At 36.0% G+C, this 144,179-nt stretch overlaps 1 protein-coding gene across 3 annotated transcripts; it reads left to right on the top strand.

The window, feature by feature from the left end:
- Positions 1 to 22,684: 22,684 nt before the first annotated feature.
- On the top strand, positions 22,685 to 140,840 carry LOC149943402 (uncharacterized). 3 transcript variants are annotated; one of them, XM_090175312.1, is made up of 5 exons: positions 22,685 to 23,046; positions 56,521 to 56,610; positions 106,962 to 107,023; positions 136,748 to 136,839; positions 136,918 to 140,840. In XM_090175312.1, exon 5 carries the CDS (start codon positions 136,931 to 136,933, stop codon positions 138,911 to 138,913), a length of 1,983 nt encoding a protein of 660 aa, XP_090031438.1. In that variant the 5' UTR covers positions 22,685 to 23,046; positions 56,521 to 56,610; positions 106,962 to 107,023; positions 136,748 to 136,839; positions 136,918 to 136,930; the 3' UTR covers positions 138,914 to 140,840. The 3 variants fall into 3 exon arrangements, with proteins under 3 accessions (XP_090031438.1, XP_090031439.1, XP_090031436.1); XM_090175313.1 differs by lacking the exon at positions 22,685 to 23,046 and adding an exon at positions 47,617 to 47,751; XM_090175310.1 differs by lacking the exons at positions 22,685 to 23,046; positions 56,521 to 56,610 and adding an exon at positions 72,453 to 72,664.
- The last annotated feature ends 3,339 nt before the right edge of the window (positions 140,841 to 144,179 follow it).

Raw genomic sequence — 144,179 nt, 5'->3', positions numbered from 1 at the left:
CTTTATATCTTATCACCGATGTGCAATATGAATACATATTTGAAAAGCTTATGATATGTTTTACAATCAAAGTACTTTGGGTATTTACCATACGACTAACCATTAATAAATTGCTTACGCCCAAAGTGTACCCCACGCTCTAGATATATCGAAAAAATTTCGGTTTTTCCAAAAATGCTCTGAAAGAAATAGATATTTGTTTATAATTTTCATATTGTATATGACATTTAATCGTCAAAAATATACTTGCGAGTTCTTTCACATGCATTTACAATTTGTACATGCATTCAAAATTATTATTTTTACACGAACATCTATTATTACAACCACATATAATTATTTTTAAAGGGTAACTTGGGAATGGTGTTTCGTCCGACTGAATTGCCATCAAGACGCCATTATCGTTTTTCCAACCCCAATCGATCGGGTTTCACTTATATCCTACCCAATACAGTACTTGCAAGTGCACTCGGAAGCTATGATACTTGAGATAATTTATTGTCGGGGGCAAGAATTCCTAGATTTTCCCACCTTTTCTAAGATCTTGAATATTTTCGTTCTTTCGATCATGTTACAGTTCCAACATACATTTTTCATGTGCTATTTTTATATCATTTTGATTGCTATTTGATGCGAGAAAAGCTATAGCTTGTTTTGAATTTATTTTAATTCCTCTGTTTCTCCATTTCCAAAGACCCTTATATATTTACACCTCTTAGCGTTACTTTTTCGATCACCTTTAAAGTACACATCTTCACTTTCATCGTTTACACGGTGAAGTAAAATAATCCGTAAATCCGTAATTCCGTATCTTCACAAATAAGTTGCGTATAAGTTTGCGGCTCTTCTTCAATAACAGTAATGACATTGACGTAATTGGCATCTGAAGTTGCATTGCGTATCTTCACCAATAAGTTGCTTATTAATTTGCGGCTCTACTTCAATAACAGCAATGACATTGACGTAATCGGCATCTGAAGTTGCATTGCGTATTTTCACCAATAAGTTGTTCATTAGTTTGCTGCTCTTGCTCAATAACAGCAATGACATTGACGTAATTGGCATCTGAAGTTGCATTGCGTATTTTCACCAATAAGTTGTTTATTAATTTGCTGCTCTTGCTCAATAACAGCAATGACATTGTCGTAATTCGCTTCGGAAGTTGCATTGCGTATCCTCACCAATAAGTTGCGTATTAATTTGCTGCTCTTCTTCAAAAACAGCAATGACATTGTCGTAATTGGCATCTGAGGTTGCATTACATTCTGCGCATCCAGAGTAGCGCCGGTATTTGGATCTATAGATGATCGTTAAAAACCTACTTATTTTCATCATTGTTTTGAAACTCTTTCTTGGATACCACTCTCATATTTCATTGTAATGAAACCCGAATACCCGTCGCTGTTTTTTTACAATGTTCGTGAACATGACCTTTAGCCGTTGGTCCAGACTCATAATCGTCCAAAACTACAATGCAAGAATTATACTTTATTTTACATCATAATGTTATCCAAATACGTTTGACTTCTAGGCCATTATAATTTCTGTAATAAACTACCTCCATCGAGTATGTATCTTTTGTTTTCGAGTCTCAAATTGGTCCCCCTTAACAAAGTCCCACAACGAATCGGCTAGCCTACTCTCAACAGCTAGAGAAGAGCCAGAAGGTTGCATTAACGGCTTGGCCTGAGCTGATATTAATAGCCTTTGAAACAAGACTGAAAAATCAATGCCTACTTTATCATTTTTTATTAGTACCGCTGGTTTCTTCTCCATATGAACTGTCTAGTTTTTCTTTTTAAATGTATAGGCACTAACATTTTCCCCGTCCATATCGAGCAATAAATGTAGTCCAATTGAGTGAGCATCCCGAAAGTTTACTTGGTCGCTCTTTTTTTCCAGTTGCTAAGTTTTTCAATGTATGGTTTTCTTCAAACAAGTCGGTTTTAAGCAGGAGATCTTAAAATTTCACTATTGATACGATAAATTATGAGTTACAGTAGGTTGGAAAAACTATTCGTTAATTTATATTTTTGAGAAATTAATGTCAAATTGCTTAGTGAAATTCTAATATATAAACAAATTTTTGTTACTTCTGAGCAGTTCGAGAGTACAAATTTTCGGAATATATTTTGAGCGTGTCGTACACTTTGGGCTTAAACAACTTATTAATGGTTAGTCGTACGGTAAACTTTTTTAAATGAAATCATCGCATTTTTTCATTAACAACAAAAAAATAAAAAACTATCTTGCACTTTATTTTATGTCAAACCATATCTCACCTGCACTTGATATATTATAAATTTTTGATAAAAGTAAAGGGCAGAATTAGATCAAAGGGAAATCAAAATCAATTGCGAACGAAATTTATTGTCCCAAAACATTACAAGTATATAACGCGAGTGTTTAGTATTGTAGGTCAGTACGGCCAGATTTTTCAGAGATAAAAGTTATAAACTCATCAGATTTTGCTTGTCGCGCTACGTAAAGCTAGCAGCTCCCAACAGGGCGAATTATTACTGACCAAGTTGCAGCTTTGAATCGATCACGAAACTCTGGCGCGGCGCGGCCAATCTTGATGGATGACATGCCAAGAGTCAACGCCCTTCTTCGAGGGACTCCCTTCAGGACCCTTTCCAAAGAGCAGCATCTCTTTCTACGGCACTTGGCCAACGCGTTATAATTACCTGCCAGGGACCCGCGCTATCGCTCCCGATTAAAGTCGGTTAGTTCATCGAAGGATTAAACTACAGTGATTCTCTTAGGCGGCCCTTTTAACAGCGCACCAATAAAATTTGTTCGATTTTCTTCCGGGGTCCACAGGTGGAACTCCAACCTTCGCGTCTACCTAGATGTCATTATCGTGGTAATTAGCGCTCGACTTGTAAACTATGGGGACTTGACTAAATACGAGACACTGATTAACTGAACGTGCGTGATAAGCAGCTTCGTTTGAAAAATGAACGAACCTTCTGATAAACGCACTAAGAGATTTACGATTAATTTACTCTCCAAGTTAATCATGTTGCGAATGTCACGGGGAATTCATTATCCAAACACTGACTTACAACCAGCTACGAAGTTTTAATTTAAAGAAAACATTTCGTTCACAAATCCTAGGCTTTTAAAGTTCAAAGGTTAAGTATATATCGACCTCCAGCGTTCGTGCTAAAAGAGTTAAATGATCAAAGGGGCAGTATTTATAATATCCTTATCTTTCATTTTTTAGCCTGTTTCGTGACACAGAACGTAGATTTACCTCAGCTGAAATTGTTTTGTATTTAGTAGGACTATCAGGGTAGACACCTGAAATTAACCTCCCTTTTTGGAAACATTTAGGAATGCGTATAAGTAAACAGGCAAATACCTCTAAGGGTTCAAATACAAAACTACTTAAGTATATGTATTTGTACCCCGCTGCTCCGCCTTAAGCACTACAGCGGCCACCTTAAACAACCAGCCCTGGACAAAAGTGCGCTTTGCGAAACAACGTTCGGCCAGTGAGACAGCCATTTTGACCGCCTCACATATAGCAAACAAACGCCCTCATCACGGCCCAACAAAAGGCGACACCATGGGCTGCCCGAGACCCACCCTCGCACAGCTGAGGACTAGAGTGGCTTCCTCTTCCACTGCAAACTACCCTCCTTAGTAGGTCACAGAATGACGAGTGTGGAACACCCATGAGGTTCCAGTGACCCAGCGCCCCGATCACATGACCTTGAGAGCTGGGTATGGAGCCCCCCACAAAACTACAGTCAAAACCATCTCTACTATGAGATAAATATTCATTCCTTGAAATCAGGCGCGTCACGTCCGTATAGTTCTGGTGGGTTTTGTAGCCACGCACGCGATCAAAATTCCGGAAGGTCAATAGGTCACTGGGACCCTCGAAAATTAATAACCACGCGTCATAAACTGGCCTAAATTGAGAGCCGCGAGCATCGGGTGGGTCGCTACTAAAATATTAAAGAGCCACGCTTGCCGCATTCCTGTTTACGTACTAAAAGCGGCGGGTCTTAGACTGTCCGCCTCCGAAAGATTCCCTGCCTCCGCAAACGTTGCATGTTTAACAGCAATTAAGGCTAAGTGGGTTACGAATTAACAGCGAGGTGCACGAGCTTCGAATGTCGTAACCAGAAAATACAGAATCGCGACGATTGCCCGCCATGTTCGAAGTGGGTAACTGGAAATGGATCTGACGCTTACTTCTGGCTCTCGCTGCAGGAGCGATTCCCCGTGGATGTCCTTTGCGAATGTACAAACTCGGAATAATAAATAGATCAGAAGATATTCTAGGCCGGATCATAACTAATGCAGCGTCCTCACCACCCCGGAGACCGAGAGAGGAGCGCCACTAAAACAATACGGTCACCGCCCCGTTATCTTAATCAATTTATTAAAGTAATCACGTTGCGTATTAAATCTAGCGGATCATATTGGGATTGAAGTCTCTCTGACGTCGTATAGCTACTAGGATACTAACGAAGTTATTCAGACGCCGGAGTGCTACAACGCCGTTCAAAACGTAATGAATTCGTTATTAATGTTGCGCGATTTTGCTGAGCGGGGAGAGCCGAATGCGGGAAGGGCTGCTTTGATAATTTGATGGGATGAACCTACCGGTATTTCGGATTTTCACTATTGTAATCCTAATTGGATTGTTATATTATACGGACGACATTAGATGGTTATTAATTTCCTTAGTAACTGGCTTCCTAGAAATGGAATGCCCTTTTTTTAAACTTCTCTATGCACAATTCAGTTTTACAATTGTGATTTATATCCGTTGTAACGGGCTTACTAGAAATGAAATGCCCTTTTTTAAACTTCACTATGCACAGTGCAGGTTTACAATTGCGATTTATATCCGTTGTAACGGGCTTACAAGAAATGAATTCCGTTTTTCAAACTTCACTATGCACAATATAGTTTTACAATGGTGATTAATATCCGTTTTAACGGGCTTACTAGAAATGAATTGCCCATTTTCAAACTTCACTTTGTTCAATGTAGTTTTACAATGGTGATTAATATCCGCGGTAAAGAGCTTCATTTAAATTAAAGGCCCTCTTTATCATTTACAAAACAATCCTACAATGATGATCAATTTAAGTGTAACTGATCATACTATAAATTAAATTAAACTTCGCTATGCACAATATAACCAAATAATAGTGATTTATTTCTGTGGTAACGGGTTTCCTAGTAAGTAAATAACCTCTATTTAACTTCATTGTGCCCAACTTAAATTTACACAATGGAATGATTGATATGGATTTTAAGAAATACAATACGGAAAAATAATTTACAAATAAGCCGCGAATTAACAATCTTACAGTATTGACAAAACAAATGTGGGCGTATTAACAACGTTTTAAAACAGGATTGCCATAAACACGGAATAAAAATGAAACGGATTGATCACTACAAAATATCTATGATTGTAAGGCGTGGTACAAAACAAATTCACAACATAGTCTAAACATCAAATGAGCTACAGAAACTCGCTCCATTTCAAAACGCATTACGAGAGAGAGAAAAAGTGACAAAACAAATGTGAAACTTTGTAGAAGCAATATTACGACGGGGCTATAGCTATGACACAATATGTGTCGAAAACAAATGTACTGTTTCGGCAAAACAATCTATTGTTACTTTTAGCGCGTTACACTCGCCCTTAAGCACGCCAGGTATATTAAAAGCCGGGGGAGTGAGAATCGAAAAGGGACCCGTATCCTTTATATATATTTAGTAGTGAGAGAGAGACAGTGGATATTTCGGAAAACATTTATCGAGCTGTTATCTCGCTCCGCTCTGTTTCGAAAACGACTCATCAATCTACTTGTCACTTTCGCAGTTTAGTGTTCGCGACTAGCCGGGAAACAAACAAACATTTCACGCTTCGTAAACGACGCTAAGCACGTAGGACAAAATTAGCCCCGGCCAATTCGGAACTTTTATTCGACTGACCCCAATATCGCCTACTATTATCGCAACTTCGCGACCCATCTACGATTCCCAAATAGAGACTCTGACCTACAACATAATGGTATTTCGAAAAATTCACTTATAGCAGGTAATAGACTATCCCAAATGGAATTGGAAGGAACTGTTATTTTCTCAAAACAGTTCTTTTGGTATCATTACTTCTAAAGAGGATTTTTACTACTAAACGACTTGACCAGAATGTTACACATGTGAAACAAAGCATAGTGTAACTAATTTTTAAAATTATCTAGTGTAGTAATTGACTGTACCGAGTAGAAATATAAATGTTCATCACCAGTAATTTGTTTTCAAGGAACACGATATATATTTTTTGTAAATGGCAGTCGTTTTGCAAAGTCTTGATTATCATTTATAATTACCCTTTAAATGATACTATCATTCTAACATCAAGACCTCGCGGGTCAACTAAGCAGGACATGTAATGCAGCTACGCAGTTCTCATTTCCTGTTTGAAATTCGGAAACGAGAGGAAGCCGCGTAAAACTTAATTTAAATTTACCTCGTTGGGTTTCTGTATATGGCAGCAACCACCTCAAACACGAAAAGGAAGTTCCGAAAGGGAGCTGCCTAGATTCCTATACCATTCCGAAGGAACATTAATTTTTCGCGGTAATCTTTTTTAGATCCTCTTCGATTCCGGTTTTAAAATAGACCAAGCCGCTATTCGTGGTCATGATCATTTGGGTTGTTAATCGATAGCCACACGTATCAACGCCTAGTACGATAGTTTCATCCATTCGTTCTTAACGTGTTAAAAGCCCATGTTCCGACCACGTACACTCTCTCCCTCGGCACGGTTTCACGCGGCGATCCCAGTCCATTTAATGATTTATTCTGATGTCTGGATTATAATGTTTCGGCATCTGCCTAGAAGGGGTTCGGTGACAAGTATATGTTGGATCGCTCTTTCGCAGTGGCTCCCCGCGCGCGACCCCGCGCCATTTCCAGCGCTTCATTGTGACAGACGTATAGATAATTTCCAAACCCACCCATGGTCTTTTTGGTAATTAGGGTAAAACCTTCCGCAATATGATGATCGAAACCCAGTGTTATAAGTAGGCGTTTCCCTGGCACCCTGGGAAAGCTCACGCTGCGACCCGCGCGCTGCCACATCCGAATGGAAATAATTCAGGTCCCTAACAATGGGAACCTTCCAAAGCTTTCAGCATCCGTCTAGCTTTTTTTCCTCTTTTTAGATGGCAGGGGAGAAATACATCGCGGTGACTCGATCTTTAATGTACTATATGCGCTCCAAGAATTCAAAGGAGGTGTATTTTCTCCTACCCTTTATCACTTCGTACGGTAACTAATGAAGGAATGGTGTTACACTCGTTGTGTAGGGTTCAGGAAAGTATCAGCTAGTATGGGTGTTCTATGATAATTAGATTATCTTTTTTTCGAAACAGCCAAAGCTTGGATAATGTAGTTTGATTAATAATTCGAAAAGAAAATTATATTTCCAAACAAAACGAAGTGATTCTAATGCGTTTTCTTTTAATGCTTTTGTTTTCCATTATTAAATTATGCAAGCAAGTATTTACTGTAACTATTCCTTCTGCGTAGAATTTGGAAGTTATCTCCCAACTGGTCAGAGGGGTTTTCTCCAGACTTCTTCGGTTTCCTCTTTCCTTAAAAAATTGGTTGAGGTTAACGGTAATAGTGAGTTTTGGGTGCTGTTGCTTACCATCACTCTCCTAAGCAATTGAACCACCTGGGATAAAAGCATTAAAAGTCATAAGATGACTTGGGCCTCGGGTGGTGCTTTGGGTATTAGCCTTACTGATTATTATTTATTTTATAACTTTCAGTGCTAAGATCACTATTGGTACTAATTTGACGATATGATCGGTTGTAATATTTAAGCTGTTTTTCTCTAAGCTAATCTGACAATCACCTACGAAATAATGTTCCAATTTTTATTACATTCGTTTGTTCTTTGCTATGTTAGAAGTAAACAATAATTGTTACTAAATTACTAATAATTAATAATTAAAAATAATCCTCTAGGATAATACTCTTGGCAACACCCTATGCCACGTCATCTAGACTTTTATTGCCTTTAATTCAGGTGGACGGGTTATCGAAGGCTTGATCATCCATGAACGCAAAGCTTTTCATTTCATCTAAATTTTTATTTATAGCGAAGCATTTTGCTTCCCTAAAATACCTCTCGAATATGAATATAAGAGTCTCTAGCGCTAATACTGGACGAAGAACTGGTTTTAACTTATACTACTAAATCTATTGTCCAAATTCGGTCAGCATGCTCGACCGAGGGCAATTTTATGGATAAAAGTATTTCATTTAAGTTGCCTGTTAATGTAAATAATACCGTAAGCCGTACAAAACATGAAATGCTTGAATAAGTGGGATTTAAAAATATATACATAAATTCATAATAAAAATTGTTTAAATTTGAATAAAATATTCAAGCAATTGTGTTTAAAATATAAAACGTTTGTTTAAAAATGTATACGAGCCTATTAAAGCAATTTTGTCTTAAACGTATTTGTATAAAAATGTGTATTAAAGCGATTATATTTTAATAATATTTGTATACAAATACAAATTAATGCAATTATGTTTAAAATTAAAAAAATTGTAGAAATATATATATTTAAGCAACGGGGTTTCAATTTTAATATATTTGTTCTACGCAAAGATAATTAGTAAAATTACGTCTCCTGTAAGTGTGACAGTTCCCTGTCTTCCACGTGTTAAATGTTTACCAAAAGTCATTTCTAAAATAACCATACATATGTGGTAGACATCAGGCTAGCTCTTTGGTCAAAAACGTGCTCGACATAGTGAGCGCATGCAGGTAGCCGTGCCGAAGTGGAGGACTGACGCTTGGTAATGCCTATTTCTACCGCGAGAGCCGCTTATCACTTTTATCAACTATCTGGTACACTCATGGTAATTATAGACTTATGTTAAACGTTAACACTACTTAAGTAGCGTACAGCACGTTTATTTTATCCAAGTAGGTCAACAAACAGTAACCAGACTATTCCCGTGCTACTGGTTTTTGACCGCGGAGCGAGATATACTTTGACCTCGTTTGGAAAGAGTCCTACATTCTAAACAATAAACAAGAGGATCGTGTTAAACCGCGAAACTTTGTGACCTTCATTTTGGTGAACGAAAAGAATAAATCTTTACGGCTATGATCATTATAACAGAATCCGTTCATCGTTGGTTGACTTTCTGAAAGATTCTTTGAACAGAGCGAGTTTCGCCAAAGCGTTGATATAAATTACGCCAAAAAAGAAAATTTTCACTGTAGGAGTTGCTTATTCATCTTGATGATAATGCAGACTGGCTGCTAAAGCGGACTTTTGGGTAATCGCCGAAGTCGTTGACTGGCTGTATATTTTACCGCGCCTTCTCTTCGATATTTTGTCTCCCGGTGACCTACTTGCGGATTTACATAAAACGCGAAAAAATAATACCGAGCTCGCCTTTTAAGACCTACGCGGGTCACTCGACGCTACAGCGCTACGATGTTGATCTAGTACGGTCTGTAGCTTTATGACTTGACGAGTAAGCGACGTTAACGCCGTGTTTCGAAGTAAAGCGAACGATGGCCGCGCGGCACTTCAATACGTTTCAGGGCGAGAACCAAAAACAAATGCCCCCTATTGATTTATCGGACTGAAGCCTTTTGATCTTTTTCGTCCTCATTTTTTCCTATTGTTTTACTCGACTTTGGATGCGCGTCCCTTTCGCTTCCCCCCCCCCCCCCTTAAGAAAAGGAATACACTGATGTACAAGGTGTTTTAATTTGTTGGATCATATAGTTTCTCTAAGAAATTCTGAAAAGTAGATATAACATTTTAAGGCCTATTAAAAGTGAGGAAATAAATTTAATTTTCTATTCGTTATTTTAAAAAGAGATTGCGTTATAATGAGGGAAATTTTTAAGAGCAGTCACCGACTAGATGGCGCCACTTAATACTAGGGTAAATAAACCATTTCCACTAATGGGAAAACGGATGGAAGGTAAAAGGAAAGGGCAATTTTTTCCGTTTTTTACCCAAAAATGGTTACAATTTTACCCCAAAAATGTTCCAATTTACCCAAACTTGATGAAATTTACTTAAATGTGGTCCAAATTACCCATTTCGTGATTTTTTTAATTTTTTAAAAATATTCGTGAAACCATGAAAATCCCATGTTTTTTTAAATGGAGATTTTTTTGTTTTAAGTGGACAAAAATATTTTCGGTTGCCATGGCAAATCGAATGGGTAGCGCAACGTCTCCTTTTTACCTCTCCGAGAAGACTTTGTACCCTAGGAGGGGTTATACAACCACCGTGTCTGTCTGTCTGTCGGTGGGTCTGTCTGTCAGGCCTGCGAACGCGTTCTCATTTTCGGGGCAAAGGGTAATCACTGCGTACGCAGTTTCTTAGAATCAGGGAAAAGGTTTTTCCAAAAGCGACTTCTTTTTGTCATTGGGTGTAGTATAATTTTTTAATCGGCCGGGATTCGAACCCGAACCCTCTTGCACGACAGGTGAGCGTTCTACCTCAGAACCACGGATACAGTTACGCTTCATTGAAAATTAAAAACTCTTCCGATTAGAGGTATATTTTGGCTTGCCAACTTGTTTGAAATTTCATATCTCATGTAAGTCTACATTACGCCCGACTTTGAACAAAATCGGCAATAAACACCTCGGGTACTCTCCTTGTTTGTGGTGACATCTAATCGGTGGCGGCTCTTTCAAAAATCCTTCATTTGTTAGATCAGGGATTTCCTCTCGAAACGTACAAATTTTCAATTTTAAACTTATTTTATATTGAAGAAGAATATTTAATTTAAAAGTCTTTATTTGTGATAACAGGGATTTCATTTGAAAATTACAAAACGTACAGATTTTTAAATTTAAGCGTTTATTTTAAATAAAAAAAGAACGTTTAATTTTAATTTATTAACAGTTTCGTAAAAACCTAAATTTAAATTTTAGGAGATAAAAATTCATAGAGGGAAAGAATTTATTTTTCAATTTTCAACAATTTCGTGTAAAATTAAACGTCAATTTTAAGACAAATAAATAATATTTAGGCGCTAGATGAAAATTGTTTGCTAAGTTTAACGTGTGCTTATAATCAAAGAAATTTTAACTTATGGCGAATTCCAATTACAAACTCAGAGCGCTTTTGGATCAGTTTTCGATATCCATTTCCAATTTAGATTACACTAGGATTTAGCACATCCTACCATGTAACAATTGAGCTGGGCGAGTATGTGGATCGATACAATTTTAATGGTGAACGTGGTGAGATACGTTTATGTGTTGAAGGTACTATACTTTGCTCTTAGCCAAACGAGGAAGAAACTTATTATGTAGTTTCAAAAACCAATTTGTATAAAACAATCCAAAATGTGAGGAGTATTTCAAAAAGTGTTACAGAATTTCAAACATTTCCACCTTTTAAAAAAAATCTTAGGTTAGTCAGGACAATAAGAACGATAACTCTTATGGTCGAAATCATCATTTTCAAGGTCAACATCGCCAATAGTTCTTTTTATAAGGTAACGTGGCCTTGTTGTTTAAATGTTGCTCTTACGTCACAGTCTCTTACTTTTACAAGTCTACTAGTGGGCGTTACAGTCGCCAGAGGAATATAGACTTTTCTAGCGCGCGTGCAAATCGCTCGTGCGAAGAGTATACTAATAAAGTTGGGTATAGTGACGTAAGAGCAACATTTTAACAAGTTGGAAAAGATTATTTTTATTTTATAACATCAACTCTTACTGATAATCGCTTATTTGACATCGGTGACCTCTGCTTTGATAAATTTCTTTCAACGCCAAAAAATACTTATTTGTTCTCTGAAATTAGTGAAATCTGAAAAATAACGTAACTTTCAAAATATTTAGGTCTACCAAGAATAAATTTGTGAGGGGCTAACCACTTCCCGTAATCGGTGTACACCCTAACTGTAATGATAACGTTATCTTTTGTACTCATTCGTAATCCCGTAATCATTTGTAATATTCGTACTCATCTGTAATCATTATGAAATCACGCGTACTCATCTGCAATCACGTGTAATCATTGGAATTCCCGCATACTAAATTACTCATCTGTAACAATTTTAAAGTTTTGGGTTTCCTGTGTACTCATCGTAATTATTCTGTACTCATTGTAATTATTCTGTACTCATCGTAATCATTCTGTACTCATCGTAATAATTCTGTACTCATCGTAATAATTCTGTACTCATCGTAATCATTCTGTACTCATCGTAATTATTCTGTTCTCATCGTAATCATTCTGTACTCATCGTAATTATTATGTTCTCATCGTAATCATTCTGTACTCATCGTAATTATTCTGTTCTCATCGTAATCATTCTGTACTCATCGTAATAATTCTGTACTTATCGTAAAAATTCTGTACTCATCGTAATCATTCTGTACTCATCGTAATTATTTTGTTCACATCGTAATCATTTTGTACTCATCGTAATTAGTCTGTTCTCATCGTAATCATTCTGTACTCATCGTAAACATTCTGTACTCATCGTAATCATTTTGTACTCATTGTAATTATTCTGTACTCATCGTAATCATTCTGTACTCATCGTAATCATTTTGTACTCATTGTAATTATTCTGTACTCATCGTAATCATTCTGTACTCATCGTAATTATTATGTACTCATTGTAATTATTCTGTACTCATCGTAATCATTCTGTACTCATCGTAATAATTCTGTACTCATCGTAATAATTCTGTACTCATCGTAATAATTCTGTACTCATCGTAATAATTCTGTACTCATCGTAATCATTCTGTACTCATCGTAATTATTCTGTTCTCATCGTAATCATTCTGTACTCATCGTAATTATTATGTTCTCATCGTAATCATTCTGTACTCATCGTAATTATTCTGTTCTCATCGTAATCATTCTGTACTCATCGTAATAATTCTGTACTTATCGTAAAAATTCTGTACTCATCGTAATCATTCTGTACTCATCGTAATTATTTTGTTCACATCGTAATCATTCTGTACTCATCGTAATTATTCTGTTCTCATCGTAATCATTCTGTACTCATCGTAAACATTCTGTACTCATCGTAATCATTTTGTACTCATCGTAATCATTTTGTACTCATCGTAAACATTCTGTACTCATCGTAATCATTCTGTACTCATTGCGTGATCAAATATACTCATCGTAATCATGTGTACTCATTGCGTAATCATGTGTACTCATTGCGTAATCATGTGTACTCATCTGTAATCATGTGTACTCATTGCGTAATCATGTGTACTCATCTGTAATCATGTGTACTCATTGCGTAATCATGTGTACTCATCTGTAATCATGTGTACTTATTGCGTAATCATGTGTACTCATCTGTAATCATGTGTACTCATTGCGTAATCATGTGTACTCATCTGTACTCATTAATGATTACGTAATCGGTGTACAGGCAAATTATTACTGGTTAGCCGCTGCTGAATTTGTTTATTCTCAGTTGGAATGAATATGTTGTAAAATGGTCGAATTTTCCCTTGAAACGAGTGGGGGAAGGAAATCGTCACCGGTGTGCACTTCAATCATGTTGGAAGACGTCAGTTTTAGGAAACCAATAAGATACCTGACTGATTTGATTTTTTTAGGGGGAGGAGCATACAGTTAGAGCATGAGGTGGTTTGGTTCTACGTTTTAAAGCTTTGAATAAAAATCCGCTGGTTGGGCAAATTTGAAACACCCTATACAGAAGAATGCATAGAGCATTGTACGTTTCTTTGACGCGGGGAAACGTTTTCTTTTTGTCGGAGTGGACGTCAAGGCGTAGTTTATCTTTGAAGAAAGAGAATATTATTTTTCAAGCTTACTCGCGCCTCGCTACCCGTATTATTTGATCCGATTTTCCGATGAAATATATTCTTAGCACGAGTATCGAACGACGGAGAAGTCGGAGTATCGGGATACATCACCCTGGAATATGGCTCGTTCCTCCAAAGCTCCTATTAATTGGGTATTGTATTTGGGGGAAATACCGTAGTATACCCCCCCCCCCCACGCAGTACGCCTTCAATGGGGGCTTTGTTATCGGTTGTTATTTCCCAGAAATACAGCCCACTCGTTTACTTAAGGAGTTACCATTTATATCGAAACCGAAAACTACCGTAAGAAAGGATTGTTCATAGATTATTATATCACATAAGAGTGTAGAAACAGCCTACGAAAGGAAAATTATTCGATCTTTCTCTAGATTTGGATTTTATTTATCTATTTGTGGACTTTCTTTAAGATTTATCGTTAATATTTGTGGATTTCAAAAAAATATTTCGCAAAATTTTTATTTTTCAAATTTCCGACAGAATTCTTAAAAGCAATTGTGGATTTTTGGTGTATTTATCTCTATAATTATTTAAAAAGCATTTATAAACTTTTTTTAAATTCGAGTTTTTTTTTAAATAAATTTCATTGTGAAAAATGTTGATGGTAATTTGGGAATGGTAGTGGATTTCGAAATAATGTTGGAATAGTTAGGAAATTATTATTCTATAACTAGAGTGAAATGCGGAAACCGCCTGTTTCTCTACGAATTATTACAAAATTTAATTATTATTTCACCATCTTAAGTAGTTGTATTTTTTTGAAAATAAATGGAAGAGAATTATTAAGAGATAGGAATTATTAATAGCCCGGTCGCGGGTAAAGATACAGAAAATCTGGCAAGAAGAAAGCCGAGATAGCGTATAATTTCTCAGCTCCCGCAGCGCCGCGGCGTACACGACGCGACGCCGGCACGATATTACTCTTTCCAAGATTCTAGGATAAACACGATGTGAGCGAGACATTTTTACCAAAAGAACATCGATCGAAAATCCTTGTCACCGACCACCATATTTCAAGACTCCGTAGAGCCACGTTGCCCACTCGCTATATATATATATAAATATATACCTCATTTTTCTAAGCTCGAGGAACAATGAAATTCTCACCGGCAAGCCAAGCTAGGCTTTGGAACTTTCAGGGATATTATTCAAAACGTTTCAGCCTCCTACGAAATCTTAGAGAAAGGAGAAAAATATATATACAATCCCCATTGATTCCGGTGAAGAAAATCCCGAACACATTTTAATGACAGTGGGTCTTTTTAGGTACGGTCTGATTTCTGAATCTCTCCTTCAGACTTAGAACGGAAGTAAAAGGGGCCTACTTCCGTAAGTTTTTTTTTCCCAAACGGAAAAAAATCGGTGGAAAGAAGGAAAGCCCGTGCCCTCAATGAGAGGGGGAAATGGATCGGTTTGTAAATCCGGATTTAGACCCTCGAATCTCAGCGCCCCGCAAAAACAGGAGGGAGACTCGGTTCCCATACCCGGACGACGGTGTCATCGGGAAGAAAAGTCGGAGACGAGGACACGAGGACTTCACCCGTTCTTCTCTTTCGAATGCAGTGCCATATCGTCCTAGTGTGTGAAATATGAAGGTTTTCGAGACACACACAAAAAATACATCTTTCAGTCAATGTTGAACGGGGCTTCGTCGAGGGAGCCTACCACACCTCCGCCTGTAAAGACCAACTTCATCAAATGTCGGGCTTTCTTTTTAGCTTATTCCTCACGCTCGGTGCGCCAACTCGGAAGGTGGTCCCTGTGGCCCTAACAACGCGGAATATTTTGTTGTTTTTTGCAACGGTCCCAGCAGATGCGTCTGTTTTCTCAGCTTCGCGGTCGAATGTTACCATCCCGACCCAACGGTTTTTATCGCCGTTCGTGTTAGCTGAACATCATTCGCGCCTATTTGATGGAAACAGCTGATGTCCACTTTCAAAATATACACTTAAGTCTAGTGGATTTGTAAAATCATTTTGTAAACGACATTTTCTATTGGAATTCGTTCAATTATTTAATTGAATCAACATTTTTGCTAAATATTATTGAATGGTGACGTGTTGGATACACGCTTTTTGGGTCAAGTTTTAAAGAACCGCCTGTTTTTATGACCGAGGCTTAGCTTCAAATATTTGTTTAATAATTTTTGTACACATGTGTTCAATAGAGCAAAAATAAATGATAATATGATTATAAAATACCTTTATTGATGAAAATTGAATTTTTTTTTATGGTCAATTATCTTTCAAGAATTTCGAGTATTTTTCTACGTCAACTAACGCGGGAAATCTCGACAACTTTCCGTGAATCCCTTGAACAGAAATGCAACGTGTTTTGTGAACTAAAGTAAAAAATTTTGGCCTTTAAATGTCATCGATGAAAAGTTGTTATTTAAGTACAAAATTGGGTTTACGAAATAATAATAGAAGAGTTTATAATTTTTTAAAATCGTTAGATAAAGTTAGGCTTAGTAAATGTTTTGGTTAACGAAACTGATATATAACAAATTATGATTTAGATTTTTCTAAGTTCTTAGCTGATAAAAACTTGTTGTGGTTAACGGTAATAGTTAGTGTAGGGAGCTGTTGGCTCGCTTGACTTGTAGGGCTTGCCACCACCCTCCTACGCATTGTAACCCGGCCACGTGAATTAAAGGCTTTAAAAATCGCTCGATGATTAAGGCCTAGGGTGGTGCCTTGGGTATTAGCCTAGCTGATTATTATTAAATAAGTAATGACAACCAAACATAAAACCACATACTTTAATTGATATACAGAACAATATTATCTTATAAATAAAAATTTTAATTTTTCTTATTAAAAATTTCATCTTTTATATAAAAAACACTATTGTTGAAAAATACTAAATTAAAAAAAAAAATTAAGGTTATAATGCACCATTAGAAACAAATTACCGTGTAGGTCATCCTATTTTTTTAATTATTTACAAGGATAAAAGTGGATTAACAGATTTCGAATGGTAGTAACCTATTTTATTACAGACACATAAGTTTACAGCTATCAACGAAACCAGGAAAGTCTTTATCTTCGAGTACAACGTGAGGCACTATGACCGGTTGTTCATTCTGTAAAAAGAATGAAATCTATTGTCACGCATGAAGTCATTGTACGACGAAACGTACTTGGACAAAACGAAGACCGTGTTGTGTTGAAAACATCCCAAACGTAGTTTTGAATCGCTTCAGTGACTCCGGGGAACATGGCCAAGTTATTAAAGACAATTTTGAGTTTGAAAACAAAATGAAAAAATTGCGTTGTTTTCGAGAAGAACTATTATATAAGTGACGTGACCCATTATTCATGCATGCATAATAGTCAATCTAAATCACTAATAAATTGCGTAACGACTTTATAAATTTCTAATCTTTACGGGATATATCTGCAGTCGACATTACTTAAAATTATTGTTATTTTTAAATATAATATAATGATATTTATATCGTAGGAAAATGAATAATTTAAAATACTACATTAATGTTTTGGTGTGCTCTTTATCTATTGAAAATAATATTTAATACAATACATTTAATATAAATTTAAAGTAATATTTATTCAATTCACCATCAAACTGACGAGGAGACTACCCGAGGTGATAATCACCGATTTTGTTTAAACTAGGTGGGTATGTAGAGCTTATGGTAACATGATATTTCACCAAGGGAAAAGTTGCAATGGGCATTAGTTTTGCCATGGAAACCGAAAATGTTTTTGACAACACAGTATTTTCCCATTGAAAATAACATGGGAATATTAGCACTTCTAAAAAATAATAATAATAATTCTAATTAAAATTATTAATTTTGATCAAATTCAAACAACTTAATTCTATTTAATTAATTTTGAAAAAAATCAATTATTACCGTCGATTTGGCGATTAGTTGGTAAATACAACTTTTTATTTTTATATTTCGCTTTTCTCCATTTTTACCGATTCTGATCAATTTTTACATATTTTGATCAAAGCGCTCAGATTCCCATGTTATTTTCAATGGGAAAATATACGTACTGTGTTGTTAAAAACATTTTCGGTTTCCATGGCAAAACTAATGCCCATTGCAACTTTTCCCTTGGGGAAATTTCATGTTACCATAAGGTCTACATACCCACCTAGTTTCAACAAAATTGGTGATTATCACCTCGGGTAGTCTCCTCGTGAGTGCACCAGCCCAGTGGCTTAGCTGATAACTCAGAGGCCCCCCCGCAAAAATCTCTATGACGCCCCCTTTTTAAATTTTTTTTATGGTTAGCGGTGCCCCTCCCCGAAGTTCGAGGCCCCCTGAAGCTCCAGGCCCCCCGCACCGCGGGCCCTGCGGACCATCAGCTACGCCACTGCACCAGCCTGTAATTATAGTCATATAAATCGAAGAACTTTGACCTTAAGAGCGGAAGTCTACCGTAACAACTCATTTTAGCGATCCATACAGAGAACAGTTTATGTGACAGGGTGGGTTCGCATTTATTTCATAAAGAAAAAGCTTTAGGAAATGAGAGAATGAAAGAAATGAAAACTCCTATTTTAACGTTTGTTACTCGTTCCCATTATTTCTGAAAGGGTGCGTGGCTCCACACCCATCTCCACAACCCCAATGAGAGAGGCCCTACAAAAACTACCTGTCCTTATAGCCTAATATCCTTTACGAATAACACGAACCACGATGACTAAAAAAATATCGCCAGGAGTCAAAATGGATGATTAAGAACCTTTTCACCTTGATTGGGTTCGAGAAATTCCACTACGCTAGATCAACAATCAAGTAACTTCATTTTATTAGTCGCGTGTTATTACAACGTGTCCATGAGAACAGTGTTGGGCATTTTCGTCAAAGAGCCGCTCAGCTCATTCACCGCTCGCACTCGCTAGCATAATATCCGCTCACGCTCACACATTTTTGAGAGGTAAAATAAGCGCTCCTCTCTTATCGCTCTTTTTAGCGGTAAAATAAGCGCTCCTCTCTTTCCGCTCTTTTTTGAGCGGTGAAATAAGCGCTCCTCTCTTTTCGCTCTTTTTGAGCGGTAAAATAAGCGCTCCTCTCTTTCCGCTCTTTTTTGAGCGGTAAAATAAGCGCTCCTCTCTTTCCGCTCTTTTTTGAGCGGTAAAATAAGCGCTCCTCTCTTATCGCTCTTTTTGAGCGGTAAAATAAGCGCTCCTCTCTTTCCGCTCTTTTTTGAGCGGTAAAATAAGCGCTCCTCTCTTATCGCTCTTTTTGAGCGGTAAAATAAGCGCTCCTCTCTTTCCGCTCTTTTTTGAGCGGTAAAATAAGCGCTCCTCTCTTTTCGCTCTTTTTTGAGCGGTAAAATAAGCGCTCCTCTCTTTTCGCTCTTTTTTGAGCGGTGAAATAAGCGCTCCTCTCTTTTCGCTCTTTTTGAGTGGTAAAATAAGCGCTCCTCTATTTTCGCTCTTTTTAGAGCGCTTAAATTGGCGCTCCTCTCATCTTCGTTTCGCGCCCTATTAAAAAAACATTTTGCCGCTCAATTTCGATAATATTTACCAAAACGCTCACAATGAGAGGAGCGGTGCCCATCACTGCATGATAATATATAAAATGTGTCTTACAATCTGGTTGCATTTCCTAAGCATTTAAAAAAATAATTTGCAATTTGGAAAAATCAAAATTAGCCAGCAATTTGGATTAAAATCTTCAAACTGTAAGATATGTAAGATACGTAGATTTTGCCTTTAGTTCGTTATTTTGGTCTAGCCGTTTTTTCTCTCTAAAGCCAAAGTAAAGCACTGAGGTGAATTTTTTTTCTTACACCGGTTCTTATTAATGAGAAAATTAGAAAACGCATTAACCAAATTATCTTTTAACAGCACGTGGCACGTGTCTGGGTGTTATTACGGAATTTCCTTAATTCTAGCCAGCCTTTTCAATTTACGAATTATTTATGCGGTTTTAGGATACAGCGGAAAGATGAGGGGAAAAGGGAGACATTAAACAAGTAACACTAACGCAAGAAAAATAATATTTTAATTACAAGATACGTTTTATGAAATGGTTTCCGACAGCGAATTGATCAAGCACTTGTTCCAAAAGCTCTTATAGGGATATTTTTCTCCAGAAACATGTAACAATTAATGGTAAAATTAAGGGTGTTGTGTCTAGCCACTCATGTCATAAAGGCGTGAGATATTCAAGAGTATGTGGAGAAATGTAGACCTTAATTTATCTTAAAGGAGGCCCTAAACAGATATTTAAAAATGTAAAGATGATTGAAGAGAAGTTCTATTGCTTTACTCTTTGTTATTTTTTGTAGGAAACTTCACTAGTAAAAGTTTTAACACCAGGTTTCTGTTTAAGGAATTATTAAGCAAATTTAAAAAAATTGTGATTTCTATAACTTGCTAACTTTGAAAAAATATATGATTTGCCGTAATTTCAACTAATTGTTGTGTTAATTCATCTTATTAGTAATGAATGATAATAAAACAAGGTCAAAACTTCTAAAAGAAACAGGATTCTTTTAAATATCAAATGGATAAGAACTATTATTATTTATTACAAACATTGAATTAGATTTTTTCAATAACTATGTGTTATTTATTTGTTGAAATTTCTTGTGTTAAAAATTTTAATATTGCACTTATTCTTAAATCTTTAAAGTATTATTTTAACGATAATGAATTTTTACCTCAAGGCTTTTTGTGAGAGTGTGGTTTGTTTTCATGAAGATTACGAATTTACACGAAGTGAACACATTATCAAAAAAATTCAAAATCCTTACGCATGATAATTTAACTCAATGTAGGGTATTCATAAAGTTAAGGCTTGATCACAAACGGTATGTACTAATTTCACGTGTGATCCCGCAACTAACGAGTGGTCAACAAATCGCTTCCTGATGATGATGAAGCTTATGTGTGATATCGAAAATCAAAGTTAATCACAACCTAAAGTCGTTATTAGGAAATCAACACATTTTCACATCACTCGCGTGTGCACAAAGTTCAGGTATGATTACGAAACCGAAGGATATTCACAAAATACACGTTTGATCACGAAGCTCACGCGACTTCACGAAGTTTATATTAAGTTGCTTTCTACATCATGTGCACTCAAACGAATTACCAGGCATCTCTTAAAAAACACAATTAGTATAATAAAACATTACTTGGTTTGTGCTCTCTCTTTCGACGGCTATCGACAACTTGTGTTTTTCAGCATAAATAGATTTTACAAAGTATTACCAACTTCCTTACCATCCTCCAAATCACTTGTACCAAAGGAACAACGGCTATTGAAAGCCAATACAAGTTTCTAATGCCATAATTTCTTCTTTAAAATAGTTCTACTTTCACTTTTCTGGAATAACGATTATTTTGCGTAACTTTATGATTTGATTACCGTTGATTTTGGATAATTTTTAAGGAAAGAATGATTACCAAAAAATTCTAGTTAATAGCTTATGATTTCGTTACTCAAGACTCCAAGTCATTTCTTGTGGTTACTATTTATTTAATATTACGCGCAAAAATATTATTACTAAAGATTTTAAAAATAAAGTAATCGATTTCTGCTTTTTTTGTGCTAAAATGGAGATTATTCTAAATGATCTGAAGAATCTCACAGGCGTGGTTTTGAATGCGCGCTTATAATTTTAAAAATCCTTTTCAGATTATAAAACGCATTAAAACCATCTAATTGATCTAGATTAAGGGCCAATTGAACTATTTTTATTTGGGTTCGGAAAACTTCATTTCTTTCTTGCAAAATGCAACGAATCTTTTTTATTTTAAACTATAAAAAACGTTTCAATATATTTAACGACATCATCAGAAGAAAATATTGAACAGCGTGGCAAGTGTCTTATTACGCTTCTTAAGCCTCTGTTTCTGAAATCACTTCATCCCATTAACACGGCGACCTTTACGCGGAAAACGCGTTTCAATTAGAACAAACACAACGCCGCTATTAACCGTTAATGACACGACGAAGCGAGCAACCCTTCGAAACATTCCGTCCTTGGAAGGCAATATTCGACAACAAGAAGTCTTCTTGCCTCTGACGCGAATGAAATTGAATAATACTAATCATTCGAATCTACACGGAATATCGGAGGGCGGATTAGCGGGTGGCTGAGGACAGTCGCCGTACTATGCGCCGCAGTAGCATGATGACCCTGTAACTGGCATTATTTAGGGCCGCTGATCTAGATAATGGGACGAGCTATGAATCAATATCTCTCCGGACGGGTGCGAGGAAGGCAGAGCTTCTCTACACCTCCGTCAAAACGCGTGACCTACATCTTCCGGCCGATAGCTCATCTCTGGCCCGTCCTTCGTCTTGGAGAGCAAGATCTTAACAACCCCATCCGAGCCTCTTTGTTTTGAAGGAAGGGAAAAGAGCCGGGAACGATGTCGGGGACCATCTTGGATACTTTTGACTGATTAGGTTGGGAACTATTTCGTCCCATTACGGAATAGCGCATCGCGGTCTTCAACCCTAGCCGAGATGGCTATCGATCTTTCTAAATATAAATTTTTCCCCGGCCCAGCCAGCGCCGGACGCGTTCCTTACAAGAGCGGCCGTGCCCCGGACATATCCTAACTATGGGCCATTTTCGATTTTATTTGCCGTAGAAGAGAATCGACGGGGGACGCGAAATGAAGGTTAGCGCCGCTGCCCAGATACCCGAAGAGTCTGCAGGTATCGCGAGTAACGATCCGTTCAGAGTAGAGACTGAAGCGAAGAGAGAGCCCCTTCCCCTTCTCATTCCTTCTCGGGCTCGGCCATAGTTCTCAACGACGTTCCGGATCCCCTCACCAGTCGCAGACGGAGCTCCGAACGAGTCAGGTCGGTTCGTGAAAAGCGCCTCCTCTTTCGAATGAAAGATTGCCGAAGCGGCGGCCAATTTTCGAACCCTCAACAGCGTCAATAAACGCGGAGCGAATGTCTCGAGCATCTGGAATAACGTTCGGATTCTAATCTCGATATTTTATAAACAGAACGTTTGAAAATATCGCGTCACTCGCCAACTTTTGTGTGACTCTTCACGCGGTGTTTGCGGTCAATAGTCGAACCATCGCTATTTTCGTTCGCCACTTACGCGAAAGTTGACAATTCGTACCGTAGCGACCACCCGAAATTGACCTCGATTCTCGGGGTAAACTACTCGACCGTCTTATAGGGTACTGATTTACAAGGTGAGTTTGTTCGAGTTAGCCTTCCATGTTGCGTTTTAGAATACGATTTGTTTACGCGTAAACTCCACCGCCAAACTGTCTTTAGTTCGCTACAGCCGACGTGTTGTTGATTTTACACTCGAGTTACGCGATGATACTCGTACCGTATCGACGGTTCAATGATCAGGGTGCGAAGGGTTCAAGCTATTTTTGCTCGTAACAGCGACGCGCGTCTCCGATTATCGTTACATCAGCCAGTCACTCGACCTCAGTGGTTTAATTAGTGGCCCTATTGACTGGCTTAATTGAAAAGGTAATTGTTCGCGCTGCTACGCGAGGTGCCAGATCAAAGATTCTACGCGGACGCCAATTTAGCGAACCCCGAAATTTGATACGAAACCAAACGTCCGCCTACGACTCTTCAGTCCACCCGCGTATCGATTCGAGTGGTTAATATTCGATATTAGTTTGTTATACGAACTGCAGCGGCGTCTAGCTGGTTTGTTTGGGAGGACCTCTTAATCAGGTTGACCCTTTCTCTTTGACGTACAATTAAAGTTAGCCAGCGCAATTTTGATAGATTTTACATATTTCGCGAACAAGAAGGCGTCTTTTAGTTTGAGAGATTAAGCTGTTGTGTGCATCTGATGAATTAAAAGGCTTAAGAATTTGAAATGTGTTTTCGCGGAGGAAGTCAAGCGTATTCGCGAACTATTATTAGCTAAAATGATATAAATGGGTTTTACGATATTTCTAATGATAAGAATAGAGTATATCTTGAAACTCCTAAGGTTGTTTTTACCATACATTTCCGGTAATTAAATGTACATAAAAAGTTTTTCATTGTCAGAAATTTGGGGGCTTTTCACTGACGTTAGACGTTTGTTTACGCAACGCTCTGAGTTTTATCCAGGCAATGGATATCATTTTTGATACGCAAACTATGTTGCTTCAAAAAATTTCGAAAATAATATAAGTTGATAATTATTCTTGGTTTTTGGTCAAATAAATGTGTAATTTACCATTAATTTAATTTTAAAAATAATTCTAATTAATACTGTAAGAATTAATCATCTCGAATTATCTAGATTTCGTCCGGATTATTAACCTACTTACATTCATCATAATACTTTCACGCTGCCAAAAGAAACAACGTAATACAAATTTACCAAATTCATATTTAATTCGTTTCTATATTAACCCATTTTATGCCGTGACAATGCAAATTAGGGAAAGCTAAATACAAGCGTTACAATTCACGCCCCAATAATTACTAATTTTCTAGGCTACGGATATACGTAATCGGAGCAATAATAACTAAAAGAAAATACGTAATTATTTCAGTGGCGAATTTTTGTCGTCCTCGTCTGTTTCTGGCAGATTCACCGATCAAAATTGGCCCTTCCGGCCACAATCCGTCCGAGCCCAAATATCCCCCAATTAGACTCACTCGAAGCGCATTTAACGCTATTATCTACCGACGCTTTTGTTATGAAAAAATATACTTTCTCTCCTCCTTGTATTAATATCGCTCATTATTCAAGTTAGAGGGCTTCTTCGCTTTTACAATAATAAAAGCGGCTTTTTGGGATTTTTTATCCCCGTCGTAAAACCAGAACCATATTATCTTTTCCAACTAGCTCATTAGAGCCCGAATATTTTAATTGGGAATACGCGGCTTGACTAGCTACGATATTTCAATAGTTCACGCGCTAAAAATTCGTAAACGGTCTAATTATAAAACCGAGATAACGAAGATTAAATGGTCGTACGTAATCAACTTAAAAGTCCAGTTTGGCCGATATTAGAAACGATTAGCAGCGTAACGGGGAAGGCCATTTTGTCAAAAGCAACAGAATATAAAACGAAAAATAACGCGAACGCTTTCAATTAGGATAAAATATGGCGGTACTAATGAATCTTCCCCGCTTTTTGTTTGAGTAATTAAAGAGATTTTAACTTTTAATAGTCGTTGCCTATTTTCCCAAATATATTTACGATAAATTATATTTTTACTTTATTTTATACGTTATTGTAAATAAATATACATAAATCTATTTTGCAAAATGATAAATTATAAACGGCATTGGATTAACTTAAATAATATTTATATATATATAAATATTTAATGCTAAATGGTTTTAATATATTCCGGAATGTTTAAGCGTTTCAACCCATTTAAAAAATGCTGTTTTTGTATTAAACAAGATATGTTCTTTAACTCAATTTAAAACGTGTTATAAAAAAAATCGAAAATTATTTTTATGTTTTTTTTTCTAAATGGATTTTCCAAAATCCATTATAATTTTTTTCAACATTTTCTAAATAATTTTGAGATTTAAAAAAAAATATTTTTCAGAATATAATTCAAACTTTTCTAATTTCCATAGAAATTTTACAGAAATGATAATGGAATCTATAATGTTAAAACTATATAAATTTCTATAGAATCTTAGTGTTTTTTTTTTAATTTATTTTACAATATCCATTTAAAAATAAATTTACATTTTTAAAATATATTTTAAAAATTTTTTGGACATTTCCCAGAATACAAAAAAATAATACTATAAATTTTATAAAAATTTTAGTGTAACCTTATTGAAAACCAATTAAAATATCTATAGAATCTATAACAATGTTATCTACAAAAAATATTTCCAATCCTTTTCCATAGAAATGTCTATAAATATAAAATCCCAGATTTTCTATAAATTTCTATAAGATTTGTACAGAAGTGGTAAGAACATTTTCGTAAATGTCAAAGTGTAATTATTAATCTAAGACAGCTTAACAGTGGAAATTTCCGAGTCATTTTCAACTTTTTCACTAACAAGGAGACTACCCGAGGTGGTTATCCCCGATTTCGTTGAAACTCGGGGGTTAGCTAGACCTTATGGTAGTATGAAAATTCCCAAAGGGAAAAGTTGCAAAAGGCTTTAGTTTTCCTATGGCAACCCAAAATGTTTTTTACCTCTCCATTTAAAAAAGCATGGGATTTTCTCGGTTACCCAAATTTTGTTAAAATTTTACTAAAATTGATCAATTTCACCAAAATTGATCAATTTCACCCAAAATCCTTGATCAATTTTACCCAAAATAGGTCAAATTCATTTTTTGGGTAAGTTTTGAAAATTTAATTTTTTCAAATTTTTTAAATGGAGATTTTTTGTTTTGAGAGGTAAAAAACATTTTCATGGGAAAACGAAAGCCCATTGCAATTTTTCCCTTTGGCAATTTTTATACTACCATAAGGTCTACCTAACCTCAGAGTTTCAACAAAATCGGTGATAACCACCTCGGGTAGTCTCCTTGTTAGTTTACACATCGCGTTTCGGCAAGAAAAATAGCAATTTGTATCTTTCTTTTTATTAAGACGGAATAAATAATTATTATTGATGTATAAATACCCTCCTTTATTAGCTATCCGCTCCATTGCAAACGACTTCAGTAACTAAATTGAAAACATAGCAAAAGCCAATTTATATAGCAGCGTTCGGTCGAATGGGACACATAAAAGCGTTCGGTCGAATGGGACACATAAAAACCGCACGTTTCGGCGGAATTCGGTCGAATGGGACACCTCAAAAACCGCCTTCGGTCGAATGGGACTAAAGCAATTTCAGCAGCTTATATTAGTACGCAAACAAATCTTCAAAAAATGTAGCGATTGTAATCCCTGTAAGATTTCATTAAAATATTCTGAACGTGTGAAAGCCACAAAGCGACGATGGCGGAAAAATTTCAAACGCAATTTCGTCTCTCTGTTATAAGTACTATTTGATTCCCCCATTTGTCCCCCTCTCAGGTATTAAATGAACTCTTTGGTGCCGAAGCGCTACCTTCAAAAAGAGCTAGTAACGCAATCCACCAAGGTACTTCGTAAGACAAAAGCGGGTACAGACTGCACCGCGTTCATCGACGTTCTACGGCGGGGTTGATTAACGGGCCGACCAAAGCTACGAATTTCGTTGTATCGCACGTTCCGACTCATAATGAAGCAATAAATATCCTCGAGCCAAAGAAAGCGGCTAATTAGCAGCGTAAAAGCGCTTACGTGTTGCGGGGAAGCGCCCCTCCTCGCCCCACTGAGTTTTTTTTAGCCTGTCCAAACTTTTCAAACAATAAAATTCCGTTCATTCTTGAGGGAAAGATGACCCTTCGAAGAGAATGGGCGGGAAGTAAGCCGAGCAGGGTGTCAATCTTAGAAGAGCCTCGCGCCTACGCCGCGGCGCCACCGAGTATATCAGTAAAGGTCGGTTTTTTTAAGTCGTGAATTGAGAACTTCATTACCCACGGTGAGCGGTTATTTTTAATGTTCCCGGAGAATAATTTCGGGCCGTCGGGGAATATAAAGCGCTTAATTGGCGGCTGGCACCACCCGGGTTTGGTTTTTGATTGCGGGGTTTTGCGTAGACGCTACGCTTCAACGACTTTCTTGCCCTTTTAACTACTTCGGCTTAATCGAACGCAAATAAACTTGTTTCGATACATCTTCGAACGACTAATTACAGCCATCAGTTTTCTTTTCATACCGGTTTTCCAAATTTCTGGGCTTCAGTTATTTTTAAATTGGTAAAAACCTCGAAAATACAAATGTCTCATTATAGCTATATAAGCCATTGTAACTCTCCACCAGATACTTTGATTCTTAATGGAGTCTGTTATACCATTATTTCGGTATTAAATCTTATAGATTAAACTTATGATGCAAGGTAAATTATTCTTCACATAGAGAATTTTCATCCTTTGGGGAAATATGGTTAGATTTACTAATAATACTATACTATTAATAACGGGCTGACCAAATCCCAAAGACTGTTTTGTTTTTTATGCAGTTACCATCTTTAGGCACAAATAATTTGCGAAATTTATCACCGTATTTTTAGAACCTAATCTAGATACGATAAAATCAATCATAATTTACACTAAGGCAATTTTATTCCAAGGTTACTTTAGGTTAATATTTTCATAGTTCTTAGTTACCTTTCCGCGTTTTTGCTTTTGCTAGCGGAAGTTAATTATATATGTCTTAGAGATAAGTATTCATTGGGGTGAAATACTCGCTCATTGAAACCCGACTCAAGCCTGCGACAAAGTTGGGTACTTCTTTCACTAACGGAAATATTATTAACTTCCGCTACTTGTAAAGGATCCATCCTGTTAATAGCTTTGACATTGGGACAATTTTAAAGACAAAAACATTTTTTATTCAAAAACAAAAAGCTATAAGCAATCTAAGCTGATTGAAATAATTACTAGTCAAAGAAACCTTGAATTTAATTTTCGAAAAACTAGAGGTACATCAAACAAATATATTATTAACTTCCGTTACTTGTAAAGGATCCATCCCGTAAATAGCTTTGACTTTGGGACAATTTTAAAGACAAAAACATTTTTTATTCAAAAACAAAAAGCTGATTGAAATAATTACTAGTCAAAGAAAGCTCGTATTTAATTCTCGAAAAACTAGAGGTACATCAAACAAATATATTATTAACTTCCCTTTACTCCCAAAGGATCCATCCCGTTAATAGCTTTGACATTGGGACTATTTGATAGACAATGAAACAATTTTTATTCAAGACCAAAAAAGCTATAAGCAATCTAAGCTGATTGAAATAATTACTAGTCAAAGAAAGCTTGTATTTAATTTTCGCAAAACTAGAGGTACATAAATCCACCAAATCATCCGTCCCTTTTAACACACATTCAACTCGACCAGCCAATATTCTTTGTTAATTAAGAGAGGCTTTGATTAAAAACGGCCATTCCGGGAGAAAAAACGGAAAAACCAGTCGAGCCCGGAGGCCCGCGAAGAGAACTTTAGTTTTGATTAATTAAATAGCTAACTACCGAAAGAAGGGAGAGACGGCCATCTTTCGGCGACATTATCGATCCATAATGTAGTGGGCCGATCGTCATTCGAGTGGGAGGTCTGGCGAGAGCTACTCGCGCGGACCGTTTTTAAAGGAGCCGAGATGCCGGTGTGGAGGCTGCTTGTATGAAAGTCCTAAAAAGGCTTCTTCACGAAATCTTAATTAAAATGATCGAGTTTGTTCCCGGCGAAATGAAGCCAAGTCAGTTGATAAAGGCTTTTCACTCGAATTTCTTCTTCGTGTTAAATTCCTCGAGTTCCAGACGGAAAAGAATGAAATTTCCCTGAAAACGACTGTTACGTGCTCCTCGCGGTGTTTTCCTAGGTTCTCTATCATAAATTTGATTTTAATTCTATTCCGATAATTGAATGAGAGGGTCGCTTAAGCTAGCATTAATTCATTATTCGTGGGAAAAACCTTCCCAAACTGTTGCGTTAATTTCATTCTTTGTCTATGATTATATTCATTGATTCAATTAAGTATAACCTGTTCAGTTTTGCATAAACCAACTCTTCTCCGTATATCCTTTTTCTGATTACTGAAATATGTTGCCGAGTGTATTAACATAACCAACCACGCCATGTTTGAATCGAAGGACGCAAAATTTCGAAATACTTTGAATTATATATTAAATTTATGCACGATAAGTAAAAGTATTAAATCAGGCATTATGCAACCATATTATTTAAATATCGAATACAATTTATTGAATGCCTTGAAATTCCAGTTGCGGAATTACAGACAATCCTTTTACCATAGCCTCCGTATTAAGAAATAACTTTTACGAATGACAAAAAAAAACAGCTTTACTACTAGAAGCATCCTATAGATTCAATCGAAAAATATTAATTGAAATAGAAACAAGAAAGATCTACGTCCACAAAATCTTCTAAATAAGCTTCCTAATTAAGATCGTTAGCGAAGACTGCAAAAACAACTGACGCTTAACAAATATTTGGAATACCCTCGTCGAAATACGAACCTGTTAAGATACCTATTTACGTCTAAAGATTCATTACGTGTCAAAGAATTTTCTCCGTTAACAATTTACGGCAAAAACTTTGAACAGCTAGTTTTATTCGGTATAAAATAATCAACGTCAAAATATTCCCCGTAGAAAATTGTACGCGCTAGTTGGATTTTAGATTAAGGAATTTCTTTCAACACACATTTGCTCGTTAATTCAATGTAGAGTTTACGGTAGAGTTACTCTTTTCAATGTTTTCACGATAATTCCGAAAGTCTTTTCGCCATTGATAGCAATTTATTTTAAACCGACTACGCTTTTGGGTAAAGATATATATATATATTCTCTTTATAAGGTGCATCCAGTATTTACGAGTATTTTCATGAAAACTCCTCTTTCCCTCTGAATGGATGAAAAGCAAAGATAACGAGATGATGGAAGCAAATAAAATTAAAATTTTAATGAGAACGGGCTGGTAAGCCTTGGTCGTTTACGATTTTTCCAATGAACAACATTTGGAACGTTCCAAGCTGTTTGGTCTACTCCTAACGTATTTCAAAGAGAGCTAGACAATCATTAAATATTGAACGTCGAATAGACGAGTATTTCTGGTTAGTTTTCTTCCACTTTAAAAGTTTTCCGTATCAAAAGATTCAATGAAAAGCGAGTGAGTTTCGACAGATTTGAAAGTTGCGAATTTGAAATCGTTTCTAGGAGGTTGAGTGTTGGCGAGTTGGGGTGTATAGTTTATTACATAGTCATATTCTCCAAGTTAAATTAAGCAAAGTCATCCCTTTAAGTAAGGAAATATACTCTAACGTGAAACTCGCGGTTGTTTTGAATTTTGATAATGAAACAAAGTTGTAGACCGACCTTGTTGTAGTTGATAAATAAGCCGGTTTTAAATTTGCATTTGGAGTACGTTATTTAGATTGTAAATTCATGAATTTCGCCATTGTAAACTAAAGTATAAATGCATTGTTAAATTAAACAACTTCAAAAGATTTTGTATAAAGCGCAATTCGTTTTCAACTTGGAATCATTATCAGTACTTAAATTTTAACTTCAATAAAAGATTAATGATGGCAAAGATTTATAGCGTGAACTCGCTGAAAACCTTCCATCAAGCGAATTTAAATGAAAAACGCGTACAATACAGACGGATTAAAATACTACTACGCAACTCTACCAATTTTACGGTCCGATAAGAAAGATTTAAAGGCCGAAATCATTTATCAAACATTTCTTTTCGCAACATTTCGGAAGTTGTTGGGCCTATTGCCTATGGTTGCTCGATTTAGCACCAAAAAAAAACAAGAGATAAAACACAACGTGAGGGCATTTATTTCAAGCACCAAATAATTGACCGAGCTATCTTCCATTATTATCGAAAATAATTTGCTTGAGTGCCGGTCGACGAAGGAGAATTGAGAAAATGGAAAAAGACCTTCTCGAAAGTAAAAGGGACTCTCAGAAAACGGGAAAGAGAGTTAAATAAACGGTTGTTCTAAGTGGTCTATTCTCTACTTACAATTGGGAAGAAACGGCGGGAAAAAGAAGAACTAGAGACGAAGACATTCCTAAATTGCTCATCGCGGTTCTAGCCCCGCGGACTGTATAGGGTCTTCCAAATATGAAGGACGCGGAGGCCAACGCGAGGAGTTGTGCCTCCCCCGAACGCCCTCAAATTCCGACCTCTCGTTTCTCGGAGTTTTCCCCCTCAACTAAGTTCTTGATTTTATTTTTTCAACCCAGAAGCGGTGGCTGAATTATTTATGAAACTCCAAAAAGCGGTAAAGTGCCGGCGACTCTACGCGGAGTAAAAGCGCGATGGAAACTGGCTAGAAAAAATCGCCGAAAACGACATTAAAATATGAGAGATAAGTTATAATAGACTAGCCGCCAGGGCTAGAATTTTCTTTCCAAAAAAATAAAGATGTTTGTGTCTAGGCATAGATTTCTGAACCTACTTGGTCGTTCATTGGATAACGGCGAGACTAGGTTCTATATATTCCGCATATTTTGGTTCGAGGAATCGCTTATACCGAACAAGTCCACTTGTCTAGTCTGAAGCTGATTTTTCGAATGAAGAAATTTTGTGTTTTATTTTTTCATATTCAAGTCGTTGTATTTTTGTTAGAGGGCGTGTAACTTTGATACGTATTCCGCTCGCGTTCAACAAGTAAGCTTTTATATACGTCTAATAACGTATGGAAGTTTAGTCAGCACTGCCTTTTATTTAATGGATGAGGAATGCTTAAGGATTAAATATGACATTTTTGTTGTATAATTAAGGAGTTGATGGATTAGGGTTTAGTAGGGATTTAAGCGGTCGGAATTAAATGGTAAACGTGGTAGAGCGGCTACCCATTACAACGACGTCGAATATATTAAACTGATTTTGTCGTAATATTAAACAAACGCGCGCACTTATACTTCACTGTATAATTTATCCTTACGCTCTAGATAGATACCACTAGCGACAAACTCAGTAATCCTCAATAAGGACCCTTAATTTTAGTTTGCAATTCAGTCGCTAGAGCCCGTTAGCTATTGCTTCCAAAGGTCAACGGTTCAGGTTCTTCAAGTAGTAACTTTCAGATATTCGAATGTAATCAGTAGGTCAGATCTTCTACCCAGGAATTTGAATCATTATCTTAAGTAACCGATTGGAACTCATCTGCCATAATTAATTCTACTAGATCAGTGGCGTAGCCAGAAATTCCTCCAGGGGGGTCGAAATATGTGAATATTAAGAGGGGAGTCGAGAAGGGGGTGGAAATTTAGTACTGTCAAAGGTAGGCCCAAGGGGGGGGGGGTTGGACCCGGAAACCCCCCTTGTCTACGCCACTGTACTAGATTCAGTTAGTTGATTAGTTATCTGACTATACGTTTAATATACCAAAAGTCTTCTTGATATCAAATAAACAGAAATAAAATTCCTAAAGGAGTTTAATAGTTAGATATGTAAAATCAATAACTGTAAGGAATCTAAAATCTGATTATCTTTCATCGGTCGTATTACAATGAGTTCGGATTAGTTTCGGGTTTAAAATACCTGAGCGTAAATGTGGAAAAGCTGATATCCGATCTTTTAAAATTATTAATTCGGTTCAGTTAACATATCTGTTTGCTGAGAATCGCAAAAATTAGTTTTTCAAGATGACGTCATTCCGTAGTTCTTTCATTACGTCACGAAGTTGCATTTTTCTAAATAAATGTAGTTTTATCAAAAATGTATAACATATGTCTTAATAACCTGACTGATTTTTCAAAAACATAGTTCGCGACGAAATTCATCAAACAGCGAGTTTCAAAAACTATTAAACCGGTAGACCTTTTTTTTTAATTTAATTTTTCACTCGAAGATCTATTTGGTCCGAGTTTCGCGTCTTTTTGTTTACTCGAAGACCTATCGGTACGAGCTATTAGTAAGTTTTTAAATTTCTTCAAATTTGTTTAGGGTTTAGCTTTATTATCCCTTTTCATAATGGACTACTTATTGGCTAATTTTATCAGACTAATTTATAAATTTGCAGAGTTATTTTGACACTTTTCTCACGAGTACGATATTTATTATAAAATTACGGTTTTATTTAAATTTGAAAGTCTTACGTGCGAAGTTTTATTTGTTCTGAGAAATAATTTTCCCTATAATGACAATATAACGGAAAAACTTCGAAAACCCTCTATATACGAAAATACGAATTCATTTTGAAATAACAAATAACTATTAATTTATACAGTAATAAATTGTCATGTAGCCAACGATCTGATAAAAAAATACCCTATCCTTTTTGGGTGCTTGAAAAATTAATTAGGTAAATCTTATTTATATTACTCAATATATACAAACTTCACGAAGCTATATACGTACGCGAATATTTGTTTTAATATTAGATATTGTTATATTTTCATTTTCCAATAATAGCGAAAGGAGCTAGAGAGTTTACTTAGCGGCCAAAGGTTTCGAAGTTACCAAAGAATAAATAAACCTCGCTCTCTTAAGAATCCGACTAGAGTGTTAAAGAAACGGGGGAGCCACAGTCAAAACGCGAAAATAGCCAATATTCTGACAAAGTTCATTTCCATGATGCCGAATAATTGAAATATGGAAATGTTGTAGAAACCGTTTCGAGAGAATTAATGCATTTTTATTTGCATAATCCATTACAGATGGTGGCCACTGAACTAGCCTCGGACGTCCATATGCATTGAGAATTTCCATTTTTAATCTATTATAGATATTTTGTTTCAATATTAAAATTTCCAAGTTATTGATTTCGCAAACATGAACGACGAAATCATATATACTGTCAGCCTCTTTGAATTTTTCAATGGTGAAACGATCATTAGAAGGAACGATTTGTGTAATTTCGCATAAGGCGCGCTACGGGGTTATATGTATGTCAAAACCTTTTTACTGTTACCGAAATATTTATCGAAATACGTAAGTCATTTTTAATGGATTTAACTTGTTCATATAATGCGTGGGAAACTGTTTTGTATGGCCTGCTATAACGGACAACCAGTGCGTCAATTGGAATATAATAAATCAAAGGTTTCCATTTCAGTTATTTTCAAATATTTTGTCCTTAATTGTAAAATCAAATTTAACTGTATCTCTAAGTTTAATTCTATTAAAGGATTCTGAATTTAAGGTTATAAATCTATAGAGCTTTGGTTAAAGAAGATTTCCATAGATAAGGAATGGAAATCCTTTAATATTAAATAGTACTAGCCCCATTGCTAATTCTTATGAAATTATATATATATTATGAAAAAACTCATAGATCTTAACTCCAATAACCGTTATAAAAAGAAACTTTACAAAATTCAAAATCATAGATATTAACTCCAATAACCCTTTTAAAAAGAAACTTTAAAAATTCAAAATCATAGATATTAACTCCAATAACCCTTTTAAAAAGAAACTTTAAAAATTCAAAATCAAAGATAATCCAAAGTCCTAGATTTTTACTCTCATAGCTTTTGTATATAAAAATCCTTAAAAATACAAAACTTGTAGATTTTTTATTCTTATACGAAGTTCTCTTTATTTAAGAAAGAAATATTTTAAAAATATCCGAAATCTCTTACGTAAAAAGAGTAAGAGTTTATGGCATACTTTGATCAATCCTAGTGACAATATGAATTCCCACTATAGTAACTTACGAAACATGACTATAAAAAGCGTGATATCACCAAAAACAAATCATTATTAAAGTAAATTAAATACGAAACTCAATTTCGGTCTGTTCTCCGTTTTGTAAATCTTTTAATTTTGACATTACCGCACACGAGTAGAGCGTATCTCATCCTTTTGAATGGTTTGAAATCATTATACCCATCTGTTCTTCAATCAACAAGGTAAAAACTGTTCGGCTCTACCGCTCATGCTTGTTACAAGCCCTGATGCTCGTAGGTCAACACACAGCGTAACCCCTTTAGGAAAAGATAATCGGCCAACCATGGTGTATACCGGTTCTCGCTGAAAAAAGGGTCCTATCCAGTCCTAATATATCGATTTTTATAAAAGAGACCGAAGAAAAAAAGTTGAGATAATTTTCTCGCGTACTTTAACGCGAAAGATTGCCGAGGCAAAGAAAAAGTGGACGAGAGAGAAAAAATTAATTGAATTAATAATTAAGAAGAGCGAGAGTCCTGGGGGGAATGAAGTAGGGGCTACGAAAATCGATTCAGTTTCCTGGACAATTTTGAGCTCCGCTAATCAATGATCTTCGATATGCAATGATAACTACGCCATTACGTATTGGGTCAACCATGGACGCTTATTTTAAAGGCATAGCCAGAAAGAAATGTCATTTATAATTGTTCGAATAAGCACTTTACACTCTTTTTATGACAGTTTTGTTCCGATAATATGGTCTATACTTTCAAGTCAAGCACGAATTTCATTAGTGATAATTTTGTTTTAAATTTTCATTTGTTGATAGACATTTATAGTAGTAATTTGGCGTTCGGAAAGATAAATAAAATTAAATAACTAATGTTTTTAATGAAAAAACTAATAACCTCGTATATTCAAAAAGTTATTAAATGAAAATATCTCTTAAATTTTTATAAATTTGGAATTTCAATCAGGTTTGTCACTTTGTTTGGAATAGAGTTGTAAGTCGGAATATTTTCTTGAAAATTACCGAAGCCTTTTATCCGTAAAATTCTCCGTATTTTTCCAAAAAAATGAAAAAAAGATTATTTCCATGATTAGCCTAATATTGTTCGCAAATTAAATTTCCCGGAATTTTCGCCTCATTTTGTCGAATCCAAAAGCAAAACTATAGTCTAGAGTAAAATCCTTTGAAAAGTAATATATGTTTATTTTTTTATTTTTCCGATTTGCGGAGAATTTTCCACACCGAATGTTTTTCGCATTTAATTTTCCCGTAAAATTAACAATGTTCTCTAGTTTAGAATTATTGTGTTATTGAAGATTTAGGTTTTGATAATCTTGTTTTTAAATAAAACTAGAGGAATTGAAGGCTGGTACGAATAATATGCTCTAAAACTAGCCTAAAATTGGAAAGTTGAAATATTATTTTTGTCTACACGAAGAAAGTTTATCAAACACAATCAACTATACGCTTAAGAACGTAATGAAGAACTCTTTTTATAGAGAAATTGGTCTACTAAGTTCATCGTTTATTGGGCCAAAAGTAATGACGAACCGATCGCATCTGTCTGCGTAGCTTTAACAATCATATGGCTTGAGGGAAAATATATTGATCGATAATAATACTTTCTCTTACGTCCGTTAAAACAGGCTAAGAAGACGGTCTTTAAGGCCAAGATAGAGAAACAACGTTTTCACCTTCTACTAAGACTGTTCAAAGACTATGGATTGCTTTTTTTTGGTAGAGTGGGGGAAGGGGGGGCTCTCCGGAACCAAATCGAGCTTAAAATTGACGTCGCGTCCTGGAAGAGAAAAATTTCCCGATTAAAGTTAAGTTTGCGCTCGATAACGATCTTCAACCTGACTTAAATACTTAGTGAGCCCGTAGTCTACACCATAACGCCATAAAGATATATAACCCCGTCTCTTTTAAACATATCGATCGGAAACTGAAAGTTTTTACTCGTAGGAACGCTTTGCGCTTTAACGATTCCAAGATAACTTTACGCATAGTTAGTTCAATTCCATTTCTGTCTACAAAACAGTATATAATCAAACATTTTACTTGATTTATAACTGAAAAACTATTCTTATTTTTAAGTATGTATCCTAAGCAACAGTAGTGCTTCAAACCGACTATCACATAAAGACTGCGTTATCTGAGCTCTAGAGATCGGGGATGGTTAACTTTTATTCAAATATTGTGGAACTGTCCTGTACATTTAAAATTTTAAAGAAATGAATAAAAACCACTATTGCAATAGTGGTTTTTATTCATTTCTTTAAAAAAATAAAAAATAAAAAATAACTTTTATTCAATAGATAAAGCTCTCAAAATTATTCGTAAAACGTTTTGATCAAATAATTTTTATATCCGTATTATCCGTTTAATTTTTTGATAAATTTGTAAAATTAATCTGAAAAACAACATTTTTTTCGATAAAAATCTCAAATTTTACGAATAATACATGTTTTTTAATCATTTTCCGAAATATTAACCGGTAAATTTCTTTGTTTACATTTTTTTCCCGAAAAAAATCCATTTAAACATGGATAATGATTAACCGTCCCCGACCTCTACTGAGCTCAGTAAATAAGTCAGATAAATTATCCGCATTTACCTGGAGATATTATTACCTCAGTTTATATGGATGCAAACCAGATAGTTTAAACCGGAAGGTATTATGATTTCATTGCAGATTTCAAATTCCTTCTAGCTATAAATTTAAAATTTTATTCTATGTTTATTTTGTTTATCTGTCCACAGGAAAATATATGTTATATATGTACTAAACGTACAAATCAGCTAACTGAATCTACTGAGATTAATTATAGCAGATCAGATCAGATTGGTTATTTGGGACAATGTATTACATACAATTTGAGATCAGATTGCTCGGTGAGAAAAATATAACAGATTAACCTGATCTGTATAACTGATTATATTCAGATATCTGAGAATTTGATTGGTTAAAGAGGAAAATATGAGATTAACCTGATCTGGTTAACGGATTATTTTTAAATATCTGAGATAACGACTTAAATAACCTAATCAGTTAGCCGTTGGAGCCACTAAGCATTAACTTGTTGAGGTTCACGGTAATAGTTAGAGTAGGGAGCAGTGGGCTCTTGTGGCATGCAGGGCTGGCCACCACCCTCCTAAGCATTGTAACCCGGCCACCTGAACTAATGGCTTTAAACGTCACTTGATGACATAGGCCTAAGGTCGTAACTTGGGTATTAGCCTAGCTGATAAAAAATTTATGAAATGTTTTTAGTCTGTTGGTGATAGAATGTAGCAAAAATGGTTAAAATAAAATTTCAATTTTGTGAAAGATAAAATTTTATAAATTATATTTGCCTTTTTATTATACTTATGAAATTTCATAAATTATATTTTCCCCTTTATTTTACGAAAATTTCACCACAAACTGAATATCATTTCATTACAAAATTAATTCATTCCCCTACACAGATGAAAACATTTTCAGTCCCACGTTTTTTCAATCATTTCGGCAACTTTAGAATCCCAGTGAAAATATCGCCAACGACAATTGGGGAACGTCTTATTAGATTAGTACGGTATAGAATCTTCGGATCTACGAAAGGACTTACATTTCGCAGTGGCAGACACGGTAAAGAGGCGCGTCCGATTTATTGACGGAATTAGCTGGGACAACATCTAAGAGAGGAAATTCACCGGTGACAAAGTGGAATAGTCGATCAAGCGCCCAGGCCTTGGCCAGGTGATAATGAGAGCTCAAATTTTACGTATTCCGGTTCCGGTGTTGTGGACCTCGTTAAAATTCAAAATTAATCGCTTAAGCAGCTCGATTTTGGCGGCCGCCTGATCCAACCCCCAAATTGCAAGAAGCTGTCGAACGAATTAATAATGAAGAGAGCGTAACTTGATGGTGGCCTAATAAGGTCGATCGACCTGCTCACACTCTCGACGAGTACGGAATTTGTTTTAGCGAAATTTGCATCTATAAAGCCCGCCGGTTAAAGACGAAAAATATTTAATAACCATTCTCCCTATGATATGGAAAATGTTAATTGCCTTATCACTTTGAAGTTATAAACTAAATGTAGGTCGATTGCTATATAGAGAATGTTTACTTCGTAAGGTTAGTAATTTATTTCTCTCGGAAGTTCCGAAAGGCTCTTCTGTAAAAATTACAAATGTAAAAAAAATATCGATCCGTCAAAAATGGCAATGCGCATGTGGAGAAGGGGCGGATATCGAAATATCAAACTATCGATTGAGTAAGTTCAATTTTAAGTAGTCGCAGTATGTTACGCTATATCCGGTATTTTAGTCAAATCATAAACTAAATGCTTAAGCGTTCATTTTTGGTGCCCAAGACTTAAATTGGCACCATCGACCGCATGTCGAAGCATTTAATTATAATCACTTATGTTGGCATTACAGACCGCCACGATTTTGAATTTGACCAATTCTATCGATAATTTGATATTTCGATAGCAGCCTCTTCTGCACAGCCGCAGTGTCATTTTTGATTAGTGTTGTAAGTTGGAAAATTTTCCGGAAAATGACCGTTGCCTTTTTTCCGAAAAAAATAAAAAAAAAGTTTTAATTCTATGATTAGTCTAATATTGTTTGCAAAATTAAATAAAGCGGCATTTTCGCCCCATTTTTTCAAATCTAAAAGTAAAACCTAACCCCTAGACTAGCTTTAAACTGATTAACAATGTAAAGGCCTTTTCACACGAGCCAACTTTTTGATCCAACTAGATGAGTCAACTTGAGTTGAGTCAACTAGTTGGCTCGTGTGAATAAAAGTTCGATGAGTTGATCCACCAAAAATGTGCGCGATAAAAAAATGGATCACTGATCCATTTTTGCTGACTCAGCATTTTGATTTAAAAAGTTGGCTCGTGTGAAAAGGTCTTAACACTACTAATGTTTTGTAGTATGTTTACTGTTATTAGACATTTTATATCGATAAAAAGATTTAAAAAAAATTAAAAACCCTTATGTTTCAATTTTTTATGTTTCCGATTTGCGGAAACTTTTCTGGAAATTTTTCTGCATTTTATTTTTCCGAAAAATTAACAACATTTTTTTGACAGTTCATGATTTTTTGGTTATTTTTGATCTTTACAGAATATCGTTGTCAAATTTATAAATAAACATCCATTATTTTGATTTAGAATGGATAGTTCGTTTAATTTTTGAAGATAAACTCGCCAATAAATGGTAGAATGAAGTCAATTCCTCATACAGCAAGACAGTCGGTTCGAACGCGACTCGCGACAGTAGACTTGTGGCTTACGACGCCGGATTTAGTAAAGCGAGCGGCTGTAGGAAATGAAGGGAATTTGGGAGTTTGCCGCTTTTTCGACGCGTGGCCCCAGCCTTCCTTTTCTTTCTTTCTCGACCCGGGAAAAATTGCGGCCGCCTCGTTAGGCTTATGTAAACGAAAAGCCGACTGTAGACTTCCTTTCGCTGCCCACTGGAAGACGACATTTATCCTAGAAGAGTAGAAATGGAAATCAAAATTCTCACGTCGCTTGACAGTAGGTAGACAATAAGACCACGAAACCCGCGTAGCGTTCTTTAATAGCGAATTGGCCTTTCACGGCGCTGCAAACCTCTATGGCGACTGAGCCAGAGGGGCCGCGTTAAGATGCCTCGCCTCCCCCACCATTGATGGCTCAGGTCTTTATGGAAATGTCCCTCGCTAAGATTCCTTTAAACTTTTGTTGTTCTTTTATCGCGTCTTCCCTGACGAAAAAAATACGGAATTGCGTTATTTTATTTTGCGAAAGCATAGGCCTAGCTCACGGTTTAATATTCTTTATACCATCGAATTAAGGAAATGACGAGAGAAGAGCCAAGGTCCCGAAGAGCTTCTAATAACGAGGATGATTATTTTTTAGATGCCAGCTCGTTTTCAACCGCACACTGTGAGATAGAAAAGAGTTATAAACGTTTACCGAAATTAGCCTCACCCAAAACTAACTAGATATTTAGATTTTCACGGAATTTATATAGATTTGCAGTTGGGAATTTAGATATACGCGATAAATATCTTCCTCGACTCGAAGACCAGATGAAAGTTAAGCGTAATTTTACTCATCGGAGAACAGTAGCTTCCTAAAAGAAAACTCGTGAATTATTCATAAGGGTAATGATCATTCCGTTTCATCGTTCCCCTGTGACATTTTGGTCCAAGTTTTCTATAGAGTGCACCTTCCTCTGAAACTTAGGTGTGGGCCTTATAACGTCTACAGCGCAAACTATTAATAGAGAAACATTAAGTGACTTACAATAAAACACGCGTAAATTTCACTACACACGAATAGGTCCATTATAATTTTAATGTTGTTTCAAACTAATTAGTTCCTGGATAGACCAATCAAACACTTTAAAACACTACGTCACTTTACTGAAGTATGATTTTCAACTATGACTACTGCTTGGTTTTAAAAATTGGGCTTTTTCCAGTTTTTGTTTGTTTGGAAAAGTTTTTAACGTCAAGCATAAGCCCAATTGTTTCTACATAGCTAAGATAACGTACACGAAGAAGGTATATTTAAAAAAATAACAATATTATAAAAGGAATATTAAAGTTATCAATTAGATATCTTTATTTCACTGTATTGTAAGGGGTTGTTTACACTTTTAAGCGATACATGAGTCAGGTTTTACATATTTAACTAAGCAACTAGGTTTTCTAAATTTTAAGAGCTCACGCGAAGGAATTTATTGAAGGCTTTATCGACGAAGCAATATATATCTTAGAGCTGGAAAAATGCCAAAATAGTATCGGTTACATCAGAGCCGCTAAAGAAGTAACATGACAAAAATTGAACCAAATACTCTAGACCCTTAAGGGTATATGAACCAAATACTTAAGACCCTTAAGGGTATATGAACCAAATACTTAAGACCCTTAAGGGTATATGAAAGAAAACTCTTATTCGGTATTTATACAAAATATCGAAAAAAGATTTAATATTAGACTAAAATTGTAGGAACTTTCCATTTCTATAAATATTTTACACTTAAATGAGTATAAACTATTTGTTGATAATCGAAAGGATCTCTCATATGGTAGGAAAAAGTAGACGCAACCCAAAAGCAAAGTGCAGTAAGCTCATTTGGTGCCTAAAACCGATAAGCTCCTTTATTGGACAAAAGCGAAAAAAACGCCAATTTTGAAGAAAACGGGGTAATTCTTGTGGAATAACAATTCTTTCTTAAACCCCGGGAAGAGCCTTTTCATCCCAGCCCGAAAGAAAAGAAGGGAAGCTTAATTCATTGCGAGTCAGCGTTTTCGACACTGAATGCCCTAACCAGGACTTTCGTTGGCCGCCGCTGTTGCTGAGGACCTCCATAAATCAGTCTTTTCGTAACGATGTGAAATTCCGGCTGTTTATGTTTAGGCTTGGAACCTTCAGCTCGCACCCTCGAAGTAGCGCGGCACGTTAGCGAAGTATATAGATAGTTTGAGTTGTAGAAGGTAATAGACGATTCTATATAACCGATTCAGAGACACGCTAGAAAGTGCAGAGCCTGGACATGCAAGTTACCCTTTATATGGTCCTTATAAAGGCTGGTTTTCAAAGGGGCAAAAACAACACGATGGGAAAAGCGGCGACGCGAAAAACTTACGTTAGGCCTAAACGGAGATTTTTTGCGTCAAGGCGAAAAACGTGTGTTAGGCCTTAAGCTTGGTTACCACTAAGACGCTTCATAATGTATTTTTCCTTACACTCGTGAAAACGATTGTACGTCTAGTGGAAACCAAGGCTTACAATGGTTTTTTTTGCGTCGGCACCAAAACATTGTTAGGCCTAACCGAGATTTTTTGCGTCTTCTCTCGCTATCGCGCCGTTTTTCCTTTTTGAAAAATTAAAACCGGCAAAACCGGCAAAAACGCAAAAAATGCGTTTAAGAATGTCGAACGTAGTTGACTTGATTGGCTTGAGTATGAATTGCATTGAAAACTGACCAACCGGAAATATTACATTCTGCGATAGACTTTTAGACACGAAGGGTCGAAGTAAAAGAAAGGGTATTTTAGTGAAGGACAGATTTCATAGCTAAACTGCAGTACTTATGTAATTATGAACTTGCTTCATAATTTTCCTGGAGCTTAGATGTTTTAGGAACCCAATAAAAATCTACAAAAATAAATATTTAATATCTCATGTTAAGATTTTACCAAAGTGTTAGCGAAAGATAACCAACTATTTTTCAAAGCTTTATCTGAGAAAAACAATTACAGGGGTGGCGTTAGGGGTAGGTGAGACAGGCTATAGCTTACGTTAAATTAACTTAGGGGCCCACCAATCGATTTGAGGGGGCCTCCTTAATAACATATAGGTTAAAAGAACCTTACGAAATTCACGAATTTAGAATGGTACAGGCTTATGTTTACGAAATCAAAAACTAACAATCTCTACTACCGAGGGGTAAGACACTCTGCGAACTCGGTGTACACTGCCGTACCTTTGCCAGTGCTAAATGGAACTCTCGAACTCTTGAAAATATGCACCTTTAACAGTGCTAAATGCACGAACTCGGTGTACAGATTATCTGAGAGTGTCTTACCGCTCGTCTACTACAGTCACATACTTACTCTCACCTAGGAGCAACAAACACAAGGAGCACGCAGTGTTGTGTACAAATTGCATTGGACGAGCCTTTACGCTGAACGTTCCCCTTCCGACGGCAGCAGGCGCTAAAGCGTTTAACCAATGAAATATTTACACGATAAAATGCACGAATTTTGAGGGGCTGCTTCATATGCACCTTACAATTTTCGTCTATTTAATTATTTTCCCCAACTTAATTAGAGCAAAATCAAATCGTAATAACGCTGTTTGAAAATATTAATATAAAACAAAGAAAATAGCCACGTACGAATGTTTTTGGTATTTAATTAAGCTGATGTTTTCCCCTCATTAGCATAATATTGTTAATTACGTGAAAAATCTTTGTTTCTAACAAGACAATACAAAGTATTTAATTCTAGCAATATCTTTTTTTTTCAACTACATGTATAATGAGCGGCTATTTAACCTAAGGGCAAAAGAGAGGTAAAGTCTGCGCGAAATAAACCATGACGTATAAGATACACTTTCGTGTTGGAATCGGGTCTATTTTAATTATAGAGTTGGGTTCCTTTCGGTCCCGTTTCGTCACGAGGGGGGGGGGGCATCTTGGTAATTAAAAGTAAGGACAGCGCGTCAAGCTTCGAAGTCCCGCAGTTACTGTACTTAATCTTTTCGATGATCCCCTCTTAATCCTAGGTGCCAGCAGATCCGATGACTCACGTTGTAATTAAACGGAACGGTATACGACTAGGACGTGATATACATCGGAGTGGGGGACCCGCCACTAGAAGGCGCTTTTTAAAAACCCTTCGGGGAGAGGGACCCGCGGCTGTATTCGCCTATTAGGTAACGCCTAGTTAGATACGATGCCGATTAGTCGGCGGAGCAGACGTTCCATTAACGTAGGGACTATTTCGCGTCAATAGGCAATCGGCAATATTGTCTTCACGGGTGACTTTTAAAAGGTCAAAAAAACTCTTGTTTCAGTTATTTCATTAAATAGATTCTTCTCTTTTTGCTTTAGTAAGAAGTTTGCTTTGCATTTAAAATTTAAAAAAATGTTAAAACACCAGACTTTCTTGTAGAAGAATTTGTCCACAAAGTTAAAAATATTGGAGTTTTATTCTCAAACAAACTTGATTAAAGCTGGTGAAATAATAGGATGGTATGTCTAATTTGGTTAAATATAATAGGTTAGCAACAGAGAATGAGTAACATAAGGCTATTAAATGTGACAATTAATTTAAATTATAACTAAACTGAGTTGTTGCGTTATCAAGGTTTAGCTCAGCACAGAGCCCCTAATGTCTATATGTGCCCGTAGCGAAATAAACTACTCCCAAGGACTCAGTTCGGTTGTCTAAGATTTGCTTAGAGAATTAGCAATATTGTCATCCTTTTTGTTGTAATTTTACTGTTGAAGTAATTGATTCAACACCAGTAAAGTTGATGCAATGACGAGATAGTAATTAAAATTAAAACTGTATATTAGACAGCAAATTAATTAGAAACTGAACGCTGTATAGTTAGACTAAATTGAGAAAACTGTTAAGTGATGCATATTGGTTTTTTAACCGGTAAAATGAAGTCTGCATCGTAATAACTTCAACACTCGCCCTCAATGAAGACTTCTTCTTTAATCGTCTAAGTCTGCTACTTGACGGCGTTGAAACTTGTACGTGCTACTTCTGCTATTCGTGCTACAACGTCACAGACCAAGAAAGTTCGCCGAAGAACAAACGGTGTATGAAAAAGCTTTCTCTAACCTTGAACGATCCCTTAGAACTGGGTCGCCAGCTCGTTCCTCCAGTGGTTGGCGGACGGGTCTCGATTCCACGTCTTGAGGTACACCGATGGATCTCAATGCCGCTCCTGGAGGTACGTCGTCAGGTTTCCCGATATCTCTCACCGTCTGCAAGCATTTGTGCCTTGTTGTCAAAATTCCATATGTGAATGAATTTCGAAGCGTGCTCCCAAGTCAAAGTACCAAGCCCATTTAACAGATGTGCAAGCAATTAAGCCGTTTAATGTGAAGAGACTTCCGCCATAGCTGCTGTCCCTACCACTGTTACTTCCGCCTTCCTCGGTTCTGGGAAATCCTTCGAGACATGCCCGAGCTTCTGGCAATTGAAACATCTCTGTCTTCGGTTGTTCCGACGTTCCCAATGATTCCTTCCGTCAGAGCGCTCCACGCAGGTCCGTCGGGCCACTAGACCATTCGAAAACTCGAACGCACCCTCGTCTCGAGTTGCACAGCCGATGAGAAGACGCTTTAATTCGGCTCAGGTCTGCTTCTCTTCGGGAAGTGTGTCTCATAGCGTGCTGAATTCTCTATACTCATCTTGTGGTAACGACTTGAAATTACCAGCGGTGAGGATACAGTCATCGAATGCAACCTTCTTCTCCTTCTAGATGTGTGGTTATGTCAACCTCTGATGACTTCGTTGCCCTCATCAGTTGTGCAAGAAGCTTGCGGAGTCAATTCAATGACTTCTGCTCGAATATCTCATGCAACTTGTCTCACATCTCCTGAGGCGTGTCACAATTCGTGATCATATCCTGGATCTTTTTTGACAGTGACGACCAGACGATGGTACGGGCAGTTTTGAATGCTACGTGGAACTTCTTATTGGTTGTGGCGTGCGTGGCCATTGATGTGTCTTCCGAAGGAGACGGAACTAACGGTTCCACTCGGTCACCAGTGTCGACGTCCAGGACATCTTGGATCGTGAGAATGTCAATGACCTGCCACTTTCAGCTCCTCCAGTTCTTGGGAGTGACCAGCTTTTCAACGTCATGTCGTAGCAGACCATCCATTGAACTCAGGATAAAGCTGGGCAGGAGTCGCAATAGGGAACACGTATCAGTCATCGGCATCGTCAAGACATCGAGGCGCGCAATGGAAGCGTGTTGGGCCCATAACCTGTTCAAGTAATGGATTCAATACCAGCAAAGTTGACGCAATGACGAGATATAAATTAGCAAAGAGACTGTTATAAGACAACATATTAATTAGAAATGGAACACTGTAAAGTTAGACTTAATTGAGCGAACTGATGTTTTTTTAACGCGATACATATATAAAAGTTTTAAAAACATCAAACTATTTACAAAAGATAAAATACTATCCCCAGCTATAGATAAGCGACGCGTGTGGGTTTTTTATTGGGTAGAATGAAGTCTACATAGTAATAACTTCAACAGTCACTTATGGCTTTAGGGCAGTGGCGTAGGAACGCGGGGTACAGGGGTACAATGTACCCCCCTTGAAATTGGAAAGGGGCGCCAAAGTGGTATGAAAATGGCGCCAAATTGTTTTAGAAGAGGCGCAAAAAGGTTGCTGATGAGGGGTCACCTAATTTATCATCCAAGCGGTCCCCCCTTAATCCAAACCGTTCCCACGAGCCTGCTTTAGTAATAAAAGTTCTTGTAAAATCGCAGAACACATTTCTTAATTTGAATGTGCTCTGTAAATTAGTGTTAACATTTTAAACATTTCTTAAAACGAAGTTATGATATTTATTTTCTAAGAATACGACACAGATTATTATTAATGTCACAATCCCATCATCGTTAATGGCATAACAGTGACAATTGTCACACTATTCCAAATTCTCTCATTTTTAAAATTTAAAAAAGTTTGCATTGAAGTATATGATAAACATCAAACGTTAACGGAGAGGTTTCCCTCGAGAGCGACATGTTTTGAGTTTCGTCTAGCTGCGATTCAAATATACATTTTCGCTAGTCCACCTTTTTACGGATTTGCAGTCCGCCTCGAATCACGAAAGCTTACGAGAAAATAGGCTTAGTTGCCTTAAAAATGCGAGAAAGGAGCGAGGAGATAAAAAAAGCACGAATCTCTTGATATGAGCGACTGGAAGCTTATTCTTCCATTATGCGTAAAAAAAGCTTTGCCTCCTTCTTGGCATTCTGGCCAAGAGAGAAAAGGCTAGCTTCAAAACTCCCTCGACATGAAATATGCAGTTTTACAAAATAGAAGTCTATTGAATTTCGCGCCTGCAAGTTCGCCCCGCTTTGAATGGCACCGATAAAGTCGAGTCAAGGATGAAATTTTAGCGTCTTTTCGAGTCTTTGGATTTAAATCTGTTTCTTTCTCGAGATTTCTAGACTCGAATTCTTTGAATTCTTTTTATCTGGTAAGTTTGTTTACTGTCGATGAATGTGGAGATATTTTGGTACCTAACTACTACTATGTTTATTGTTCTTTGCTGATTACAAAGATTTCGTGTCTGTTAAAGTATATCGTATACTTGTTATAAATATTGATGTTGCGTTTTGGTATTCAGTGCCAAGCAGCAGCCAACGCGAGAAGCGCGTAAGCTTCTGGATTTTGGTCTGCTAAGAGGAGCCGGTTTCGATCCCAGCTTGTGGCACTGGGTGAGCTGTACTCCTTCAGCGTTAAGTTTGCAAGTTCTCTTCCCACTGGTTAAATGGGTTTTCTCCATAGCTCTTCAGTTTCCCCTGCTATAAAAACTTGCTGAAGTCAACAGTAATAGTTAGTGTAGGTAGTTGTTGGCTCCTGTAGCATGAAGGGCTTGCATTTTAACCCGGTCACCTGAATAAATGGCGTTTAAAGTTGCTAGATAACTTGGTTTATTATTATTATTATTAACATTAAGAAGATGCTATGTGATTTTAAATTGCAAAAAGTTGCTTAGCAGACGGAAATCCATCAGTTTATGAACTTACTTACTATAATTAAAGGAATTACTGATGCCAAAACACACTAGTATTATTTATCACAAGTATATTTTAACATGCATGGACAAAATCTTCCTAATCTTCTTAACGTATGAACTCTTCGAGGTAACTTTGTAATCTAAAATAACCGTAATCTTTGGATAGTTAAAGCACGAGGTAATTTCCGTGTTTGCTTTGAGCGAAACTCCTAAATGACCACTGGCCAGCAACCACCACCAAAGGCGAAACCTATTTTCGGTGATCCTAGAGTTGGTCTAGGGACTTTCCGCGAAGTAAGGCTTAATCGCGTTTCCAATCGCGGTTTCCTACCAGCCGAAACACGAAGTGAAGCTAACCGTATTTGCCCAGCATCAACAACATAAATCCGTAATACCGCTGCCGGATAGAGAAGAAAGTAGAAGCAGTCCCACTTTGGCCGAACGCGTCTGGAGGGGCGACAATGCATCTATTATGGGAACATTTCCGCGCTTGGGGACTTTTCGGGCAACAGTTGAAAGGTCCCAGTGGACCAGAGAGCCACGCGGACGAGGCGACAAACTCGACGCTTTGAGCGCTGTCCCAGGATTCTACGACATCTAGCTTTCAAGGTGGAGGGCGGCAAGTAAGGGGACGGAAAACTGAGCTTGTAGACGTCATTTTGGCGACAGCGGCGAGGGAATTATGAGAAGCGGCGTTGACACCAGAAATGAAAGCCCGGTGAATGACAGCTATAGTCCTTCCGTGATCAAACGTAACAAGTGCCCTGGTACTGGCCGTTTCCTCGTATACCAAACGCATCAATCTAAATGGAGGGATCTATGACCACCGATAAATTGTCAACGGATTTCGATTTAAAGCGGATCGATTTTGTTCACGTCAAAGGAAATGACTAGTGGTAATCAACAAACGAATCAATGGGTTATTATTAGATATATAATCACAATACGCGGTAGCTCACCCGCATTTTGCTACTTAGGTTAGAAATAGAATACAACAAAGATTCTTCTTTGCGTGGAACCGAAAGACATTGGAAAAATAATCCAATATCTTCAACTATTCGCTGATTATATAAGCTCACAATGACCGTAATGTTTGCCCGAAGAAACGCATTTACGTCTTCAACTTTACTACCCAAAGGTCGTGAACTAAAGCGAAGACGGATGGCTAAATCATCCCACTCACCTGGAAGTTCCAAATAGGCGATGGTGAAAGCGGTTAGACGTGTCCGGTTGAGTCAACTGACGACTGTAATCGGTGACATCTACGCCGGCGAGTGACCAAGGTAAAAGGCACCTTTGCCGAAAGGGGGAAGCACGTTTCTGGACACGGGTCACGCGAACCTCTGGCTATGATAAACGACACGCGCCGTGGTCCCTTCCCCACCCGGACACACCTTTTTTCGCCTTCCCCACCCACACAATGATCCACTTCCGATTATGAACCCCGTTTTCAAGATATCTCATTACCTCCGCGACAAAAGCTCGACCAACACGACTTTTCCCTTTAATCGCCTATTTTTAGTATGGGCCAAAAACCCTCAAATCTTTACAATAATATTTTCGAGATAGCCGCGAACTACCATCGAGTGTGTCAATTTCCTGACCGGATATTGCCAAATGTTTACCAGAGATGCTGGGCAGAATCATAAATTTTTTGGTTTTTCCTCAATATTAATGTATATAGTCTATACAGGTCCCCTTAAAAACGAAAAATGAAAAATAACTAAATTATTTTTTTTTTAAATTTCAAATTTCTATGGAACATTCCTCGTTCAGGGGATGACCTTGAGCCATGTCTTCAAGGTCATTCAAAAACAATCTCGAGAACCGTTGGGTTTACGGATTAAGTTTAAATTAGAAAGTTGTTGCTTGCCATATTATTAGTTCCATCAACTTTGATTTGACTACATTTGACCAAGCCGATAAAATGATGTAATAATAATTAATACCTTTCGTGATATTTCAATTTAAATGTTGAACAACACTAGCTATGAACTCCGTCGTTAAAGGAACTCAAGCGTGTATCGTAGCCGACGGTGACACAATTGAACCGTTGTAAACTATTCAGTATTTATTTGATTTAGTCACATTAAAACTAATTTGATTATTTTATTATCAAACTCTGAATTCATTAACCTTCAATTTATCAGCTTTTGATTGGTCAAATTTAGTCAGGTTTGTTATTTGAACTTATTATATGGCGAGCAACAACTCTCTAATTGGAACCAAATCCGTAAATCCTACGGTTATCGAGATAGTTTTGGAATGACCTTGAAGACATGGTCAAGGTCATTCAATTTTATTCTAGTAAATGTACCCCTGCACGAGAAAAGCTCCTTACAAATTTTAAATTTCAAAAAAAAGAAGTTTTTCAGTTATTTTTCGTTTTTTAGAGGACACCCTGTATAATTTATGAAGTAACATTTTAGAACTAAAAAAAGTACTTAGATTTGCATTTTAAATGGTAATAATGAAAAGAAATTTCATTCCCATATTCACTACGTCATAACGTCGTCTGATTCGTCTACTTCTTTCACACCCTTCCAAGCCTCAAATAAGAACACGGAGCAGACGACGTGACGTTACAGTGTAGGGGGAACCAAATTTGTTCTCACTTATTTCGTAATCGATTTATTCTAATACAATAGTCCTATAGGACTACGAATACCGTAATATTACTTACCATCAATAAATGAAAGCAATTAAAATTAAAAATTTAACAATTGGAATAATTTTCATATGAAAGCGGTATTATATTTGACAAGATTTAGCTAATCCAGTGGTGGCCAATTATTTTCGATGACCGGTCAAATTCAGCATATAAATCAATCGAATTTTAACTAGTCAAAGAATCGGACCTTCAGAATACATTTAACCTTTAACTAACTATTGAGCAGACAAAAAACCATAATTCTATAGAATTGTTTTGAACTAAAATACTATTTACAATTCTAGACTAATCTAAATCAAATAACAATGTAGCGAAATGGCTCTGGTTTAAGGGTTGTATTTATTGTAGGGAGAGCTAAGGTTCTAATTTTATTTTTACCAAGAGTCACCCCGACTGAAAAAGGCTATCCTAGTTCAAGTTTTTAGTTATCGATTAGTTAAATGACTACTGATTGAAAGAAAGATTCATTAGAAATCGAAAAATAAGGAGCATTTTTTAATTCATCTTTTCCGTTAGGAATTTGAAGAATATTAACCGTTTTGTTTGTTTTTAAACATTTTAACACGCGCTTTTTCTCGCGTTTATAAAATACATTTTTAGCGCGTTACATTTGTTTTTTTTACTGTTTTGTTTTACATATACATTTTATAGATAGCTGTTTTATTGTTCGAAATATAATATTTTATTTACTAGTTTAATTTTAGCATAGGGTATTTCCAATTTATTTTAGATATTACGCGTAATATTTTACAAACAATAAATGAAATTTTTTAATCCAAAATCAGATAAAATTTATATTCGTGGTGTTTCGGTATTTCCGACGTTATTTTATTGAAATAACTGAATTTTTCAAGCCATAAATAAAGCCCATTGTCTCAGAAATTTGACCTTACTCGTATTTAGGCCTTTGTTCGCGTACACAGATCACTACCCTTTACATACCAGGAAAATAAATAAACAATACGGATACATTCCGGCAACATTTTTGTTTTTATAGTGTACGGATTTACAGACCATTAACTACGTGTCTACCCTAAAATCATTAGGGTTAAGACTATAAAAAGCAGTGCGAACCAGACCCGATCCAACGATACTTCGAACCGAGAATATTTCCATACAAAGCGTCTATGCGGGGAAGCCATTTACCGCGTCGTTGGTTATTTCATTTTTCCAAGGCGTTATAAAAATCACAGGGCTAAAAATAAGAAATATAAAGCGGAAAGAAGGAGTGCGTCTAGCAAGGGGGCCCCCGTGGACCACCTTCTCCCCCAAAATTAAAGCCGTCAATTGGAAAGCGGGGGGATTGCATTAAAATTCATTTCTTTTCGGAAGGGGAGTTCGAAAATGAAATCGCGTCTTATATTATGAAGAATCCTTTTCCTATTACGTTACCATCTTTACCACCCCAATAAGAAGAGAAACTTAGTAACGCCTATAGTCTTTCGCGACTTCCTAACGTAACCGACAAAGCGTATAGCTTCGGCGCGCGGGGTCAAAGCCCCGTTGTAATATTTTGGAAGTTTTCGAGTTACAATGAGCGCCAAAATAAACTCCCTTCTTTGGTTTTAGTAACGGGTTCGACGTTCGGATATTTTACGGCATTTTCTTGACTATGAAACCCCCTTGAGGACGTACTTCGAACTAAAATGTGTCCAAAAAACGCTGAGCTAAAGGATTTTTTTATATATATATAAAACTAGTAAAAAACTACCACTGATGGTTATCATAATTCAGAAACTATATTGGGATGGATAACGGAAAGTCCACAGTACACCGCATCACAGCTGAAAATTTACCAAGCCGATTACTTCGCTTACAGATAAAAATTGGAAAATTGCACTCTGTAGGAAAATTATATTTTTTTCTTCCCAAACATTTTTCACATTAGCAAAATACGTATATGTTACATACTTTAGATTCAATCAGAAATTGCTGTTAGCTAATGTTTTTCGTTTAGCGTACATAGACTATATTGGGAAATAAACAGATTGATTTAAAATGGATAACTCTGTTTCATTTCAATGCTTGAGTTTCATCTTAAATCATTTCTGCATGGTGTCACTCTTTAGATAGACTTTATAGCCTTATTAGCCAACTTAATTTATTCGCTTTAAGGTAATGCAAATGGAACAAAGTTAATACACTTCCAAGGCTTTCTCTTCACCATTTCATTGACATAAACCTATGTTATAAAGTATCTAGGTGAAATATACTTCAAGCTAATTATTTATTGGATTTAACTCTGTTTCAAACATTTTCTAATTTAAAAAATTAATTTAATCATATTAACAATGGATTTCACAATAATAATATTAAGAAATATTAAAAATATTTTCAACTGAAATAGATTCAATTTTATAGTAAGTTCTAGTTACGATAATATGTTTTAAACCGTTCTTTATTTTTAAAATCTACTCCAAATTGCGTTATATTTAAATTACATTCTCAAAGTTAAAATAAAGTAACTCTACCTTATACTGTTATAATTTGATATTTGGGTGAATTAAGTGATTGTAAATTGTTCATAACATTTTTAAAGGATTCAAACGTTTATGTAATAAATTTGTGGGGTATTACTGCACGGAGGAAAAGTCTTCAAAACTTCAAAATGCTCTAAGATTGATTATCCAAGTTACGACTTTTTAAACTCAGTTAACGATATTCTCTAATTTTAGCAGGGACTATTTCAAATTAAGAAAGATACCGTCTTAAAAATTGCAGCATTTCAATTGAGAAAGCCCTTTTAAAAGGTCATATTTTGTACCGTGATAAAATATGCGTTTTAAATGCCTCTACTTTATCGATAGAAGAGTACGTCCAAAGAGGAAACCTAAGAGGCGAAATAAACGACATATCCTGCTTTAGGCAAAGTTGTTATACGTATTTATAAATACACGCTCTAGCACTTAGTGGGAGTGAATGTAACACGCGCAGAAACATTGCCACGCGGAGGCGATTTATTATAGGTTGCTCTTTTTTACCCGGATTATTTTTCTTCTTCGTAAGACGTAAGTTGGGGGAGACCTAATCGACGTTAACATTATCACCAAAAGTACTAACGGCGTATGCGAGAGGTTCCTCCATATGTCTAGGTCTTCCTTCTCCGCAATTCCCAAAACATCTTCTTCCTTCAATCTCAACAGAACCTAGTCTATGTCTCCTCTTCTCACATCGCGTACGGTGTGTCTTCAAATTAAATTGAACGAATATTTAAACTAGCGTTGTAAGTCGGAAAATTTTCCGTGGAAAATGACAGAGGCCTTTTTTTCCGGAACATTTTCCGTATTTTTCCGAAAAAAATAATAAAAAGTTTTCATTCCATGATTATAGTCTTATATTGTTTTCAAATTTAAATAAAGTGGCATTTTCACCTAATTTTTTCGAATCTAAAAGTAAAAATAAATCTCTAGACTATAGCTTTAAACTGATTAACAATGCAACAATATTAATGTTTATAGTGTGTTTCCTGTTATTAGACATTTTAAATAAAAAATTAAAAACCCTTAAAAACTAATATATGTTTCAATTTTTTATTTTTACGATTTCCGAAAATTTTTCGTTTTTTATTTTTCCGGAAAATTAACAACACTAGTTTGAAGCCTGTGCCTCTATTTCATTTGAGTACTAATAATTTTAATTTAAGTAATCGAATTTTTGCTCTTATATCGGCTATAATTAGTATCCATCTTATTAGAAAAGTTAGATTTATGACTTCAGAAACTACATAACAAAGTACATTCAAAAAGTAGATCTATTATAAACTTAACTTAAAGACAAGTTTTGCTAGGATAATTGCAAATAGGTTTCAATTTAATACAGCTAAACTTTTAAAATTTGTTTTCCCATGATAATAAGAAGAATAATAAATTAGTTCAGTTATTGAAGTGAAATTACACAAACATTTAATATTTGGTATTATCAACAATTTTGCACAATTTTAAATTAATTGTTTTGGCTATTTATGATGTGTAATCGACCAATCGTTTATGAAAATCACATGATTTAATTTTAGAGATAGAATCAAGTTATATCCTAAAATGATAAAATATTTTTAAATCAAATAATCTTGATCGAGTTTGGATCAAATCCTTACGAAAAGGATCCCAGATTTTTGGATCCACTAACCTTGATCTAGATTGGATCAAATCATTATGAAAAAGGATTACATATTTTTGGATCAACTAATCCTGATCTAGATTTGATCAAATCATTACGAAAAAGGATCCCACATTTTGGATCCACTTATCTTGATCTAGATTGGATCAAATCATTATGAAAAAGGATTACATATTTTTGGATCAACTAATCCTGATCTAGATTGGATAAAATTATTATGAAAAAGGATCCCATATTTTTGGATCAACTAATCTTGATCTAGATTGAATCAACTCATTATGATAAAAGATACTAGATTTTTGGATCAACTAATCTTGATCTAGATTGGATAAAATCATTATGAAAAAGTATCCCATATTTTTGGATCAACTAATCTTGATCTAGATTGGATAAAATCCTTATGAAAAAGGATCCCATATTTTTGGATCAACTAATCTTGATCTAGATTGGATAAAATCATCATGAAAAAGAATCCTATAACTTTGGATAAACTAATCTTAATCTAAATTGGATCAAATCATTATGAAAAAGGATCCCGTATTTTTGGATTAACTAATCTTTATCTAGATTGGATAAAAATCATTATCAGAAAGGATCCCATATTTTTGATCAACTTATCTTGATCTAGATTCGATAAAAATTATACTTTTACTCTAACATTTGATGTACATTTTTGTACTTATAGTGATTTGTATTATCGATAATTTTTGCCCAATTTTAATCCGACTACCTAAATAGTTAACTCTTCAAACCAGAGTTAACTATTCGGTTAAAACATATTGTCACAAATAAAATTTAAGTTTCGTAGGAAATATATATTCACGTAATTCATCTTGAGAATATAACAATAATAATAGTTCGCAAATGTGTCCACCAGTGTTTGAGGTTTTGACCAAATCGGTGCAGCTGTTAACGCAGACCAACGAATTGTTAAAGGGAGAAAAATATCTCGAAGAGTTTTACAAATCAATCCGAGGTTTTCTCCGAAATAGTCGGTGAGAATAAAAAGACCCCTCATATCTTTATCGTGACCTTTAGAACGCGTAGACTTAGAGAGAGAGGCCACATAGGGGTTACCCTTTATAAAACTATATTAGAAAAGAAAAAGAAAGCTAAGAAAAACTGTCTACCGCGTGGAGCGTGTTTCAACTACAAAATGTTCTATAACCGAAAAGGGCTTTCAACTCTTCATAAAAATTCCCAGACCCTCCAAAGTATATAGAGGGGCCATAGAAAATAGAACGGAAAAGAAAAGGGAAGTTAAAATATATGATTGATTTTTATTTCAACTCCAAAACTCGAAAAGCGGAATGGAGAAGCCCGCGCTGACTAACCTAGGCTTACACGAAAGAGAATATGACTCAAACCCACATTGATATCTTTAAAACTCAGATATTTTATCTATATTTTAAAAATATATCTCTTTTTACGTTCTATAGGTTCTCATCATTCCCGACTGAGATTTGACACAATTCCACAGATATCACGTAGCCGGAGTTGGAGAAAAGACATTCTGATCAAACCTATAGGTACGTTCTTCCCGATTTTGTTATAAAATAGTGACTGATATTTTTTAAATGCACTTGACACGCAACTCGAGTTATTATTGTTTAATTTCTTAAAGGAAAAGCCCAGGTTGGGTAAAACTTGGATCTATTTGAAAGATCATGTTTAAATATACTCAAAAATATCAGTCGTAAAATTGTATCTTTTTTTAATGACGATAAATTAATTTTTAAACGAGCGAAATTTACCCGCCAAGCGAGCTGCCATTTTGTTTCGCGGTGACGTTTTAGGACTTTAATCACGTGCTGTTCGCGCTATAAGAGCGCTCGGTTCCCTGCGCGCGCTTGCTCCGCGTGCGGTCGGTCTGACGGAAGACGAAAGAAAATGGCAGCTCGCTTGGCGCGTAGATTTCAGTAGTTTAAAAATTAATTTCTCGTCTTTAAAAAAAGATACAATTTTACGACTGATATTTTTGAGTATATTAAAACATGATCTTTCAAATAGATCCAAGTTTTACCGAACCTGGACTTTTCCTTTAATCAATGACTTTTCCGAAACTATTACGTTACATAAATGTAAGCCCAATTTTCAATTCAAACATTTCTCTAAATCTGAACTCCAAAAAGATGTTTTAAAATAACGTGAAAGAATGAATAACCTATTTAATCATTCGCTATCTCTTTATTTTAATTGAAAATGTCGTGTATTGAATGCAATTTGCGTAAGTCTGTTTTAGCAAAGTTCCGGCCCCTAGGCAAACACTGCAAACGAGCCACTATAAACCGTGTACGGTATTTTTAAACAAGCCTAGAGTTAGAATCAAAACACAATTGAAGACAGTCTATTTGCTTTTAATTAGTTAAGTCTTCAACGCAGAACAGAGGCATCTATGAGCGCGTTTTGTGATGACCAACTAGACGAACTTGCGCTACGAAGTAAACGGTGTATATTTTGGCTATTCAGTTTTTCTATATAATTCGTTATGAAGTACGACTATAATTACAATTTGCGCAATGCCGTAGGTTCAAAGGATGACTCGATATATGTATGATTTACATCACACCTAAAACACGCTATAATTATTCTTAGAAAATTAGAATCATCTCCATATTGAAGAGACTAAAATTAATTAGAAATTTTAGATATAAATAGATTTATTTATTTATAGTAAGGAAATATTTTTCAGAGATTACTTGACCTCAAATACGCTAGATCTTGCGTGTGCCTTTTTTTCCCATGATTTGCAAGATCTATTTTAATCGTGAAAGAAAAAGGCCGCGCAAGGTCTAGCGTATTTGATGTCAAGTACTATTTATTTATCAGAGACAACCTATAGTACAAAAAATTAGTTAGAAGGGTCGACTTAGTACAAAAAGTTATTTATAAGAGACGACCTAGTACAAAATATTATTTATAGAGGATGACTTAGTGCATGAAATGATTTATAACGGATGACTTAGTGCATAAAATGATATTTAAGGGTCGACCTAGTACAAAACATTATTTATAAAAGACGACCTAGTACAAAATATTATTTATAAAGGATGACTTACAATTGTTAGTGCATAAAATGATTTATAACGTATGACTTACAATTGTTAGTGCATAAAATGATTTATAACGTATGACTTAGTGCATAAAATGATTTATAAGAGATGACTAAGTGCATAAAATGATTTATAAGAGATGACTTAGTGCATAAAATGATTTATAAGATATGACTAAGTGCATAAAATGATTTATAAGGGATGACTTAGTGCATAAAAGATTTTTTTAAAAATTATATATAACAGATGACCTAGTACAAAAAATGATAAATAATATAGGATCTAGTACAAAAAAAGATATATGACATACGACCTAGTCCAAAAACGTGTATATACTTCTATAAACGCTAAGATTGTGCTCTATCGACCATCTAAGGATTTCCAAACGCCCTGGGCCAAGCTGCGACATTTCAAAATAAAAGATACAGAGAAAAAGCTAAATCCTTGGATAGATAAAACAATGTCTCGGAAGTTGCAAGAAAGTTTTTTGGTTGCTTTTGACTACACGTATTTTGCACAGTAAAAAATAAGAAAAGGTCTAAAACTGCCTAAAGCCTGACACCTAAATAACGGACTTCGCGCTCGACGATTCTGAGATTCTGAAAACAGTCTCTTCTTTTGTTTCAAATTTAAAAAAAAACTGCTGTAGACCAATTTAGATTTATCTTCGCGCTTCTAAAACAAATCTCGTGGCTGATTGTGGGGCCAAGGTGTCACTAACTATGGTTTCTCTGGGAATGGAATTCCAGGTTCTAGCCGAAGACAAGTTAGACCACCCTCTTTAGAAAATAAATAAATTGACAACACTTGAATCTAACGATGTACATTTTGGTCGCAGGTGCTCTTAAGATGCTTTGGCTTACTTACAATGAGTCTGACCCAAAATTTATTCTAAACACAACCATTAAGTTCAAACAAAACAAAATGCGATACCCTACCTAAAGAATACTAAATTGGAAAGTTTAAATTAATATTGGTGTTTCATAAATAGGTGTTTCTATAAAATAAATCAATAAAAAATTAAATGTATAAAATGTTTATTCCCCGCGTCACGAGCTTAAGCTTTTTAGTGCTTTATTGGCACGCGCGTTTCGCAAAATCTTTATCTCTCTATCTTCAATAACTTTAAATAGTGACGTAGAAAAAAACATTTATACGTGACCTAACGTATTTTATAGAAACACCTATTAACGTGGCCTTATTGTTTGAATATAGCTACCCCGTCACAGCTTTAATATTACGAGCGCGCGCTTAATGCGCGAAAAACCTTGGATTTTCACGTGCTAACTGCCGCGCGTGTGAACACTTTTCTAATAAAGCTATGACATCGTGACGTAAGAGCAACAATAAAACAAGTTCTGCAAGCATAGCTGAATTTATAAAAAGAACTATTGGAAAATTTCTCATTTTAATTATGTGGGTGTAATAAACTACATTAAGTTGCCAGTTAAGTTCAGTACAAGATGGTGCACTGTTGGAGCGATTAGTTTGAACGTACCCGATTAAATTTCTCCAAAAATTGTGGTTGGGTACGTCTTAAACGAACCGTTATTTTAGAGACATATTTTCCACGGCCACGAAAGGAAATACATTTCCTCAAAGACAATCTTTGAAAATTGGAATCTTAGAAGAGTCCCGTGGGCTCCCGAGTAAAAACAATAGAGATGATAGGAAGAAGGTTTTCTTACTGTGCGAATTCATTGTTCCATTACCTAAGCAAACTTCCTCGCGAGAATTTTGCAGTTTTTCTTTTTAACGTGAAACGTGAGAAACTTGGAAATTTTGAAGGGGAAAAGGGGCCTCTTCAAAGTTCATTCTGAAGAGGATAAGAGAGAAAAAGAAAGCACAGTTCTCAGATCAAAAACCTCTACCGGTATCCACCTTCAACCACATTACCACCCGGGTTTTGTTCTCACTTATTTCCGTTATATTTGGTTCCTTTCCCGAGGGTACTTCCAAGATGCCAATACTTGCACGAAGTACTTTGAACTCTTAAAATCATTCGTAATTGCGTTCTCATTTCAAATTAGCTACTAATAAATTTTTGAGGATGCAATGAAATTGGTTTTGATAAAATCTCATCATTATTACACGTTTTAAATGATTTAGAAATCCCTTCGAATTGTTAAAAACAAAATTGGCGTATTTTACTAGTCTATATATGAATAATTTTACTAAATGATCAATGCGTATATCCTAAATAGTACATTTAATATAATATTTTTAACAATATGAATGTATATGAAAAATCGCTAACGTGTAACAATACAATTATGAATTTCAAATTAATATTCGCAATCATTTGGTACCTTAAATTATAAAGGTGCATTTATTTAAAACTCCAGAAAAATCAACGAAATATCATTTGGTTTGCTAAATATATTTAGATTAAATTATAAAGGCGCATTTATTTAAAAATCCAGAAAAATCAACGAAATATCATTTGGTTTGCTAAATATATTTAGATTAAATTATAAAGGCGCATTTATTTAAAAATCCAGAAAAATCAACGAAATATCATTTGGTTTGCTAAATATATTTAGATTAAATTATAAAGGCGCATTTATTTAAAAATCCAGAAAAATCAACGAAATATCATTTGGTTTGCTAAATATATTTAGATTAAATTATAAAGGCGCATTTATTTAAAAATCCAGAAAAATCAACGAAATATCATTTGGTTTGCTAAATATATTTAGATTAAATTATAAAGGCGCATTTATTTAAAAATCCAGAAAAATCAACGAAATATCATTTGGTTTGCTAAATATATTTAGATTAAATTATAAAGGCGCATTTATTTAAAAATCCAGAAAAATCAACGAAATATCATTTGGTTTGCTAAATATATTTAGATTAAATTATAAAGGCGCATTTATTTAAAAATCCAGAAAAATCAACGAAATATCATTTGGTTTGCTAAATATATTTAGATTAAATTATAAAGGCGCATTTATTTAAAAATGCAGAAAAATCAACGAAATATCATTTGGTTTGCTAAATATATTTAGATTAAATTATAAAGGCGCATTTATTTAAAAATCCAGAAAAATCAACGAAATATCATTTGGTTTGCTAAATATATTTAGATTAAATTATAAAGGCGCATTTATTTAAAAATCCAGAAAAATCAAGGAAATACTATAAAATAAAATAAGATATAATATAATATATCTTTCCCATTATGAATCTGTATGAAAATCCGACAAATGTGAGGCAATAATATTATGAGTTTGAAATTATATTTAGCAGGGTACCGATAAACTTTAGGTAAAACAACCTTGCAATTTTCGAAAGAAAAACATTAAATAAAATAGTTTCCTTATTCCTGGATTCGAAGAAATTAAGCAATTTAACGAGAGCAATTGTTGGAGGGATACTTAATGGAAAATTGTATTTGGAAAAACTACTATTGTCGACATCCAGGCAAATTTGATTATAATAGAATCCGAAGTACTTCGTTCTAGCTCATTATTCATATCTGAATCATTACGGCAAAAAAACGGTTTTCCTTAAGAAATGTTACGCTGAGAACGCGAGCTTCAACAATGAGGATATATGCAATCATTCTTTTCGTCGTGAGCGATGGAGCGAGCCCACAGAACAAAAATCCACTACGGTTTTTTCTAACTCTCCCAAAAGAATTACCAAAACATTGAAAGGGAAATGAACTAAGCAGATCTTAGAGAGCGTTAGTCTCCAATTGAGAATATTCCGAAATAATTTAACTAAAACAGTATGAATCACGTTGATCGACGCCTACGATCAAGCTAATGGTTTCAGCCTGAACCCAATCTTGAAATTTCAATGCTGAACAAAAGGTTGAGCAATTTGTTTTGCTTACGATACTTAATCAAACGGATCTTTCGTTTCCGAAATGCGAATTACGATCGTAAAATAGTACGACACTAATTTTATTCTTGACAAATTGTCATTAAAAATAATGAGACTACATAGACAAAACCTTATATTTAATGTAGTCTAAGACCTAATTATTAGTTCAAAGTTTAGGTTTAAACAAAATTATTGGTTCATTGTTTGGCTTTTAAACTAAATTATTAGTTCAAAATCAAGGTCCTTAACTTATTTATTAGTTCAAAATCAAGGTCCTTAACTTATTTATTAGTTTAAAGTTTAGGTTTCAAACTAAATTAGTAGTTCAAAATAGAGGTTTTAAACTAAATTATTAGTTCAGAATAAAGGTCTTAAACCTATTTATTAGTTAAAAATAAAGTTCTTGAACTTAAGAATTAGTTCAAAATAAAGTTCTTAAACTTAATTCTTAGTTCAAAGTCTAGGTTTGAACTAATATATTAGTTCAAAGTCTAGGTTTTAAAAGAATATATTAGTTCAAAGTCTAGGTTTTAAACTAATAAATTAGTTCAAAGTCTAGGTTTTAAACTAATATATTGGTTCAAAATAAAGTTCTTAAACTTAATTCTTTGTTTTAAACTAAATTAATAGTTAACAAGAAATCTCTTAAACTTAACTATTGCATGATGACTTAGGCCCGTGGTGGTGCCATGGGAATTAGCTTAGCTGATTACTATTTTTCTTAAATTATAATTTAACAATGAAGGTCTTAAACTTAATTATTTTTTCAGTTTTAAACTAATTTATTAGTTGAAAATTTCGGTTTTAAATTAAATTGGTATTTTGAAATTTAGGTCTTAAACATAATTATTTTTTCAAACTTGGTTTTTTAACCAAATTATTATTTCAAACTTTACTATTAGTCCAAAGATAAATGAAAAAAATATATATTTATTTATCACAACCTAAACTACCATGCAGACCATATATATTAATTCCGACAATATTTAAAGTAAAATACGTATAATTACGTAATAATCTTAAAATTATTGTTTACTGTTACTGCAATCGCGAGCTTTATATTCTTTGGAAGAGATAAAATTCTTGACTATAAATAAATCTTAAGAGCTGCCACTTTTGCCGACATCAGGCTCTAAGAAATCTTTTATTGAGTGCTAAAATAAGATATATGTTATCGGCGAAATACCAAAACATCCATTTTGAAATTTTTGCACCAGAGAGTACCCCATAGATTTCTGCCAAGATAAAAATATATATGTATATGCAGAACTCAAGTTATTTGATACTCTTTTTAGGGGAAATCATCGATTTCTGTATTTTCATAGAATATTTTGAATCACATTTCCTTCAGACTAGAGTTCAATGATTTTTTTAATTGCTGGAATAAGCTAACTTGCATTGTAAATAAAGCAAATGCAAAGAAAGCTAAAAATTTAACTCTTACGAAAATCGTGAATTTAATTCCAAAATTGGACAAATTGGACTTCAATTAAAATCCTATTTGTGTTATATTTGATACAACTATAATACATGGAATTTAACTTCATTTCGATTTGATCAAAATTATTTTTTCCAAACAGAATTAAATTCAGTACGATTCCAGCTGAATACAAATTTGGAATTTGGAACAAGGCATTTTTATTGAATGTGGTATGATCAACAGCTAAGTTAAATAATAAACGCAAAATTTTTCTATCTGGGTTGAAAAGAAGCGAGTGGGCTCGAAAAGCTTCCCCAATATTCTTTTTAATAAAAGTTTATTTTAAACCATGAAGTATCTGTCTCTATAGTATATTACTTACTATTTACTAGCTAAGTTAAATATAAAATAATTATTTCATATACCTATCGAAAAATATTTCTTTGCTTTAAAAAAATTTAATTTAAAATATAAATTCTTAAAATGGATAATAGAACTAAACAATTTTCGATGTTTAAAATTGAAGTAAAAAAATCGATATATAAATTTTCCGAATCGAGGGTCGACTACGACAATCCTTGAATAAGTAAACGTAATGGTGATTTCTTACTGGGTAAAATCGATTGAAGAAGGTTAGCGCAATCTGTCTGTCAGGCAGAACTCCGCTTGATTCGGGGCTTTCGATATTCCGTCTATAGGCCAGACACAAGATTGAAAAGACAGGAAAAAGCATTTTCTCTTATTGTTTTCCGATTGACGAACGGAGGAAAAAAGTAAATAAGGACACAATACCGATCGGAGGAGCCGATGCTTGCCTAATGGTTTCTATTTTCCTTTACTTCATCGAGAGTTTAACGGTTTTTTTCGGGAAATAAGCGAACAAGATAAATCTAGCTGACGCTTAATTGAAAACGGAAGAAATCAAAGCCGCGGGTCGTTAGCGCGCATAAATGAAATACCGTATACCGTTTGTAACGAAATAAAAATTCCCATCACGATATTTTCGAAATTCTATCAATGATTGGATTTTCTCTATTAAATATTCCCAGTCTGTCGCTTTATCGATAACGTTGCGTTGTTGAGTAAAGATAATAGTTCTTTGATGATCATAAAGGCTTTTATCAGAAAAAAATGAAATGTTTTGTTAATTTTTAATGAAATCTTGTTTCAACGATTGTACATCGGCTTCGAAGAACACGCAGTTTGGTTCATTACAATTTATTTCGTTGGCTATTATCATTATTTAGAAGTATATTTATTTCAATATTTACACTAGTTGATTTATAGTCATTGCCGCAGTCTTATTTCATGGTACCTTCAGAGACATGATTTTTTACAATTTACCACGGTAAACATAGGAATACCGCGGGAATGGACGGGAATCAGATTGATATCTTATATTAAATTAGGGAATGGATGGAAATGATATATTTGAGTTCGGGAATGGGCAGGAATAAGATGGATATCTTATTTTCGATTAGGGAATGGATGGAAATTATATATTTGAGTTCGGGAATGGGCGGGAATAAGATGGATATCTTATTTTCGATTATTGAATGGATGGAAATTATATATTTAAGTTCGATAATGAGTGGGAATCAAATTGATATTTTATTTTCGATTAAGTAATATACGGAAAAATATATTTGAGTTCGGCAATGGGCGGGAATAAGATGGATATCTTATTTTCTATTAGGGAATGGATGGAAATGATATATTTAAGTTCGATAATGAGTGGGAATCATATGGATATCTTATTTTTGATTAAGTAATATACGGAAAAGATATATTTGAGTACGGGAATGGGCGGGAATAAGATGGATATCTTATTTTTGATTAGGGAATGGATGGAAATGATATATTTAAGTTCGATAAAGAGTGGGAATCTACTTTTTTTCGTTTAAGTAATGTACGGAAATGATATATTTGAGTTCGGGAATGGGCGGGAATAAGATGGATATCTTATTTTCGATTAGGGAATGGATGGAAATGATATATTTAAGTTCGATAAAGAGTGGGAATCATATTAATATCTTATTTTCGATTAAGTAATGTACGGAAAAGATATATTTGAGTTCGGGAATGGGCGGGAATAAGATGGATATCTTATTTTCGATTAGGTAATGGATGAAAAATATCGTTTGATTTCTGGAATTTTCAGGAATTAGATTTTATATCTAATATTTGATTAGGAAATGGGTATAAAAGGTAATTTTTATCTCGGGAATCGACATGAATTATAACGTTCCCAATAAATAAAATTTTTATCTCTAATACATGATTTTAATTTGGTTATTTTTTTGCAATCCCCATAATTTCCCTAGCAGACGGCTCGTATAATATATATATAATAATGGGTGTTTGAAAATATCTATTAGAAACTGTGAAATGTCAAATATTTACTGTTAAAGTCACGACCTCGGTAAAAGGGAAATAAGTAATTCAAAACATTCAAGTATTCAGCAATTAGTCATGGTTTAATGACAAAATTTATGCAACCTTAGAAGTACAATCTCTTTCAACTTTTAACTCTTATGAAAATAGCAACTTGTTGTTTTTTAGACAGTAATCTGTCAATATTGGCGAGTTCAAAGCTTCCGTTTTCCAGCTATTCGTTGTTTACATATTTGAGGAATTAACGGAGATTCCAAATGTCAACGCGGTTCAAAGAACTACAAACAGTTTAAGACTGTATTGCGTTTGTACGCGTCGGGCTTCGAAGCTCCTTTGAAAGCGAATTTTCTATATTTTAGCAGATTTACCAAATATTTCAAATAATACTTTATTTTATACTGGCAATTCCTATGAATTGCAATAACCGCTTCCTTTGACAATTCGGCCAAATATATTGTTAAGTATAAAATAATTTATAGAATATCCAATTCGTAGAAAATTCGTCGCGGAAAAATGTAATTTAAAATGTCGGAGGCGTTTGAAAATAATCGAATTGTCGCAAACAGCGAATATTCGTAAATGATTTTTCAAAAGGCTGAGATGTATAAATGAAACGATTCACGCGAAATTTTGTTTCGTTGTCTATTCAACTATGGCAGCTATATACAGCAACAAACACAAAGAGAACGCAGCCAGCCTTTAAACACGTTAACGCAGTGTTGTGTACAAATTTCATTGGACGAGCCTTTACGTTGATCGTTTTACGGGAAAGGGGGAAGACAATTTCCGAATTTTTCCCCTCCGACGGCAGCAGGCGCTAAAGCGTCTAACCAATGAAAAATGTACACAAGAAAATGCACGATTTTGACGGGTTGCGTTGTTTTTTGGGTTGCGTTCTCCTTGTGTGGGGTGCTGTGTTTGTTGGGTTGCGTTATCCTTGTGTGGGGTGCTGTGTTAGTTGGGTTGCGTTCTCCTTGTGTGGGGTGCTGTGTTTGTTGGGTTGCGTTCTCCTTGTGTGGGGTGCTGTGTTTGATGGGTTGCGGGCTGCTGTGTTTGTTAGGTTGCGTTCTCCTTGTGTGGGGTGCTGTGTTTGTAGGGTTGCGGGCTGCTGTGTTTGTTAGATTGCGTTCTCCTTGTGTCGGGTGCTGTGTTTGTTGCTCCTGGATGGCAGCGACCTCTATTGCTTTTCAAAATAAACGAACGTTGGCTCGAAATTAAAAAGTTTAAATTGTTCCATTGGACGTGTATCGCTTCTCTTTCTCTATGAATGATTATATCCCCTCCGATCCTCCCCGAGATCGAAACACTCTAGAAAAGCCTATTTGAATTTCCATATACTTTAGTTTATATTAAAAGTGGTGTCCGCGTGCGGGGTCGAGTAGGCAGAAACCATAAAGTCAGTCATCCGGGAAGCCGCCTTCGAAGTTGTAACAACCCCGGCCAGGGTTTCTCTAGGCGCTCAGTAAACCTCAACAGCGAAAACAAAAGAGAGCGTATTAATAAATTAAGCTCTTCGTATTTAGCGGTCACAATTTAATAGCGTTATAAATATTTTTTCCTCTTCCTTACAAACACGGCCTCAACCTCTCCAGGAAGAATATAAAAGGTATTTCCTTCAATAGGCGTTGAAATCACAGCCGCAGACTGGACCCGCAACGGTACCTACGAGAATAACGTCGTTTAGTACGCGACGGAGATATAGAAACCGTAGCGTCTTTTTCAAGTTCGTTATCGTTACAGCCGCGGGGCGTTTACCGATTCCGACTTACACGAATCAATGTCGGTTGATAGTACGTGGAATGGTCTACTAGCCTTACAACCACCATCCGCTTTATCTTTGCAAATCCGTAGAGATTCAACCGCGATGACAGAGATAGCCCGTAGCGTGGATGATCGCGAAATGGGTTCCGCCATACGCGGTCGATTTTCGCTTGATAAATCTTGTTTCAAGCATCAATGAACCCCCGTTGTATACGGGAAAAGATTGGCGGGGAACTTTTTGGGTCTTTTGAAAAGACGAGCGTAGAAGTCGGTGGCGTCGGCGTACTATAATATAGACAGCCGGTCTCGCGATTGCATTATTATTATTATAACCCTCTTAACAATGGAATCTTTATTAGGCTTAGTCTAGCGTTTAAATTCCAGGCGTGAACGAGCTCATTTTTCGGGGGTGACGTATTCGGGACCTTCCAAACGCCCTTTACCCTGTTGCGCCCCTACCAAGCATTGTTCGCGGCTATTACGCTCCATTGTCAGCCGAGGCTTGGCTGATGACACAAAGACGCCTAGAAGTAGAACAGAATGCGATACCATTAAAATTAGATAACTTTTTGTTATAAGAAATAGGTCTTTCCTCGGCTCTCGGATTTCGGAAATGTTCGATCGAGTACGGTGGTACAAAGACCCTAAAATATGGTCAGTAAACTTCTTCGTGAAAAATGTTAAAACAAATCTGAAAAATTTCCAGACGGTGTGAACGAGTCTGGGAATTGAAAACAAAGCAAATTTATTAATCATGCAAATTTATATCATGCTGGTGATAGGCTAAGTGACTTGTACGCCCTTAAATTGATTTGCAGTATCGTTCAAATTCAATAGACTTTGCTTAGCCGACATTTGGTAGAAACCATGACTAATATGCTTCTATATTTTCTTTACATATAGATCTAATAACAACGAAAAAAGTACAATTTCATAAAATATTTTTAAAAAGCCATCCATAAGATGACCTACGTGAATTGAGTATATTTTCCTAATAAAACACTATTATAAATGAAATATTACCACAACATTGAGATATCGTTATTTCTTTTAAATTGTTTTTATTAAAATTTGGCCAAATCTGTCACGATAGCAGAAGCTTGTAGGATTATTGTAGGAACACTGAAGGAATTTTCATAAACCCCTACCTACAATGGCGCTTAAGTCGAAGCCCACGTTTTGGGGCGAAACAAAGTTGTAATGAATAATTTTAAATTCTTAATACTTCATTTTTCAAACAGAAATGTTTTTTAGACTGTTAAATACCGGGTTTCTGCTTAGGACATGCTAACAGTTCGGCCAAATGTCAAAAACATTTACGGTTGACCCGACTGGTTTGCTACTGAAGTAATAATCAATGAGACAATAATCGTTTGTTTAGTGCTCGGCAGTCGGTTAATTTTTATCCATGAATAAAATAAGCTCGGCTATATTTAAATAATATTTATTTAAATAACCAATAGTTGAATAAAATTGTTAAATGTTTAAATAATCGAAAGTGAATAAGCCTATTATTTAAATAAAACAAACAATTATTGAAATAAATACCACTTTTATTCAAATAAATGCTTGGTTGCGTAAAAAACATAATTAAATAAGTTAAAATGATATTCTTTTTACCAACGTTTTTTAAATAAATCAAAAAATTTGTGGATAATGAATAAACAATTCCGAACACTACGTTTGTTTGACTAGAAATTGTAAAAACTTAATTTACCTATTATACTCAGAATGTCAATACGCGGCTTAAAATAAAATAATGTTTTTGATAATATTCTAGAACATCACGTGCACAATATACGGAATAGCTCTTACGATTAAGCCTCATTCATAACGAATTAAAATTCAATGTCAATTCCCTATACGACCTTCGGTAAAAAATTACCTTTAAATTATTCAATCAAAACTAAGCAATAGATTGCGTTCCGTTTTACATAAAGGTGTAAATCTTTTTAACTCATTACAAATAGACCACATAAAAACTCGAGCAATTAATAGATAATACGTTTTAAATTTTATTTAAATAAGGTTACTATAGTACTATAATATCTGGTTTTCTCTTTTTTGGTGTTTCTTTAATTTTATTCTATTTAAACTATTTAATTCATTTTTTCCTTGTTATTTTTTTGTTTGTTTACCTCAACTTTTAACAATATCCTTATTTTTGTGTTGACTGGGTTTATTAGTCTAAATAAAGACTAAGCCCTGCACCCCAATTATGTGAAACTCAGTTGAAATTCCAAATTTAATGTTTATTATTTTTATGTTTCCACGCCTCAAAACGTTTGGTACGTACCAAAGTTGCGTGACGCGCTGATACGCGCGCTAGTGGAAACCAAGGCTTAGGCTTGTTGCTGTCACAGCGAAAAACAAAGTAGAAACAGATTTGACGCATCTGTAGGCAACAAGGCGCTCATTAAAGGCAGATTAAAGAGGCTAACCGCTCATAAAAAGCTTCTCGAACATTTGGAGCGATGACAAAGACTGTTTACTTACTACCATTGACTATAAAGGTTCGGTGGCGGATTATTTTTAAGCCAAGGTCTAAAGACATTCCTGATACGAATATAATAAACTTTCTATTTATTACTAAAATCTGGGCATAATTTTAAGTGGATTTACCTTGTTTTTCACCAAAACAAAGCCCAGCAAAAAGATATAATCAGGCCAGACAAGAGAGGGGAGAAACCGGTACAAATTACCGGGGCCCGTGCAGTCTAGGGGCCCTGGTTTCAACAATCGAGGTATGCTTATGCCGGGTTTCTCTGAAAAAGAATGTCTTTTTCTCTGAATATATATTTTATCGCACCTGCTCTTGGTGGCCCTGGATATAATGACCCAAGTCTATAATCATCACCCATAATCTTCAGTTTAAGGGACTAAATTTTAATCGAAAAAGTATAAAAATTATCTATTTGGATTTTGGATTTCAACGCAACCCCCTCTGGAAAATGGACCACATGGGAACATGTTTACGCCAGAGTAACGGGCTAAACTGGCCATAACTGTCTGCCCATAAACCAGAGGTAATTCTAGCCCAGCCATCGATATAAAAATATCTGATATTCTGAAATAGAATATGCCGCCGAAAAAAAATAAGGCTAATGGTTTTGAAGATATTTATTTATTTATAAATAATATGATCCTGTGGCTGTAACCTTATAGAGAACCGAAGGTCAGTCGCAATTTTTAAGTATTTATCAGAGAGCGAGACAGCTGATGTGGTTGAGGGTCTATCAAAATAAATGAAAAAGCCCAAGTCCCAGACAAAATGTATAATTACATACCCGCATCGGGTATACACACGCGCTCATTTGTAGCATGTTTTTCTTAAACAAGAACTCGGTCTTCTATAGTGGAGCCGACTGGTAATTTCCCTAATGCTTCGGCTGGGCCGCAGTCCTCATAATGAGAGTCTCGAGTCTGTTTATACTCTCGCGAGTATAACAACAGGGCCTTTGCTCAGTTTCGAGTTAACAAAAACAAGGCGAAGAAGATTCGAGAATAAGTAAATGCTCTCGAACTCCCTTCAAAGATATTGTAACAGCAGTTACATTTCCTCAAGAACCGTCTCGACTTCCCAGACAACGGAACACGACCATTAACATTTATTAGCTTGTCTAAAGAGTAATTACAATAGCAAATTACATCACGTCACCCATGTTTTTTCCCCTAAGAGTAAAAAAACTCATAAAATGGTGGTTATAGTGATAAAACGAGGTACAAAAATCTCAGAATTAATTAATTTTACACTAAAATGTCAAAATGCATTTTGACACATTAAAATCTGGGTGTGATTCGAAATAACGTAATTACAAAAATTATAAATATTCAGTCATCACTTACACCAGCAACAATATGAAATTAACAAGGTAATAGGATTTTCCCGAGGGGTCGGACATTTACCAAAATCCCGTACACTTTGTCTAAAATCGCAAAATATTTTAACTCTCTCTAAGGTAAATTAACATTGAAATCCCAAAATCATTTCAAAAAGTAATGATAAAATCGACAAAATCTATACGAAATCCCGAAATCCCGTACAAAATCGAGGGGTAAGACAGTCTCAGATAATCTATACACCGAGTTCGTGAATTTAGCACTGTTAAATGTACGGCAGTGTACACCAAGTCGCAGAGTGTCTTACCCCTCGTACAAAATAATGGCAAGTGTCCGACCCCTCGGATTTTCCCATCTTTAACCTAAATTCTTATACTTCTATTACAAATGAACTCAAGGCCGACCAGTTATTACGTATTACACCTGTTTTATTTCGGGTATATTACCCAAACAAACAAAAAAAAAACCAAAATACACTTAGAATTGTTGTCTGAAATTTATATTGTCGGGTTAAAGCGTTTCTATAGAATAAGATGTTCTCTTCGGGAGCAATCAGAGCCGCCAGTTGATGCGATAACCTTTTCTCCGTCAAACACCTACGCATTGCGGTGAAATCTACATTCCCCCTTTGCCCGGTTCATTCGAATCTATTTCCGACGCTTCCTCAAAGCCCGAAAGTTGAATTTCAGAAACGTCATAAGCGCGAGCTCTCCCCCTCGCGGCTATCTCGGGCCGCTGTCGCCTCTGTCGGAGACAGTTTCCCTTCCTGTCCGCTAGGTGACTCCGACAAAACCCAAACAATAGGGACTTTAATCCAACCATACAGTGCGCCCAACCTTTCCTCCATTCGACGGCTGGCGGAGGATCCCCCGGAATGAGGCAGCGGCTATACGGTACAGGATCCGTAATATACTGCCGTTTTCCCCCGCTTTGCAACTCCGCATCCCCTCCCGACGATTCCCTCTACTCCTACACCAACCGCCTGTTCTCTCAGCCAGTTGGCAAACTGAGAGCCGAACGAACGGTTATTCGCGAGAGTCGCTCTGTTTTCGAGTCGTTCGTCTTAGTTCAGATATTTTGAAGAAACCCTCATTTTAAAATTAAGATAATATTATTGAATTCTAGAATCCGGTTGTTGACGGCTAAATTTCGTTTCGTAATCATACACCGGTATAGTGACGGTGACGAGAATAGTGTATTACGTATCATCAACGATTACTTCGGTTCAACTGAATGGATTGTGAAATTTTACTCTCGTGAAACGACTATGAAAAATTAAAGGTAGGATATTTTATCCAATAATGGAATTTAGTTTTTCCGCTTGATAAACTTCGTAATGTATTTTAAACGAGTTAAAATCTAAATTTATCAATCATCTATTTGCCTATACCACGCGTTTCTTAACGTACTTGTTAAAATAGCTACTAGGTAATATTGAACGTCTTCCGGATAAACCATATTGTTTTCAGATAATAAATGTTTTTCTTTATACTTCCCAATTCGATGCTAAAGTAAATTTATTTTTTAACGCGCCAAATATTAGACGTGCGATGGAATTTGAACTTATTTTACTATTTACCGCGCGAGTATAAAATAAGGAAAAATTTAAGAAGCATTATTTTCAAGATGTTTGTGAAGGAATTTTTATATATGGCTTACAGTTTTTAAAAATAAAAAAGTTCGAAAACGATTCCACTTTGTCGGGGGGGGGATGAAGAGGGGGTGGTGTTGTGCCAAGGCTTAGTAAGCAAGAGGGGAGCCGGTGAAGGGGGCAAAAAGAGGGTCAACAATTGATTTTCCACATCGTTTCCTTCTCTATCTGATAGGACGAGAGCCTTTGGATGGTCTCTAAGAATTTCGGCTTTTTTGGCCTAAAAACTGAGATAAAAAAGGGTGCCTACTAGAAATCTTGACGGGAAACACGGTAAAAGAGGTCCACGGATATATTACCCAGTCTCGAAGAGAACGGTTTTTTTTTCTCTTTTAGGATTTTTTAAAAGAAGGAAGTTTATGGTTCGTGAGTTAGCAGGTGCGACCGTTCGACCTATCTTACGAATTTGCATTCCGTGTCCGTCTGTCTATGATTTTCGTTCCAATATGTGATATAACACTATTGAATTTGAAAACATATGGGGAATAACACTATAAAATTTGAAAACGTGGGGCATAACACTATTAAATTTGAAAACATGGTGCATAACACTATTAAATTTGATAAAAACTGATATAAACCTATTACTTTTGAAAACATGTGGCATAACTCTATTAAATTTGAAAATATCTGATATAAATAACCCTTTTACTTTTGAAAACATGTGATATAACACTATTAAGTTTGAAAACATGTGATATAACACTATTAAGTTTGAAAACATGTGATATAACACTATTAAGTTGGAAAACATGTGATATAACACTATTAAATTTGAAAACATGTGATATAACACTATTAAGTTGGAAAACATGTGATATAACACTATTAAGTTGGAAAACATGTGATATACCACTATTAAATTTCAAAATGACATGCCACAATTAAATTTCAAAATATAACACATAACCCTATTAAATTTTAAAATATAACACATAACACTATTAAATTCCAAAATATAACATAACACTATTAAATTTCCAAATATATGACATAACGCTATTAAATTTCAAAATATATGACATAACATTATTAAATTTTAAAATATATGACATAACACTATTAAATTTCAAAATATATGACATAACATTATTAAATTTTAAAATATATTACATAACACTATTAAATTTCAAAATATATGACATAACATTATTAAATTTTAAAATATATTACATAACACTATTAAATTTCAAAATATATGACATAACATTATTAAATTCTAAAATATATGACATAACACTACTAAATTTAAAATAATATGACTTAATTTATTAAATATTAAAACTTTAGAAGACGTCCTACGCTTTAACTTTCCAAATAAATAAATATGATTTAAAAGTACGTTTTATACGAATATAAAATATGTAAATGCTTGATTATTAAAATAGTGGATCGTATAAATTGCGATAGACCAAAAACTCCCTGTTTTTCGAGACGCTGTCAAGTGAAATGGGATTTAGCTTTAATAAATTCCCAAGACGTTATATTTAAGGAGATTTCGTAAAGCTGATTTACTTCCCTTATTTTTACTGGTCTCGCTCCAATTTCCTTTGTTGCTTATAAAGGCTTATTCGGAATTGGCCGCTGCAAATGCGCCAAACACCCGCGTAACAATATTGGAGCTCGTCTACGAATTTCAAGTTTCAAACACGCTATAATACCTTGATATTGGAACGAAAATCGGCTCCGAGAAACAATTTAATTAACTACATTTTGAATTAAATTTACGAAATTTCCCATTCTTGACAATTGTAAAGGACATTAACAATGACTGTCTTTGAAACAGTGAAATCTATATTCTTGTTATACCCAACTATAGTGGAAATTAAACAAATATTACGCTGTTTCTAGGTTTTACAGTGCAAATAGATTTAATTTTACATTAATAAAATTTATCCACATTCTTACGATTGCAAAAGCAACTCTTTTGAAAGACTAATCCTTGACATTTTCGAAATGAACTAATTTTAAATTCGTTACGATTAATTGAGTTCATACGAAAAAGGACTGAAAGCCTTGAAAATATTGAAATTCTCAAAAATAATAATGATAATCGAGCTCATTGTAAGCGAAACTAATAACGCGGAAAGATCTGGGTCACGCCTATAAATATTCAAAAACTGGATGGGCACATTTTCCCTAATTTCATTAGTCTCTTAAAAATAACCGAAACCTCCAGGCGAAATAGACGACATGATTTAACAGAAATGTCGCGGGCTACAGGCTTTGGAACGCAAATCCCAAAGGTACCCCGAGTCACTCGACATTAAGGTACTAAGTGGGGGTGAGGGTAAAGTGTGTATCACCACTCTCGCGGAACAAAGTGTCAACTGAGAGCGAAAAGTCTCCGCGGGAACTTGAGAAAGAGCTGGACGCGAGCGGGTGCAGCCCAACTCCCAGGGACTCTCACCTCATTACTCAAAATAATATTGGTGAATGGAACTTTTTACGCTGGTTCGTGAGTTAAAGCCATACCCTAGGCTATTCCGGAGAAGCCCAACTGCGGGGGAAGGATGCGCGGTGCTATAGCCCATTCGCGACTGACAAACTAGCGCCGCCAAAGGCGAGGCCTTGAGGCAACGTTCTGTTTCCAGACTGGCAACCATTTTCCCGCAATGGGCCGAGTATACGCCAGGTACTGTCAATTTGGGCTGGTGGTCCCGACAGACCAATAAATCGCGATCCTTATAAAGTTTTAAGAGTCATGGTTCCAAGAACTTTAGATTTAGAAGAAATATGTAAGAAGGGAACTTTTCCGTAGCCTGACTGGATTTATTGCTTAAACAGAAGCTATCGATTCTACAAATTTTATAGCTACTATCATCGAACCATTTCACCAGTATTTAATCTTTACCCGGGTAGCGAAAACGATTAAGATATTGTTTAAAATCGACAACAGAAATAAAATGTTAAATTGCTTTCTTATGACTTACAATAAAGTATAGCCTAAACGTGTTTACGAGAAAAATCAAGTTCTTCAATTATCTGCCAATATTTTTGAGTAGATAATAAACAGTTTACCCTTGAATACAATTCTATTTGGATGAAATAATTCTGATTAAATTGGAATAAAGTTGAATTTCTTACATTGTAATTGGATCAAATATATAACACTTTTTCGATTGTCATTTTCTATAATTTGAAATATAAATTTGGTATCAAATTTTATTCACACAAGGGAAAATAAGCAGGAGGGCTCGGGCTCGAATCCAGCTCGATACTAACGGAAATCGGGGGGAAAAAATATACTACACCCAATTCCAAGTAACTGCGAACGCGGTGACTACACTTTGCCCCAAAAATGCGTACGCCCAGACCTACAGACCCACAGACAGACACGGTGATTATAAAACCGCTCCACTAAGAGGTAAAAATGTCTACTGCAGATTTAATTATTAGCCCGAGCGTATACATTACTCAACGTTAAAGAGATTCGAGTTGCACCTTGAAACAAACAGAAGCAATATCATTGTTCTTGAGAAAATGTATAGCTTAAGCGAATATTAACAACAAATGAATCATTGAAACAATGACTGTAAAGAGGTTGCCGCCGCATTCCTTGAAATTCCTTTCTTTCATTAAGAATTATATAAGAGAAGAAGAGAATGTTGGAATGTCAATATCGCGTCGCTTCACGGCGAGGAACATGGCGCAGGTTCTCTCTTCCACTCACAGATGGCGCTATACATCGCGATAATAATGGCGACGGAGTTCTATTCGGCGGGTGCGACTGATAAGGCTAGGAGGACACCTTGCCATCAATCGGAGAGCGAGATTCGGTTGACACGCTTGGAATATAGTAATTAACGATTAAGCCTATCGCCGGTATGTACTCGTCCGGTAGTGGTAAACCCCAGAATCACGGGATTGCCCCCTCAGCCCCCTGCTACCTACATTTCACCTACACGCCGCCTGATATTAGCCAACTTAAGGCTAAACACACCCTTCCCCTTTAGGGTCGGCCGGAACGGGATTCGAAACTACGTAGCGGCCCTTATTGACATTCGCGTTAAACCATATAACGACCACTAACTAGATTACAATTCCATACACGGATAATTAACTTTTGTGGGTAACGAGACAATTAATTAAGAAGACCAGATAATAATAATAATACTATTCCTATATTTTTTATAACTTCCTATAATTACAATATTTTCCTTTTTTTATATTTGTAGAATTTTTAGAGTCGCACCTATTGCATTATATGTCTTTTGATATCGAAATCTACAAAGCTAGAGATAATTATGAAACCAAATTATCTTTTAAAACCATGGATTTCCACTTCATAAGAAACCTATATTTTCCTGTATTGGAATTTATCATGTTACCGTTATTTTGTAAAAAAATCTCCTATAAAATCCTAATTTGTTTTGGAGTTTTCTGTAGTCACCATGAGGTCGATATACCTTTGAAATATAAATATATTATTGGATTTTGAACTTTGACAACGGTATTCGGAAAAATATCCGAACATTATGAATCAATTTTGATTAGTTCTTTAATTTTTAGTTAAGGAATTTGACCAAAATAATTCGATAACAAAACGAATAAAATTCAAATAATAATATGGCATGTTCAAATGACAGAACCAAATGATGTAATATTTGTTCGCATTTAAAGGAATTTAATAAAAATAAAAATACGGGAGGTCACGAGTAAATATGTTTTCTACGTCACAAGCTATAGTTATTGAAGATAGAGATATAGTCGATAAATATTTGGAAATTTGAAGTCCACGTGCGAAACGCGCGTGCCAATAAAGTTCTAAAAAGCCGAGAAAAACATTTTATACTTTTAATTTTTTTATTCGTAGCTTGCACGTGGGTTTGGCCTATTTTTGTTGCCATGGTGGTCACGTGGTTTTTGCCTCGCGATTTGCGACGTAGTAAAATGTCATGGCGGCCGTTTTAAGGCAGAGCTTAGCTATGACGTATGCCAATGACGTGACGAGAAAGCATATAATGGTTTTATTTTATGGAAACAAATATTGGTGATAAACAATATTTTCACTCTGGCAAATAGCGATTTTGAGGTTTCTTACTATAGCGAACGTAGTGTAATATCCCTTTTCAAAAACAAAGTCTAGAATAGCCGAGTTACTGTCCAAGTGTCGTATTAATTATCGAATTTGAACTTTTACGATCGTGCTGTCCCGCTGATCTCTTCAGTCGAGCGCCTTTTACGACATTCGGAATTTTTGGGTGCTCCTCACTCACCCTAATGAAAGAGCACCTTCTTTTAAATAAAACGTAGGTATGAAACACGCAACGCCTGTGTATGTTTCTAGGGTGGGTCCCCGAGTTTCACCCTTTCTGGGTTAAACAACCGAGTTTGCTGTTTAGCGGCGTGGGAAGAATATTAATAGCAGACGGAATCCGCATTACGCCACGAAAACCCTCTGGTACACCCACGTCTTTATTACTATAGAATATATATATAAGCAGAGTTGAATCGTTTACTTTCACAGAGACCTTCGTAATAACGAAATAGAATCTTTTCGGGAATTAATTCGAGTTCACCTTTTTGCCTCGAAAAATTGCTCTTCGTCTGATTCGTCATTAGTATAGAGGTTATCACATCAATTAATATATGGTAGAATGTTTTATATTATACGGATAATTAAGCATTTCGAAAGTAAATAATCCTGACATGAGACCGTTTCGTAACAAGTATTTTTTGGGGTGCAATATTTAAAAGTGTTTTAATTTTCGATATTGATAAATATTATAACAACAATAAAGAATTTTTCGAAAAATTATTAATTGTAAACCAACGTCTTTTCAAAGATTTGAAACAACGACAGGGTGAAGAAACCTTTATTTTACCAATTTTGAGCTAATTTTCCAAAGCACTTTTTCAAATCTTGTTTGAAAAACGTTTGTTTCTGAATAAAGGTTGTAAAAACTAAATGGAATCCGTTTCTACAACTCTCCTAATGACTACAATTACCCTTATTATTTGTTATTATCAGAAATTGTTCTTAAAAACTTCAATAAAAATAAATAATAAAAGCAGTATATTCTTCTATTCTATTAACTCTTCTTCTGGCCTTTTTTCATCTCTCCTATTTTCAATGACCAAATTAGTCACTTAATAGATATATCAATGATTAATTTAGCATGAAATGAGTTTTTTGGCTATTTTTTTAAGATGGCCGCCTTGATAAATATTGATATTAGCGGCTTAAGCTAATACCCAAAATGTACTGATGGTCGATTGTAAGTGAGAATGAGTAATTAGGAAATTATATCCTTAATAAATAAATTAATAATTAAATAGTAATTGCTCTTTTAGAGGTAATTGTTTCGCATAAATACAGGTTTAAACATAAGTAATGTAAGAACAATAAGTGTGAATCTTCCTATTGTCTGACCAACATTTTTTGGACACCGACATTCCCTCGACAAGCTCTGATTTTGACTTGTTAACCGCACTGAGTAGTATATTATTGACCTTAATTGAATGTGGGTCTAAAAGTCAGGGACACGTAAGGGAATTTCCAAAATTAATATACAAATAAGGAAATTTCAAGGGATTTCATTTTGATTGCGAATAGGAAACCTTTACCAAAATGTGTCTCAAAATACTTAAGTCAGGGAAATCCTCCGGAGATGGTCAGGGAAAACCTGGAAAAGCCAAGGAATTTTAATCAGAAAAAACTGTGGAACCCTGATCGGGGGCTCTGTGCTGAACTAAACCTTGATTTCGCGATAGCTCTGAAAAGCATTTCGGTGATAATTTTTTATAATTGTCATACTTGTTGTTATTTTGCTTAACATTCATTAAATTGTTTGCAATATTTCCTCAAAGACGTCAACGCGGTTAAGTTTTTGCTCTTGAATCCCAATTTTCGCGAAATAAGAATTTATTCTTATGTAAGGACTTTTTAAGGAGACTTTTTGAATGGATTCCCGCAACTTTGTTCTGATACACAATCTACCCTTTGTAAAGTGTTGAAAAATAATTTACAAAACAATATTCCTATTTTAATAATGTTATTATTAACGAATATTATATTTATATATTATTATATATCCAAATAGTTTAATAAAACTTATAATAAAAAAGTCTTATAAGGCGATGAATTTTCAATGGTAGTCTGAAGCATTGATCCAAATATTTAATAATTTATCCCTGACTTTAACCAAAAATGTAAGCAAACATCGAAATTTCGAAATTTTTTAAAAGGTTTTATTTGTCATAAAAAATATTCGGATTACGCGTATTTGAAATTTGATATTTTCCAATTTTTGGAGAGGATGAAAAGTGGACCTGACGGATTTCCATTTGTTTTTTTTTAATTAAATTTGAACCGACTGCTTAGTTTGGCCGCCCTGGTTCCGTCGCGGTGTTCGTTTTGTGTCGCGAAAGCAGCCGGATAAAATTGATCTCGTGGATAATTTGTCAAAGATAATGAAATAGCAGGTTATTTCGCGGGGATTTCTAGGCCAGTGATTCATTTCGTCGTTCTTCCTACGAACGGATGGTTTAGAATTTCTCGCGCCGGTTTCGAATTTTTCGTGATATTAAAATGAAATTAGAGACCTTTTTTTTCGTTATTAACGTTAGCGATATTTAATTATTTTTGGACAGGAAATTATACGAAAGAAAAAATTACTTTACTTCGAATTTATAAAATTGAATCGGTTTATAAAACTTTTTTCAAAACGCTCTAAAACATTTAGTAGAAGATATTTTGAAAAGAAGTTGGTTTAACAAGTTATCCTGAGGGGGTAATCACGTAATTCGTCAGGTGTATAAATCGCGTGTATAATCAAGAAAAATCACATAAGAAAATAATATTGTGAAAAATCACTGACAATAACGGAAAAATTGTGTGAAATCAATCGAAATAGGCGCTTCAATAAATGCCGCTCTCTTTTCCTTTCCTCCCCTACGCACATGCGCGAGTCTCTGAATAAAATAGTCACGTGTTTATGTTAGGTTTATTTGTAAGGCTAAAGTTGATAGCGCACGTATTTTTTTATTTCAGGGGGAGAGTGTGAAATTGAACAAACCATTCTATATTGAAATATTAAGCGCGCTTTAAAATATCTGTATCACTATTTCTAGGCAAATCACTGAACAGGTTTTATTTAAGCGTGTACTACAGAACGTTCTCTATAAAATCAGAAATCAGGTGTAAAAACGTTTTTCGAGGACTCCTCAATTTGGTGGGATAATGATAACAAGATAAATAGCTCTTACGATGCCGATAAACATTGCCATACGACCATCTCAAAAGATTAATCAGTATTTAATCATGAAGACGTAGTTTTAATTATGGCAATACAGGTTGGATCATGACGACACAGTTTGAATTATGAAGGCAAAGTTTGAATTATGAAGGCAAAGTTTGAATTATGAAGGCAAAGTTTGAATTATGAAGGCAAAGTTTGAATTATGAAGGCAAAGTTTGAATTATGAAGGCCAAGTTTGAATTATGAAGGCCAAGTTTGAATTATGAAGGCCAAGTTTGAATTATGAAGGCAAAGTTTGAATTATGAAGGCAAAGTTTGAATTATGAATACAAAGTTTGAATTATGAATACAAAGTTTGAATTATGAATACAAAGTTTGAATTATGAATACAAAGTTTGAATTATGAAGGCAAAGTTTGAATTAAGAAGGCAAAGTTTGAATTAAGAAGGCAAAGTTTGAATTAAGAAGGCAAAGTTTGAATTAAGAAGGCAAAGTTTGAATTAAGAAGGCAAAGTTTGAATTATGAAGGGTAATTTTTAATTATGAAGGCTAATTTTTAATTATGAAGGCTAATTTTTTATTATGAAGTCTAATTTTTAATTATGAAGGTTAATTTTTAATTATGAAGACAAAGTTTTAATTATGAAAACAAATTTTTAATTATGGAGGCAAAGTTTTAATTATGAAGGCAAAGTTTTAATCATGATGAGATAAGGTGAATCATAACGCCATAGTTTTAATCATAACGACACAATTTGAATTATGACGACAAATTTTAATTATGACATCATACTGTGAGAATAATAATAAGACCAACTGGAAATAAAGTTGCTTTTTTGATGGTCAAAACATTTCCATTTCCATGCGGTAATTAAATCGCGACTACATCATGGCAACATAAAAGCAATCTTAACGACAAAGTTTTAATCGTTATGACAAACTTTTAATCGTGATGACATAGTTTTAATCGTTATGAAAAACTTTTAATCATGATGACAAAGTTTTAATCGTGATGACATAGTTTTAATCGTTATGAAAAACTTTTAATCATGATGACAAAGTTTTAATCTTGACGAAAAAGTTTTAATCATGACGAAAAAGTTTTAATCATGACGAAAAAGTTTTAATCATGATGACAAAGTTTTAATCATGATGACAAAGTTTTAATCATGATGACAAAGTTTTAATCATGATGACAAAGTTTGAATCATGATGACAAAGTTTGAATCATGATGACAAAGTTTGAATCATGATGACAAAGTTTGAATCATGATGACAAACTTTTAATCATGATGACAAAGTTTTAATCTTGACGAAAAAGTTTTAATCTTGACGAAAAAGTTTTAATCTTGACGAAAAAGTTTTAATCTTGACGAAAAAGTTTGAATCATGATGACAAAGTTTGAATCATGATGACAAAGTTTGAATCATGATGACAAAGTTTTAATCATGATGACAAAGTTTTAATCATGATGACAAAGTTTTAATCATGATGACAAAGTTTGAATCATGATGACAAAGTTTGAATCATGATGACAAAGTTTGAATCATGATGACAAAGTTTTAATCATGATGACAAAGTTTTTACTCTTGGTTGCAAAGTTTTTACTCTTGGTTGCAAAGTTTGAATCATGATGACAAACTTTTATTCTTGGTGGCAAAGTTTTACTTTTGGTGGCAAAGTTTGACACATAATGTGTTTTAATCAGGACGACATAGATTCAATCATGTTTAGGGAACTGCTTCTTTAACTATTTTAGTCAACCAGTATAATAACGGATATTTTCAACATTGTTTTACATATTTATATTTCTGTTGCCGTTCTAAACGAAATACGTGGTCAAATATCGATATATCGGCAAAGATATATCGGTAAAGAAAATGGAACTTAAGGCACAACGGTTTTACGTCACATTTAAATAAACCGAGTTTTAAAAAAAACGATCTATGGGTATAAATACAATTGCAAAAAATAATTGAAAAACATTAATCAAACAAAAGCTGGGCAGAGTTTCGTTTTCCGAAAATGAATCTGGATTATCACGACTAAGTTCGAAACGAAGAGAGAGTGGGCTAAGCTCAAGGCTGCTTTCTTTGTTCGGGGATAAGAAAAAAATATCATCAATCCATTCCCTCATATATATATATATATCCTCCACGATTTTACCGCTTACACCGATACTCGTATTCGAAATAGGAGGGGCAGAAAACGCTCAGATAAAAAAAAAGAAATGCCGAAAGAATCCATTAAATTTTGCTTTTATGCCAGAACGAAGAGAGCGGGAATAAAAACAGAAATATAAGAAAAACCTTTAAGGAAAATTTCTTTCTCAACTTAGCAGCATATTTTTATTTCTGATCAATTTCAACCCCTCTCCCAACTCTCGCAGTGTAGGCTCATCTTCGGGCTAACACGTTTTCTCGAAAAAGAACCAAACAATATTTGCGAGACCCTAATCCAAGTTTCACCCAACTAATGGAATTTCTCAACAGTGTAACTTATCTTGTATGGAGGGTGTGATAGTTTCGTTTAGTTTATTTAAGGTGGCAGCTAGGAGCAACAAACACCAGGAGAACGCAGCTAGCCTTTAAACACGCTAACGAAGGGTTGTGTACGAATTTCATTGGACGAGCGTCACGAGCCTTTACGCTGAACGTTTGACGGGCGGGGGGGGGGGGAAGAAAATTTCCGAATTTTCCCCCTTCCGACGGCAGCAGGCGCTAAAGCGTCTAGCCAATGAAAAATGTACGCGAGAAAATCCACGACTTTTGACGGGTTGCGTTCTCCTTGTGTGGGGTGTTGTGTTTGTTGCTCCTAGGTGGCAGAGGGGTTAGCACTTTAACGTCACAGCCAGAGGAGCAGGGTTCGATCCCAACTTGTGTCACTGGGTGAAAACTCGGAAAAACTCCTTCCGGTTTAAAGGGGTTTTTCCTCGAGTTCTTCGATTTACCCTTCCATAAAATCTTGTTGAGGCTAACGGTAATAGTTAGTGTAGATAGTTATTAGCTGACTTTGCATGAACGGCTTGCCACCAACCTTCTACGCATTAAAGGCATTAAAAGTCGCTAGCTGACTCGCGGATAAGGTGATGCCCCTGGTATTATCTCAACTGATAATAATTATTATCAAACAAGTTGGGAATCTTTCAAATATTTCCCAGAAATATCAGCTTCCTACACTTATAACTACTAACATCTGCAAATTTCTATACGAAGAACTTGTGGCAAAGTTAATTTATCCAATGGGAAGAGAACTTACAAACTCTGAGTTTTCATAAATTTGGACAAAAACCTTTAAAATTCCTATATGTGTTTCAAACAGAGTCAAATTCTAAAACAGACACGTTCATTTCATACGTTGTCGTCAAATTACGAGACAGAAGATGAAAGGCAAAAATTAAATCACGCATAAACCTTAGCGGAGAGAAACTTAAATATGAGCGTATATCGCGTTCGGTAAAGACACGATCATCGCGGAAATAGGCATTATCATTTGACAGCGTTCGTAACCGCCAGGTACGGTAAGGTTTCCCCAGGTTCCAACCGCCCATCGAGTACGGATGAGACGAGAGAGAGATTGTAGTATAGGCGATCATTTCGAATAGAAAATCCCGTACGAAACGGGAGAAAGGATTGTCGAGAACGCACGGTGCCTATCTGGCTAGCCCGCCTTTCGAAAAAACGGAAATGGTTATGAATAATTTATAGGTGTTTGCAGCGGGACTGGCTGAGTGAAACCCCGTTTTTTCGATCCTTGGCCGGAAACACGGCTCTGGAATGCGATCAAATATGTGCCACGAAATTTTTGGCCATCGACGACTTTTGTCGAGGGTGAAAAACCCCGCCAGTTCAGGTGTGTGAAGGCTTAGTGACAAACGTTGGAATGTGTCAGCCAAAGGCGAGGTCCGCGACACGAATGAAGATAAAACGCGGTTGCTCGACTCGATTTCTGTCACTAAAATGACAAGATATTCGCTTTAATTCGCCCTGATAGACTAATCGGAAGGATTTGTTCCACTGATAATTGGAATGTTACTACGGAATTCGACGCTGATTCATTACAAATCAAAATAAATTGAAGCTCAGATTAGAAATCAACGCGCCAAATTGAAGCCTATCGCGCCGTTGGAAAATATAATTAAGGTATCGGGCAATTATTTGCTTACCTAATTAGGATTTCAGCTTTTCAGCTTTCGTGATAGAATAAATGTACTTCATGTTTATGAGACAAATGATTTAATTAATACCCTGTTTTTTTTCGTATTTTTGGGATTTTGATATTAATTACCGTCAAATTTAATATTATTAACCAAAAATTATATAACTTGCCTACAATTATATTATTTGCCTACAATTATATAATTTGCCTACAATTATATTATTTGCCTACAATTATATTATTTGCCTGCAATTATATTATTTGTCTGCATTTCTATTATTATTTACCAAAAATTATATTATTTGTCTGCAATTATATTATTATTTACCAAAAATTATATTATTATTTACCAAAAATTATATTATTTGTTACCAAAAATTATATTATTATTTACCAAAAATTATATTATTTTTTACCAAAAATTATATTATTATTTACCAAAAATTATATTATTATTTACCAAAAATTATATTATTATTTACCAAAAACTTTATTAATATTTAACAAAAATTATATTACTATTTACCAAAAACTTTATTATTATTTACCAAAAATTATATTATTATTTACCAAAAACTTTATTATTATTTACCAAAAATTATATTATTATTTACCAAAAACTGTATTATTATTTACCAAAAATTATATTACTATTTACCAAAAACTTTATTATTATTTACCAAAAATTATATTATTATTTACCAAAAACTTTATTATTATTTACCAAAAATTATATTATTATTTACCAAAAACTTTATTATTATTTACCAAAAATTATATTATTATTTACCAAAAACTTTATTATTATTTACCAAAAATTATATTATTAATTACCAAAAACTTTATTATTATTTATCAAAAATTATATTATTATTTACCAAAAACTTTATTATTATTTACCAAAAATTATATTATTATTTACCAAAAACTTTATTATTATTTACCAAAAATTATAGTATTATTTACCAAAAACTTTATTATTATTTACCAAAAATTATATGAAACAGTTATATTATTTGCCCGCAAATAAATTATTTGCCCGCAATTTTATTATTTACCTGCATTTATATTATTATTTGCCTACAATTATATTATTATTTGCCTACAATTATATTATTATTTGCCTACAATTATATTATTATTTACCAAAAATTATATTAAACAGTTATATTATTTGCCTATAATTTTATTATTTGCCCGCAATTATATTATTTACCTGCATTTATATTATTATTTACCGACAATTATATGTACCACCAATTATATTATTTGCCTACAATTATATTATTCTTTACCAACAATTATATTATTCTTTACCAACAATTATATTATTCTTTACCAACAATTATATTATTCTTTACCAACAATTATATTATTATTTTCTGACAATTACATTATTATTTGCCACCAATTCTATATTTACCACCAATTACATATTTTCCACCAATTATATATTTACCAAGAATTATATTATTTACTAACATTTACATTAATTTCTTGCCTATTATATTATTATTTATCAACAATTATATTATTATATCAGCAATTATATTATTATATCAACAATTATATTAGTATATCAACAATTATATTATTATATCAACAATTATATTATTAAATCAACAATTATATTATTATATCAACAATTATATTATTAGTGAGGCTACCATGGGCGCCCACAAGGGGGGGACGGAACAAATACCCCCCTTTTATGAGCTATAAATGCACTAATAAAGGTATGAATTTCCTTCCCCCTTTTGACTAACAAGTAAGTATGTAGATTGCCCCACCTTGAAAACTTTCTGTGGGAGCCCCTGATTATTACTTATCAACAATAATATTACCAACAATTGTATTCAATTTCAAATACTTTTGTACATCATAAACTGCCACGAAAACATTAATAAGGTCAAGTAACACTTTTGCAAACGCGTAAGGGAAACTTGTACACAATAAACCTACGACTACACTCGGAGAATTTTTTCCTTAACATTTTCAGAAGAGTAGCTTAACATGTCTAATCCTTCAATTACAATTCCTTGAAAAACCTCGCTATTAATTCTTACAAAATTCTTATTACCTTAAAATGCTGAAGTGCAAAATCGGTTAAGAATCGAGGCCGTGTATAGCGAACAACCAACACACAAACAAACATAGTATTTTATTTATATATATATAGATATGCCATTTATTTTCTATATATAGATATGCCATTTATTTTCTATAATATTAAGCATGAAACTTAAATTTACATGTGTTTTCTAATACGCTACGCTGTTTCTATGCAAAATTTCCCCGATGTTAGAGTTCGAAAGATAACGTTATTGAATATTTTAACTAAACCTATTTAAAGGGCCATTTAAATATTTAGGTTAGTCAACAAGGTGAAAGTGACTACGCCATTTCCTTGACTTAACTCTTACCTTTAGATCACGTTAACATTGCCTTTATATATCTGCGTCCTGTTTCGCACCCTATGCACGTAATAGGTTTGGTACATAAGAATAACTAAAAAAAAATTCATTCGTTCTTTTTTTAAAAAGACTTGGAAGCTTTGAGATATTTCTTCATTAAATATTTCTAACCTTTTCCGATTATATCAAAATAAAGGAATACTATTTCTTCTTTATCTACCTTGACCCTACCGAATTAAAGGGTCAAGATGTTAAAAACTACTAACTACACCTGATTTTAAAATGTTATGTAGATATTTGCATTAACTTACTAATTCATAATATAAATAACTAAATTCGTAATTAAAATTGTAAAATATTTGCCAATTTATTTTCTTATATAAATAAATCAGTAAATACAAATTGGAATTTAATAATTTTTAGGTACCAAATATCTTTAATAATAAATAAATCCGAAGTGAAATATTATCCAAATACCAATTACAGGATGACAGTTGAAATTTTGTAATTGTGAAATAGTAAATAACGTAAAATAGAACATCAGTTATCCTCAAAATGTGTACATTTAAAAACGATATATATAACTATAATAAATGGCAGGTTTAAATTACCTTTAGTCCAAAATTATTTCACGTCAGTCTTATTTGAAATTCGAAATATATCGCATTTCATTTTTCTTTCAATTCAAAAGTTCATATTTATTTAAGTGACTTTCTTCAAATATTAAATTTATAAAATGGAAAATATATTCTATTTTATCACGTATTATTACAATGGAATTTCAATTTAGACGTTAATGAATTCAGCTAGCGAAACAATATAAGCTATTTAGTACGTGTTCGAAACGTTTCCCCGCTGGATCTGGTTAACCATTATTAAATGTTTCCCAAATCCACGCCAACTGAAACCTCCAAATGGTACTAAAAACTTAACATTAGCGAGATCCCCAAACCGGAACTGAAAGGGAATGAAATAAAACCGCAGGAAGAAAAGAATTATATATAAAAATACCACTTAGAGAACGCCTTACACGTGTATTTGCAAAGGCCTATTACTCTCTACCCTTTACGTCTTTGCATGCCTAAAAAACGTGCCTTTACAATAATGGCCAACCATTATACGAATGATTTTGTCTCATTTGAGAGAACGAAACGACGTAATACGATATTTTCGGTTCGGCTTTTCGCGTGATCTCGCTAAGCCTCGGTTTTAAGCAAGTTCGGGAAATGGCATTTGACGATCTAAATTTTCGTTCAAAGAGTGGCCGTAGCGGCGTTTCAAAATAATATCTGGTGAACGCGCGCGGCAATTGCGTCAAACGAATCCCGACCAGTTTCAAATTTCATTTTTGGTAAATAATTACCCGACGCGACCGAGGCCTAGCTACGTTCACCAAGGCTTAACGCGAAACGTGGTTTCTCGCGGCGGACTTTTTCAAGCGTATGAAGTGAAATTGGCCATCTGTTGGTAATAGGTTTGCGCTGGCGAAAAGAACCACGAACAGGCGCGGAAAAAAAAAGAACGAACGTTCCGCGTTAAAATCTCATTAAACTATTTAATTGTTGCGGGTTAATTATTCGTATGACGTCCGACCATCATTAAGTCGTTCGTTTATTTAAATCAAGCCGTTAGGACAGCGTAAACTCGAAAATTATCGGGTCAATATTACCAAGTCATTAGCCAACGGTTCGGCTTTTGGCTTGAAATTCGGCTTTAGTTCCGTGAAACATCAAAGGGAAATGTGTTTTGCTCCAAATTATCATACGACCTAGATTTTTTTTTCACTTTTTAAAAGAGAAAGTACGGAGAAAAAGCCTCTATTTGTAGCGTTTTCTTAATTTATTCAACGCTTAAAGAGCAAAAGTAATTAAAAAGGCAAATTGTGACAACTCCATTCTGAAAATGCCACCATTTTCCAAATTGCGCTGTCTGGGAATCCGAGACGAATAAAACAATTATGAATAGTGATTCAAAAAAGAACAATAGAATTTTTTTGCCCGGAGGTAAAAAAGGAAAAAAATATATGACGGATCCCCCAAACGCCATCTGCAAACGGAAATCATAAATATATTTACATCACGTTCTCCAGGAAAAAAACCTTGAACCCGAAACTTTCCCAAGCAAAACGTTTTCGTGTACTCGCACTGAAGACTATCTATAGAAATTTTATTATGTGGCAGAAACAATGAAAAATTCTTCTCTAAAAAATAGTGAAATTAGATTAGGGTTGATCAACAACGAAGTTAATATAGGTTATTTAGTAGGCTTCGGTATTAAATTTCAGAAAATTAAGAGCGGCATTCTTTATAGATGTACAATGGTTTTCACTTTGATGAATCTTTCATCAGTGGTAACATAAGTGAATAATATTTTACATAAGTGTGACACTTCCTATTCTTCACGTGGAAAAGTTTTACTGAGAGCTATTCACAAGACAGACTACATTACGGGCTTCGTCGCTGTTTTGGGTCCGCTTGCTAACGGTCACACGTAGCCTTGACAGCGCCTCGCTGGGGGGAGATTTTCTTCTTGTGACGACGTCACTCCGTTACTAGCTCTCAGTCAAATATTCCCCAAATTGACAAACTTATGGAACAATATAATAGACTTATGGTGGTAATCAATGAAGGAAAAAGGAAAAATTCCAGTGTAGACGTTCGTTTTTAAAACGCAAACTGTATACGTTTGATTGCTTACAGCTACATTGATTTAATGTAAAGGCATTCAGCTGAATTAACATTTGAGATGTGGGAAAGTCAACTACCGTTACTTAATGTTTTCCCATGCAGCATGTACGCATGGAGCATGTAATCATAGAGTGAATTCGGATTTTAATGATTTTAAATAGATTATATTCTAATAAATTATAATAATAATAATAATAATCAGCTAGGCTAATACCCAAGGCACCACCTTAGGCTCAAGTCATCTGGCGACTTTTAATGCCTTTAAACAGGTGACTATAAAATAGTATATTTCACGTGGAATTTCACGTCTTTTTGTATACTGGAGTTAAACCTTGGTTTTTTCCCTAATTTTACTAAAAATTGCAAATCGATTTCAAATCATACAACAATTTTGTAATTCTTATTTAGATTTAAATTTGGTTTTCAGCTGATTGAGTTCGCTATTGATAAATTGATTTAATCTGTCATTTAAATATGAAATTTACATTTTATAAAGCTGGAAACATAAGCAATAAATAATTAAGGTATATTCCCATTCGATCGAAATCCCATTCGACCGAATTCAATATGTTTCCGAAATATAGCCCAAAAGGCGGATTCGGTTCATTGGGACCTTTTGTTTTGTTTTTTACTTCTGCCCCGAGATATAGCAGGGTACGCAAAAAACGTTATACCTAAACAAAATTGCTACAGGTGTACTAACGGTAAGGTTAGGTTAGGTTAGGTTAGTCTCTCACTTAATTTACCGTTTTGTTTAAGCGAAACAAATAATCATTCTTAATGTACAAAAACCCTACTTTGTGAGCTATTTTCTCCAATTTAGCTAACTGGCTCCAATAAGACTATCAACACTTATTTATATAAGAAGTAAACCTATTTAAAAAACGTCTCATAAAAACAAAATTTGATGTACTATAAAAAATAATATAAACGTGCAAATTTGGGCTGTAAACCGCACAATTGGGGTATTTTCGATCGATTGCGACTCAATGTTAAATCGTTTTCGAACGAATGGGATTTCAGTCGAATGGGACCAAAGCAATATTAACTTTAGTATGACAATTTGTAAACATCATTTTCGAACTGATTTTCGGAGCTATAGTGTAATCAAGGTGTGTTTCAGCACAGTACTTCCTTGTGTTTAAATTTACTTTTTTTACGCTGGTTACCTCTATTTGTGTACAAAGTCCTTTTTTACCTATCGCACGAACCCAAACCTTAATGTTCGCATTTCCCTGCTGCTTGGCTTTGTGCTTATTGCAGATTACTTCCAGGGGCTAGTAGGCCACACTTTTAACTTATCGTAGGAAAATGGGAAAACAGGCATACTTTTCAACTCACCCCCTACAACTCCTTCAAATTTTTGCATCAACTTTTGAAACACCCTGTATAATAAAAATAAATTACCGTTAAAATTCGATAAGCTTTTTTGTCTTCCGTAGAATACTTTTTGCGAAATTTATTTGAATAAAATGAATTTTAATGAAATTAATTTTGATTTTTCTAAACGCGCCGCCGTAAGATACGGGAAAGCAACGCATGTGTATTCTTCAAAAATAATTGCGAATTAAATAGACATTATCAGTAAATATTAATTACAGGCAATTTTGCAGCTGCTTTATATCGTTGCTCTATATACAAACATCGACTTCACTTTAAATATACAACAGACTCTTGTTTTTACAAAAATAAAACCCTGAACTTTGAGTCTTTTCGTAAGTTGAACATAAACAATGGAAAATGGTTGGATTCCCTTCCCCCTCCAAGCTAGTATAGGATTCTTATGCCGTAGAATTAAAATATTCTTACAATAAGAAAAGCACTTTTAAAAAAATTCAATGCATGCAGTCCTTTTTATCTCTCGGAGCAAAATAATGTTGGAGGTCGAGTTGCCAGTGAAGCAGCCAAGCCTTCGACCCAAAAACTGTACCAAAAATCAATGTTGTCTGAGATGTAAAGCTTAGACGGGACAAGGTCTTCTAGCCTTTAACATTAGTATCGGGTAACGTTTAATTTTTACGTGGTAAGTGTAGCTGCTTCAAAAAGATATTATAAGACTCAATTTTTATTTGTCGGTGGATGAAAAACAGAAAGTTAAAATTTTCTAAAAAAAATGTACCTGTATTTATTATCATATCCTAAGAAATAGAAAAACAATAGTATAATTTGAGAAACGATATCAATAATAATTTGCTTAACTTTGAATTCAACTGTTTTAAATTTTTCTTTATCAGTGGTATCTCAATTTGTTAAATAAAGTCAATTGTTAAATGAAGTCAATAGCGTGTATTTTCAAATAGAAGATTTTACTTGTTTTTATCTTAAATTTCCTAAATTTCTAAAATAAATTATAAAATTTGCCAATTCAAATGGAAATAATTTTTTTTAAAAACAAATTAAGATACGGATTTGGATATTTCGTATTTTTTCGTGAGAATTTTGATGCAAACATTTTAAAATAAATGGTATGATTTTTCCTAGTGCTCGGAATTGTTTATTCATTATCCACAAAATTTCCGATTTATTTAACAAAAGTTGGTAAAAAGAATATCATTTTAACTTATTTAATTATGTTTTTTACGCTACCAAGTATTTATTTGAATAAAAAAGGCATTTATTCAAATAATTGTTTGTTTTGTTTAAATAATAGGCTTATCCACTTTCAATTATTTAAACATTTTACAATTATTATTCAACAATTGGTTATTTAAATAAATATTATTTAAACATCGCCGAGCTTATTTCATCCACGGATAAAAGTTAACCGAACGCCGACCTCTAATTTTGTCTTAAGCCAAATTTCGCATTATAGTTTTAAATAATCGTTACGCAACATTGCTATTATTTTAACCCAAAATATGAATGAAATTAACGACATAAAAAAGCAACGGTTGTTACATTACCCATATCGTGCGAAACGTCAACGTCAAACAAAATTTACAACTAACCAACGCGAAAATTACACGCTATAGTAAACTATTAAAATATTTAACGCTAAAACGAATATTGACAATGTTGTACAACTTTGACCGATATTGTTGTAGAAAGGAAACTAAATTAAATCAAACGTTCGGACGAAATCTTCGTCACAATAGAGATACGCTTCTCAACGCAAGTAGGCTAAATGATTCGGAAACCTAGATGGAGAGATGGTCATCGACGTATAGTTTAAATATGAGTGACAATTTGCCTAATGCTATAAAAGGTGATTACGTAAGAATTGAAGAGTGGTAAACAGAGTATTGCACGGGCGTCGCGATACGTCATTTGACCCACTTACGTAACGACATTCGCGGTAGAGGCGCAACTACAATTACCTAATGATCTCGATTTCGGGAAACTTCTTGATTCACAAGCTGCCATGAATGGATTCTGTTCTTTCAGTCAAAGCTTTCTCGGCATTGAAACATTTTAATTAGGCCCAAACGTATGTTTTCTAATTGCCATATTTTGTGAATTTCAATGAAAAAACATGATTAGAATTTGAAGTTTTATTACAATAATGTATTAAAAAATTCCAAAAAATTTAAATTCCAAATTTTTTTAGTACTTTCCAAAAAATCCCAAAAAATTTCAATTATAATTTCTTTAGCACTTTCCAAAAAATTACAAAAAATACAATAACCTTTTCTTTAGTACTTTCCAAAAAAAATCAATTACAATTTCATTAGTACTTTCCAAAAAAAAATTAAAAAAATTCAATTACAATTTGTTTAGTACTTTCCCAAAAATTCCAAAAAAAACTAAAATTACAAGTTGTTTAGTACTTTCCCAAAAATTCCAAAAAAAAACTAAAATTACAAGTTGTTTAGTATTTTTTATATTAAAAAAAAATAATTGAATTAAACAATTAAAATTTGAAGTGTCAATTACAATTTGAATTTGTATGAAGCTAATTTAAACCCAAAAAATAAACTAGGGTATTAAAATTACTGACATTTAAAAACAACGATAAAAAATATAATATTTTTCAAACTAATTAACCGAAATAGAAATTGAAAAATTTAGCTAAATCATTTCGTCGTCTGTTATCATTCATTAATTTCAACACTTTCGTTTACCCCTACGCATTAATTTAATACCTATAAATGGCAATTTATTTGGAATCGCGCTAACATATAATTACGTCCATTTCTTGAATGGAGGAAAATACCTTTGAGGTAAAATAGCCAATCTAAAATTATTAATGAGAATTACGCACTTTTAAGTTCGCGAAACGCCGCGTAGGAAATAGGCTTTCTGGAACGCCTAAAGAGAGCGATAAACCAGTTTCTAAATGGGTCTCGGTTGAACGGTTCCGTCTGACATCTTGATATTATAAAACCAACATATTTCAACGACTTATCATCGTTTAGCGAGAGCTATCTCCTAAATCGCTCTTTCATTTAAATACGAGAGTCGACCTCTGTCAATACGAGAAAGATAAACTTTGAAGTTCAACGACTTCATAACGAAACCAATTTATTTGCTAAAAGCCAGCGTAAAACTGATGGGCCCGTAATGGGAGCCCAAACGGAGGCCCATTTGGAAGGGTAAAGTCCGCGCTTCGAAGTGTAATGACGTTTCGGAACGTGAAATACGATTCGGCAGAGGGCAACAGAATTTTACCTTCCTAAATAAGACATTAAAGTTAATAATTCAGTTTAGTCGATCAATACGAAACGAGGGGTGTTCTAAAGCCCCACTTTTAGACATGGTGTAATTAAAACTCCGTCTAACCACCCGCTTTGGGGAAATAATTATGGAAATAACTTCAAAATGATCGAAGACTCTACCTCATATTTCCCACCGAACGGCCACTCGCCAGCAATGCATACGCCGTTCTTAAAACTATTTTACGCTGTGTATTGTTGCGGGGTTTAGATATTTATCGGAAAGGTTTAATTGCAAATATTTTGCGATATTTCAATGAGATGGAACTCGTAATGAAATTGTACCGTCTTACGGATGTCTACATACCGTTACGTTACTGAATTACGTACAATTTTGCTACAAATTTTATCTCAATTCGCATTTTTATCAAAATGTTTTAAGTTTTTCTGGCGTAAATTTAAGTTAAAAGAGAAAATTAAAATTAAAATTTCTTCAATTATGACCATTTATTTATTTAAAATAAAAATGTTCAATTGATATACTCCATCCAAATTTTCAACCTAAGAATACCGTTTCTTCTGTTGAAATAAAACTACTTTTCAAAATTTCGCAGTAAATGAAATATTCTTTTCTAACCAAAATTTGTTAGTTGATGAAGTATTCGTTTCGATAAAACAATTGGCGGTAAATAAAGTATTCGTTTCGAATAAAAATTGGGCAGTAAATGAAGTATTCGTTTCCAACCTAAATTCCGCAGTAAATGAAGTATTCGTTTCGAATGCAAATTGGCAGTAAATTAAGTATTATTTTCCAACCGGCCAGAAGCGCAAACTTCAAGGATCTATAGCACCTCACGTCAAAATATATTTTTACAAACATTTAAGAAATGGTGAAATTTTAAAATTATTTAGCTTTAATTTGGTTAATGAAATTTATTAAGCCCGCTACCAAAATTTAGGAAATGGGAGGTCTAGAAACGGGGTGTCTAAAAAGGCGATTTCGACCTTTGAACTGGCGATCTCGATCTTCAAAATTTAATTATCGAAAATATACTAAAATCTTTAAATAAAAAAATAAAACAGATTAAACATGACCTTGAGAACGGTGACCTTGACTTTCAAATCTATAAATTGGAAATTTGAACACTAGCTCGTCTATCGAGACGCCTACTTGGGCCGTAAAACGTTGCCTTTAAAATTTTACTACAGCAGAATCTTAATAAAGGTCTTAAACCCAGAAAACGGAGATATAAAAAAAATATACTTTGGAAATTTGTAAACCCACGCGGTAAACAAAAAAATGGTTGCGTGATAAAACTTTTTATAACCGTAAATCCCGCAAGATCAATCTCGGGTGGCCCTTTAAAACACAACAAAGGAAACTTCTAAATATACGAGGGTCCACTGGGTAACGTATAAAACAGATACCACCTACGGTTGGTATTGTACAGTCTAGGAGACACTCTTCTATCAGAAGGCTCTAAGCTGGATTAGCCCGCCGATGGTTTGTGCCTGGTCGACCCCGATACGAAAACAGCCGTGAGCGGACCAAATTTGACCTTTCCCTCTCTTAAACCGCCGTCGAAGGCTCTTCTTGATCCCTGGTCAAGGGATTAGCCGTCCCTACTTCAACCACCCTCGTGACGCCGCCAAACAAGGCAGCGTAACCAATAATACGGACCACGGCTAGTCCCCGTCTCGCAGATTTCACTCTCCTCCCGCCTTCGTCTGCACGGATATGTCCGGTTACTTATATTACAGCGCGCGTGGGATGGTTTTGCCTTCGAGACGCCAATAAAGAGGAACACGTTGACGCGAACAATATGGGAGGCATAAAAAAAGCACTAGGCCTAAGTCCTATTTCCTCCGGGGAAATGCATTATGCCTGGCCCGAAAGTTATGCACTTTATAGAAATTGCTTCGGGGATGTCTTTATAACTTTGCGTCTTTTTTGCTACTGTTTCCCTAACAGATAAGATATAGGAAATGGAAAGATTCGCCGTATTTTGGAGAATTCCATAAATTTAAGGCCTATTTCTTTTTTTTTATATAAAATTCATACTTACAAAATATAAAACACGGGATTCCAGCGTTGCCAGGTTACGAAATCAAATTAGAATTCCAAGGTTACAAAATTATCGATTTTAGAAAGTTGGCGGGAAATATTTTTTTTTAAGTTGGTCGTATAGACTGTTCTATAAAATTAGCTACTCCCCCTTTGAAGTATGAGGGGTGTAAAAGTTTGGCCAGATTTTTGATGGAGATAAAATTATTCGGTTTCGGAAAATAAAGGTCTAGAAATACCTCCAAAAATATAATATGTCTGGCCCACAAAAAGATCGAAAATAAGCTGAAGTTTTGAAACCAAATAATAGTGAACGTTGCTAGTCCCTCAAACTTGGTCAAATAGTCTTTGTGAAATGTTCGGCCGGGTTTGCTCGGATTTTATACCATAGGTTATTGAAAAAATGTTGTAGTTTGGTCACTAAATACCAAAATCGTACGAACAAGTCTAAATATGGAAATTTTGAATAATCGTACGACTAAAAAATATCTAAATTTTTTTTACGTCTACGATAACTATCGTATGTGTGCCAAAGCTGCCTAGTTCGACGTCACTTCGTAGCGTCTAGGAGCAACAAACACAAGGAGAACGCAGCTAGCCTTTAATCACGCTAACGCAGTGTTGTGTACAAATTTCATTGGACGAGCCTTTACGCTTAACTTTTTACGGGAAGGGGGAAGACAATTTCCGAATTTTCCCCTTCCGACGGCAGCAGGCGCTAAAGCGTCTAACCAATGAAAAATGTACTAAAGAAAATGCACGACTTTTGACGGGTTGCGTTCTCCTTGTGTGGGGAGCTTTGTAAGTTGCTCCTAGGTAGCATTAAGGACTTAACACGTGTTAGGTGGCGTCATCTTACGTCGAGATGGTGAAACGAGGACTCTTATTCAACGGGCAAAAAATTGAAAATTTTAAATTAAGAAATTTAAAACTTTCAACCCAAGCAGCAATGAACACTCCTAAATTTTGTACTTAAAACTGGTTAAGAAATGCATATTTCTTTTACAAGTGGCCTGAAAGAAACACCCCTTTATAGAAATTTGTCGTGTTGGAGCGCTAAAAGGGAAGGAGCCTTTGACGCGTTTCCGTTTGACGAGTGTCCTCGAATGAGCAGCGTAGCGTCGAGCCACGAAATTTAATAAGACTGAAGAGATCTGGTCTTCAAAACCTTCAGTCCACGAATCCTGGAGTTTCCGTTTCTCTGTCGTGGATTAGAGAAAATTGGGAGCTATATATGGAAATCGTGACTGAACCCGTAAAGTAATTAGCAAAATTTGGAATGGGCACATTAAATTTCGCACGAAGGAGCCGCGCTTTATCTAGACCCCAGCACTCTTATCGTTGGTTTACTTTGGGATTCAAAATCATTTAAATTATTAAGAAAGAGGGCCTTCCCGACGCGATGCACTTCGGGAACGATACAACGCCTTCGGAAAATTATAATTCCTTGTAGGAAAATCGACAAATCGAGAAACCCCGTAAACCAATTCCATCTTGTCGCGGAAACTACTGCCGTATAAACCTGGCGCCATCCTTAGACGCATTACTGAACTATTAATTAGTAAAGCTCGCGGGGATTCCAGAAACTGTCGTCCAATATATAGTGGTTCACCGACGAATCTAGAGATGGCGTAGTGCATTTACATTATTTCGTCTGCTGTGAGAAGAATATACCGCTGGTTTAATCTATAGTATATTTTTATAACAACTTACGCTGGGGAAATATGTAATTGATTTAGTCGACAAAATTTAAATTAAATCGTTCAAATGGAATTCCTAGTTAAGATCCAGATCATTTAAATCCAACGGGACTCGTAACGACACACTAACAATATTCGCGTATACATTTTGGTGACTACAAATTTTTGCCGTTATAACGTGCGTTTTAAAAAGAAATATTCAAAATAGTTCGTAAAATATTTCGTATTTTAACTAAATATTAATTTTATTGGAACCTTTAAAGCTTCTATTTAGGCTAACTAAAGATAATTGTACGAAGCACCTTCAAAGTTTATAGAAAATGACAACAGATGTCGCATCGCTCAACCTTTAAAAAAGTACCCTCGATTATAGGAGAACTATTTATCTATGTTTTCGGCAGTACGAGTCCCCTTCAATGTAGGTGGTCTGAGACTCTACTTTAAATTTTCTATTCTTCGGAATTGTTTATTCATTATCCACAAATTTTCCGATTTATTAAAAAAACGTTGGTAAAAAGAATATAATTTTAATTTATTTAATTATGTTTTTTACGCAACCAAGCATATATTTGAATAAAAGTGATATTTATTTAAATAATTGTGTCTTTTATTTAAATAATAGGCTTATTCACTTTCGATTATTTAAACATTTTACAATTTTTATTCAACTATTGGTTATTTAAATATAGCCGAGCTTATTTTATTCATGGATAAAAATTAATCGACTGCCGACCTCTACAATTTTCAAAATGACGTTTTAAACTTTACATGATATTTCAAAGACTAAACGCACACTCGATATCGCGTTTGCTAAAGAAAGTGCCAAAGGCAAATTTAAATCATTTCCAAAATTAAGTCATCAGCGCTTTAAAAGGATTTGTTCACTATACCGTACTAAATATTTTATTTGTTTCAAAAGCATATAGGAATTCAAATTGAATTTAATTCTCACAACCGCGTGACTATGTAAATTGAAAACAAAAAACGAATGAGCATCGAAGCGATTTCAAAGGGGTGGAAGAATAATCAAAAAGACGTACGTCGGGTATTGTTAGTTTTCCAACAATACGGTCGTACGCCAAGTAAAACTGGCAACTATTGTGTGGAATAATAATTTAGAGGGACAACGTATTTTTCCGCTTCTGTATTATTCATAACAGCCGCTTGACCCAATCTATACGTCCAGCGCTATAAAATTAAATAGAAGTACGAAGGTAAACACCAAATTTTTTTCTATTGAAATATAAGTGAACCGTACCATCTGCGCTAGGCGGGTCGCGTTTACCATCGCTTCCTTTAACGTATGAAATTTTCGGTGATACACTGAAACCATTACGTTTGACCGGGCACACTCCAGATTGTAATCTCTCTTCTCCTGGCCCGCTAACGGCGCCCGCCCGTTTATTTTCTAGGCTGGGTTTATAATGAGAGGACAGAGCCGAGAAGCCTTACTGGCTTTGGACGGGCGTGTGGCGGAACCATGGATACGTTCGCCAGGCTGCATCTGTTGCCACGTGGGAGAACCACTATAATCGCGTCAAGATAATCACCGGATTAAAACGCTAAGCCAGTCGGATCCCCGAACCCGTTGCGCCTGCCACCTCGCCGCCTTCGTGGTCCCCTCCGAGTGGGTCTTCGCTCGGACCCCGCGCCCACCCTGAATGGAAATTAGACGGATCACGAACGGGAAAAAAATTAAAACTAACGTGCCAAAACCAGGATGACTATGACTACGCGTGACTATCTGTTTATATAAATCAGTATCTTACGTCGCACCCGTCAACGTCACTGACACTATCACGATAACCTGGTGACGGTCTTAATTCGGATTCTATAACAGTGGCTTACGCAGCGAGAAATTTCGATTTTCTATGGTAAGTTCGAATTGAGAGCTTTTGTGGAAATAATGTCAGAAACAGCTTTAAGATTAATGGATTGTTTAATTCAAAAATTTATGGATTGTGAGCGTTATTAAATTGAGATTTTGTTTATACGAGTATAGTGACGGTTAATAGGACAATAGGTCTTTGAATAAATATTAATTGAATTGTTGGTTTTTATTTGAAATTGACTAGCAGATGTCGCGCCGTTTACCTATCACTCGTTAAATGTTTGGCAAAAGTACCAGAACGCTTACGAAAATTGCCACTTTCAAACCAAACAAGAGTGATTTAAGGGAGCGATGTATTCGCAAACCGGTAATCTCTCGTCGAACACGAAATATTTTCATTTTCTCCGCAAAATATATAACGCACGCTCGACACTCGGTAAACACCAGATGTTTATATCGGACACAAACGGTATCGCGAAAATATACGCGGTAAGGTTCGCGGATTTTCGTAGCATTTAGCGAAACCTGGAAAATGCGTCCCCTGACGGAGGTCGTAGCCAGTCCCCAATGCAAACCAAACCACACTTTAGGTCGGGCACGCGACCGGGTAGGCGGGTTCGCGACTTACACCGCGTAGTAAAGCGAATTAGACGAGAAGCCACAAACAAGCTCGACGGTGGAAGACACGCCGACGTGGAACCATCGCTCAGAGGCAGCCGTCTTTAAAGCAGATGCTCGCTTTTTACAGTTTCGTCAATCTAATCTGATAGTTAAGGGGTGACTCATCGGGAAAACGCGCCCCTTTGGCCGTTCCTCGGTTTCCCGCGAGGCTTCGCCAACTGCGACAGCCCCGCCACCAGCGCCCTCCGTCGACGAGCGTGGGGAGCTCCCTTTGGTCCAGATGTGGCGCGTTCCCCTCCACTCGGACCAGGGGTTATCGGAGAGTTCGACCGAGACTCGATATCGGGCCTTTTTAGCTTCGGCCGAACTATCTAATAACCATAAATCCGAGACTGAAAAGTATAGGCCAAATGCGGCGGTCTCCGTGACTATTCACCGCTATCTAATTTGACGGGTGTCAGGAGTCTATAGCCCGTACCGAACCGGGGGCTGGTAAAACACAAATTTTACATAATATATGCCTGCCCCAAAATCAGAGGCTTTCCCTTCCGATTCCTTGATTAAATAATAGTGTAGAAGGTTCGGTTTAAGCTAACACGAACCCGTGTAAACGGCGAAACTTCTGATTGACGTAAATTAACTAGAATTCCACGGAGTCCATTCCCCCGAAGACGCTCTGGGATGGTGGCCTCCGCTCTCCACGAGGCCCGCGGACCCTTAAATCCTCTAAGCATTTAAAGCCGTTTTGCGAAAGATGTCAATGGGCATTTCATTTCGGTTATCAATTTGGAATGACGCGATGATTAAAGCCCTATTAGGGCTCTTTAACGTCAAAGTAACTGATGCTAAAACCCGACTTTGATTCGTAATTGGCCGCGTCTACTCGCGACTTCGGATGGACGTTGAAAATACTAGAGTGACGTCCGCGCCAATAATTTGTTACGTTAGACTGGCTCCATTCTGACGCCTTCGCGATCAATACTTTGGTGAAAGTTTTAAGTAATTTTATTCTTGGAAGGCTCAATCACCATTAAAACTGACAAAATGAATGACTTTTTCTCCTTACGGTGTACCCATTAAATTTATTCACGAAACGGGCAGAGCCTTTTTGTTATTGACGTAAATGCTCAAAACGAAAACTGGGAAATGGGCAGAGCTCAAAACCAAATCTAGAAAGTATTCAAAATGACCGACGCAAACAGTTTTCGGACTCATCGACGTGTTTGTATTAAAATATATTGTCACGGCCCATTGGTCCCAACGGAAATGTCATTCTCGCGATTGTTAGTGAATTCTTGCTTTATTAGGGCCACGTAAGTGTGTGGCTCACCATAAACTGTCTCCCATTGTTCGCTCGGTCAACAGTGTTGTACTAAAGCAAGTTTACTATTAGTCATCTAATAGCAAATGGACGCACTGATCAAACGTGTAGTCTCTACCGTCTGAGTTTTTTGTCTGTGGACATTTCCAGGGCTCCTAGCGATTTTTTTTTAAATATTATAGGAATTATAGGAAATTTCATAGAAAATATAGGAATTTATAGGAACATTTTTAGCCAAAAAATAGGAATTTATAGGAACATTTTTAGCCAAAAAACAGGAATTTATAGGAACATTTTAGCTAAAATTAGGAATTTATAGGAACATTTTAGCTAAAATTAGGAATTTATAGGAACATTTTAGCTAAAATTAGGAATTTATAGGAACATTTTAGCTAAAAATAGGAATTTATAGGAACATTTTAGCTAAAATTAGGAATTTATAGGAGTATATTGAAATTATCGGAACTCTGGGAGCCCAACCGTTGAGGGTTTCGGGAACACCGGACCTAAGCCAGAGCTAAGCGCTATTTAGAAGGCAAATTTTTCCCAAACGTTAAGGCTGTTTTCTAATACATTACTTTTAAAATTATAGGAATTTCTGGATATAGCTATAGAAAAACTAGAAAATTTCGAAAAAATAGGAATTTATAGGAACAATTTTGATAAAATAGGAAATTATAGGAGCATATTGAAATTATAGGAATTTATAGGAATTATAGGAACTCTCTGAGCCCTGCATTTCGCGTGTTCATGGGTCAAGGATCTAACTGCTCTGTTTAAAGCACGCGTTAAAGGAATCGAGAAATCACCGGCAAATTTAAGTTCATTTCGGACGAACTTGGTGCCGCTGCAGTCGATATCAAACCACCTAGCGTCGTTATATTTGAAAGGAATTATTAAAGCGCTTCTTGACTCGAAGGCACGCCTACCGCTTCGAAACATCGGTGACAGTGAGTCCCCGTGGATTTCAAATATCTCAAATTCAATGTCCTCTTTCCTCGGCAAGAGTTAGAAAAAGTATGGATTTATTCTAGGTGGTCACGGAAGAGCTGAGAGACACTCCAATTCCCAAACAGAAACAGGGACAGATACTGAAAAACAGCCGCCTTCCACGGATTAAGAACCAACTGGTGCACCAACTAGAAGAGTCAAAACATTCTTCTCAGAGTAAATAAAAGACGCGCAACCCAGATAATAGGTCTTCCGCGCCGGTCATCGAGAACGAGAACAGTTGGACAGACAGTCGATGGATTATCGACAACACGCGAAGATTTTATAATAAATGGACAGGTGGGAGTACTATAAAACATTGGGAACGTTCTTTTATTCGAATGGAGAGCTAGACCGGGAGCTAAAAAATATATAAATGGAAGCTGAGTGTCCAAAACAGAAGCGTTCCTATGGTTACCGAGAGAGAGAAAGAGAGAGAGTGAGAGCCGAAGTACCCTACAACAGGTGATAGTGAAATTCAGCTGACAATGTACTCTCCCCTCTTGGCAGGCTCCGGCTAAACTCACGTTAAAATAAATGCTTAGCCAATCGCCCACCAATAACATTATCGTGATAAAAGCTCGCTCTGTAACGGTAAACAAATCGGCCCTTCTTGACAAGATCCATATTATTGGTCCTTGTAATGAGAGAAGCAGTCAGAGAAAGACAGGCAGCCTTATTGGAAATACGCTATCCACCTCCAATCATTAATGTTTAAATTATTCGACGAAACGCGATCCAACGCGTATGTCTGTTCACGCTGAAATATACCAACAAAGCCGTTCCTGTATCTCTCGTATAGATACCTCTTAAATATATTCACGAATAACTAAGTGATAGGTAACTAACAGATATTTGTAAATTAGTTATGAATTACTGTCAAGTAAAGTATACAAATCAAGATGCAGACCAATTACAGAAATTGCTGTACATTCTGGCTAAAATGATTACTGTAATCAGACTGTAATCACCGTAATCTGTACCTAATGTATCTAATCGTTTAATTATTATTTAATTGGTGTACAAAAAATGCAAGTAGAGTACGGAAGTTGTAGTCGTAAATTTGGCAATGTTATCACTTCATCACTTTGAAACTTCTACAACGCTGTGCTTATCATCACTAATAATTAACCTAATATGCCAGTATGGTCTAATAAATACGCTGAATGTTAAAATATGTCATAAACAATTATCCAAATGAAATGTAGTTTATTCGCTAATAATTGACACACGATTTAAGGATGTCATTGATTTGAAATCAGATACTAAATATGTTGCTTCGTTTATTATTGCATTATGGTGCCGAAACCCGGTACTTGAATTTTATGTATACTCAAACTGGAAACAAAACGTGATTATATAGACAATCTTTATTAGGCTTAGCGTTGTTAAAAATATAACAATTCGAGACAACCCATTTACTCGCGTTTGTATCTCATTTACTTATAATTAAGATTAGAATTGTAATTAACAAAAATGAGATAGTAAATGCGTTATCTAAACATAAAAACAACCTAATCATTAAAAGCAATCTAAAAATTTTCGTATCGAGGTAAATCACTTCATTACGTAAAGACCGTGGTAGTTGGTAATTCCCCAGCGAGACATTCTGCTAAACTAAGTTAACCGTTTCGTGAGGACGAATAATACTCCAGAGCGCTACGTAGTATTTAAAGTGTTAAACCCGTTTTTTACTGGCGTAATTGGCGTGGCACGGTTTTATCTAAGCCATTAGTAATAATAAGGGCCGCCAACGAGACTACGCGGAGCAGCCAGGCACCAGGGGGAGCGATAACTTTTAAAGGCTAAAGTGGGGATTGCTTAAAGGGAGGGAGTCTGGCGAAAATTGACCGACATAATTTATCCGAGAGAGTTATAGGCGAGTCCGGTTTAGCCCTTATAAAGGGACTCCGGTTATGAGCGTTTAAACGGACCTCCATAAGCTGCCGTTTATGGGGGCCATCATTATGTAAAGTGGTTGCCTGCGAGATGAACTACCTTATAGGTTTCGCGCCGGGCACAGCCAAACAGCGCCGAAAATTTTAGAGTCTGCCGCCTTTATTGCTTTAAAATTGAGCCCTTTGAGGAACAACAGATGACGGCCTCCTTATAGCTTTTGCCTTTTTTACGGTTCACCCTCTAGACGTATAGATTCGTATCAAGGAAGTTCGCAGAGCTAACTATTGATTTCGGTTTCTCACTTTCCGTAAAATTAATATAAAGATTAAATTCGCGCATTTCGCTGTTCATTGCTGAAACCAGATGGGTTTCCTGAATTACGTCTCAATATAAGAAAATAATTTGCCTTTAAGAAAATAAAGTTTCTTGATAAATCTAAGGCACATTATATACGGGTTAAGCCAGACAGGTTAAAAGTATAGTATAAACTTGTAGGACAGTAAATGTAGCTGTACGCCTGGTTTTCACAAAAACGCCACAACGGTGAGAGTCGACGCAAAAATAGTGCATTAAGGCTTGTTTTCATTAGGGCAAAAATGTCACGACGGTGAACGTCGACGCGAAAAATTTCCTTTAGGCCTAATGCAATATTTTTGCGTCGACTCTCACCATTGTGGCGTTTTTGATCTAGTGAAATCTAGCCTTTAGGCCTAACAGGAATTTTTCGCGTCGACGTTCACCGTCGGTGCGTTTTTACGCTAATGAAAGCCAGCATTTACTTTGTACCATTTACACGCTCTCCGGATACGTTTTTGAGGGATGGCTTATTTTGTTAAAAAAAATACAAATCTTTCGTATTTCACATTGAAAATATTTCTTTTATCGGGGTTAAAAATAAATAATTTGTAAAATTAACGCTTGGGCTTAAAGGGAGCTACGAAATTTTGGTTGATAAATGGTTTTTCGGAATAATTAGAAAATGTTGGCTAGGCCTTCTCGAGCCCGGGCTAACAAGAAGTAAGCCCCCTTTACCCTATACAAATGTCAAGAGGTAAAAGGCAGGGACGTAGCCCCACCGTGAGGGCAGTGGCAACAACCTTTTTGGAGACGGGATTGAGAGAAAATGAGTGGAACAAAGTTAACGGCGCCCAAAACCAACAAAACTGAAAAGCTACGCGACCGGATGGAGTTTTGACAAATTATTAATGAGCAAAAGGACCCGTTTCAAAATTAATTTCGGCCGATTTTCGAAGGATAAGCGCCGAAGAGACGGTAGGCGGATGGTGGGGGGGGGGGGGGGGGGTCGACCGAATGGGTGACAAAGTCGCCATTATTGATTTAAGTTTTAATTTCGTTCGAGTTTTGGCTTTTCGCGTTCGTTCGAAGCTCTTCTCTTTCAGAAATCTCGAAAATTAATCTTTCATTATTTTTCTCTCTTTCGCAGATAATATTCCTAAAAGAAAATATCCGTTCAACATACTCGACGCGGAAGAAGAAGGGTTTGAGGTAAAACTTCATTTCAAATAGATTTCTTTCTACCGGCACTTTTATTTTTTACATACGCCATTTTCTCGGGGTGGGCCGTACCTTACGGGAATGGCCGTCGGAAGCGAGGCGTTGGCGAAATAGAGCATCCCACGATGGAGATCGATAAACTGATCATTTTTTCTCGGATACAAGAAACCTGGGGGAAAGGGAAATCTCGGGGATGCGTGTTTTGTAGGTATCTTATCGGGATGGTTTTAGTCGGTCAAATAAGCCTACTGGTGTTGGAATTATGTAAACGAAACCCTGAGAGAGAGAGCCATTAGGGAGTGGGCAAGTAGAGGGGCAGGATGATCTTCCATTATTTAGGAAAAGTCGAAAAGTATACGAGTCTTCTGGCCTCATATTGATAGCCCAGCGAGGTATTCATGACGGGTAATCTAACAAACGTTCCTTTCGGCAAACACTGCCACGCCTTCCTATTGGAAAAGTTCCCAGCTATGTTCCTCCATTGTACTTCGCTCTCTTTTTGGCTCGTTATACCTTCGGTAATATCAAGGAGCACTTTCCTCCGCCACTATTACCCCCGACAATTTATCTTTGGATAAAGTAATAACCTCGATATACCACCAACTACTTATACCTAAGGTATATCAAAGGTCTCGATTTCTAAATAATACCTTATGTGTTTAGCCTCAAAATGTTTATCCGCAACTTATAGAAACATTCTGCGGATTTCCAAAGTGCGCTGCCAATACATAAAATGGAACAATTTGAAATGAAACTGGTAATTCCTTCAGTCATTGACGAACTAAAGAAACTCGCGAGGAATTGGGTTTTTATGAGTTTCGGTTAGTAAACAACCACATTTTTCTCAAAACCGGACGAGCTCATAAATGTATCCAAAACGCATGATTACGTGAAATTTGTATAATTTGAATTTTAGACCCATTCATCCACAAGCAAAAATTCTATGTTTTATGATAACGCGACTGGACGTACGACGTGTTTGTCAAAGCTGGGTGTTTTTGTCTTTAAATTTCTCGCAGCTAACTCTTCAAAGGGTCAAGACAGCCGGGAATAATTGTATTGAAACGACTGTTGCGTGAAAATAACATTAACACAATATGAATGAATTTAATATTCAAAGATGTTCGAAAAAGTATCAACATTAAAAGTATTTTATTCTCCAATAATTAGTTTGATTTTGAATTAGATATGTACTCCTTACTATTGCGCTCTAGATAAAGTAAATTTTGGTTCGTCTATTATTGCGTTATGGTGTCGACACCCGGGACTAACCATTTAATTCGTTATGGTGTCGAAAGCCCGGGACTAACCGCTAATTGCGTTATGGTGTCGAAAACCCGGACTACCCGTTTATTGCATTATGGTGTCGAAATCCCGGGACTAATCGTTTATTGCGTTATGGTATCGGAACCCGGGACTAACCGTTTATTTCGTTATGCTGTCGAAAACCCGGGACTAAACGTTTATTTCGTTATGGTATCGAAAACCCGGGACTAACCGCTAATTGCGTTATGGTGTCGAAAACCTGGGACTAACCGCTTATTGCGTTATGGTGTCGAAATCCCGGGACTAACGGTTTATTGCATTATGGTATCGAAACCCGGAACTAACCGTTTATTGCGTTATGGTGTCGAAAGTTCGAAACTCGGTATAAACGGTTTATGTATAAAAAATATAAAGAAACTAATTAAAGAAGTTGGCGTAGTAATACAACGCTTACAAAGTTTTATTTCACTTTAGATAGAGGGTTAAGTTTCTAATTTATGTCAAACCCTAATCGCTAAGGTCACTTTCGAAACGAAATGATTGAAGGATTCTTGAGCAGCGCCAAAAAGGAACCTCGAAACAACAAAAGCGACTACGAGGAGCTTTAGCACTTTGACCATAATCTTAATGTAGATCTAATGTGGGCGTGATTCGTGCTAACCAATGAAGCTCTATTTAAGATCGTAATATCTACTTAACCCGAGACCTTTTACGAGGGAGCGTACGGGGAATAGAGTCGTGTCTGTCATACGAATCGGACATGGCCCGCTAACCCTTCGGCAAAGTCAATGGCCATAAGGTCCCCGAAATAGCTCCGCGAAAGGAGCGAAATAAAAAATAAACAGAGTCCCCTCCCACTTCGGCTTTAGCCCTAATGGTTTCAACCGTTACTCTCGATAACTCACGTAGAGAGAAATGAAAGTGGTAAACGGCGCTGATGTACGGAGTCAGATAGTCACGTAACCCAGCGAATAGCCGTGGACAAGGAGAAGAAGGAGCGAAAGCGGAAAAGGTATTTGCGAATGATAGTTCCATTATTAATGGAGAACACTTCGGCATAACTCCCGTTAAAGAATAAGAAATTGGAGGCTTACAGAGAATGCTTTCAATTTTTAAACGCGCCGTTCAAACTCGGCAAATGCGCGCTAGCCTTAGGGCGATCTATTGCCCCGGACGTAAGAAGAATTCGTGGTGAGACTCCCACATCCATGAATACTCCAATTGCAGCTGTTTGTTATTTCTTATTTTACCCCATCGCGTGTTTGGGTATTTGCGCGAGTATTTTCGGGCAGTTATTTCGCCACCATAGATAGAGTTCCTAGGTTATCTTTTATTAGATCATCATGGTTAAAACTGTTTAACGTTGACTATATTATATTACTTTAATAGTAATTTAATTTGAATCCTTGTTGAAAATGTGGGTAGCGCATATTTAAATTAATGATAATTTAGTTGACAGTGATTTGATTACAAAAATAATCATTTTGAAGCAAAATTTTAATAATGAAATTTGACCTAATTTTGGAGCGATAATATTTGAGTGAAATTTTGGAGCGATAGTATTTAATTGAAATTTTGGAGCAATCATATTTTAGTGAAATTTTGGAGCGATCATATTTGAGTGAAATTTTGGAGCGATCATATTTGAGTGAAATTTTGGAGCGATAATATTTAATTGAAATTTTGGAGCGATAGTATTTAATTGAAATTTTGGAGCAATCATATTTTAGTGAAATTTTGGAGCGATAATATTTAATTGAAATTTTGGAGCGATAGTATTTAATTGAAATTTTGGAGCAATCATATTTTAGTGAAATTTTGGAGCGATAATATTTAATTGAAATTTTGGAGCAATCATATTTAATTGAAATTTTGGAGCGATAATATTTAATTGAAATTTTGGAGCGATAATATTTAATTGAAATTTTGGAGCGATAGTATTTAATTGAAATTTTGGAGCAATCATATTTTAGTGAAATTTTGGAGCGATAATATTTAATTGAAATTTTGGAGCGATAGTATTTAATTGAAATTTTGGAGCAATCATATTTTAGTGAAATTTTGGAGCGATAATATTTAATTGAAATTTTGGAGCGATAGTATTTAATTGAAATTTTGGAGCAATCATATTTTAGTGAAATTTTGGAGCGATAATATTTAATTGAAATTTTGGAGCGATAGTATTTAATTGAAATTTTGGAGCAATCATATTTTAGTGAAATTTTGGAGCGATAATATTTAATTGAAATTTTGGAGCGATCATACTCGAGTTAAATTTTGTTATTTAGACCAGATTTTAGATCGATCAAGTGGTTTCGACCAAATTTTACATCGATCATATTTGATTTAAATTTTGGAGCGATTACATTTCGACGAAATTATAGAGCGATCCTATTTGGACTAAATTTTAAAGCGAAGAAATTTCCATGAAATATTAAATCGAAAGAAGTTTCAAAGAAATAATAATTTTGGGAAATAATATTCTACAACCAATTTTTATCGCGAAAAAGCCACTCTTTACAAATACCATAGACGTTGATGATTAAAAAAATTCAAGTTTCGTTAGATTATTTATCCAATTAGCGCATCACCATATCAAAGTTAACTAATTAGAGAAAATTAGATTACTCGTGATAAAAAAATTCTAGATTGCCAAACTAATAACCCAATGGAGTGGGGAAGTGAAGAGAGGGTACTTGATTGTATTGATACTTGCCCAGATAGTCAAGCGCTAAGTACCGCACCGACGGAATACCCAAGAAAGTCTCGCTTTCTTGGGTATTCCCAAGTCACTCTTTCCTTTTTAGGCTGTCCGCGAATTTGTAATTAATCGTATTAACGGGCAGATGGAAAGAGGGAACGCGTATATTCCGGTTCCGGCCTCGCACTTTTTCACAGATCTTCGACTCGGATCCCCCATTGGGTTCTCTATCAAGCCAAGGCCCGTTTTGTTTCAGCGGCTCATCAATTGAGCCATCCTCGGAATGAGCGTCCTTCGACCACCGGAATTCTCGCGCCTGGACCAGGACAGCTAGACTTCACCCGTTCAGTCAGCTTCGGAGACGGAACGGGGTGGTCTTCCCACTCGAGTCTAGTTAGGGCTTGGCCAAGCGAGACTCGGGAACCAGGGTAGGCGAGGCGAGTAAGACCGGGGCTAGAGAAGGAGATAGCTAGAAAGAGAGACGCAACCGGACCGACGAAGTGGAAAACGGTGAGATCTCTACGTGCCCGCCTCGCAACCCGATCCGCTTCTCCATTCTGCTCTAACTCGGAAAGGGAAGTCTTTGTCGCCATTACTCCTTTTTTGGCCGCCAGAGTGAGATATAGAGCGAGAAAGTGAAGAAGTGTTATAGTGGCCCGAGCTTCTTTGCCCTGTCTACCGTAATGTACGATTCTATTCCGAGATGAACGTGCTTCTTTCACTTCGCGAACCGTTTTACGGGAACTTCCTTAAATGACTCCCGCACGCCATTCCCAACAAATTATCAAATATGTTCATGGGTGGCGCTAGGGTAGGCGAGATCAGGGCGGCTGTCCCATGGCAAAACCTTTTAACCACCACGATCGTAATTTTGAGATATTTGACTTTTTCAAAACCTAAGTTATAAGATTTTAACGTGGTTTTTAATGCGAAAATTATAAAATCCAAAACCATTTTTTAAGTCATAAGTAGTTAAATATTTATGACTTTTACCTGAAACTTTTACAGTACATGCCTTAGTAAAACTGATGCGTAAAAATCTCATTTTTCAAAACTTTGGTGGTTAAAAGGTTTTGCCATGGGGCAGCCGAGGGGCGTAGGAACGTTTTTGAGTTTGAGGGGTACTTGCGAGCGAAGCGAGCCTCACACTATATGATATTTTAAAAGTGGACAAATTTTTCGAAATTTTACTTCAATTTGACCAAAAGTCGAAAGTTGAATTTGAATTCGCTATTACTTTGTTGTTAAAAGATTTTAACGACCAATTTATCTTTTTCATTATGGTTGTGAAACAAATTCACAATATTTCAGGGGGGAGGGGACAAACACAGGTGTTGTCCCCTAGTAGAAAATTTAGGAGGTGACATTTTCCCCTGGTCCCCCTGGTTGCTACACCGCTGGGCGACACACGTTGGTTTGCACTTAGGGGCCCACATTTCAAACTTGAAGCTCCTCAAGTCGATTTTTAGGGCCTCAAGTTAAAATAAAATATTTAATAATAGTTAAAACTGTAAAAGTTGAGAAACTGCCATAATTTAAAAATAATAAAATAAATTACCCGACAAAAAAAACGAAATACTAAAAGTTTTAATCGATTTAAGCTATAATTTATAAATAGCCTTTAGCTTTCACAAAACCTTTCTAAATCTTTAATTCTGCCGTCGTCAGTTTCGAGTTAGTAAACAGCGTACCGTTTTCGAATTTACTAACTTGGGCAGACAGACAGGCAAGACTGTTGCAAAATTAGTTGTACAAATCCTTACGATGTTGTGATTAAGTAGGCAGATTTTATTTTTGTAAATTATTCTGCTAGCAACGACAGATCGAAAAGTTTTATGATTGTCGTGAAATTATTTCGGCACAATGGAGGAACAGAGGTGCCTAAAATTGAGAATGATAAACATTATTAGCCTGAATATATTTTATCGCCGTTTTTCCCCGATTGACCTTGGCAGTTCAGTTGATGTTTGGCATAAATAAATTAAGTATTTATTTTGACCCCTTATTTAAGAGAGTATGTGTAGTGGCCTAGCTAAGATCTCCGAGGACCCTCAAAAAATTATTTTCAGGGCCCTTATATTCAGTATCCGTTCTTGTTCGAGCCCTATTTAGTATTTACGCCACTGATTCATTCATAAAAAAATGTCACTGTACTCTAGTTTTAGGTTTCTATAGCTCCGATCGTATAGTCTGGTAGCTTCAGTAAGAACTTAAAGGTTGAGTTAATATAAATCAACAACTTACGGTAGTTAAACATTAGATCAAATCTACGAGCTGCATCGCTTTTTTGGCAATGGCTGGCTGTCCAATTCCGATCGTAACAACGGTAGCATTCATCTATCTACCAAGTATTTATAGTTGAAGAAGCGAGAATAACAAAATATTAGCAAAGGCGTGGCGCCACCTAGTTTTACAAATTACAAACACGACACTCGCAGCTCTCCTGTAAAAATGGTCACAAGCTACCGCGATGTTTTGTTAACAACAGGTTTTTACCGACAAATGATCTCTGATTATACGGATCATTGGTTATAACATATGTAACATAATGAGTATGACACTCTCTTTGGTTCCAATGCTAATTTTCTTACCGAAAACGTTCGATACTGACACTCTCGCCAATTTTTTAAACGTGACTCGCAACTAAACTAAATAGTATATTTTGGCTTGGACACATTTAGACACTTGGGGGCTCGCTGCTGAACTAAACCTTGAAGCGACCTTGGACGTCGTTCTTAAAAATATTAATATAAATTTAAAAATTTATAAAAATAAATTTGAATATTCTACGATTGCAACCGCTTTCTTACACGCGATAAAGTTCAATGAACGAACACCTTAAATCGATAGAAAAACGTACGGTGCTCCAAAATTTAATAAATCCGTTAAATTCTAAAAATAGATCAACGGAATCCTAATATTAATATAAATATATATTAAATTTCTGAAGCTGGGTAAATACGCTTGACGTATTTACATTAGTCATCAGGCTGAGAAAGCAAGAGGGCCTTCTGTAAATGACATTAGGATCTGAGACTGAGCTAGCGGGGGCTGCCTAAGACGTGATGGCGGCAGGCGTGTGGGAGGGGGTATGTAGGGGTGTTGGTGACCCTCCCTCTGGCCATATACTATACAAAGAAGGCGCGGGTTTCGCCGACTGACGGATTGCGAGGAGGTGTCAAGATATCCAAAGTCTTTTTCCAAATACTTCGAGGAGAGACCATTCGGTCGTCGTTAGAGGGTCCCCCTCTCCTTCAATAGCAACGTGTCCGCCAAAAAGGAGAGCTTGATATTGAGTAGGCTAACACGTTCTCTTTTCTACTCTAGAATTCGCGGGTACGTTTTTTTTATTTCCTTTGGCACCGAAAAACCTGACAGTTGAATGGTATACTTTCTATACTTTTCCTTTTTCTGGGAGATTTTTCCACAGTTCTATATATACGGTTCCTGTTTCTCCGGAGTTAAAAAAAATAGGATTGATAGGCCTATAAGGTAATCTCGTTACGAAGATTTCCTTTTATATCGAAATACCGCGTGTAGTTTCGTCAACGTGAATTTTCGCCTACGTAAGCTTCTGCCAGAGAACTATAGGATTGGCACGGACTGGGTTCGAGCTTTGCCTAAAAGTTCATTTTGTCACCCTTACGCTCGATCCTTATTTTGAAGGAGACAGGGCCTTAGGGAAAACTGTGTCCGCCAATACGATTCGATTTTGTTATTCCGTATTTCTTATTTTGTTCGTAATATTTTAAATTTCTATCTTGGAAAGCGTAAATCTAATGCAGACGAAACTGACAAATAGTTTTGTTTCAAAGAAAACAAATTGCTATTTCGAATTTGTTTTATAAACTTGATTTTTGTCAAATTTGTTACTCTTAATCTATTTGGAATCGTAGAAAAATATTATATTTTTTTGCTATCTGATGAAATTTTTATTTAATTTGCGCTAAAACCCTTACGGAACTGGAGGAGGAAATGTATGAAATACGATTATTGTATCCCGATTTGATCACAATTATTTTCGTTCCAAACCAAATTGGATTCAAACTGGGTCACAATTGGATTTTCTACCAAATCATTTTCGTAAAGAAATCACAACAACAAAAAAAAGTGTGTTACCTGATAAGTGTTTTTCTCTTTCTTGATCATTTCAAAAGCATTAATAATACGAAATGTTTTGCTAATTTATGTTATTCATTCACTCACAAGGAGACGACCCGAGGTGAAACGCATCGATTTTGTTCATACTCGGGGTTTTGGTAGGCCTTCATGTTACTTGAAAAACTTTAAAGGGAAATGTCTCCATAGGCCACCAAAAATGTTTTTGACAAGACGGGATCGAAAATTTCTCATTGAATATAACATGGGAATCTGACCAATTTTAAAATTTTAATCAATTTTGAACTTTTTCATTATTTTTTTATTTATATTTTCTATTTTTAGCATTTTCAAAAATTGAAATTTTTATGTTATTTTCAATGGGAAAATTTCCATTTTGTGTTGTCAAAAACATTTTTGGTTGTCATGGCCAAACGGTTGCCTATGGAGACATTTCTATTTAGGGTTTTTCAAGGTACATGAAGGTCTACCAAACTCGCGACTTTGAACCAAATCGGTGTGTTACATCTCGGGTCGTCCCCTTGTCAGTAGGAATAAATAATCAAAACTATTACGTAAAATTTAAGATTCATTAATTGATATAACAATGAAATATTTCTGATAAAACTAGGCCAAAAGTTCAAACCATTGAGCGAAATATCATTAAATAGACAAAACACTAGATTGGCAAAGAGCAGTCAATAGCTCGATAATGTGGATGGAAAATATAGATTAAGAAAAATAAAACACTAAATTACGGATTCTATCTGGAACTCAAATATTTCATGCTCTTTTTTTACCCTGTTCCGAGAAAAATTGATGATTTGGGTAATTTCAGTTTCAATTCCTGATTTATTTGACTTTCTTATACATTCGCGAGAATCGTTCTAAATATTGAATTACTCCAGAATGGGATGCGATTCTTAGTCATCATTGCCTCGTTTAATGGCAAGATTGTTTAAAAAATCATAGCACTCAACGTCCTGATCGTCGTTTCTAATACTAATTGGTTCAGACTATACTATATTGTAAAAATATATAACATTATTCATAAAGTCTTAACAGTCTTCGAAACAGAAATTTTACCATCTTTTTTTAATTTATTCATTTCCCATTTACTGTTGTCGCTATTTTGCTTTTAAGTCGGGTAATTCTATTGACATTTACAAGAAAAAACATCTCACAAAAACGGATGGGGAAAGAACTCTAAAATTAGAATTTAAAATATTTAAATCTATGCCATATACAACATATAAACTGCCGCATTGTAACAAGATAAAAACATTACGAAACAAAATATAAAAAAAAATACATTTTCCACTTATAACATTAATTTATTCTGAACAAGAAGTTATCCATTATCAAGCCATAAATCTAGTAAGTTACATCATCGAGGAAACAATTTTTAATTTTAAACCATATAGAACTCGAAAGCTATAGCGTGACGGCTGTCGTTCGGCTGGCTGGTCGGGTGAAGGATCGGACTCCAAAGCTATAAAAATTTTGACTTTGGAGCGCGATGTTTCTTTCCGTAATGTTACGTAATTTTATAGCTTATTAAATCAACTACGTGTAAACAAAAAAGCACATCCCACCAGGGGGTGCTACATATTATAACGTTTTCTATTCCAATAAAAAGGGGCAAAAAAGCGTAATAACATATTCCCGTCTCGTTCTCGAAGCGCGAGTTCGGGAAAGGTATCGAAATTCAATAAAAACAACAGCGTATAACAATCATTCACCTGACCCTCCTCCTTACATCTTATAAAGGACACCTGCTTTCATTCCCCGAGAGTTCCTAGCGTCGTCTGCTTAGGCGAAAATCACCAGCGACCCGTTTGAGGAGGGAAAATGTCGAAAATTGCGAGGGCTATCTTGATAAGTTTCCGCGGAAAGGGGAACAACAATAAGCTCGCTGAAGTGCTAAACAACCTTTAAAAAGAGGCTCTCGTTGAGCGAACAGAGCGAACAGAGCCACGCCAGCCTAGAGTAGCGGAAAATATCCGTTATATTAGTCAGGCTTGACGCTGATGAACTTTTGACGAGCGAAACGCGTGCCTAGTAATGTCGAAAGAGAAAAACTTGTAGAAATATATATTCGGGCTCCAAGCGCGTATTATAACTTCCAACTTTCGCGCTCGCCTATCGGTGGAAAGGCTGTCCAAAAACAAGTTATAGAATAGTATCTTTCGATGGCTGCCTCCCAAAGACTTAATGAGGGCTTACACGCGCCTGTCACCGTCATAAATTGATAGTAACCGGACAAATTAACACTCTTACTCCCACCATCTTTTAGCATTGTAGCCAGCAACTTTTTACCGTTTCAAATGTCACACTAACCGTGAATCGCGCGTGAAAGCTACCGCGGCCTCTAAGCTCAATGCCAATTGCCACCCACGCGCGCCCCAACATTATGGAAATAAGGAGCTCGATTTTTTTCTTCCGTTCCTCCCTTTCTCGAAGTCACGTTAGAAGCCATGTTCCAAGTGGCGGTACACGAAAGCGGCCGAGACACGAGAGCGGAATTAAAAGGTGAGGCATGTTAAGTACACTGGTAAATACGAGGAGAGAGAGAAAGAAGGCGACGCGTTGCGCCGTAACTTTCGAAGATCGTGTTTCTTTCGTAGGCCTCGGCTTTTTTCTTGTTGTAATAGCAGTCGATAACAGTAATTATAGACTTCGAAGTACGACATTACTTGTTAAGTACCGTGTACGGTGTACACCCATCGAGGTACCCGAGCATTATACAGGTGCTTTAAGCGTACACCCACCGAGAGTACCCGACTCTTAGTGGCGCGTTGGCATGATGACTTGGTTAACAACTCCGTTTGCGCGTTACGGAAAGTCATAGAACCGAATCATTAACGTGTACATAAACACACTTGATAACCGCACTTAGAAAGAATCGATACCGCCAGCGTATACTATCCAGGGACGGTTCATTTTGCATTTTTTATTTCTTTATTACATTACGGTTCGTTAGATCGACGAGATATTTTAGCCCTTAAAGGTTAAAGCAACGGTCGGCTCTATCATTGCCACCTGTATTATGAAAAGGCCCCGGTTATTAGAGATGGCAATGAATCTATCCGATTCTTCGAAAAAACGACTTTACTGGAGAGCGTGGTGCCATCTGTTAATGGTACATGAAGCTAAATTTCAAAACACCGAAACAATAACGTCGTCAGAGAGCCATTGTAGAGTATTAAATTTAGACCACTAGTGAACTTTCACCTAAATTATATATCACAAATATAATATATTGTAAACAATTACCGTAATTGAAGTTATTGACAAATTTACAAACGAGCCAATTAATCAACGCGAAGCATACTTTTATGTCCCGCCTTTTGGGTAAAAATGTAGCTTCAGCATCTTGTTTTGATTTCGACGCTAGCGACATCTGTTGAAAAAGGGCTATTTCACCTAGAGCCGACACTTGCTTTAAACACATTCGTAAAATATATTGAACGCGCTATTTTCTGGTCAGTAAGTTTACGCTTAATAAAAGTTCGTAAATGGGTATTTTTAAAGAATAATTTAAAAATATAATAGCTAATTATGTTAAATGTTATAAAAGAGATTGACTATATAGTTTGTTTAAAATTCGTGATTTTCATACTGAATCTTAAAATTCCACTTTGCATTCTAAGCTTTTGAAAGATCGTATTTCTTTATTCAAAAAGATTGTGTTAGCTGGGATAAATTTCAAATTTTGTGATCATAAGATAATTATTTTGTGCAGAATTTTAACTTAAAACAAGTACTTAGTTATAAAAATTAACTTTAAAACATTTATATTTTAATCACTTCACCACATTCTTACCAATTGTTGACGGAGAGAAAGAAATCTAAAAGATTTCCTTACTAGTTCCTTCGGTTCTAGTTTTTGTTAGGATTATACGTGCAAGGCCTAAGTGATATGGTACAGTTACTATACGCGTTGTTAGTATGTATTATGAAAAATAAAAATGTCGTTACAATATACGTGCATAAAATTATGTGTTGATTCTTTGGGCGCACCCTTAATTTCAACAATCTTATACTCAAGAAAATTCTGACACTATCTCTTTAAATATTTGTAAAATAATTGGTTATCTCCCATAATTAATTCCCAAAAACCTAGACTTGTTAATTTTCCGGAAAAATTAAATGCGAAAAAGTTTCAATTGAAACATTTATTTATAAAAGTAAAAGTAAAAAAAAAAGTTATTGCATACAAATTTTTGGACATACAGTGGGAGGTAGGGGCTAAGTCACATTATACAAGTAAATTTAATATTTTTAAACAATTTAAATAATTTATAGAAAAAGACAGATAATTAAGATTTAATATAAATAAAATTTAACCTAGTAACGATGACCTTAATACACTTAAATCCAATTAGAACACTAAAAAAATTATCTATATATTATTTATAGTTTTGATTTAAAAGATAAAGCTTTAGTTTCTTTTTGAAAACGTTTTCCTTTTTATTTATGTTTACATGTTTTAACATAAGTTTATTATTTGAATACCATTATATAATATTGAAGACACTTTTTTGTTGTTTTACAATTATTAATCTGAAGAAAATTGTTGGAGCTGGTACATGTAGTTACCTTTTTTTCGGATACTTTTACTATTTGTTTGGGGCCATGAAAATCTGTATATACAAAAATTGGGTTGTTAGGTAGTTAAGGGTTTTTATTTTAAACTAGTCTAGAGATTTAGTTTTACTTTTGGATTCGACAAAATTAGGCGAAATTTAAAACAATATTGGGCTAATCATGTAATAAATAATTTTTTTACGCAAAAATACGGAAAATTTTCCGGAAAGTAGCGGGATTTTTCGACTTACAACTCTACAAAAACCATATCGTAAAGAACAAACTTATTTAACATACAGTTACAGTAACTAGCACAATAAAACAAAATGAATATAAGTTTAAAAATGAGCAAAGTTAAAGATAGCAAACAAAAACTATTAAAAGGTTATATTTGCTAATTAAAACTAGTCCAAAACTACAAAATTAGTAAATCCGTATGAAATTTAATTCTGGTTTCGTTTTAAGACGAAACAGTCGTTCTAATCTTCCGGAATGAGAATAGCAATAGTAATAAGGAGAAACTCTCGGCTCGTCCCAAGAAATACAAAACTAGAAGATATAGTAACGGTACTACGAAAAGAAGGCTACACGACCTTTAATGGAAATTGGAAATTGGCTCTAATTAAAACCGGAAAGGAAAGCGCTGTTGTAAAGGAGGAAACACACCTGACGCCAAATGAAACCACTCTGGTCAACATTAGCAGCGTCACGTTTTCTTTATTTAATACGGGGAATTGGAGTTAAAATTTCTAGACAACCTAAATCCTTCTAGTCCAGCACTACGAGATAGAAAACAGTGCTTCGGAGCAGCCACGCTTACCTCAGAGACGTGGGGGAGGATACGGCACCCGGACAAACCTTAACTAAAAGATAGTAACCGCAAACCGTACCTTTTCCATTACCTAGGAGAGAACTGTCAACTTGGTACATATAGCGCGACTCTCAAAATGAGCGCCGTAGGATAGTTGCTTGCCTTAAATTAGAATTCATAAACAAAGACTTACAAGAGAAAATTGAGCTAATTGGAAGAATTTCGGGACTTTATCCGGCCTAACGTCGCCCCAGCTCCTCCGACGTTCTTTTCTTAAAGAGACGACCACGACCGCGTCCTGGTACGACCGTATTTATACCGTCAACCTCGATGGTCGCTGCAAACTCCTCTTGTCAAAGTAAAGGGAATAAGGCGGGGCGTAAACAAAGTAACTTGGCAATGGTCGTCGGGCACTCGATAGGGGCGGAGAAGGGTGCCTGGCGTTGGTGCCGACCGAGATAGAGGGAAAAACGCCCCGAGCTCTTCGGAGAGCACCCAAAGGAGACGAACTCTCATTTAGCTGTAGAAAATGCTCTTCCATCTGATCCCTTCCCTCTGATTACCTCCCCCGCCCGCCGAACCACGTTTCCCCAACGCTGCTTAATTCGCTTTCAAAAAACTTTTTATTCCGGAGATTTATGGGCTACTTCTGGACCATTCTTTCCCTTTTTTCAGACTCGCCAGTTTATGAGAAAAGTCTCTTATCCGCCTGACCCGACTCGACTCCAAACTATAGAGCGAGAAAGAGAGAGGTTATGTAAACGTTCCCGATTTTCATTGTGATTTTATAGTGGTTTTCACTAGGCTGGTGAATGTAGGACTTGTTTGCACCTGGTTATTTTGATGACCGCTAACCTTTGTTCTCTTTTGTCGCGACCTTGAAAAGTTTCGTATTTGAAATAGGAGCTAAAATATCGTCTAAATGTTTAATTCGAGAAGCCAAACTAGCCCGTTTTCAAGTTTTATAATTTGATAGGGCAATCAATATGGGATTAATGTTAAGTTATAACCATTAATCCCACATTGATTGATAGATATATCCTATCATATATTATACAATGTTTGATACAACTCTAATTATAGAAATTTTAATTTATTTCATTTTAATATTTAAAAAAAAATAGTTATAATTTTATTTTTATCAATTGACGGATCGTCATAATAACCAGCTAGGGTGATACCCAAGGCACCACCCTAGGGTGATACCTTTGGGACTACCCTAGGCCCAATTCATCTAGCAACATTTATTGCCTTTAACTTTGGTGTCCGATTTAACACGTTTACCATTTATGCTAAGATTATAAAAAATATTATGCAGATCATTTTGAATAGCAGGCAGCCCAGCGCTCCTATAATTCCTGTTAAATCCTATATTTTCAGACCTATGCTATATTATCCTGTAATTGAATTATGAGATTCTCGTTTTGGTCACGAATTATATTCAGCCCTTTCATTTCAAAATAGCTCTAGCGTCGTCTGCTTTTATTTCTGACTGCTAACCTTTGGAAACGTGCGCAATTTTCGGCAATATAATTTTAGGTAAGGATTCTTATTTTCACAACTTACCTTATATTATTCTAAAAGAAAACTAAAATTACCCCTTAATGGTAAATCTAGCCTAATAGTTTCACTATGGCTCTGCAGATACTATTAGCATTTCGGAAAAAGTTCATGATAGAGATTTTACCTTTTTGGCAGTTGAAGCTGAAAATGTCATTAACGTAACTGGTTATAGAAACTATACAGGTTCGAAGTCTAATTTAATTAATTAAATATGAATTTTTTAAAAGCTGTAGCTGAAAATGTTCTTAACAAATCGGTATATGGAACCCATAATTTTAATGTTAAAAATTTAATCAAAGATCAGTTGATAGTGGGTGTAAAACCCCAATCATGACATTCAATACTGCAAATTTTAAATGCGACTAACCACCGTGTATTTATTTTAAACTCAATATCCCTTTTAACTAAATAAAGGTTATTTAAAGGTCTCTTTGTCAAAAGCAGACTATATCGTCGAGTCGAAGATTATCTCGCTGATATCATTCCCGCATTTCGCGTCTCTTAAATAATTCATTAACGTCCCGTTTATTGTTCGCGGAAATGTCGTACACGACTCGAGCATGTTCTTGAAATCCATTTACAATTACTTCAAACCCGAAGTCATTCATTTTCAGGGCGTCTAACTCCGCTCGTAGTCTTCACTTAATCCTTTATAAAGCCTCATCTTTCATCTGTCCGTGGCTCTTTACATAAATCTCAGCGACTCAAAAGACTTTCTAATTGGCTAAAAATACGACTAATTGATTCTGGTGGTCGGTTAACTCCGCGGCGCCACACTGGCCTCCGAAATTATCGCTATCAGATCCACGCGCGAAGAATTTGCGGTGGTGGACCGCGTTGCAATGGTAACGCGCCAGAACTCAACTGGGACCTCTGGCTGGCCAGCCCGCGCTTTCATTATAAAGACATTAGCCCCCCCCCCCCCAGCCCGATATGAAACTGGGTTCAACGTTATCACTAATTTCTGAAGGTATAATAGCATTAATCGCAAAACTGTTGCCGATGAGAGCGCGCTTCAGATTGAATCAATGCGGCAGGGAATCGGCTAGGCCACTCTCAGCCCCGCTCGTTCGACAATAAATTCGTGAAGGTTAACAACGCGCCGGCCATTACCAAAAGGCAATAATTGTGAAGCAATTGGCACTAAAAGCCGCGACGCCGAGTCTTAACCGGTCCTAATCGATGCCTATTGAATGGCCCTCCCTTCCGTCCTCAGCCTAGTATCGCGACCCGACAGTTGGCCCACAGCCCGGACGCTGCTTTCATTAAGGGTTTGGGACGTGGCTTCGCTCCTCAACCACCGAGTGTACTCTCAGATTATGGCCATCTTCATTTAACCCATTCGGCATTAGGCCTAACGCGAACGTTCAAATGAGACGAAATATTAGGTTATATCACTAATAGATACAATTTCCCATCCGATTAACGTTGATTGAAACTCAGATTTACCGAAATTAATATTTAATTAGCTAAATTTGGAGTAATTTGATATTTAAATATTTCACGAAACTGACAAGTGAGTCTTATTGACAAGTCGAAACTAATGTAACGGTGTAAAATAAACCGACCTGGATAAGTGAGTGTTATTGACAACGGTGTAAAATAAAAATTTAACCTGAAGTGGAAAGGTTTCCTAACCACGTCTTTTTCAAGACTATTAAATGATAATTAACAGCGATTAAATAATGAAATTATTAAACGATCTCTAAGCTAAAAGAACGACTGAATGTTAGTCATCAAATGTCAAGAGAAAATGATTAAAAGTTGTGACCAAGAATCTATTTAGTTTAATGATAATGTAATGGTTGATTCGTTTACAGACGAGTTAAATACTAATTAGATTAGACTGACAAAGACTTTCAATTGAAACTAAATATCTTTTATTTAGAATTTACCAACTATATTTTTAATTAATTTAGCTTTTATTAAAACTTTTTTACGACCAGTTTTATAGAAATAGCTGTGCAATAGGGAAACAATAGACGAGTAAATAAAACCGCTTTCCATTTGAAATATTTTTAACGAACTTCCGAGGGAATTGTGGGTAGGAAAGGAGAACCTGATTGGCTATTACGGGAGTCTGCGCAGAACGTAAATTATCCTACTTGTACACTTTTACAAAATGTTCCGGCGAAGTGGCGGTTCAGTGTTCCACATCTTAAACTAATTTATTTAAATATTGAGTGTTAATGATTAAAACGGTTTCGAAAAAAGAAAAACGTAGTTTTTGGAGATGAACTTAACAACTAAAAAAACATCTAAAAATCTAAATTTAAAAATATTTTTCGGACAAGGCTTAATGCATCTTTCAATGTAGGTTTGCTTTGAAAGTGATTTTAAATGAAGATTTCAGTTTACCAAAAGGAAAGCTTTTACAACCTTTAAGGCAACAACTGGGAACCACCCTGGAAACTCATCTAACAAAGCTAATTTAAACTAATAATAATAGTAAAACGATAAGAGATCTTTCATGTATATCCTAATCAAAAAATGACAACATAAGCAGCCGACGTTCATAGACCAATGAAAATAGGTTTATAGTGGCAAGAATCAGCCGTAAGATGCCGCTACCATCACAAATATTACGTGTCGAGGCTGGATAACCCCCATTTTCTTCCCTCTGTTTCAAAATACCTTCCCTGTGAAAATTAATGAAAAACTGGCAAACAATTTCTTTACCTACATACGTTCTTGAAGTCAGCTGAAAAGGTTTTAAGTACAAGAACTATCTATTAGTTTACATTCAAGGATTGTTTAAAAAAAGCACCTAGAAGATTTTTAAATTTGACCTAAAAATGCGACTACAATTTAAGAGGTTAATCCTACCCTCGTAACCGTGTAGGTAGAACTTGTAGGAATGTAAGATTGTACCCAATAAAGAGCTCTACGTTAACAATCTTACAAGTATCTCCTACACGTGGGGTGACTTAACCTGTCTACTATTTCTTTTGCTATATTTATTGTGAAATTGAAAAGTTATTGAGGTAGACTACTACCTACGTAATTAATCAAGGCCCGTGCATGCTCGGGGGAAAAATTGGTTTTCAAATTCGCCGCAAATTCCCGATAGGGGCGCATGTACGTCGAATCTACTGCTCAGGCCTTGTCTATAACATAGGCCATGGTGATAAATCACGTAGGCCACGGCCGGTAGTGGCTGCATCGCAGCTTCCTAGGACAACGTTTAAAAAATGAAACTAATGTTTTAGTATTTTTTTTTAAATCTCAAAATATTCATATTACCATATTTTTAAGTCAAAATATTAAATAACCTCTATCTAATGTTTAAAGTGGTATATTTTGGCAATTTTTACAAGTAATTTTATATAGTTAATATTTCTATTTCTGAAAATTTCCAAATAGATATAGGTAAACTAGTATTTCGATTTTAAAATAATGTAATATAAATATTGAGATTTATAAAAAAAAATACTCAAACATTCTTTAACGTGATTTATCACCATGGCCTATGCTATAGACAAGGCCGGAGCAGTAGATTCGACGTATATGCGCCCCTAGCGAGAATTAGTGGCGAATTCAAAATACCAGTAAATGTATTTTTTTCCGAGTATGCACGGGGTTTTATTTCTAATAATAAATAATAATCAGCTAAGCTAATACCCAAGGAACCCCACCAGCCTAAGTCAAATAGTGACCATTTTTATCAGCCTAGCATATTACAATTGTAATTAAAAACGAATTCATTTAAATATTTTCTTTTACTTAAAAAAAGAAGCCCGTTTGGTGATAACGAGCTCGTTGCGGGAAATCATCCTATCGGCATTAAACGTAAACCCATTTTCGCAATATAATGGCGGTTTTTTAAGGCAGACATCGTTCGAGAATCTAAAACCGAAGTGGACGCTGGTACCAAGGCTATCTTTAAGGATTCTTCGGGTGGTATAGGAGAAGGTTGTTAAGGCAAGGTCCGTGCCACCTGCTCTGGCTGGTGAAAGGTATCAAAATCTCATCTTCGGGCTGCTCCTTTTCATTTCTTTTCCCTCCCGCGCATCAGCGCCATCTCTCCAGAGTTTTCTTTGAGATGCCGAAATTTCCTCATCTCGGGATGCGGATGATAAGGCAAACTTGACAGTTATGTTCTAAAGGGACTGCCGGGTAAAGGCTTCGTTAAGAATGCTCGGTATACAATCTCAAGGATGGCTGTCTCTGGATTGCATACATTTTCCATCGAGCTTTAACGCAACGAACGAACGCGTCAAAACTGACGACTCGCGCTAATGGTGACGATCACTTTCGCATCTATCGATCCGAGCGCCCCCTCGAAACCCCGCATCACGCGTTTTTTTTTCGTTCTCTAGCTCCCCTCAAATTTGAAAACCCTGAAGCTCAACAGTTTAACAAAAAGACAGACTACTTTCGAAACTGTCCTTTCAGTATGAAGGCACCTATACACGAAGCCGATTTTCTGTCCGGAATATGTCACGGAAAAATTATTTCACGGGTAGTTTAGATTTGTTAAATTTTATCAAATTTAAATGTACTAAAAAGTGAAGTCAATTTGCTTCGTATCTCTTTTCAAATCAATATTGAACTTCATCCTTATTTAAGATTATAAAGCGGGATAAATAGTAGTTTTAGAATATCGTATTTTATTTCTGAGAGCTCTTTATGGAAATCCATAAAATTCCACCAATAGAATAACTATTTAGTAATCTCGTATTTAATATCTAAGCTATTTAGTAATCTCGTAGTTCATCTCAGCTATTTATCAAATATCGCATTTGATCTCTGAGTTATTGAGTAAATCTCGTATTTAATCTCTGAGCTATTGAGAAAATCTCGTATTTGATCTCTGAGTTATTGAGAAAATCTCGTATTTGATCTCTGAGCTATTTATAAAATTCGTATTTGATCTCTGAGTTATTGAGAAAATCTCGTATTTGATCTCTGAGTTATTTATAAAATCTCGTATTTGATCTCTGAGTTATTTAGAAAATATTGTATTTGATCTCTGAGCTATTTAGAAAATCTAGTATTTAATCTCTGAGCTATTTAGAAAATCTAGTATTTAATCTCTGAGCTATTTATAAAATCTCGTATTTGATCTCTGAGTTATTTATAAAATCTCGTATTTAATCTCTGAGCTATTTAGAAAATCTCGTATTTAATCTCTGAGCTATTTATAAAATCTCGTATTTGATCTCTGAGCTATTTAGAAAATCTTGTATTTCATGTCTGAGCTATTTATAAAATCTCGTATTTAATCTCTGAGCTATTTATAAAATCTCGTATTTAATCTCTGAGCTATTTAGAAAATTTCTTATTACTCCCATTTCTCACCCATGATGAAATTATTTAGATACAACCACATACACTTCTAGCAATAACAGTTTTATAAAAGAAATATTGCCCATGCAAAAAATTAACACATGGCGCATTTATTATTATAACTATGACGAGATATTAAAGGAAATATTTCAACCACTCTCGTCGCAATCTTAATTGGACACGGGCAATTGTTCAAAAATGAAAACATGGATCAAATCGGTTGACATTAAAACAACATATTACAAAAATGTGTCGTGTTTGTACCGAATGCGACTCGCAATCTACGATTTGTATAATATGCAAAAATCCAATTAACAATTAAAACCAAAGGAAAGAGAATCTAGCGATGAATCCGTCGGGATCGACCAATCGATAAAAGGTGCCGACTCTCCGTCACGAGAAAAAGTAGCCTTTAATTTAGCCACTCAGTCCATAATTGCGCAACTTCAACATTTGCTTACTTTGCACGCCCACAGCGCCGTCTACGAACGGAGCGGGACCCTAGCCAAACTAATTTATCGGGTTTCTCTTTGACCGGGCCAGTGTAGTTATCTGAAGAAATACACTTCGGGAGCTACGCAAACAAGAACCAAAGTCAGCCTTCGCTTAAAGCCCCAAAAATAGAACCGAATTCGACCCCAAACGTGGTACCAGAATTTCTATAATGGGAACCAAATATAACCAGAGACGATTCAACTAAATCGGAGAAGAGGGTAAAGTTGAAGACTCCAGTTTTGTTTCTCGAACGATAAAAAGGAGAACAGATTTCCAGCAGATCTTTGTCCTTTTTCAAACCCTTTTACCGAAAAACAGCTCGATAATTTTCCCTACACTAGAAGTAGTTTTATACCCAAGTTTGTTTGTTGGCCTGGTTTCGATTTTTACATTTTTTCTACCGTAAAATTGTCTAAAGTTTCCCGGGCTATTTTCAATGTTGTAATAAAACTGTAGAGCAAAAGAAATTAAGAGAAAATTGAGTTTTAATAAATGAATATTCCTTTAGACGCAAAAACATAATAGCTTCATTAGGTATATTTAAAAAAAGCGTTTTGGGGTACGACTATTAAAAAATAGATTAAGCTAGTTTTGCCGTGACGTCACTATATCCATAATGGAAGACAATTGTCAAATTCATCGCGTTCCATCGAGCCATTAAGACGATGACGTCATTACCCCTTAAAATCAGTTTCGTGTAAATTCGGATTAAATTTGTCTTTAGCCTTTCTTGTTGTGACCGTATAGTTTCTGTGGATTGAACAATATTTCGTTACTGAAACCGTTTAAAATATTGGATTTATTAAAAAGCTACTATCTTCAAAACGGAAATTATAAATAATAAATTAAGTGTAATTAGAGAATGGATTATTTTTACAACAAATTTACGTTTTTATATCCAAAATATAGAGCATTTTTTGATTTGGGTACATTTGTTCGAATTTCATTTGTCCGAATGCCGGAAAACAGGATCGTATGTCCGAAAACAGGATCGTATGTCCGAAAACGTATTTCATTTGCCCGAAAAATTTATCTCAACTTTTGTTGGTGATTTAGTCGATCAATTTATGTTAACTTTACTGGCGAATTTCATTTGTTCGAATAATCGTTTGTCCGTTTTTTCGAACATTAGGAATTGTTTTTTTTTTAAATATTGTTAATATAAGAAAATAGTAACATTAACGTGAACCTAACCTAACCTAAAATATCCACAACATTCAACGCAATTCCCACTTTTTATATCGGCCAAAGGAAAAATGGACATAATAGGGTACTAATTTATCGACAGAATTCGGACAAGTGAAGCTACCGATTCGGACGAATGAAACAAACAAGTTGTCCAATTCGAACTATTGAAACATTTTTTATTTCGGCGGTTCGGACGAATGAAATTCGAACATTTGTTCCACCGTTCGGACGATTGTAATTCGAACAAATGTACATACCCCCATTTTTTAATCATAACAACAACTCGTTTTTAACAGTATGTATGTACTTTTAACACGGAAGTGATAAAAATCCAGCCATAGCCAAATGTTATTCATTCATATCCTAAGCGTCAGTATAAAATATCCAGAAATAATCCAATAGCATTGGCTTCCAGACGTGGGAAGACACCTAAAAAAGAATCGAATTTAAAATAACGTACTCCATTTTCTAAAGCCAGGGTATCTTCAGAAGCGGTGTTTTTCCAGCGCGACGATCAGACGCTGCACGGAGCAACAACCCTCTAAGGGGGCATATTTGGTAAAACCTCCGATAACGATTTCGCTATCTACTTTAAAAGCATCTACAGAGTACACAAGCGGAATCTCACTACTTTTTAGTTTCCAACTTTTAAAAGTCAACGTTTTAACTACCATTACAAAAGCTCCTTCCCAGACCATATAGTCGCCAAAATTACTGTAATTATCTTACTCGCCAAGAAGAGAAGATAACAATTTGCAGCGAGAACCTAGATCCGTAGCGGGTGGTGGTAAAGGCAATATTGATTGACACGCGAGATTTGCCTGCTGCAAGAAGGTTCGCGAAGGAAAGCCAGCCGAATCCGTAGCCGCCTTCCTCAAAATCGATATTAGGACATAAAGAAGGAAAATTGGGAAGAGCCAGGGTTCTGGTCGCGTCTTCAACTCGAAGCGCGCTCGATGAAGAAAAGCGCAAACTTCACTCGATTTCGCGTCCGTCTCGAAGTAGATGGTGGCTGTCGTTTCGGGCTGGAGGAAATACCCCCAAAAACTTGGCCTATCGGTTTTCAAAACTTCTTTCGGGAAGGGGCTAAAGGCTTCAACACCCCGGATCAACATCCGACACCTCGTCCGGTATAATTCTTTTAGCTCCTATATGGCCTCAGTCTAGCGAGCGCTTTTTATATTGATTCGCTCGATACTTTCGTCCCAAAAGGTCGATTTTACTTGAGCTTGCAAATCACGTTTTAATTTGAAATTGAAATTGCGCTTTGTGACCTATAGAATCTCAACACTCAATCTACGTATTGTTTTTAAATATCGTTTCGAGCGAAAAACGCTGATGAAAAGCGCGTTACTGAGATCGAACGAAATGAAATGTGGTTAGAAATTTAGTTCTTTGATGTTTGAATATATCTTTTTTTTAAATTGTTAAAGTGGGAAATTATATAAGCATACACTTGGAATGTTTAAAGCTACATCACCACAACAGCTTATGTACTTTATGAAACATGTGTTGCTTCAACCATAAGCCTATCATAAGGTCGAGGGGTTGGTCACTCCGCGAACTCGGTGTGCAAGAGTTCGTGAACTCTTTAAAATCCTTACCTTTAACAGTACTAAGTACGCGAACATACATTCCAAACTTAAAAATGTTCGCGCATGCATTTCGCGAATTTTATTTCAGAAATGTGTAGTTGAGGACGTAGCCTATAGGTGGGTTTTTTTGCCTGTCCCAGGACAAAAAGTGTAAACTTTTTACCCTAAAACGTTTTATTCGCCTGTTCTCGGGGTAAGATTTACCCTGTCCCGAATTTTGTTCGCTTGTTCCAGAGCTCTAAGGGTACACTTTTTACTCCTCCTCGAAAGGACGTGTAGAGGGAGTAGTCTAGCTTATATAGAAAATTCGTCTTCTTAAATTTCGTTTCATGAAATCATAACGGGTTTTGAACATCTTCACATGTGACAAGCTTTTAATAACGAATATCCAATTGTTAAATGCTATTTAATGACTTTAAAAGTTGCTTGATGACTTAGCCTAGCTGATTATTATTATTATTAAATAAATAAGAAAAATGAGTCCTATATTGATGATCCCACCACCGGTCGCCATCTTAAAAACAAAACAAATATATAACCTTTAACCTCTAAATACTCCCTTCTTACTCCAACTCGTTTTTTTCGTAAAGATAGAATTGGAGTAATATGACGTCATAGGACTACACTTTTGAACCTGCTCTAAAAACCCAGAACAGGCGAAAAAAACCACCTACTAGGAGGTGCAGATTTTGAATATCTATCTCTTAATTACGGGTATGTGATCGTCAAAAATTTGGCCTATACCTTTTGCTTATACATACCCAAATAAATGATAAAAAAACCGCTTCAATCTCTCACTGAAGTTCTAGGAGAATTTAAAATGTTATTAACGAAATTGGTCTAGTTAGCTATAATTTCAAGTATTTAGTTGGTTAACAAAGAGTTATGCGAACGTGTATTCAATCCAAGACCTAATCTTTGAAAATGAGCCGAGTCTAGCGTACCACGGCGAGAGAGTAATTCTGGGCTTTAAACCCCGCCCAGTCTTCTTCAGACATTCCAAGTGTATAATTGTATAATTTCATTGTCGTAACTCCAGTTAGCAAATCTTTACCAGTTACCACTTCTGCTATAATGAAACACGTGCGTAACCTTATTACAGAAATAATTTTTGAAGTTGCATATTCCGGAATATGTACTACTTACTTAATTATTACTTCAAAGAATGATTGTTTGGAAAATTTTTAATCAAATCCGCCACCTATCCAAATAACCCTATTTAAGACAACGTAAATTCATTTAACAGTAGCTTACCAAAATTGGATAATTCGTCTATATAGTAAATATATTCAAATTAATTTCAAATTAGATATATCTCAGTGCAACGGAGCAAACAGCGAAACTTTTAAATGATTAGGACATCTTTGACCTTTCGTGATGGGGGGGGGGGGGCAGAAACGCTGGGATAAATAAAAAAGGGGCATCGTTTTTTGGGGGGCTCCTCAATCAAGCATGCAGATGTGGCCTTGGTCTATTTGAACGATTTTTCCACCAAAAATCGAGTAAAAGGTTCCGGGAGGAAGACGTCGATGCTTGGGCCGGAGAAGAAATCTTCTCCGATATCTCCTTGGTGGTAACATCTGCCCGGGCCTTAATCACGTTACCCTTCCTCTCACAAAGGCACCCTCCATCCAGCCCAGGGGCAAAGTATCCTCTTTCCGTGGTGGGGCGAAGAGCCCCCAAAAGTCCTTATCAGTTTAAATCCCGCAGGCAATGCGAGTTAAAAAAGGGAAGAAGAAAATTCCTATCGATGTGATTTCTACAATTTGAAATGCTCAGTATTTCAGCCTTTCCTATATCCATCCCCAGCGCCCTCCCGCGGATGATTTTTTATTGGCGGAAGGAAAAAAAAAGGAAAAAACTGCCAAAGGGGGATTCCCCGAGTCTCCCCAGATTGGTAAATTTACCAATTCGGAATTAGGTTAAGCGTGAAAATAACTGACGGTGGCCCTTTCAGTTGGTTTCCTTCTACTGCAAAGAATTAAACGAAATTAAAAGTCAGTGAACGATGGGTTGGGCCGGACCAAATGTTCTGTCTAATTCGAAATGCCCCTTTTAAATTATCGTAACTTCCTTACTCGCCTTCCACGAGCCTTACCAATCCCGAAAGTTAAGGAGTAGCTTCGCGCGTCTGCCACGGCATAGCCCAAAGCCTCCCAATCTTCCACTGATCATTCGGCTTCAGCGACTTCATATCCAAATATAATTAAACGTAATTCGAGCCACGCGCTTTCCGCTGAAGACCTTATTGGGTCGCTTGATCGAATTATACGGGCATTCGACGCCCATTCGACGAAATTAAAAGTAAAGCCTGGGTTCGACGAAATTGGGGCTTGGATACTTTTATATTGTGGCTCGAGGGATTAAGTAGGGCCACTTAATCATTCGATATTCACCATTTTAGCGCCTTAAAATAAATTATATCGGTGTTTTCGTTAAAGAATTAACTAAATATTGTGATGTGAGTCTAATTATTTAAAATATTTTATGTAAATATTTTCAAACAAAATTAGGTGCACGATGGGTGTTGAATAACAAAAAACGTAATAAAATATGTAATTTATTTATTATTTAAAATAATTTGCATCTAATTTTGTTATAATTTAGTCAACTATGGGGCATATAATCCGCGTGATAGACTGCATTTTAAAAATCCTCTAAATTTAAGAGGCTAAACCTTCTTTCCGCGCAGTTAATTCCAAATAACCCCAGTGGTCGGCCACGAAATTTAGCGGAGGTAGAGCCCGCTCGTAAATTCGAATAAATCCCGTATAAAATCGCGCAGATTAGGGCGAAAGCGGAGCCTGTCGTGGCCCAATGAATCTCCATCTTCAAGTGAGTTTAGCCCGGAGTATTATCTCGAGTAACACTGAGTTCTCGGGCGCCCTTTTCAACCAAGCGTCTTTATCGTTCCAAAATTTCCCTCGCGCACAATGTTCATTTGCACAATAGAGGCGTGTTGTACGATAGCAATAATTTTATCGCCAAGATTAGCCCGAGTTTTGAATGAGCATTTCAGTTTACCGCGAAATGTTGGCTCTCCCTTTTCAGAAGGCTGTCTGTACAATTTTGCATTCTAAAGTGCAACTACTGGGGCTTCTTCGTACCGGGTTTCGACTCCATTGCCAACTAAGCTACCTACCGGGTTTCGGCTCCATTTCCAACTAAGCTTCCTACAGGGTTTCGACTCTACTGTCAACTAAGCTTCCTACCGGGTTTTGACTCCACTGTCAACTAAGCTTCGTACTGGGTTTCGAATCCATCATAACTAAGCTTCGTACTGAGTTAAACTCCAATGCCAACTAAGCATCGTACTGGGTTTCGACTCCACTGTCAACTAAGCTACGTACCGGGTTTCGACTCCACTGTCAACTAAGCTACGTACCGGGTTTCACCTCTAGTGTCAACTAAGCTAGGTACCGGGTTTCGACTACACTGTCAAATAAGCTTCGTACTGGGTTTCGAATCCATCATAACTAAGTTTCGTACCGGGTTTCGACTCCACTTTCAAATAAGCTACGTACCGGGTTTCGACTCCACTGTCAACTAAGCTAGGTACCGGGTTTCGACTCCACTGTCAACCAAGCTACGTTCCGGGTTTCGACTTCATTGCCAACTAAACTCTGAATATAATATTGTAAATCGTGATTTAACGTCCGTCGCTAGATAGAACGGTGCGGAGTGTTAATACGTTTGAAGGCATACCAACTTTTGGAAGGTCGGGTACCGAGGATATTAGTACCGCACTGGGGTATATATTTCAAGAGGTGCGTTCCCTTTTATTAGCGCGCCGGAAATACCTAATGAAAACGCGTATTATAGTTCCCCTTAATAGCTGCAACAAGGGCAAAACCAAGCAGCAGGGAAATGCGAACATTTAGGTTTGGGTTCGTGTGATAGGTAAAAAAGTACTTTGTAAACAAATCGAGGTAACTTAAACAGAAGTCCCTGATGCTTGGTTTTGCACTTGTCGCAGCCTACTTCCAGGGGCTAGTAGGCCACACTCTGAAGCTCTCTGGCGCTCTTTTAACTCATCGTTGGAAAATGGGGGAAAAAACAGGCATACTTCTCAACTCAACTCTACAACTCCTTAAAATTTTTGCATAACCTTTTGAAACATCCTGTGTACCCATCGAAATCGTGTAGGGGAACTTGTAGATAGTACGCAATAAACTCCTACAAGATTATTTTTAGTGCGGACTTAACCTTTGCTATTGCTACATGGAATTCCTTCTTAAATTACTATCTTGTATTAAAAGCGTGAAAATACAAGAGATGTTTAGTACAGCCTTATATAATTGGCCAAAACTAGCCAAAACTATCGGAAACAATAGTGTTAGCGAATCCCGGGTGTCAGGTGTAATTTACAAGTATGGCCCTTTTTTTTCGCCGAATGCAGTAAAGATAATCCTTCTATTTCGTGGTTTGGTTCATAAGCTTTTTGGCAGATGCGTATGGGCTTCATAAAACAGATATCGACGAGAAGGGACAGAAACACGAAAAAAAAGCATCGGGCAACACGGCGTATTTTTTCTCCCGCTTCTAGACAAGGCCTACGGAAACTTAATCCCATCAAGTCAGTGGCCAAACCATAAAATGAAAGCCAGGATTTTTTCTCTCCATCTTCCCCACCAATACACGTCCGACAGAACGTCATAGTCAGAAAGACTCCAGGGTAAACTAGGAAAAACGGTAATATTGTCCCGGGGAATTTGATCCCTTATTGTAATTGATATGCCGGCTGGACCCTTCAACCAAAAAAATCCCCTCACGTTGTAGACTCTTTCGGTGACTACTTACACCGTCGACATAGACATATACGTAGACCACTTGGCAATACTACGCAAATTTTAAATGAAATAGATGCTTAAATAAAACCTGTTCAGCGATTTGCCTGGAAGTAGTAATACAGAGAGCCAGGACAATAATAAATAAAATATGATATGATAAATAACATGTTCTAGGCCTAGAAGAAATGTTGTATGATATTTTTGATTTTGTTAATTGTGCGGTGCTCTAAAAAATTACTAAAAATTACTAATTGTGCCCTCTACGTACAAGCTTTGCTTTAGTAGAAGGGCATGTGTGCTAAAAACAAAATGGAATTGTATAAAAAAAAATAATTGTAAATACAAGTACACAAATAAATAAATAATAATAATAATAATAATTCTTTTCAAAGCGGGGGCTGCTTAATATTTCAATATATAAAGGGTCGTTCGAATTCACACGCGCTTTTTGGAACAAAAAATGCGCGCGCGTTATCAACTTTAGCATCACAAAATTAATAAAACTAACATAAACACGTGACTATTTATTTCAGGGACTCCGCGCTCGGGCCGTAGAGGGGAGGGGAAGAAAAAGAGAGTGGAATTAATTGAAGCTCATTACGATCATGACGAAAATGTTTTAAGACAAAATTATACTTTAAAAATGGTAATTCTTATGATCAAGGTAACACGAACGTTTTTTTAAGTAACGAGTAGCTTTAGAGATAAATTCTTCAGTTATTGGGCGATGTTAGACGTTCGTAACATTTCTTGGTACATCACCAGAAATCAAACCCCGAGTTGGAATTCTTCGTGTTGCTTGTTGTCTGTTTGGGGCGCTTGTTAAGACGGCCGTCCACCATTCCCTCCCTGTAGTCTCGGCTCTCTTCGGCCAAAGCCTTAGGGAAAGAGAACACGTTTCGTATCGGCCATTGAGTTTTTTACGTCCGGGTCTTCGCCGTTTTTTCCGCTTCGATCTTTCCCTTTACGGACAAAGGTCCTCGCGGGACGCTCCGTTAACGAGGACGAATGTCAGGAAGCAGCGACTTGGAAAGACGATCTAGAATGGCTTCGTCGTCTGGCGGTAGCGAGCGGGGATTTGTAGACTAAGGCGCGCCGAGGCCCGAGGGGACGAAACGAAACAGAAGCTATAAACAAACCATTGGGAGATATTTCTCGGCCAGAAATTGAGCCCCAAAGAAAATACACACTAATCTTATCAAAACCCAATTAGCTAACTTTTTTTACACATAGTATAGAGACTCGAGTTTGGTGGGATGTTTGGCTTGACGAAGGAAAACAGGGTGAAGTTAATTTTCTAATGCGTTTTGGTTTTGTTTTCTTTTGCAGGCAGATATCTACCCAAGGTATGCTGCTCAACCGGAATATAACCCTACCGTTTACAAGAAACGGGTAGCCCTCGCTCATCGACGAAAGCCAGGGTGAGAATTTCGATTAATTATAAGTACTTAGCTTCGTGTCGCCCACGCGATGAACTAATGGGTTTCTCTTCTTGGCAGTCAATTCTCCAAAATGCAACCAGTTCCTCCTCCGGGCAGCGCCTCGACGTTAGTGGTCTTGCTGCTGCTGCTGTTGCTTTGTCTGGTCCCGCCATGCGTCCGTTCCTCGCCCGGTTGTCCGTACCCCTGCACTTGCAAATGGAAAAGTGGTAAACAGACGGCGGAATGCGGAAACCAGAATTTAACATCGATTCCCACCGGAATCAATCCGGACACTCAAGTCCTGGACTTGAGCGAAAACCATTTGGGAGAGCTTCCGTCGTTGATCTTTCAAGAACGTCGCCTCGTCAACCTGCAAAAGGTTTACCTGTTCAATTGCGCCATCAGGTGGATCGCGTCGGACGCTTTTTATCAGCTTAGCAATCTGGTGGAATTGGATTTGACGGGAAACCACTTAGTGGACGTGCCGACGTCCATTTTCACCGACACGACTTTACTTCGACGCCTGCTGATTGGAAAAAATCCCATAAGAAGATTGTCGCCTAACGCGTTCGGAAATTTAACCTTTCTGACCTTTCTCGACTTAAGTCATTGCCAGATTGACCAGATTTTCCCCGGAGCTTTCAGAGGCATCCGAAATTTGGAGACCCTGGTCTTAAACGGAAACAAATTAACGGTTCTAAACAGCGACGTACTTTCTAACATCCCCATTTTAAACTCTTTCTCGTTAAACCAAAACCCGTGGCATTGCGATTGCAACCTCAAAGACTTGAGAATGTGGATCTCCAACAACAATATCCCGACCAACATCCCGCCACGTTGCAACACACCCCGTCGATTGCGAGACGTATCGTGGATCTCCCTGGCGATTCGAGAGTTCGCTTGCATGCCCATCATGGAATCGGGAATTACGACGGTGAACGCGTTGCGCGGTGAGAACGCGACCTTAGAATGCATCGTGAAAGCCATCCCAGACGCGACGCTTTCGTGGCAAGTGGACGGAGTTCCCGTTCAAAACGTATCCACGATGATGGATGACGAAGGGAACATTATCGGCGAGAAGTACATCACGGCCAACGAGGGTGAAGTGAGCCATCTGACAATTACGGATGTAGATCTAGAAGATGGCGGAACCTACGTATGCGTGGCCGAAAACCCCGCCGGGGACGTGGAAGCGAACTTCACCTTGGCCGTCGTGTTCGCCCCTTCGCTTCCGGTCGCGTGGGGTAACGCTCAGATCATAGGCGTAGCTTTAGGCTTGTTTCTGGCACTCGTGATCATAATCGTGGTCGCGTGTATCGTTTTACTTCGTTACCGAACGATACACACGACGGAAAGCAAGTTCAACGGAGTCGGTATCCTCAAACAACTGGCTTCGAAGAAACAAGAAACGGTGGAGATCGCCGCCGAGAAGCAGAACGACATCGCGACGGATAAGACTCCGCGTCAAGAGACGGGAAGCAGCGGCTACGGATCCGATCAACACACGCCCGACTTAACGAACAAAGCGAACGAAGCCAACGGCCCGACGTACTCCACCAAAGCTTTCCTCTACAGCCACCCTGTCCACGATTCACTAACGCGAGAGACACTACACTTGCAAGAACAATGCTACACGGGTCCTCTCGTCTACAACACAACCCAACGGCGCGCCAATCCGCACGAAAACTTTCACGGCTACTCCAACGAGTACCCGGGCATCGGCTACCAACAGCCGTACGACGCGCTGACGCTGCCGAACAATCACCAACCGCATCACCTCTCGACGAACCCGTCGGGTTCGGACAATACCGGTCGAGGTCCCTTACATTGTGATACGGAACGTTGCCGGACGTCCGACTCCTGCTCAGAGTGCGCTTCGGTTAAGGACGAAAGCTACCACAGCTACTCGAGTCCGGCCCACCCGGCGGTCGTGGTGCCTGCCGGACCCGCCGTGACTTGGAAGAGAACTCCTTTAGTGGTGCCCAACAGTGCCCATTTCGAACTGCCCCCCGACCGACGGTACTCCCCGGACGAAGGCTACGCCGAAGAGGCTCTGGAAGGAACGGAAGTCTAGCCTCGCCGAAGACGGAACCCTTACACCCTAGGATAAATCAAACTCTATAGCTTTTGAGAACTATCGATATTCTCGTTTCTAAAAAGCGGTAATTTCAAACCCGAAATGACGATAGTCGAAATTTGGGTTGCGCAAAAACATTTCCTCCAAAAATCACCAAAATTAGAGCTTAAATAGTTCCTTCATAGATCGATGGTTACGTTTTCTTTGGACGAAAAATTCACCCGAGTATCCCTCGTAGTTACGAAAATAATCCCTTTAACGTTCGCTTAGCTTTCCGTTCAGCTAATCATATAAACAGCGTTAATTAGACGTTTAACCTCTCTATTCCTTTTTCTCGTTGTAACTCGGCTAATATTTAGCCACCGAATTTACAGTATTATAAGAATTTTCCCCGCGTGTCAAGCACGCTTAATGTTATAAAGTCGGAACTAACATATACTTTTTTTCTCGCATTTCCTTTTCACCCGTTATAAATGTAAAGAGCGTTTGTAAATGGTACGCTGGAAATGGTTTGCGTAACTAGGATCTATTATAAGAGAGAGAGAGAGCCTTTAAACGACCGCTCCGCACGCTAGCTGGGACACGGTCTTTTTTTGTCTAATGAGAATTAAGAATGTTATTAACTTTGTAAAAGAAAAATTATTAAAAGACAGGAGAAAAGACCCGAAAATTATTTTTCTTAAAATGGTCGCATTAGTGAGATTCGCCTATAAAATGAAATTTCGCCTCTTCGCGAAGAAATGACGGAGGTACAAAGTGAATATCACGCGTCATTGCGGGGGAAAAAAGCGTTGATAACGAGGACTTCATTTTGTAATAATCGTAGGACGAATTAAGAATTAAGAATCCTTGAATTCCTAATTGTAAACCCGAAAATTTATTGAACTATAAAAGGTGAATTGACAATTTTTTGGGTTTAATTTTTAGTCGGACTCAGTTTAATTATTAAATTTAATTCGACGTTTTAAACACGATTCAACCAGAGTGGTTGGACATAGCCTTTTGGGTTATATTATTTTTTTACGTTAAGGTCACAAAACAGAGACAAGGGTTTTAATAATTACAGTTAAAAACTTAGAGATGAATCTGTATTTAGCTTCGACGCATTTTCACGTTAACCGTCTCTTTGAAAGCCTAATTTTTGAACCAAAGCCGTAATAATCTTTATATATTGTTTCAGAGAAAATAAAATTGTAAATAAAATATTTTATGTAAAATAAACGAAAAAAGCGCGATTTTAAATATTTTATTAAATTAGCGTACCATATTTTAATAATTTTATACCCAAAATATATTTTGAATTGTTTGAGCTATTTTTAATTTTATATTTTAAATATTTTGCGACTAATAAAAAAGTAATAAATTAAATGTCAAGCTTTTTATACCGTAATTAAAATAAAAGATCTTTTAAATAAAAATTTTTATATTTTTTTGCACCCAAATAACGAAACGTTATCCGCGGTAATCGTAGACTTAATTTTGTCAATATATATATAAAGGCTCGAAATAACAAGGCTAAGAAATTTGGAATCAAAGCTCACAATAAGCCTAAATAAATTATAATTATTAGCGTTGTAAATGTTAATTCTCAGCCTTTTCATTTCGGGTCGAGGACTTCTCAAAAGGCTATGGCGACAAAACCAAAGACAAATATGTTTATACTTTATTTTTAAACAAAAAATAAACAATATCGTGTTGTGTGTTTTATGTGGTCAGTGAGAACACTACATATTTGCTGTATTTTTTGTTCGTACATATAATAGTGGCCGTCTCCATAAAGAAATATATATTATAAGAATCGCTCGCGAATAATATACAAAAGATATGAAAAAATATATATACACGAAAAAGCTCGCGTTCTGTATAACTTAAATATAAAGAAATGTGTAAGAAAAGACTGGGAAAGTCCAATGGTTTTTATATAAACGAGTGTACACTACCAATATTTGTTTCATTTTCTTTTACCATACCATCCTACCAAAGCGAGCGGGACCGGGTAGCCCTAGTGCGGGAAAGACTTTCACTTTGTAGAGTGGGTGGTGGGAGGGCAGTTCTCTTATTTCGAATTCGATAGATTTAGAGTCAATTCTATTTTCCCTGAGTAGTAGAGCACTGGTTCGCCTTCTACTCTCGTAGATATTGACTTTGTCTTTCCACGCGTATGACTGAAGATCTCCTTCGTATTCGAGAGACAAACTCTGAAGAGGGTATTTATTCAAATAAGGGGTCGCGCATAAAACGTTTCTCACTACCAGGGTGCGACTGCCGTCTTCAAGTTGTAGATAATGTTAATTCCCGTGTAATTTATTTCGAAAAATTAGAACCACAGCTAATAGTTCTAATGATAAAATTAACGCGTAGAAATCTAAGATAATTGCACCAACTCACATAAAGTTGGTTTTATTTTATAAAAATAATCAGCTAGGCTAATACCTATAGCACACCCTAAGGACCAAGTCATCTAGCGACTTTTAATGCTTTTAAATCGGGTGACCAGACTACAATGCCAGCTCTTCAAGATACAGGAGCCAACAGCTCCCTACACTAAGTATTACCGTTAACCTCAACAAGTGCTTAAGGCTAATGTAATAAGTTTAAGAAATCAACAAAGCGAACGAAGCCAACGGCCCGACGTACTCCACCAAAGCTTTCCTCTACAGCCACCCTGTCCACGATTCACTAACGCGAGAGACACTACACTTGCAAGAACAATGCTACACGGGTCCTCTCGTCTACAACACAACCCAACGGCGCGCCAATCCGCACGAAAACTTTCACGGCTACTCCAACGAGTACCCGGGCATCGGCTACCAACAGCCGTACGACGCGCTGACGCTGCCGAACAATCACCAACCGCATCACCTCTCGACGAACCCGTCGGGTTCGGACAATACCGGTCGAGGTCCCTTACATTGTGATACGGAACGTTGCCGGACGTCCGACTCCTGCTCAGAGTGCGCTTCGGTTAAGGACGAAAGCTACCACAGCTACTCGAGTCCGGCCCACCCGGCGGTCGTGGTGCCTGCCGGACCCGCCGTGACTTGGAAGAGAACTCCTTTAGTGGTGCCCAACAGTGCCCATTTCGAACTGCCCCCCGACCGACGGTACTCCCCGGACGAAGGCTACGCCGAAGAGGCTCTGGAAGGAACGGAAGTCTAGCCTCGCCGAAGACGGAACCCTTACACCCTAGGATAAATCAAACTCTATAGCTTTTGAGAACTATCGATATTCTCGTTTCTAAAAAGCGGTAATTTCAAACCCGAAATGACGATAGTCGAAATTTGGGTTGCGCAAAAACATTTCCTCCAAAAATCACCAAAATTAGAGCTTAAATAGTTCCTTCATAGATCGATGGTTACGTTTTCTTTGGACGAAAAATTCACCCGAGTATCCCTCGTAGTTACGAAAATAATCCCTTTAACGTTCGCTTAGCTTTCCGTTCAGCTAATCATATAAACAGCGTTAATTAGACGTTTAACCTCTCTATTCCTTTTTCTCGTTGTAACTCGGCTAATATTTAGCCACCGAATTTACAGTATTATAAGAATTTTCCCCGCGTGTCAAGCACGCTTAATGTTATAAAGTCGGAACTAACATATACTTTTTTTCTCGCATTTCCTTTTCACCCGTTATAAATGTAAAGAGCGTTTGTAAATGGTACGCTGGAAATGGTTTGCGTAACTAGGATCTATTATAAGAGAGAGAGAGAGCCTTTAAACGACCGCTCCGCACGCTAGCTGGGACACGGTCTTTTTTTGTCTAATGAGAATTAAGAATGTTATTAACTTTGTAAAAGAAAAATTATTAAAAGACAGGAGAAAAGACCCGAAAATTATTTTTCTTAAAATGGTCGCATTAGTGAGATTCGCCTATAAAATGAAATTTCGCCTCTTCGCGAAGAAATGACGGAGGTACAAAGTGAATATCACGCGTCATTGCGGGGGAAAAAAGCGTTGATAACGAGGACTTCATTTTGTAATAATCGTAGGACGAATTAAGAATTAAGAATCCTTGAATTCCTAATTGTAAACCCGAAAATTTATTGAACTATAAAAGGTGAATTGACAATTTTTTGGGTTTAATTTTTAGTCGGACTCAGTTTAATTATTAAATTTAATTCGACGTTTTAAACACGATTCAACCAGAGTGGTTGGACATAGCCTTTTGGGTTATATTATTTTTTTACGTTAAGGTCACAAAACAGAGACAAGGGTTTTAATAATTACAGTTAAAAACTTAGAGATGAATCTGTATTTAGCTTCGACGCATTTTCACGTTAACCGTCTCTTTGAAAGCCTAATTTTTGAACCAAAGCCGTAATAATCTTTATATATTGTTTCAGAGAAAATAAAATTGTAAATAAAATATTTTATGTAAAATAAACGAAAAAAGCGCGATTTTAAATATTTTATTAAATTAGCGTACCATATTTTAATAATTTTATACCCAAAATATATTTTGAATTGTTTGAGCTATTTTTAATTTTATATTTTAAATATTTTGCGACTAATAAAAAAGTAATAAATTAAATGTCAAGCTTTTTATACCGTAATTAAAATAAAAGATCTTTTAAATAAAAATTTTTATATTTTTTTGCACCCAAATAACGAAACGTTATCCGCGGTAATCGTAGACTTAATTTTGTCAATATATATATAAAGGCTCGAAATAACAAGGCTAAGAAATTTGGAATCAAAGCTCACAATAAGCCTAAATAAATTATAATTATTAGCGTTGTAAATGTTAATTCTCAGCCTTTTCATTTCGGGTCGAGGACTTCTCAAAAGGCTATGGCGACAAAACCAAAGACAAATATGTTTATACTTTATTTTTAAACAAAAAATAAACAATATCGTGTTGTGTGTTTTATGTGGTCAGTGAGAACACTACATATTTGCTGTATTTTTTGTTCGTACATATAATAGTGGCCGTCTCCATAAAGAAATATATATTATAAGAATCGCTCGCGAATAATATACAAAAGATATGAAAAAATATATATACACGAAAAAGCTCGCGTTCTGTATAACTTAAATATAAAGAAATGTGTAAGAAAAGACTGGGAAAGTCCAATGGTTTTTATATAAACGAGTGTACACTACCAATATTTGTTTCATTTTCTTTTACCATACCATCCTACCAAAGCGAGCGGGACCGGGTAGCCCTAGTGCGGGAAAGACTTTCACTTTGTAGAGTGGGTGGTGGGAGGGCAGTTCTCTTATTTCGAATTCGATAGATTTAGAGTCAATTCTATTTTCCCTGA

This window comes from Leiobunum rupestre, chromosome 5 (genome assembly GCF_980474605.1).
Source record: "Leiobunum rupestre chromosome 5, qqLeiRupe1.1.hap1, whole genome shotgun sequence".
Lineage (NCBI taxonomy): Eukaryota > Metazoa > Arthropoda > Arachnida > Opiliones > Sclerosomatidae > Leiobunum > Leiobunum rupestre.
The sequence above is the reverse complement of the archived record's forward strand: the minus strand, read 5'-3'. Positions and strand labels throughout refer to the sequence as shown.

What these genes read in the sequence shown, in the direction of transcription:
- LOC149943402 (XM_090175312.1), top strand. Translation starts at nt 136,931, where the DNA reads ATGCAACCAGTTCCTCCTCCGGGCAGCGCCTCGACGTTAGTGGTCTTG.